General features: G+C 44.0%; 37 protein-coding genes across 37 annotated transcripts; 17 read left to right on the top strand and 20 right to left on the bottom strand.

Moving 5' to 3' along the window:
• Nucleotides 1-2,320: 2,320 nt before the first annotated feature.
• O0I10_009919 (uncharacterized protein) lies at nt 2,321-6,656 on the bottom strand (the record flags this gene model as incomplete). Its single annotated transcript, XM_058489905.1, has 3 exons — nt 2,321-3,358; nt 3,424-3,488; nt 3,554-6,656. 3 exons carry the CDS (start codon nt 6,654-6,656, stop codon nt 2,321-2,323), a joined length of 4,206 nt encoding a protein of 1,401 aa, XP_058339392.1.
• A 72-nt stretch (nt 6,657-6,728) lies between these two features.
• Nucleotides 6,729-7,527, bottom strand: O0I10_009918 (uncharacterized protein; the record flags this gene model as incomplete). The annotated part of the gene is made up of 2 exons (XM_058489904.1): nt 6,729-6,786; nt 6,854-7,527. 2 exons carry the CDS (start codon nt 7,525-7,527, stop codon nt 6,729-6,731), a joined length of 732 nt encoding a protein of 243 aa, XP_058339391.1.
• A 2,533-nt stretch (nt 7,528-10,060) lies between these two features.
• On the bottom strand, nt 10,061-10,828 carry O0I10_009917 (uncharacterized protein; the record flags this gene model as incomplete). Its single annotated transcript, XM_058489903.1, has 5 exons — nt 10,061-10,095; nt 10,162-10,325; nt 10,382-10,540; nt 10,644-10,702; nt 10,778-10,828. The coding sequence occupies 5 exons, from the start codon at nt 10,826-10,828 to the stop codon at nt 10,061-10,063; spliced, it is 468 nt and encodes a 155-aa protein (XP_058339390.1).
• A 724-nt stretch (nt 10,829-11,552) lies between these two features.
• Nucleotides 11,553-12,345, top strand: O0I10_009916 (uncharacterized protein; the record flags this gene model as incomplete). Its single annotated transcript, XM_058489902.1, has 4 exons — nt 11,553-11,630; nt 11,695-11,750; nt 11,807-11,912; nt 11,965-12,345. 4 exons carry the CDS (start codon nt 11,553-11,555, stop codon nt 12,343-12,345), a joined length of 621 nt encoding a protein of 206 aa, XP_058339389.1.
• A 521-nt stretch (nt 12,346-12,866) lies between these two features.
• O0I10_009915 (uncharacterized protein) lies at nt 12,867-13,136 on the bottom strand (the record flags this gene model as incomplete). The annotated part of the gene is made up of 2 exons (XM_058489901.1): nt 12,867-12,913; nt 12,974-13,136. 2 exons carry the CDS (start codon nt 13,134-13,136, stop codon nt 12,867-12,869), a joined length of 210 nt encoding a protein of 69 aa, XP_058339388.1.
• Nucleotides 13,137-14,400: 1,264 nt separating this feature from the next.
• Nucleotides 14,401-15,365, top strand: O0I10_009914 (uncharacterized protein; the record flags this gene model as incomplete). Its single annotated transcript, XM_058489900.1, has 2 exons — nt 14,401-14,604; nt 14,688-15,365. The coding sequence occupies 2 exons, from the start codon at nt 14,401-14,403 to the stop codon at nt 15,363-15,365; spliced, it is 882 nt and encodes a 293-aa protein (XP_058339387.1).
• A 318-nt stretch (nt 15,366-15,683) lies between these two features.
• O0I10_009913 (40S ribosomal protein S28) lies at nt 15,684-16,068 on the top strand (the record flags this gene model as incomplete). Its single annotated transcript, XM_058489899.1, has 2 exons — nt 15,684-15,686; nt 15,865-16,068. The coding sequence occupies 2 exons, from the start codon at nt 15,684-15,686 to the stop codon at nt 16,066-16,068; spliced, it is 207 nt and encodes a 68-aa protein (XP_058339386.1).
• A 70-nt stretch (nt 16,069-16,138) lies between these two features.
• On the bottom strand, nt 16,139-18,378 carry O0I10_009912 (uncharacterized protein; the record flags this gene model as incomplete). Its single annotated transcript, XM_058489898.1, has 13 exons — nt 16,139-16,277; nt 16,348-16,424; nt 16,473-16,605; nt 16,660-16,765; nt 16,828-17,047; nt 17,106-17,273; nt 17,337-17,495; nt 17,553-17,658; nt 17,727-17,791; nt 17,853-17,933; nt 17,992-18,148; nt 18,214-18,291; nt 18,344-18,378. 13 exons carry the CDS (start codon nt 18,376-18,378, stop codon nt 16,139-16,141), a joined length of 1,524 nt encoding a protein of 507 aa, XP_058339385.1.
• A 257-nt stretch (nt 18,379-18,635) lies between these two features.
• On the bottom strand, nt 18,636-19,651 carry O0I10_009911 (uncharacterized protein; the record flags this gene model as incomplete). Its single annotated transcript, XM_058489897.1, has 4 exons — nt 18,636-18,709; nt 18,785-19,387; nt 19,444-19,509; nt 19,582-19,651. 4 exons carry the CDS (start codon nt 19,649-19,651, stop codon nt 18,636-18,638), a joined length of 813 nt encoding a protein of 270 aa, XP_058339384.1.
• A 458-nt stretch (nt 19,652-20,109) lies between these two features.
• O0I10_009910 (uncharacterized protein) lies at nt 20,110-21,631 on the bottom strand (the record flags this gene model as incomplete). The annotated part of the gene is made up of 10 exons (XM_058489896.1): nt 20,110-20,256; nt 20,318-20,382; nt 20,443-20,509; nt 20,565-20,681; nt 20,747-20,845; nt 20,911-21,017; nt 21,087-21,171; nt 21,246-21,364; nt 21,424-21,469; nt 21,563-21,631. The coding sequence occupies 10 exons, from the start codon at nt 21,629-21,631 to the stop codon at nt 20,110-20,112; spliced, it is 921 nt and encodes a 306-aa protein (XP_058339383.1).
• Nucleotides 21,632-22,910: 1,279 nt separating this feature from the next.
• Nucleotides 22,911-23,857, top strand: O0I10_009909 (uncharacterized protein; the record flags this gene model as incomplete). The annotated part of the gene is made up of 2 exons (XM_058489895.1): nt 22,911-22,956; nt 23,019-23,857. The coding sequence occupies 2 exons, from the start codon at nt 22,911-22,913 to the stop codon at nt 23,855-23,857; spliced, it is 885 nt and encodes a 294-aa protein (XP_058339382.1).
• A 1,516-nt stretch (nt 23,858-25,373) lies between these two features.
• O0I10_009908 (40S ribosomal protein S5) lies at nt 25,374-26,122 on the top strand (the record flags this gene model as incomplete). Its single annotated transcript, XM_058489894.1, has 3 exons — nt 25,374-25,565; nt 25,637-25,912; nt 25,982-26,122. 3 exons carry the CDS (start codon nt 25,374-25,376, stop codon nt 26,120-26,122), a joined length of 609 nt encoding a protein of 202 aa, XP_058339381.1.
• Nucleotides 26,123-38,381: 12,259 nt separating this feature from the next.
• On the top strand, nt 38,382-41,422 carry O0I10_009907 (uncharacterized protein; the record flags this gene model as incomplete). The annotated part of the gene is made up of 3 exons (XM_058489893.1): nt 38,382-38,745; nt 38,807-40,198; nt 40,272-41,422. 3 exons carry the CDS (start codon nt 38,382-38,384, stop codon nt 41,420-41,422), a joined length of 2,907 nt encoding a protein of 968 aa, XP_058339380.1.
• A 167-nt stretch (nt 41,423-41,589) lies between these two features.
• On the top strand, nt 41,590-43,561 carry O0I10_009906 (uncharacterized protein; the record flags this gene model as incomplete). The annotated part of the gene is made up of 4 exons (XM_058489892.1): nt 41,590-42,165; nt 42,232-42,361; nt 42,423-42,834; nt 42,904-43,561. 4 exons carry the CDS (start codon nt 41,590-41,592, stop codon nt 43,559-43,561), a joined length of 1,776 nt encoding a protein of 591 aa, XP_058339379.1.
• Nucleotides 43,562-44,998: 1,437 nt separating this feature from the next.
• Nucleotides 44,999-46,062, bottom strand: O0I10_009905 (uncharacterized protein; the record flags this gene model as incomplete). The annotated part of the gene is made up of 7 exons (XM_058489891.1): nt 44,999-45,101; nt 45,159-45,242; nt 45,311-45,419; nt 45,479-45,534; nt 45,592-45,679; nt 45,735-45,924; nt 45,985-46,062. 7 exons carry the CDS (start codon nt 46,060-46,062, stop codon nt 44,999-45,001), a joined length of 708 nt encoding a protein of 235 aa, XP_058339378.1.
• Nucleotides 46,063-47,393: 1,331 nt separating this feature from the next.
• On the bottom strand, nt 47,394-48,623 carry O0I10_009904 (uncharacterized protein; the record flags this gene model as incomplete). The annotated part of the gene is made up of 7 exons (XM_058489890.1): nt 47,394-47,666; nt 47,727-47,860; nt 47,936-48,062; nt 48,132-48,227; nt 48,331-48,410; nt 48,466-48,505; nt 48,588-48,623. 7 exons carry the CDS (start codon nt 48,621-48,623, stop codon nt 47,394-47,396), a joined length of 786 nt encoding a protein of 261 aa, XP_058339377.1.
• Nucleotides 48,624-48,754: 131 nt separating this feature from the next.
• Nucleotides 48,755-49,887, top strand: O0I10_009903 (uncharacterized protein; the record flags this gene model as incomplete). The annotated part of the gene is made up of 4 exons (XM_058489889.1): nt 48,755-48,944; nt 49,012-49,143; nt 49,207-49,228; nt 49,299-49,887. The coding sequence occupies 4 exons, from the start codon at nt 48,755-48,757 to the stop codon at nt 49,885-49,887; spliced, it is 933 nt and encodes a 310-aa protein (XP_058339376.1).
• A 4,553-nt stretch (nt 49,888-54,440) lies between these two features.
• O0I10_009902 (uncharacterized protein) lies at nt 54,441-55,607 on the bottom strand (the record flags this gene model as incomplete). The annotated part of the gene is made up of 4 exons (XM_058489888.1): nt 54,441-54,540; nt 54,600-54,845; nt 54,908-55,332; nt 55,404-55,607. 4 exons carry the CDS (start codon nt 55,605-55,607, stop codon nt 54,441-54,443), a joined length of 975 nt encoding a protein of 324 aa, XP_058339375.1.
• A 798-nt stretch (nt 55,608-56,405) lies between these two features.
• On the top strand, nt 56,406-59,676 carry O0I10_009901 (oxoglutarate dehydrogenase (succinyl-transferring), E1 component; the record flags this gene model as incomplete). Its single annotated transcript, XM_058489887.1, has 4 exons — nt 56,406-57,072; nt 57,149-57,384; nt 57,446-58,331; nt 58,391-59,676. The coding sequence occupies 4 exons, from the start codon at nt 56,406-56,408 to the stop codon at nt 59,674-59,676; spliced, it is 3,075 nt and encodes a 1,024-aa protein (XP_058339374.1).
• Nucleotides 59,677-59,845: 169 nt separating this feature from the next.
• Nucleotides 59,846-62,417, bottom strand: O0I10_009900 (uncharacterized protein; the record flags this gene model as incomplete). Its single annotated transcript, XM_058489886.1, has 5 exons — nt 59,846-60,025; nt 60,084-60,362; nt 60,433-61,046; nt 61,113-62,270; nt 62,330-62,417. The coding sequence occupies 5 exons, from the start codon at nt 62,415-62,417 to the stop codon at nt 59,846-59,848; spliced, it is 2,319 nt and encodes a 772-aa protein (XP_058339373.1).
• A 390-nt stretch (nt 62,418-62,807) lies between these two features.
• On the bottom strand, nt 62,808-64,560 carry O0I10_009899 (uncharacterized protein; the record flags this gene model as incomplete). Its single annotated transcript, XM_058489885.1, has 2 exons — nt 62,808-63,931; nt 64,002-64,560. The coding sequence occupies 2 exons, from the start codon at nt 64,558-64,560 to the stop codon at nt 62,808-62,810; spliced, it is 1,683 nt and encodes a 560-aa protein (XP_058339372.1).
• Nucleotides 64,561-65,982: 1,422 nt separating this feature from the next.
• Nucleotides 65,983-67,609, bottom strand: O0I10_009898 (uncharacterized protein; the record flags this gene model as incomplete). Its single annotated transcript, XM_058489884.1, has 5 exons — nt 65,983-66,356; nt 66,416-66,953; nt 67,022-67,364; nt 67,425-67,490; nt 67,548-67,609. 5 exons carry the CDS (start codon nt 67,607-67,609, stop codon nt 65,983-65,985), a joined length of 1,383 nt encoding a protein of 460 aa, XP_058339371.1.
• Nucleotides 67,610-69,171: 1,562 nt separating this feature from the next.
• O0I10_009897 (uncharacterized protein) lies at nt 69,172-72,086 on the top strand (the record flags this gene model as incomplete). Its single annotated transcript, XM_058489883.1, has 3 exons — nt 69,172-70,786; nt 70,852-71,241; nt 71,302-72,086. 3 exons carry the CDS (start codon nt 69,172-69,174, stop codon nt 72,084-72,086), a joined length of 2,790 nt encoding a protein of 929 aa, XP_058339370.1.
• A 546-nt stretch (nt 72,087-72,632) lies between these two features.
• O0I10_009896 (uncharacterized protein) lies at nt 72,633-73,966 on the top strand (the record flags this gene model as incomplete). Its single annotated transcript, XM_058489882.1, has 4 exons — nt 72,633-72,796; nt 72,864-73,166; nt 73,270-73,475; nt 73,533-73,966. The coding sequence occupies 4 exons, from the start codon at nt 72,633-72,635 to the stop codon at nt 73,964-73,966; spliced, it is 1,107 nt and encodes a 368-aa protein (XP_058339369.1).
• Nucleotides 73,967-75,520: 1,554 nt separating this feature from the next.
• O0I10_009895 (uncharacterized protein) lies at nt 75,521-76,591 on the top strand (the record flags this gene model as incomplete). The annotated part of the gene is made up of 1 exon (XM_058489881.1): nt 75,521-76,591. One exon carries the CDS (start codon nt 75,521-75,523, stop codon nt 76,589-76,591), a length of 1,071 nt encoding a protein of 356 aa, XP_058339368.1.
• A 649-nt stretch (nt 76,592-77,240) lies between these two features.
• Nucleotides 77,241-78,968, bottom strand: O0I10_009894 (uncharacterized protein; the record flags this gene model as incomplete). The annotated part of the gene is made up of 3 exons (XM_058489880.1): nt 77,241-77,329; nt 77,393-77,485; nt 77,555-78,968. The coding sequence occupies 3 exons, from the start codon at nt 78,966-78,968 to the stop codon at nt 77,241-77,243; spliced, it is 1,596 nt and encodes a 531-aa protein (XP_058339367.1).
• An 8,795-nt stretch (nt 78,969-87,763) lies between these two features.
• On the top strand, nt 87,764-90,262 carry O0I10_009893 (uncharacterized protein; the record flags this gene model as incomplete). The annotated part of the gene is made up of 4 exons (XM_058489879.1): nt 87,764-88,856; nt 88,919-89,855; nt 89,925-90,171; nt 90,233-90,262. The coding sequence occupies 4 exons, from the start codon at nt 87,764-87,766 to the stop codon at nt 90,260-90,262; spliced, it is 2,307 nt and encodes a 768-aa protein (XP_058339366.1).
• Nucleotides 90,263-90,801: 539 nt separating this feature from the next.
• O0I10_009892 (uncharacterized protein) lies at nt 90,802-91,808 on the top strand (the record flags this gene model as incomplete). The annotated part of the gene is made up of 3 exons (XM_058489878.1): nt 90,802-90,849; nt 90,905-90,962; nt 91,018-91,808. The coding sequence occupies 3 exons, from the start codon at nt 90,802-90,804 to the stop codon at nt 91,806-91,808; spliced, it is 897 nt and encodes a 298-aa protein (XP_058339365.1).
• An 869-nt stretch (nt 91,809-92,677) lies between these two features.
• O0I10_009891 (uncharacterized protein) lies at nt 92,678-96,044 on the top strand (the record flags this gene model as incomplete). The annotated part of the gene is made up of 8 exons (XM_058489877.1): nt 92,678-92,777; nt 92,850-93,004; nt 93,071-93,103; nt 93,341-93,999; nt 94,069-94,289; nt 94,342-94,943; nt 95,006-95,824; nt 95,886-96,044. The coding sequence occupies 8 exons, from the start codon at nt 92,678-92,680 to the stop codon at nt 96,042-96,044; spliced, it is 2,748 nt and encodes a 915-aa protein (XP_058339364.1).
• A 100-nt stretch (nt 96,045-96,144) lies between these two features.
• Nucleotides 96,145-96,600, bottom strand: O0I10_009890 (uncharacterized protein; the record flags this gene model as incomplete). Its single annotated transcript, XM_058489876.1, has 1 exon — nt 96,145-96,600. The coding sequence occupies one exon, from the start codon at nt 96,598-96,600 to the stop codon at nt 96,145-96,147; it is 456 nt and encodes a 151-aa protein (XP_058339363.1).
• A 151-nt stretch (nt 96,601-96,751) lies between these two features.
• On the bottom strand, nt 96,752-97,321 carry O0I10_009889 (uncharacterized protein; the record flags this gene model as incomplete). The annotated part of the gene is made up of 2 exons (XM_058489875.1): nt 96,752-96,861; nt 96,934-97,321. 2 exons carry the CDS (start codon nt 97,319-97,321, stop codon nt 96,752-96,754), a joined length of 498 nt encoding a protein of 165 aa, XP_058339362.1.
• A 955-nt stretch (nt 97,322-98,276) lies between these two features.
• Nucleotides 98,277-99,461, top strand: O0I10_009888 (uncharacterized protein; the record flags this gene model as incomplete). Its single annotated transcript, XM_058489874.1, has 4 exons — nt 98,277-98,400; nt 98,509-99,119; nt 99,184-99,308; nt 99,386-99,461. The coding sequence occupies 4 exons, from the start codon at nt 98,277-98,279 to the stop codon at nt 99,459-99,461; spliced, it is 936 nt and encodes a 311-aa protein (XP_058339361.1).
• Nucleotides 99,462-99,598: 137 nt separating this feature from the next.
• Nucleotides 99,599-100,971, bottom strand: O0I10_009887 (uncharacterized protein; the record flags this gene model as incomplete). Its single annotated transcript, XM_058489873.1, has 3 exons — nt 99,599-99,631; nt 99,691-99,735; nt 99,799-100,971. 3 exons carry the CDS (start codon nt 100,969-100,971, stop codon nt 99,599-99,601), a joined length of 1,251 nt encoding a protein of 416 aa, XP_058339360.1.
• Nucleotides 100,972-101,421: 450 nt separating this feature from the next.
• Nucleotides 101,422-102,794, bottom strand: O0I10_009886 (uncharacterized protein; the record flags this gene model as incomplete). Its single annotated transcript, XM_058489872.1, has 3 exons — nt 101,422-102,095; nt 102,155-102,253; nt 102,320-102,794. 3 exons carry the CDS (start codon nt 102,792-102,794, stop codon nt 101,422-101,424), a joined length of 1,248 nt encoding a protein of 415 aa, XP_058339359.1.
• A 1,448-nt stretch (nt 102,795-104,242) lies between these two features.
• Nucleotides 104,243-107,997, top strand: O0I10_009885 (uncharacterized protein; the record flags this gene model as incomplete). Its single annotated transcript, XM_058489871.1, has 6 exons — nt 104,243-104,382; nt 104,452-104,753; nt 104,811-104,894; nt 104,964-105,079; nt 105,147-107,754; nt 107,804-107,997. 6 exons carry the CDS (start codon nt 104,243-104,245, stop codon nt 107,995-107,997), a joined length of 3,444 nt encoding a protein of 1,147 aa, XP_058339358.1.
• A 6,923-nt stretch (nt 107,998-114,920) lies between these two features.
• O0I10_009884 (uncharacterized protein) lies at nt 114,921-115,304 on the bottom strand (the record flags this gene model as incomplete). Its single annotated transcript, XM_058489870.1, has 1 exon — nt 114,921-115,304. One exon carries the CDS (start codon nt 115,302-115,304, stop codon nt 114,921-114,923), a length of 384 nt encoding a protein of 127 aa, XP_058339357.1.
• Nucleotides 115,305-115,771: 467 nt separating this feature from the next.
• O0I10_009883 (uncharacterized protein) lies at nt 115,772-116,150 on the bottom strand (the record flags this gene model as incomplete). The annotated part of the gene is made up of 2 exons (XM_058489869.1): nt 115,772-115,903; nt 116,016-116,150. The coding sequence occupies 2 exons, from the start codon at nt 116,148-116,150 to the stop codon at nt 115,772-115,774; spliced, it is 267 nt and encodes an 88-aa protein (XP_058339356.1).
• Between the last annotated feature and the right edge of the window lie 1,522 nt (nt 116,151-117,672).

Here is a 117,672-nt window from a genome sequence, read left to right as displayed (position 1 = left end):
TTTCTAGAACCGTAACCACTACCATGCTAATAGCTACATAATACAATAATGGATACCATCATCCTTTGACCAAGGTTCAATCATCCAATTCTTTACAGTGTTGCTTCCATGCTTGGAATCTCGCCTGAGCAAAGAATGACCATGATTGGATAAACAAGTTATTCGCCCGAAAGTGTTCTTGATCTTGTCACTGTGTCCTTGTTGCTATAGAAAGATAGATCCAGCCACGCTGTGCCTTGTAAAAATACTTACCACTTTCTTGTTGTTTGATACACCTCCTTATCCATCATTGCCCAGAATCCTTGGTGAATTGCGTTATGCCGTGCTCGATATTGCTTTTGCCGACTCATTAATACCAGTAGTAGCATCCATGTAAACGCACTTCTTGTGATCATTGCCATGGGATCATCCAATGTAATAAGTCGAAGTGTAAGATACGCCTTGTACCATCTCCTTTTGCCTTGTACCTTATGAACTAGAATGAACGATATCTTGTTATCATTATGGCCGTACGATAAAAGCAGGAAGAAGTGTTTGCACATACCGATAGTGTTGCTTCACTCATGGTTGGATCGCAATACTCTCTTGGTCAATGAGGAGCCAACATGGTCACTGATCCTTGTTTGACACGCTCCACGGTTGTTTCGTTTCACCGTTGACGTTGCTGTTGTTGCGATGGAAACGGCATCAGTGAGTGTATGGAGGAGTGGTTGTTGAGTTGGTGCTGTGTAAAAGAGGAAACGCCGCCATGGGTACCAACCTGCTATCTATTCATATACAGCAGCCATGGATACATAAAAGAGACCCAATTCATAAAATCTGTTACCTATATCGAAAAGGTGATACACATGAATGACTGCATACTTTTGCTGCAATGACACTATGCTTCAAGTTGTACCTTACACAAAGGGATCCATTGAGTGTCTCCGATTGATATCAGCTAAAACTCCACCACTGCTTGCTGTTGACGATCCGTGCACGCATTAGTACCTTCCCCATATAGCAATGTCCCAAGGTACAAGAAGTGTGTCTTTATGTATGTCTTTTATCGTGAACATGGTGTAAAGAAGGCAATGACTGCTGCAACCCATATATGGAATTTTGGTGTCACGCTCCTTCAGCCGCAGCAACCATCCGCAGCAACGGCTATAAAAGAACCGCCTTTTTCCTTTTCTTTTCTTTACCCTTCCTTTCCAATGAGGTTTTGGCGCGTCAAGGCCCGGCACCTGATTTGAGGGATAGTTGTAGGGGGCTCCAACTATTTCTCTCAGTCTTCAAAAAAGGTAAAAGCGGTGTCTCCGGCACTGCACCTTGTCGACCTGGAATTGGTGCCCACAGGTAGAGGTGGGGATGGTTGAGCAGCGACCTTCTCGTGGTCATCCCTGTAAGTACTTGGCCTTTTGGCTCAAGGAAACCAACAGCTGCTTCTTTATAGTATTAGTATTAGTATCATCATAAATAAACTTGTCTCTTTTAAATACACATACACACTCTTGTCTCTTCACATGTTCTAAAACGCGTTGCCAAAGTAACAGTTGACTGATCGTTGCTGTGATCTTGGTTCCAAAAGTGGCCCCTGACTGATCTCTGTGATCTAAGGAACAAGTAAGGCGAAGCTAACACCGATTAGAGTCATGAGCAAGTGGTGTTGTTGTAGTGTGCTGGTCTCGGTTGTTGCTTGTTTGCTTGTAATCCTCCCTTTCCATACATACAGCTGTATCTCCCCAAAGCCTACACTTTCAGCTTGATACTTCAACCATCATGTCCCTTTATTGTATTCATAAGCTCGACACAATAAAAGCAGCACACCTATATTACTACTACTAGCTTTAATCAAGGACGCGATGGGATCAGGAATAAGAGGTTGCTTGAATATGGTTTTTATATACGCTTTTGTGTGTGCTAGCTGTGTGATTGAAAAGACCTTTGGTCAGGCAATGTAATTTGGGTATCATTACCATATCTTTGGATTCGGTTCCCAGCCTGTATCTAATGCTCCTTGATACCAATGCACAAACAACACGCTCTTCACGTAATAAGGTAGTGCTTATGCATCTTTGCAGAGATCTTTCGTAAATGACTTGGGTTGTTGTTTCCAAAAAGTATCAATCACACAAAAGTATCCAGCACTCCATATGTAAGCTATTTCTTGTTTAATTTGATTTATCTATAGTGTGTATATGTATTTATTAAGATGCGGGTTTTTTAGGAAACAGGGGGGGGATTGTGGAATAGGGAAGAGTAAGAAACGAAAGGATAAATAGGAAGAGTACAAAGAAGATGTTCATAAATTTTCGGATGAGGGAATGCATGTAGTGGTCTAACTAGAAGCCGATTCGGAGGGGCTGCTTGACGAAGAGTCATCCTTGGAAGCGTCCTTTGAGGAATCATCATCCTTTGAAGCATCGCTCGAAGAGTCCTTTGAAGAACCATCATCCTTCTTGTCATCACCACCACCGGTCAAGGAATCAACTGTATCGGAAACGCCCGAAGCAACAGCACCACCGGCTGAAGTGGCAGCACTTGCAGCTGAGGACACGGCACTCTCAGTGGAGTTGTCATCCTTCTTCTTGCCATCCTCGTCAGTGGGCAAAGACATGCCAAGCAACTTGATATCAAGACCACAAGGAACGTCATTTTGGTAATAGTAAAAGTACGAAGGATAACCGCCATCGGTTTCACCCACTTGCACAGTGACGTTTTGAGTGATATCAATGGTGATTTCGCCATTACCCAAAAGACCAAGCAATTCAAGGGCATTAGCATCGATATCCACAGGCCATGAATCGGTCTTGACTTGACCACCAGCAGGCACAGTAACAGGATCGGGAAGCTCATAGTCAATAGTACCCATCTTGTATGGCTTGCCATCATTGGGGTTAACAATCTCAGCCTCAACCTTCTTGACGGTGTAGGGTGTACCAAGCGGGTTGTTCAAGGTAACAGTGGTCTCGGCCTTGTGGGTAAAGATAACGGCAACCTTGGCAGTGACATCGGTGCGCTCAACCAAATGGCTATCAATACCAGCCATGATCGTATCAAGGCGAACAGTCGAAAGAGCATCCTGAATCGATTTGATGGCAGTGGATTCGGGAGTACCAGAAATGGTCAAGGGTGCTTGAGCATTGGTCATGTAGATACTGACAATGTCATCAACATAGTCCTTGTGGTCCTTGTTCATCATGTGCATCATACAATCAAAGGTGTTGTTGCCAGGCTTGATCACGATATCCTTCATAAAGACTTGACCAATGCTAGCGTCCTTCTCCTTCCAGATGGAATCAAAGGTAAGGTCACCAATAGTAATAGTAATGTTGGAGGGGTTGTTGAATGCGACAGTCAATGTAACCTCGATCCACTATATAAAGCAATAGAATGAGTAAAGTGTGCATGAATAAAGTCACGTGTGCTCATTCAACTTACATCAGGAGTACCACCAGTGACAACTTGCTTCAAAATAGTAGTCTTGCCATCAAAGTTGTTGAAACCTAAAAGAGAAAAAGAAAGGAATGTGTGAGGAAAAAGAATACAAGCATAAAACAATCATACATACCAGCAATTGAGCTATCAATGTCGTAGCTAATGTTGCTCAACTTGAGAGATCCAACAGCGGTATCAGCAACAGAGTTGGCTGCGCCCTTCATGCCAAAGGTGACATTGCTGCTTTCAGTAAGAGCCTTGGTGAAGCTGTTGAAGGTGGTTTGGCCATCATCATAGACATCAAAAGGCACATCCTTGAAAGCGGTAGTGATAAGACCAGAGGCATCGGTGGTGGCGTCGACATCGGGAACAACCATGTGAGCAGCGGTCTTGTGTTGATAGGAGGCATCCAATTCCATGTTGAGAGACGAAACAGCAAGAGGGAAACCAAATGGATTCTTGAGTTGGGCATTGACCAAGTTGGAGCTCATAAGAGGAGCATAATCAGCAACAGTGAAGTCGAGTTCCATTTCATGCAAAGTGATGGAAGGAATGAGCTCAGGCACCTGATCAGGACCAGGAAGGATCACATTCTTGATATCAATGCTCTTGAAGCCTGTGGTAAGCCATCCAACTTGACCATTGGGTCCAGAACCAGAAACACCCTTGACTTCAAGCGTGGAGTTCTTGCCAGCCAAGTAATTGGAGAAGACCTCGGTGATAGCATCCAAACCTTCTTGGCTATCTTGCTTGATCAAGCGACCCTTCATTTGCATCTCACTTGTACCAAGAGGAGGGAACACAGCAGCGCCATTCGAGGCAAGTGGGCCAAGCAAAACATCGCCAAAGTACGATTCGAAACCAGCACCAGCAAGGTTGAAGCCAACTTGACTAGGGTTCTTGATAACCGTTTGAGTGATGAGTTGAATACCACCAGCAGGGTCGTTGGCAGGCAAATCAAACTTGGTGATAGAGACACAATCCTTGAAGGCCTTGGCACCACCGAGCAACACATTCTTGGTCATGTTGATGTTGGTGAAGTTGTATCCAATAGCATCGACAGCGACACCTTGGTTGCTAACAATGTTCCACTCAAAGTCGTCATTGTTGATCATGAAAGCAGCAAATTCGCCCATGTAGTTGCTGTCGGCAATAGAGAAATCACCACTGACATTGAATTCGGCACCCACGTTGGGTTGAGTGTTGATGGTTTCCATGGTAACCTTGCCAAGCTCCTTGCCCTTCCATGAAACAGTCAAAGGTTGAGGGAAGCTGATGCTTGCTGCCATGGGACCGGTGTTGGTGATGCTGCCAACCATTTGGACCTTGAAGCTGCTATCAGTGGGCTCCGAAAGAGTGATCGTCTTGAAGCCAAGCTTGGCACCATCCACAATTTGTTGCACAATAGGCTGACCAACAACAGGAATAAGACCCGTGACAGTTTCATCAGTGATGGTGGTGACATTGTTTTGTGCAAATTGCAAGGTGTTGACATACTCGCCAATGGTGAGACCGGACTCAAGTTGCAAATCAACAGCAAGCGCCTTCATAGCATCCATGACATACTTGGAGATGTTGAAGCCATCAAAGAGCTTAGGATCAGCGGAAATTTGTTCCTGGCCCTTGATATGGAAACCACCCATGGTCAACAAAGCATCCAAAGGACGAGTGTCAAGGTGCATCTTGGTAGCCAAATCACGCAACAACAATGCAACAGCAGAAGGCTCCAAATTCATGTTCATGTTGAGAGCTTGCGATTCAGCGGTAGCATGGCCAGGGACGTTGAAAGGCTGGTTGCTGATATCTTGGTTGATGTTGCCAACAGGCATACCCGAATAAGTGACAGCGGACTTGACAGAAGTGATGCTGAGATTGGCTGAGAAAGGATTGGCAATAGCAACTTGAACGTTCACAATGCCGGTCTTGAGAGTGTCATTCAACACCGTCAACTTGGAGCTTTGGATAAGAGGAGCCTTGAGACCAGGCAATGTGGAATCAATCGAGATAGCACCAAGAGCACCAGCAAGCGAAGCAATAGGAGTGGATTGATCATTGCCAGCGATATTGACACCATTGTCCTTGCCCATGACGAAGCTGCTCAACAAGTTTTGACCAACACTTGAGCTCTTGGGATCAAAAGCAGCGGTTGCAATGACTGTGTTATCACCACGATTGAGCTTGAGTTGGTTGAGATACACAGTGCCCAACTTGGTGTTGTCGGATTTCATATCAAAGCTGACATCGCCCGTGAAGATGCTGAAATCGGATGGGTTGCCCATAGTGACATTGATGGCAAGATTCATGTGATCCTTCTCACCACCCGTGACATCCAAGCTGTTGATAAGCGTGGGCGTGCTGTTGAGGAATTGCATACCATGCAACGTGGTCGATACATTGAGGTTGATGCCACCAAGAGTAATGTTGCCAATAGGAGTCTGCGTCTTTGTGGTAGCTTCACCAAGCACTTGGAAAGAGTAAGCTTCTTGGGCAGTCAATGCATAGGTGTAGCCATTAAAGTCATTCTCCTTGCCCTCGATAGCCACGATGGAATCGTTGTTCATGGGGAACTTGAGTTGACCGGTCTCTTGATTGCTGTCAGAAGGAACAAATGGAGCCGAAATGGTGGCGAAACTGCCGGTGTCATTGTTGGCCATTTGCAAGTCTTGCTTCACCTCGGTGATGTTGAGGGAGAAACCAAAAGGAATCTGGAAACCGGCGACGACATTGGGAGCTGTCAAAAGAGGCGAGTATGGTTTGTCCTTGTCAAAGACGAGATCCAAGTAGCCCAATTCGACGGACTTGATAATATCCAAAGGCTTGCCAGCACCAAGACCCACATTAAGACGCACCGATTGGAAACCTTCAGATAACCAGCCAATGGAATTGGTGCCATCAGGAGCGGCAGATACACCAGTTGCTTGGGTTTGCGACATTTTGCCTCCCACATAGTTGGAGAACAAAGTGCCCACCTTGGTAAGTGCGTTTTCATCGGTCTGGGGAACAAGAGTACCCTTGAGCTTGATCTCATTATCACCTTGAGACAAAGTGATATCATCGGCAGACACCAAACCAAGATTGACGCCATCGTATCCAATTTGCATTTGGATGGTACCAAGTTGCACACCAACAGGCGAAGGACTCACAAGCACAGTGCCAAGTTCGACCTTGATACCGCCATTGGGATCATCACCAGGCATTTCAAAAGACTTGATAGTAACATTGGGGAAACCACCCATACCTAATTAAAAGATACACATAGATGTTAGCATGGTATTCTTTGATATGGCACGTACGCTCATCACACGCGTTTAAAATAAAAACTTGCCAGGGATGGAGATCTCCTTATCCAAATCAACAGTAGCAGTTCTATAAAAGATGATAGGTTAGCATTTGGCAATAGCAATGAATAAAAAAGAGACATGATGCTGCTTACCTTGACAATGCAGTAATATCCAATTTGCCTTTGAGTCGCCATTTGAATTCATCGTTGGCCAACATTTCCTTGGAGAATGCAGCAAAGTAGGTGGTGTTTGTGATCATGAAAGGAGTGTCAGCATCAAGTTCACCCTTGCCACCGGAGATGCTTCCATCAGGCAAGGTGATAGTGCCAAGCAATGTATCATTGTACAAGACATCAATTGGGTTATGGAACTTGAGAGTAGCAGGGAAAGGACCCGTGTTGCTAAGCTGACTTTTCATGGACATGTAGAAGGATGTGTTCATGTTGAGTTGCTGTTGCTCGTCACGACGTTGCATGTTGCTGTCCGAGGGTGGATTAAACGTGATCTGAGCACCACCAACGTCGATACCGGATTGGTTCATGAGCGATTGTGCGATCATTGGGAAAAAGACAAAGACAATAAGCAAGACGACAACCACCACAATGATGGCCGTCAAGATCGAGCAAATGATCCAATACTTTTTCTTCTTGTAAAATCGTGCAGGTGGTGGTGGAGGTGGTTTTTCGGAATACTCCTCGAGCACGCTGCTCTGGATACCCGATTCATTGTTGATCGGCTCATCCGAATAAGCATGATGCTGCTGCTGCTGCTGTTGTGGAATATCGCCAGTTACAGCAAGCCCCCGCGTTGCTTCATGATCGGCCATGTTGTGCGGAAAGGAAGGAAAGGTGTGGCTCGATTGTAATATGAAAGAACGTAAAGATGCTTATACAACAAGCGAAAAAGCGGGAAAGGAACGTAACAAAGAGGGGAGAGAAAGGTGCCTTTAATTGAACGTGTGGGGAAAGCGGTTTTTGGATTTCTTGCTGAGAAGAGGGCGAAAATAGGCGTCCATCGCGAGGGACGTGGGGAGCTATTCTTTATATGTACTCTTTTCTTTTCCTTTTCTACGCAAGCGTAACCATCACCTTAGGATCGGGGAGCAATGTCTGAATAAGAAATCCAATTGCCCAAGCACGATGGTCTTGCCAATAATCGCTAGTCCTTGTCCCTCCATGTGAATTACCCACCGACTCTCTTCTTTTGAACCTTTTATTGATGATTGATGACAGCTTTTCCCATAACTATAAGGTTTTATCTGTCAACTTTGTTGCCAAATCCATCAGCGTGGAAACATGTGAAATTTGCTTGTCAAAATGTATACATCACAACTACTGCTTGGCTATATAGAAAAAAGCTGAATGCTAAAGTTTGATGCCATGTACATACATTCAATACCAGCATACCATTAAAGTTGACAACAAAACCGCGATTCTATTTTTTCTCCCTTTTGTTTGCTGATCAAAAGGCTTCCTTTGTCGAATTTGAGCCGTGTCACTTTAAATTGTTACACAATGACTTATGTATGAATTTCCGTGTCTGCGTATTCTGCGTTTATGGTTAGCCTTGATCATCCTCATAACGGTCCCTGATTCCTGTTTTTGTAAGAGTACGTGTCATCAAACTTGACAGGTTCTCACACATTGACATTTAAGCAATGAAAACTTTTCATGGAGAAGAAAAGTTCAATGGGTTTCGTGCCTTTATTAAATGCTTTCTGATGTAAAAGTGTGGCAAATAGACTTTTCATTTCATTAAACAGGGATCGCTGTTGTTCTACTCCGCCCGCCCAAAAACGGGGTGCAGCCCAAGGGGCACAAAGACGCGCGTCTGCTATGGTGAAACCGATTGCATTTTGCTTTACGCTCCGTCTCAATTGCGAACCACTCACTCGCTGTTGTAGGCATCTATAGCATGCATAGCCCCATTGTCACGGTATAAACATTATAGCATTTGAGAGATTGTTGTATATGTAAACATGGGTTTTATGATTGAATTAGGCGTATGGCATTGATAAGCTGTGTCATGTGAAATAATAATTCTAGCAGGTGCTACGTGTTGCCTTGGCTCACGAGAACACACATATTACGGTGCCACTGATGTTATTGATGATCTTGCTCAACACAGGCCACCCGGACCTCCCGAACCGGATGCCTTTCCCCTTTTCTCGCTCCCTCCTTTGTCTGACATTGGTACATAGATCCCGACATACAACATGCAGTTTGCATAACATACGCACGACATTAGTTGCATGCAGCACAATGGGGCCATCTCTATTTCATACACCACAAAAAGGACAACCATCAAGCTGTGAGCTATGATCGATATATTATGTGCTGCACGTGCTTGTACAGTGTAAACTTTACTCGTTATTAAATTCTGCTACGGAGCTGGTTTGTGCCACAGTATAGCACCAAGAGGAAAAAAAGATAGAGCATAGCGACAACGTTACGCTCCACAATCCATTTGTGCCTGTACTACTTTCATCTCAATTTCTCGATCCGCCCATCGATAGTTGGGGTTTTGCATATCATCTAGACCACCCTGATGAGGATACTTGGCATCCATTTACCGCATCAAATCGCGGATCTCATACGTTCGTCCGAGGATAAGATAATGCATTGATGAAATTGATTACATTAACAAATGGGCATGCTTTTATACACGATGAACCCATCATCCTGCTAACAAAGATGAGAGTGATGCGCAATCCATACTACTTTTTGGATTTCAGGAAGACGACAAGGGGATTGCATCGTAACGTTCATTGTTATTATTACGGGGCAGCATACGTATTCCACCATGACGGATCATTGACGGAGGATAGAAAAGGAAAAGGTGATGGTGCACTGGCTATCATTGATGAGATGATTGGTTCAATCGCAACATGCCTCTCTTTCGGAAGAAAGACCAATCGGCATCATTCATGCCTTCAAATAAAGATCAAACGCCCAAAGTGTAAATGACGCAGCACCATCATCGGATACAATGACCTTGATTTTTAGGACCCAGACGACACAACCATTGTTATTCTTCAAGATGCATATCTTGTCGTCATATCAAATACGATAGCCAAAAGCCCATAATGTTCATCATCCAATAGCCAACATGGTATCCTATCCAATCCTCTACTACAAACCCTTTATTGTGCTCATTACAAAGGAGACTTGCTATTCTCAGGCTATCATTTATGCTCTAGAGTGATATGCATATTCGAGTGTCGTAAGCAGCAATGACCCAAGCCTATTGATATCAGCAATCCAAAACAATGGCAACATTGTGCAGCAAGAGACAAGGTACAAATAGCAAAAAAGGCCGAAAAGATGAATTCCCTTTGTGTTTTTGTTTTATTTCAAGATCTAAACGGTGGTGTAGCAACGCATGGGGAAGTTGGCTATATTAAAATGACATGTACATATTAGTAAACCCATCCATGTATATCAAGCATTGCATTACTTACGATCGCCAGGATGGATAAAGTCTTCGGATTCCTTCCACACAACCTTACGGCCCCAGTTGGGAGTGGGAGCAAGACGTTGCTTGTTGTACAATTGGCGGTTGGCAAGGACTTCAGTGAGAGGCTTTGCTTCAACAGCTTGAATGGCTTGACCCTCGGCAGCATTGCTAAATAACAATGTTAGCCACCTTCCTTGGTTATGTTACACAAGTCAATGATTTACCTGGCCTTGGTGGAAGCACCTTCGAGCAAACCAGCAACCTTGTCCTGGGAGTAGACAGCAAGACGAGGATAGTTTCTGCGAACATCACGTTGGAAGTAGTAGTTGTTGCTCAAGTTGGATGCCTCAGACTTGGGATACACGTATTTCTCGGGACGCGATCTGATAGGATTGAAATGCACATAGAGATAAACACACGCACACGCACACACACAATAAGTACATCGATTCAGGGTCGTTCGTTCTTATTTCATTCGGCACTTACCCAACAGCAGGAGTACGGTACTTGCCAACAACGGGCATACCATCGGTCGAAAGAGGGTTCTACAATGGGGTTGGTCATTGACAAGAACGAAAAGGAGAGAAAAACAACGTCGCATGGCTCATGAGTCCACTTACAACAGAGAAGTACTTCTTCACCCACGCCCAGGTCTTGGAATTCCACGACATGATCTAGTGTATAGCGCTTCTGTAAGCAATGGCTTGTTGGAGATGTTCAGCTGTGCGTCATTTACCTTTTGTATAGGAAAGCTCTAGTTATTGTTAGACGTCACGAGAAACTTGGCCAGGCTACGCTTTCTGCCATTGAATACCACAGCCAATCAAAAGATGTCGTCTCCACGCTTGCTCACCACCATCCCGCTTGTACTGGATTGCAGGTTTGCTCTATGTAGTCAACTTCATCTCAATGGAAATACATTTATCATTTAAGCATCTCATTTCTTTCGTTGTGGACAATGTGCAAAGAAAAGGGGATCGTTTATATATAACATGAGGGTGTATTATGATGAAAGGTTCGATTGGAAGGCACGTTCAATTCATCAGCTAAGAGTTTGTTGCTATGTGCTATATCATATGGCTCATGGATTCGCACAATTCAAGCCGACCATGCCAATGCATATGTTCAACAAGGCTTTACGTGATGAGATTTGTGGTTGCACAGCAACGTTGCTATGGCAGTAATCACATGATTCATTACACTGTAAGCAGCAATTACATGATTCAAGCGACATGTTGCAAATAGCCATTTTTATTACCAAGCAGGTAAAAGTATTGATTGTGTTTTGGGGGATGTCATTGTGATGATATGATGGGGGCGTAAAAGGAGCATTGTCAGGCTCGGAGTAACCGCACTACACCTCTTCCCGATACATACGACACACATACAACAACTATGCGACTAGGACAACAGAAACAAGTACAGCGTCCTCTTCAGAATGAGCTCGTCACTCTACACAAGTCCCTCGGTGGTGTACGTAATGGCAATGTTGGCGTGTCTTGATCGGTCATTGTTGGCTCACACGATTTGCAAACAGGACGTTTTGGAACAAGCAGCACGTATCCTTGATCACTTTTCTGCCATGGAGAACAGGTGAGTCATGTACACATTCGTAGCTTGGCATTCAGTTTGAAGTAACTTGGGAACAGCAAACTTGAGAGGGGGTCTTTGAATATCCCTACGCACCTTAGTGACAAGCTTCAAGAGAAATGCGATCAGTTTGAGACCGTGTGTGACCAAATCTATTATATCCTGGTATGCTTGTTCTCTCTTTCTCCCGCCTCCAATTAACGTGATCTTCTACTAGGAACAATCCAAACGCGTATTACAGCTGGATTGGCAACAACAAAAATTGGCTGAACGACAAAAACCCGAGCAACAGGACCAAAATGCATCACAATCAGGAGCGAATCATGCCACCGTATCCACAGCACCCGATGAAGATATGGGCACTGATTTGACCCTTTCGAACGTGGATCTTACTGACAACGACGCGATGGAAGATATCCAGCGTGACAATGATCATCAAACAAACGACGTGGTGATGGAAGAAGAAGAGGATATGGAAGAAATGCTCCAGTTACAGCGAGAACGGTTGGATAGGTTACGCAATGTCATTGTACATGGTGTCGATGTAGAAACTATCAAAGCCAGTCAATCCCAAGGCAAAGACGACATCCTCTTTTAGACGAATAAAATCGCATACCCTTTTGAAGAAAGATGTCTCTTTTGCTTTTGTTCTCATTGCTTGTTGTGCTACTACTGCTGTTCTTCATCCATTTCTTGTCACTCGCATATGCCACACGACATCACACTCTTTGATTAACGGCTTAATAAATGATAGCAGTAATAGGATCCTGCTCGTTCACGCAATGTGCATACCATTCAAAGTATACCGTGCATCATCACAACATTTCAGTGCTTTGTTATCAATTAGTAACACACGTTGGTTGATTAAACGACACAAAGCGTTCTCGCCATTAAAGAACCACCGAGAGCGATTCCAATTTCATTCTACGTAGCAGCTCTAAGGGGGATTGGTCACACACCCTATTCCTTTCAATCCAATACTATGTCTTCACACGCCCACCTAGACCAATGGTTCGGTCATGTCCCTCCAATACAGGGATGGTGTTTATATAGGATGGGATGAAACACGTTATACGATTTATTTTACTATCATGATCCACCATAAAAGCCTCCGCTGCATTACCAATGATCGGATGCGCTTTGGATATACACACATGCTCCGTCACCTTCAAGATAGCAGGTGTTAAATGAAGATATCAACATGTATTCTTGTACAGCTTACTCACCATCGTCATAAAAGCATTCATCGTATGCGTCGCACTCATCCTGTTTGTTGTGGAAATCGCTACATTGCTGTCCTGGGGCAAGTGACTTTTCAGGAGGAGGAACACCATTGGCAGTGGCAAGGATAGCAGAAATGGCAAGCGCTAGCACAGCAGAGAACTTCATTGAAAGTATGATGAGGTGGGATTGTCGTGTAGGTAGGAATTACCAAGAAAATCCTGCTCCTCTATTTATATTTTCTGTTCTCCTATCTTTTACTTAGGGGGGGTTTATCTACATAATGATGCTAAACGCCGAGCATAAAGACCCATGATGGAATGCAGTACACATAAACGATATTGGTTAGCCAAGGAGTGGCGTAGACTTGCGACGCCAAATATGCAAGAACCCCTTCTTTGACCTTGGCGGACTATGTGTAGATACGGTCGCAGTTGTCATTTTCACTGTGGATCGACGCAGCGTGGTGGATACCGGCTCACTTCCAACAAAGTTGAATCAAATGTTTTAAATGAAAATGACAATACACCCATATTCATCACAAGCGCATCATGTATTATGTTTGTAGCGATGATGCCTTCCTTCTTAATTGGCGTAGTTAACGTTTGGATGCTTTCGGTGTATGGCTCTCATAATGTGCTTCTTTGATCGACCTCCTGCCGTTCCAAGCATGTCATGTGCTGCATTTGTGGCGAAAGATAACATGTTCATCTTTTCTGTTTCTACTTGCCGTCTGGTACCTGTATTCAATTTATAGCGATACATGTTGAATATGTGGTGTTTGCATATATACATATGAGGATCTTAGACCGACATCACTTCCTCGTTGATGGTGGGTGCTTTGGTTTTACAAAAGGTGAAGCCTAATGTGTATGATACTGGGTAATGGAGGGGTTATTATGGCAGGGATTCTTTTAAAAGCACGTAGTACATATATATAAAGAAGGGCTTTATCAATGTCCATTTCTAAGTACGGATTACTTACGGCAATCTTGGCAAATGTGGATCACCCTCCTTGTATGATGAAATATGAATAGCTGTGCAATAAAGCGGAATAAGGCTACTATTTGCTCTTTTCTTCCATTGTTGTGCATATAATGTCTGCTCTCCGAAACATATACGAGAAGCCGTGGCAACATCCTTTATGGTGACGCTATGGTACATGAAAATGGGCTTATCAACAAATGGAGTTGAGTACAATATTGTCTACCCTACGTATCTGGCCCAAAGGAATAATATGACGATGACTTTTATTGGTACGTAGTAGTAGTGGTACATTGCATGGTGTCACAAATGGGTCTCCGAACTTGTTACTGCTGTATGCGCCAATCCTGACATTGACCTGAGATCGTCGGCTTCTTCCGGACCCAAGATTCCCGCAGCAGCTGCTTGTGTCACTCATTGTTCTTTCATCTCTCTATCATTTTATCTTATGGACGATCTATTTGTACTTGATACCAACACCGGATATGAGAAACAACTGCATAGCATTGGAAGACGCATGCTCCTCGAGTACGATTTGGTCATTGGAGACAAGCATTACGACATGCTCGAAGTGGAAGCTTATTTGAATGCACCTGGCCATCCTGATCCCTTTGTCCATGCACACCCATTTCAAAAACGTAGCGGCTATTGGGTAAGCTGTACACATTGATATGCATCCTCCTGCTTGCTGGTAGGCTAATCGTGGGTCATGTGATCTCCTTGATGGGGTTATAGTTCTTTCATCGGGCGGGCATGTCAAGTACGCTTCGCAATGGATCAAGAAAAGGGGTTGATATCACCGTTGGAAAAGCAATCAACAATAGCACTGGTGGCCTGCTTATTCGTGCTGTGGAGGACAAGGAAACTGGACGAGTGATTGAAGGACCTAGTTTACTTGTGGATGAAATCCTCTTGGGCCTTGGTGGATTGAAGACAGCTGATTTGGCTGATGAGCATTGGGATTGTTGGACACAAGAGAATCGTTTATACCTCAAGAAAAAGGCGACTCCTTACAGCCAACCTGTACATCAATCATGCCGTGTTGGATTGCGTCTAAGTCATCACAATTTGACCACCCGGTTGCAATACGTCGGTCGTCCTTACCGTTACGTGATGAAGCCATGGCTTTTGAAAAAAGGCCGTGTATGGACCCTCTTTGGATTGATGGAAGAGAAGCTCACAATCGAGGAAATGGTGCGCTTGACGCTCATGAAGAAAACGTTGATGCCCAAATACAAGTCTGAATATGACATTGGTCAAAAGGATGCTATCAAGACTATCAAGCAATGTGTTTGGGGTGGAAAGGATATCGTTGCAGGAAATGCCTTATGGAAAACAAGAGTCATGAGTGCTGTACGATGGTGGGAACGGCAGGCTGAGATTGGCAACATTATCGAGATAGAAAAGAAATAGTAGATACATGTATTACTAGTAGTTGTGCTTTTACTCATGTATAATAGAAGATGCATATACCTTCAACTAGCAGGCCATTATAAATGTCGTCATTGCATATCATGTATGAATTTCTCCATTACAATCTTTATTCATGTCTTCTCATAGAGAGTGGGTGAATGAAATTTCTAATTGTAAGGGCAGCAGTGGCGGTTGTTGGACAAGTTGTCAGAAAGGCTGATCCAATCAATTCAGACTCAACTGGGAAGTGGGAGCATTGACCGTTGCTTCAAGCTCCCTAATCGAGGCTCCTTCTCTTATCTACGTGCTACAGTCATCATGGTACGTATACTTTTGTGGATGTAGCAAAGAGCTGCAATCATGCGAATGATGGATGATGGCGATGGATGGATAACAAAAATAAGGATGGATGAAACCGAAAACGGGATGGATGAATATCCAACATCATAGTACAGCAATCACTAACTCCATTGTGTCTCTCTTTTTTTGACATTGATAGGACGCTCAAAAGCAGCCTGTTAAGCTCGCCCGTGTTATCAAGGTTCTTGGCCGTACCGGCTCCCGTGGTGGTGTGACCCAGGTCCGCGTCGAATTCATGGACGACACCCACCGCAGCATCATTCGTAACGTCAAGGGTCCCGTTCGTGAGAATGACATTTTGTGCCTCTTGGAATCTGAACGTGAAGCCCGTCGTCTCCGTTAAGCCGAAAATAAAAACTCGAGCCAGCAGTTATAAACCAATCGACTTTTTTTATTACTATCCAAATGCAAGTTTATACTCGATATGATGATGGTGATGTTGTGGGGAGGTTTGGATGTAGTGGTGATAGTGGATCATTATTGGCTATTCGATGTCGTTTCCTTGGATTGTTGTTGTTATTTGAGATTTGACTATGTCGACGATTCCTTGGTCTAATAACATGATGGAGATGAATAGAATGTTCATGCACTTCCTCACGTGATCCTCTACCCTGATACTTACAAATCTTGGTCATCCCCTGATAATAAATCTTGCATAAGCGATGTGCGTTTCATCTCATCAAATGCCCAACGTTCCGCCTATCAGTAAATGAGTACCGTGTCTATGCATTACCATGATACACATACCTCTAGCTTTTTTCGGTCATCACCCAATTTGATGGCAGCTTCGGTTACTTTACGTTGTTCTGCTTTGGCTCTTGATAAGAGTTGGCGTAGCTTGTTTTCAGAAGTTGCATCCTCATACACAGAAGACTCTGAACTACATCATCATTGTGAGAAAAAAACTACCCGCAAAGTCAATAGCAAGACATACTCAGAAAGCTCGACATTGGCATTGGGAGGGGTGTTGTCAAAGAAGGCTCCGTCAGTAAATCGCATGTACATTTGCACTTTTCGATCGCATGCTTCCAGGCACGTTTCTATTGTGTGGATAACAATGAGTTACACGCTTATGACCCAAACATCCATGTATGATCCATACTTAACGTTTCCACCAGTTCATCATTGCTTTCTTCCAATCGTGATATCATTTCATCCTTCTCTGCCATATCTTCTTCGCTGTATACTTTGCGCATGTCAATTTGTCGATTCCATTCTTCCTTGAGTCTGGCCAGCAGATCATGGACACGATCAATAGCTGTGGATCCTGCAATCTCCAATGGCAACTGCAATAGTGGATAATCACGTTCCCCTTTGTCATTCTATATACACAACAATCAATATCCATTCATCCTTTGTCACTCACCCATCCTAATTTACCTTTGTGGAAGGAAATGTGTCATTGTAATTCCTTATTTGCCGAGAAAGCAGATCCGATACGGTGCTATAAAGGTCGACGACAATCTTCCTGAAGGTATCCGCTTCTCTCAATGCGCTCTTTTCACGATCACTGCTTTTCCTCAAGAGGTCTGTGTACATGGCCCGCTCCTATTTTACCCTCATCAGCCATTTACTCTTACCCTTAATCAACCATCGCCGATCTCCTCCTACCTCAGATACTTCTTCAGAGTCCTTGCTGTAGCTCGCACTTCCGGGAAAAGGATCATTGATCACCATGGAGGGCACATTTGCCTTTTGTTTTTCATCCATCAACTTGTATAATCGCTCTCGGGTCTTTGCTTGTTCTTGTTCATGTTTGCGGGTATCATGCTATGACATAAAGTCAATAGACCATACATCGAGCGTACTGCCTCTTCTTTTTCTTACCGCATACTGCGCCTTTATATATTGCATGTTGTGTTTGGCTTGTGTTAACTCTGTCGTGATGGCTCGCCGTTTATCAGCCTCTGCTTTGACCTTTTTGTTTGCCGAACTAATTGGTAACCAAGCAACAGTCAATGATTCCAAATGTCTACTTTGCCTAGTACCTCCACCACTTACTCGACTTTGGCCTTTAATTGTATACACTCTCGCCTGCTTTGATCCAAATCCTGCCGGCTTTTTTCCTAGATACAAGTCTTTTCAATATATCACGTTGCCTTCTTTTTTCCCCATCCATCCTCTTACCAACTTGGATTCCAGCTCTTGTTGACCTTGTTCAAGCTCTGATACTCGACGCTCCAACTCTGCACGATGATGATCATCTCTCTACGTAGATAGTATCTATGAGAAACCATCCCCCCTATTCCTCGTGGTAGTGTCGTACTTGTTTGTCCTTAAGGAGTGTATATAAACAGTTGACAATATTGCAGGTGTCTTGATCGTTGTTGCTGTCAAAGATCAGTGGAGCAGGATAGTTGTGTGCTGTTAAAAGAATGTTGACGTAGTTGGCAGTCGATGCGAGGTTGGATGGCGAGCATAGTCTATGTGAAATACAATGTGAGATTAGGAGAGGTTCTATTGGATCGATAACGCGACTTGATAGTACTCATTCTTGTTGGTGGTGGTAGTAGTCAAGCCAGTCGGTTCATTTTCAAGGGCTGGAGAAAGAGGCGGTTCCAAAGACCTGCATTGATACTGTTATTGTTGTTGTACATGCGAGATTGGAGTAGACTTGCCCCAAGGAGAACGAGTGGTCATCGATGATATCCATGGATATGCGAAAGGAAAGAATCCTCTTTTGGAATACAAATGGCGCGCTTTACATGATCCAGGTCACGGGTGTGGTATTAATAGTGCACCGCTTTATTTCCCCTCTCTTTGTTTGTAGTAAAATGGTTCATTATACAAGGTCATATCAATAAATGATGGCTTCCCAAGTGGGAGAGTGTCTACCCATGGTATTCATGCTCTCTCTTTGTATTCGATTGATTGGGTGGATAATGTTTATTATTGATGACACGTTTTTCTCTATTTCTTTTCATTGTCCTTGTCAGAACCTTCCTCGATCTTTTGGCTGGGTGGAGTATCATCACGACCAGGACCTATATAACAACAATGATGACAATGAATCTTCTCTCTCCTATCCTATTATCCCATACACACTTGCATACACTTACCGTTAGCTTCCCAAGGTGACAAAGCACCTTCAAAGTTTCTGAAGGCTTGAGCCAATTCGAGAGGTTCTTGTACAACACGCTTCTTTTCTTCATCGTAGCGTAACTCGACATAACCAGTGAGAGGGAAATCCTTACGCAATGGGTAGCCTTCGAAACCATAATCGGTCAAGATACGACGAAGATCGGGATGGCCAACGAAAAAGACGCCAAACATGTCATAGACTTCACGTTCTTGCCAGTTAGCGACGCTAAAGTGGGGGACCATGGAAGGAACAGGGGAGGTTTCGCTGGCATAAGTCTTGACACGGATACGAGCATTGTAGCGCATGCTGAGCATATTGTAGACGACTTCGAAACGATGCTCGCGCGAGGGATAGTCGACACCAGTGATATCCTGCACAGACTTGAACTGACAGTTGGTATGATCACGCAAAAAGATCATCACAGGCTCAAGAGCTGAAGGAGCAACATAGACGGTCAATTCATCCTTGTAGACACTGAATTGTTGGATATACTTGGGCATAGCCGAGATGAGATATTGGCCATACTCGTGAAGTGCATCGTTGCCGGATTTGTAGTTGGGATCAGCCTCCTTGATGTTGGCTACGTTGAATTCTTCTATCAGCATGCGTTGGGTCGTCGCTTTATTCTTTCTTTACCTTGCATGCGGGTGGTGGCACTCACGGTGAATGCACGTCGGCTGGTGGCGCGAAAAGCGGGTTTGGCTAATCGTATAGAATCAGTGGCCTAGTTCAAACGACAACCATGCGTTCACCCCCCCCAAAAAAAGAGCATACCTGCTGCCAAAAGGGATTGCCGATGAGTAACAGCACGGCGTAAAGTGGTGGGCAAGAGTCTGGTGGCCATTGCTGAACAAGTCAATATCTGCTCTGAAAAGACACTCTGGTACCGCAAATGATGCTTTGTTTTGGGCCGGCAGACGTCACAAGTCAACCTGCTGCCAGCCCAAATCTTTCCCTTTTGAGCACAACCTCGTCGCCTTGACAACATAGAGATAGCACCCCCATACACTCTTTAAATGCATATACAATAAATCTGCCAATAAACTTGTCTAGCCTACATTACGACTGGAATTATTGTTACAAACATCGACCATGGATCTTGAAGGCGTAAACAACAAAGGATAATTTTGTTTTGGTGTACATAGCTCATCTCCATCTTTTACGTAGGCTACGTAAATGTTTGCCTTATTCACTCCAACAAGAAACCCTTTTCTAACATCTGATGCACGTTATTCCCCAGGAATCACAATGCGGCAAATGGGTGATATGCAAATACACTTGAGTTTATTACTCACTCAGGGTCTAGAAGTTCTTCATTCTGTTGTTGTTATCATACATGCGATATGCTACAAAGAGGACTCCAACAAGAGCAGCTGCAGCGACCAACTTGAAGAGGAATGAGAAGAAACCACCACCAGAGCTTGACTTGCTCTTTTCATATTTAGGAGACTATATCAATAAAAGTTAATACTACTTGCCATGGATCGCTTTAGTAGAGTTGAATACATACTGCAGGTACTTCCTTGGCCTTGGGCACCAATGTCTTGGTGGTGATACCAATAATATCGTGATTATCTACTCGAATGTGTCAGGATATCCATCAAGGCAATACAACACACGCCCGCCCACAATTACCTGTCACTTCACCAGTATGTGCAGTAAATCCAAGGTAGATGTTATCAGGAAGAGTGATATCCGAAGTCTTTGAAAAAGTCACGTGAGACACACAATTACAGTCAATATCCTCAAACACAAACCTTGAAGCATTGATCCCACTCATCCTCATCACGCCACATGACGTCCAATTGAATGTAATTGTTCTTGTAGTATGTTAATTTGGCCTTGGTAGGGAAGCTCTTTGAACGGAAGTTGGCCTAGCAGCAATGTGATGCATGAACAAGACATGTTTATCGATTCCTTTGTTTCTTTTATAGCTTACCGCACATCCAGCAAATTCAGTTGTTCTACCATCCTTGTCATTGTCATATGACTTGAAACCATCACCCAACATGGCTGAGATATAAGGGAACGTGTGACGCTGAGATCAAGTTTGCAAATGTGAGGATCCTGTTGCGTTCGATTTCATACCAACATAGTACATACATGAGCACGTTCGTTGTCATAGGTATCAAAAAAGATACCAAGGCCGTTAAAGTTATCCTTCGAGCCAAAGACAGGTCCGGGGGATAAGCGATCCTTGGTAAGCCACACTAGCAGAATCGAGTAAGTAAACCTTGTACTAAACGCCATCCATGCATGTATGCATATGTGATCCTTACTCGCAAAGCCGTCGCCATACAAATGACCTGCTTGTCCTCCCACCTTGAACTCAAACTCAATTTCGAAATTGGATGCAGTCAATGGCTATAGGATATGATAGAGCTGATCAATCAATAACGCGTCTTGGTCAACCTCCTTTTGGACTATTATCACTTTACCAATCTGGACCATAAGTAACCTTGTTGCGATTGACGGTTGCTGGTCAATCGGATATGTCGATTGGTGTTAATGATGGCGTCGCCTGCAAAGTCAAACCAGCGATTTTGAAGTTCATCGTCTTTATGAACCGAGTTAGCTGAAACAGGAACGCGTAAAATGAGAACAAGTGTTCATTACCGATATAGGGCATCGAGATGGAATGGGTACGCAATGGAACACCACCCTGAGCACCCACAAGGGCGAGCAGCGACAAGGTCGCAAGAACCACACCAAGTATGGAGCGCATATTGGAGGAAGAAGTACAGTGGTATTATACGTCCCCGCCGCCAATGTGCTGGTGTCTTCTCGTCCAGCCAATGCATTCTACTTCAAGTTCCGAAGCCATGTGCCCGCGTGGTTACCATGGATACAACAACAACACCTTTTCTTTGTACTTCCACTGTTGTCTCAGGAACATAAACATCCAGCAATATGACATGACTTGATCTTGGGCGGTTCATGACCTGTTTCGCTTATAATCCCTTACACTTGCCCTGATTACATGATGCAGTAATAATAAATTGGTAGCTGTTGTTGGTGTAGTAAATGATCCAATAGACCTTTAATTCTTTTCACATTCATGCCTGCTGTTGTTACCACTGTTGTCATTCCTAGTGATCTTGTACTTGTCAGCTTTTTATGTTGGCAGAACACCCAATGACGAGACAAAACGCGTGAAAGGGCTTAATTTGACCTTGCTTGTTTTGATACTACCACCAATTGGCAGGTGCAGCTCTTGCAATAATTACTGTACATTCTTGGATGATTCTTTATTACATGTGGGTAGAGGGTATACGAGAAGTAGTGACGCATTGAGATGATCGATGGCATAGTAGGGGATACGTTACACGGGTTCGATCCAAGGATTTACTCGTACAGAATAGTTAACGTGTATGAGTCAATCCATATGTGACATAAAGCGTAGGGAAATGGTAATGAGGAGATGACGCGTGCTAAAAAAAGAAGTATGAGCAGGAAGTTTTAGCTCAAGGCCGACGACGATGACGACCCACTAATTAAATGTCCACCACGCATAGCAAGATAAGGATGTAGGATGCTCATTATTGGAGATGTGTCTATTGTTTAGCATGCGAGTTGTGTCACCAAATGGATCGTCAGAGAAGAAACATGGAAAGTTAATCAACAAGTCGAATGCTATACATGACCCTCATTTCAAAGCATTGATGGATTATTACCTTTGTAGTTCATCATTGTTGTTTCTAGCAAGATGATCACATTATGCATGCTTCAACCTTGCTTCAACGAATATGGAGGAAGCAACAATCAATAAAAGAGAACCGGAGTTGTACGCATTGATCTCGAGACGAATCAGATGGCAAGGACAAGAAAAAAGTGTGGAGAAGATCAAAGTCAGAAAGATTTCGTTTCACGAGGACGATGCCATTTTGGTAGCACATCCTTAGCAATTTGCTTTTCCCCTTAAAGGCAACTGATGTAATCGTGGGAGTCGATTGGCGTATCAGCAACAAAGAAGCAGGTCTATCAAGCAGTTTACATTTGCACGTGAAAACACTTAAAATGCGGAGACACAAACGCGATATTTCTCTGCAGGTCTTTCGCATACACGACACGATCATCATCACCATCATCACATCACTATCACCATGAATGACCATCAATGGATGCTTCAAGAGCCTGTTCCCTTTGAAGGTATTATCCTACGCATACATTCAACCTATACAATATGAAAAACTAACAAAGCAATCATACAGAGTTTGAGTTCAGCATGGGTGTACCCGATTTTTCTATCCCATTTCCTACATCAGATGAATTGTGGGCGTCTTCGACCAACACATCCACATCTTCAGCTTCATCGACATCGGTGCTCAATGAAACGGATCAACAAGAGTTCTCTCGATTCCTTGACTCTTTTTTTGTCGATGATGATGAAGAGGAACGTCGACGTGTATCCATTCTCCAGTCACTTGATGAACAAAAGCGTCGTTTTCAACCCTATCCAACAATCAACAAAAGCAACAAAAAGCCCCATTTGCCACCATCGCCTACTACAGCAGGCTACATGATGTCATCGTCGCCATCCCATACAAGTACATCCTCCTCTTCACCATCGCCTGACAGCCCCTCCTCTTCAGCACTCCATCATGGCATGTTATCTTCAAGCAGTAGTAGACGGCGCAAATCAGGCCGTGAGCTACTATCAGAAGAAGAAAAGCGGGCTAACCATATTGCGTCTGAGCAAAAACGACGCAGCACCATAAGAAATGGGTTCAAGGACCTTACGGACTTGGTGCCATCATTGAAGAACATGAACAACTCAAAGAGCAATGTGCTTTTCCAAGCTGTTGAATTTATCAAATACCTTGAACAGCGCAACCGAGGGCTTCAATCAAAAATCAAATCGCTTGAATATCGCATGGCATGCCGAATGCCCGATGATCAATCGAGGCGGCTATTAAAGCTTCAAGAACAACTCCAATTTCATCAACGTCTTTTATCACAACAGCAAGCTCTCAAGGAGCGCTCGGGCTTGGCCTACATTGCTCTAGACGGTGGCGATGATGAAAACATCCATCACACCATTTCCGCATAACAACGGCAGCATTTACGCACACATCATGTTTATACCATCTCTCTAACACCAACATTCCAGCAACAACAACAACAACCACCCATGTGAATAGCGTCAACAAGTACATACCACCACCATCACCACCAAACACCCTTTCAATTATGTTTATGTTTCTTTGTTCTACTATGTGTATTCTACGTTTCGTCAATATAAGCCCTGTGAACCTGTTTTCATGGTCATATGATGCAAATAAATACTGCAGGATCCAACCTGGGCCTTTCATACAACAAGCATAGAGGCAATAGACATCCGAAAATATGCTCATTATAGTAGGGAAACAGTATTCTTTGGCTATAAAGGGTATAGTAACAAGCTGGAATGTGGGGTTGGGGGAGATGCCATTTGATCGAAACGGGTTGTTATTGTTGGGCGTTTCAAACACGTGAAATTGATGTGGGGAGCCTTGGAGTAATACAAACTGCAACGCTTCGGGTGCCCGGAAAGGATTGACGCCGTGATGAGCGATAACGATGATGATCAGTCTTTGATAAAACATGTACGCTGCCCACCCATTGGCTTACTTGTCACCTTCATAATGGGATTCTCAAAGGATCATGTGGATTTAATCATTGTACACGTCCAAGGGACTTGGCTACGTATACTACATAACTTGCTCTTTTCCATTCGTTGATAAAGGACGCATAATAAAAAGCCACTATAGGTATGGTCATTGTAGTACTTCTTATTATCACATGTGGATCATGGATCACCCGTGCGCATGAATGGGCGGTACCTTCCAATCATGGTAACCAAGGACAACAGAAGAATGGGGTCATTAGCTTGTGCATCAGGAAAATTGATCTTACCGCCACCCAACATTACGGCTATCTCTGGTGAAAATGCGATCAAGGTACATCACACACCCCTGAAACAAGAATGACAAGAGCCAACCACGCATCTGGAATGGATGACTTTTAGGCGAGAATTGATAATTCCATCACCATCAACAAGCTCAGGCAAGTTGCAAAGTTGAATGGTATAAAGGAACATGCTCTTCATTGTTATAGAATGAGATGGACACCATCATCATTTATTATGTCGTCTCTTAAACATGATGAGGGGAATACTGTAAATAAGTCCTTGTACCCTTGTGTTCCTTTCAGTAGGTTTATTGATGCAAATGAATAAATCAAGCGATACCAAGGAAAGAGATTGCCAACATGTAAACGGTGGATTCAGGTAATGGGCAGCAGCTTGCAGCCTTTGATGGATTCAGGATGATGATGTAGTTGCCTAATAGAGAAATTCAGGTTCCGCTACAGCAGCCCATGAAGCTCGGCAGAGTGCATTGGATGAACGACCTCTTTCTAGACAGGTATGCATCCATCCTATAGCTCAAGGGATATCCATTCATCCAAGAGATATGCAATACTAACAACCATTCTCATTCTTTATTTCATCAACTTTATCAATTTGCCAATGGATGGATGGGTTTTCATTTTGGATTTGATTTCTATTATACGACATTCAGGCCAACATGGTTGCATTGAATCTTCCTGCTGACGTTTTGGCCAGCGCCGATGGCTCTCGCAAGCTCTTCAACAAGTGGTCGTACGAGGATGTTGAAGTGAAGGACATTTCGCTCCAAGACTACATTCAAGTTCGTCAACACGTGTATCTTCCCCACACTGCTGGTCGTTTTGCTGTCAAGCGTTTCCGCAAGGCTCAGGTATAGTAGTAGTAGTAGTAGGATATGAAGGGGGGGGAACAATAACAACTCACGTGGCATCATCCTCATAGTGCCCCATTGTCGAGCGTTTGACCAACTCGCTCATGATGCACGGTCGCAACAACGGCAAGAAGCTTATGGCTGCTCGTATCGTCCAACACGCTTTCGAGATCATCAACCTCTTGACCGACCAAAACCCCATCCAAGTTATGGTCGATGCTATCATCAACACTGGTCCTCGTGAAGACTCCACCCGTATCGGTTCCGCTGGTACCGTTCGTCGTCAAGCTGTTGATGTTTCGCCCATTCGTCGTGTCAACCAAGCTATTGCTCTCTTGACCACTGGTGTATGTATCATTCTCTCTCTCCATCTCTCTCTTAAACAACCACACATGCTAATAGCACTTTGATAATAGACTCGTGAAGCTGCTTTCCGCAACGTCAAGACCATCTCTGAATGTCTCGCTGATGAGTTGATCAACGCTGCCAAGGGCTCCTCCAACTCGTATGCCATCAAGAAGAAGGACGAATTGGAACGTGTTGCCAAGTGTAAGTGATGGATAATTGTATTGCTTATGGCATGTGTTTGCTAATGCTTTCTTTTTTACCTTTTAGCCAACCGTTAAAGTTATCGGTTTGCACATGTGGTGCAGGTTTGCTCTTTCCTGCTGCTTTGGTGTTATGGTTTATGAAATAAAGAGCTTTTGAACCTATTCATGATAATCGGCTGGTTTCACAGGATGTTGTCAATATGTTTTCTTTTGGGCGGATTTACGTGGATGGATTACAGCAGCAATAGCCGTAGCCGTTGATATGACATGATTTACGCACACGTATGTTTATAGCGTGGTATTATTTAGGATATGAAAGAAACGGATACTGTAGAATGTAAATGCAGCTAATGTAGCATCTCAAATGTGCAATGTTGATTAAATATGACTCGTATTGAAGAATAACAACAAGGATCACTTGTATAGTGCTTCACACCGGTTCCTGCAGGTGCCGCTAATAATGGATGGTATTCCGTGGATCAATGGAAGACGCCATTGAAGCTTGTGGTGATGATCGAGATGGTGGTGATAATACATAATGGCGCATGTCTCGCCTTGACGGTGACTTCACGACCTATGTAATTGGATCATCACCACTATTATGGGGGGATACATGGATCGCTCACAGAGAAGCCAATACATAATCCATCATGGCATTCACGTCAAGTTGAGCTCTGAAGGTGTCAGCAAGCAACGAGTGGCATGATAGAAGAGAGAGATGCATGGCAATACAACGACATCATGTTGTTAATCGAAATGCCTTAGACGTGATGATTGATCATGCATAAATCAACAGCTTATTTACCAAACTATGGTTATGGCAAGCATCTATCGTTTGCCTTGACCCACCCACCACTTTACCAGTAATCCTAAGGTGAATAAGACCATGGTCTTGGTCTTGTAAATATAACCTTGAATCGATATCGACAATGCGTCAGTGTGTGAGTGAGCATCACCAAGTTTTGAATATGAGTTGGGCAATCCCAGCTTTATCCATGCAATTGACGAGTTCATAAATCGCCCGGTAACAGCCATTTCCTCTCATTTGAAACTTTTATCAATTCCACTGCATATGAACGATTCTCCTTCTCCAGCCCAACATTTCCATCATTCAACTTTATTGATCGGATGGGATTTGACTGAGCTACGCCCAAACAAAGAATAGGTCAATTCTTGAAAGACAGACCCTGCGAATGTCTCCGTCTTTCAAACTTTTGGACGCTCCCATTCCAAATTTTCAATTGAAGCATGAGGTCTTTATTAGAAAAAATTGATCAGCATACTCGAGAGCACCTCCTGACCAATTTTCAACTTCGAGATGGGCAACTTCGGCGCGGTGGGCCGTCCGCTCTTATGTTCCCATCAATTCACCGTGTCTCCTATAGTTGGACCGCCCCGCGTTCAAACGTTTCATAGTGAAGTATGGGTCTTTTATTAGAACAACTTCATCGGCATGTTCAAGAGCATCTTGTGTGAAAGTTTGAGGTTCGAGAGGGGCAATCTCAATATCAAGTTTTGGATGTACAGTGTTCATGCATTTATATAAGAGGTGTGCTACCTCGTTAATTTCCACTTCTTCCATTCTCAGCTTCTTCCCTCTTGCTCCCATTCTCAACTGTTGCCCCATTCAAGTATACAACTACCACCTGTGAACGATTGTCCTCCTTCAACCCATCATGTCAACGTTACAATTGCCTTGATCCAATTTGTTTTGACTGAATGGCAAGTCCATGGGCGTGTGCACCCCACTACAACACACTTTCTCTTGTACAATCCTCTACCCCAACCAAACGTAACAGCATTCATTTCAGCAGCAGCTATTCGCTCCATTGTCTCAAACGGCATTCACATTCTTGTCACTCTACTACAACACACGCTCTTGCACACTCCTTTGCCACGACCAAACTTGACAGCAGTTACCATTAGGGAAGTCTTCACTCCTTTGTCTCATGTTACTTGCAGCAACCTGCCTTGTGGCCGTCATCACGTGAACAGCAGATAGCCATTGTATAAAAACAGCTTTATTTACGTGTAGCAACTTGCTTTGGCACATATGGATTCCAATGGATGATGCCATATCAGCTATCAAGTACGCAGCAATACAAGCTATCTTCACCTGGTTGAGCAGCAATGAAAAATGACCAAGAAAAAGATATATCAACTGCCGGATGGAAAAACAAACATACCAGCAGCGATCACATGGCTCTTTTCAACCAACTCATTGGATTTGATGGATGGATGCAATCAAGTGCAGTGATGGGATATCCTGGAATGTTGCGTTGGTTATTTTTCGCGTCGTCAGCAGGAACCATGGATCATGGCATGTGGATACAGCTGAGGATGATGATGGATTGGATGGTATTGGCGAATGGACTTATATCGTTGACGAAGGAAGGTGTTTTACAGCGATGGATGACATTGGAATACTCAAGGCAAGTCATGCAGCAACTATTCTCCAGCAACCAAGAATACAATGACAGTGATTCATCCGTATATTATCAATTTGCAATGCATCATAGTATTAGTTTATAGACATCCACAATACCATATACTATTCTTCTACTTTTTCATCGAATGAAGATTGGATTCAACGTAATACTTGGGATACTGTATCATCTTAGCTCATATCGGCAAGATGTGGATCACTTGGTTGGTTTCTGGTTTGAGGGGAAGGACGAATGTGAAGGTCCGAAAGCGAGATTCGATCATTTACGTTATCGTATCAAGACGTTTTTGCTCCTTTGTCGTCGAAACTTCCTAGCTCGCATGCTGGTATATGATAGGCAGAGGCAATTCTCAAACGCTTGATTTACAAGGATAATTAATTCAGTGTGATGATGATGATGCCCAAGATAGTGCTTGTTACGTATGCTTGGTTCATTGTAAGCTTAATTCATTATGTTCGAGGAGTGAGCTGCTGTGATACAATGCGACACAAGAAAATACCATGTTTACCTATAACGATCTTCATGTAACGTTATCCTATGCAACCTTATATAAGAACAAACCATGTCCGTACGGCGGACCTTGCTAAAGGCATACAGGAGGAAGGGTAATCATGCACTTTCCACCAATAGAATTTACCCAGAAGTGTTGACTTTGGATCAGTTACACAAAGACGTCTCTTGCACCTCTGACTCTCGCATGAGTGAGGTCATGACAATGAACAAAGACCTCTTTTCATATAGCATCACGCTTACAGCATATGTAAAACATAAACATGCCTGTATCTCTAAACTTTACAAACAAGCGTGGGGTTTTTAATAGAGCCGTGTGCTCGGCGGGGTCAAAGGAATCATGTGTACAAGTTTCACGATCAAGCTTGCCAATCCCAGATTTCGCAAAGTCGCTACCAGCCAAACTGGATCCAGGGGTCGACCTCTTCGACGACGACGACCAAAAAATATTTTTTTGGGCTGTTTGCGACATTGAACATGAAACTTCCACACAAGGTGCAGTTGGCCAAGCCGAGCACATTGCTCTAATAAAGACCCCATGTTTCATTGTAAAGTTTCGAGATACAGGCACCTTTACGTTTGTAAGCGTGATGCTATATGAGAAGCGGTCTTTGTTCATTGCCAAGTAGCTAGACCCTGGAGAGCCAAAGATGCAGAGGGTCGTGTTGTGTAACACAGCTACGTTTGCATGAATGAAAGGGTCAATGTATAATTACTTTACGGATCATCTAGGAACAGGCATGTATTGCTAGCTAACGGCCACTTTTATCCAATCATTATTGTTGCGAGATCCACTGCATGGGAACGATGCCCCTGCTCCAGACATTCATTTCCATGATTAAAGTAGGTTGATCCGAGCTGATTTGGCTGAGCTACGGTCAAAGGGGGATTACATCAATCCATACATCAGCATACGTGCGGATGTCTCAGCTGGTTAATCCTTGTTCGACCGTAACTCAACCAAATTAGCTCGGATCAAGCTACTTGAGTCATGGAAATGAATGTCTGGAGCAGGAGAATCGTCCACCTACAATAGAATGCACAAAAGTTGGGAATGCACAAAAGTGGCTATTAGCTGCCAATGTATGACATAAAAGTGAGGGTTGCGTACCTTTCATGCATTGTCCCTGAAGTCCTGACTTTAGCTGAGTTACCCAAAGAGGTCCTTCTGCATCTTTGGCCTCTCCAGGGTCTAGCTACTTGGCAATGAACAGAACCACTTCTCATATAGCATCACGCTTACAAACGTAAAGGTGCCTGTATCTCGAAACTTTACAATGAAACATGGGGTTTTTTTATTAGAGCAATGTGCTCAGCTTGGCTTAACAGCACCTTGGGTGCAGTTTCACGATCAAGCTTGCCAATCCCAGATTTCGTATTGTCGCCACCAGCCAAACTGATTCTGGCAGTCGACCTCTTCGACGACGACGACCAAAAAATATTTTTGGGCTAATTGCGACATTGAACTTGAAACTTTCACACAAGGTGCTGTTGGCCAAGCCGAGCCCATTGTCTAATAAAAACCACGTTTCATTGTGAAGTTTGGAGATACAGGCGCCTTTATGTTTGTAAGCATGATGCTATATGAAGAGTGGTCTTTGTTCATTGTCAAGTGGGTGGACCCTGGCAGAGCAAAAGATGCAGAGGGTTTTCGTGTTCGTGTAACACGGCTACTTTTGCATGATTGGAAGAATTGATGGATTATACTTTATGGCTATCCACAATAGACCATATATATGGAAATAATAGCCCATTCCTCCCATTCACCATTGTTGTCCAAACCAATGCATGTGAACGATTCTCCTGCTCCAGCCGAGCATTTCCATCATTCAAGTTTCTTGATCCGAGCTGATTTGACTGAGCTACGCTGGAACGGCAAACGTGAAAACATAAGAAAATGAATCGCAGACCCTGCAGGGAATGTCTCCGTCTTTCAAACTTTTGGACGCTCCCAGCGTTCCAAATTTTCAAATGAGGCGTGAGGTTTTTATTAGAAAAAGTTGATCAACATGCCGGAGCACCCTTCTGACCAATTTTCAAGTTGGAAGCATGCAACTTCGGGGCGGTGGGCCGTCCGCTCTTACGCTCCCACCAGTTCATCGCCTCTCCTACATTTTGGGCCGCCCCGCATTTTAAATCTTCACAATGAAGCCTGTGGTTTTTAAATGAATAGCGTTGATCAGCATGTCCAAGAGCACCTTGTGTAGAAAACTTCAGGTTCGAGAGGAGGAATCTCTGTGTATCAGGTTCGTTGTACAGTGTTCATGCATTCATACAAGAGGTGTCCCGCCTATTTGTTCCACCTCTTCCTCCTCCACTATCTTGCTCTTCCTCCCCATTCTCAACTGTTGCCCAAATCATTATGCAACTCACCACCCGCGAACGATTGTCGGCTTCTTCAGCCCTCCGCACGTCAATCCTACGGTGTCTTGATCCGATTGTCTTTGACTGAATGGCAAGTCCATGGCGTGTGCTCTTCTACAACACACGAGTCTCTTGACACCTTTAGAATCTCTTGACACAACACACGCTCTTGCACACTCGTCGACCACAATCAAACGTAACAGCTTATTCATTCAGCAGTTGCTTGGTAACAAGGTCTTCATGTGTCTTAAACGGTCTTCTTTGCCCGGCAACTTGCCTTACAGTCTTCCATTACGTGGACAGCAGATATGCATTGTATGGAAGCAGCTTTATTTACGTGTAGCAACCTGTTTCAATACATACGATTTGCCTATGGATTATCCCATATCAGCTATCAAGTACACCGCAATACAAGCAACCTTCGCCTGTTGAGCTGCGATGAAAATGGCTATGAGAGAGATGGATCAACAACAGGATGGGAAAGGTTGCATATCATCAGTGGCCACAGAGGCTCTTTATTATTGACCTGCAATGTTTATGATGGAAGGATGCATCAACTGCAGTTGCAGGAAGTCTTGGAATATTGCTTTGGTTATTTGATGCGTCACCAGCAGGAAGGATGGATCGCAATCACAAGGATACGGCTGAGGATGAGGATGATGATGGATTGGAATGGCCATTGTCGAAGGTGTTTTACTGCCATGGACTATTTGGAATGCTCGACTCAATGCGTGCAGCAGCTATTTTGGCAGTAGTGGATGAGGGATGTTTATGACCGCAGCAACCAAGAACAGCATGACACAAGTACCCCTGTTGACTCTATGTGATTCACCTGTACCTTATTCATATTTACTTTATAAACATCCACGCTTCCATTCGCTATTCTTCGACTTTTTCATTGAATGAAAATTGGATTCAAGATAATGCTTAGAAGGGTATCATGCTATTGGCTCACATGTGTAAGATGTGGATCACTTGGTTGGCTTCTGGATTGAAAGGAGGTTGGATCATTTATCTCATGGTATCGAGATGCTTTTGCCTTAATCAACTACGTTCAAGAAAGAGTGAGCGGGTGTGATACGATGTGACATGAGTGCATGAACATACCACGCTTACCTTTAACAGCTTTCAGCTAACGCTACATGTCATGCGGCCTTGTATAAGAATCGGCCATGCTCCATGCAGGCTATCATAGGCGGACCTCGCTATAGACATGCAGGGGAAGGATCCATTATGCATGCCCGTATGGAATCTCTTTCGTGTTAAACATGATATGCTCAATAAATCAAAGATGATCAAAGGATCTGAAAGTACCTTGTGTGTGAAAAATGTGTGAAGCTTAAAATGTAAATTCCTTTTACTTGTCATCATCCATCCTACACACAGTATCATGATGGTGGTAATAATGATCTATTTGGGGTCCGACCTCTTCTTCGACGACGACGACCAAAAAGTATTTTGGGCTGTTTGCGACCTTGAACGTGAAACCTTCACACAAGGTGCTGTTGACCAAGCCGAGCCAACAATAAGAAACCCACGTTTCATTGTAAAGTTTGGATATACAGGCACCTTTTGTGTTTGTAAGTGTGATGCTATAAGAAGAGTGGTCTTTTTGTTCATTGTCAAGTAGGTGGACCCTGGCAGAGCAAAAGATGCAGAGGGTCGTATTTAGTGTAACACAGCTACGTTTGCATGAATGGAAGGACCAGTGGATTATACTTTATGGCTATCCACACAATAGACCATATATAGCGAGCTAATAGCCCATTCTCCCATTCCACCATTGTTGTCCAAACCAATGCATGTGAACGATTCTCCTGCTCCAGCCGAGCATTTTCATCATTCAAGTTTCTTGATCCGAGTAATTTGACTGAGCTACGCTGGAGCAGCAAACGTGAAAATAAATGAATCGCAGACCCTGCGAATGTCCGTCTTTCAAACTTTTTGGACGCTCCCATTCCAAATTTTCAAATAGAGCGTGAGTTTTTTATTAGAAAAAAGTTTTCAACATGCTCGGAGCACCCTTCTGACCAATTTTTCAAGTTAAAGGCAGGCACTTCGGGGCGTTGGGCCGTCCACTCTTACGCTCCGCAGTTCATCGCCTCTCCTACATTTGGGCCGCCCCGCATTTTAAATCTTCACAATGAAGCCTGTGGTTTTTAAATGAATAACGTTGATCAGCATGTCCGAGCACCTTGTGAAAACTTCAGGTTCGAGGAGAATCTCAATATCAAGGTTTGATGTACAGTGTTCATGCATTCATACAGAGGTGTCCCGCCTGTTGTTCCACCTCTTCCTCCTCCCGCATCGCGCTCTTTACTCCCATTCTCAACTGTTGCCCCAATCAAGTATGCAACTTCACCACCCGCGAACGATGCCGGCTTCTTCAGCATATCGATCCTGCACTTGTCTTGATCAGGATGTCTTTGACTGAATATGAAGTCCATAAGCGTGTGCGCTCTTCTACAACACACGAGTCTCCAGCACAACACACGAGTCTCTTGACACAACACGCTCTTGCACACTCGTCGACCACAATCAAACGTAACAGCATTAAATTCCAGCAGTTGCCATTAACAAGGTCTTCATTATGCTCAAACGGTCTTCTTTACTGGCGGCTTGCCTTGCAGCCTTGTTCACGTGAACAGCAGATAGCCATTGTATGGAACCAGCTTTATTTACGTGTAGCACCTTGCTTTGATACATACGCATTCCAATGGATTATCCCATATCAGCTATCAAGTACACCCGCAATACAAGCAACCTTCGCCTGTTGAGCTGCGATGAAAATGGGTATGAGAGATGGATCAAAAGCAGGATGGGAAAGGATGCATAATATCAGTGGTCTATAGAGGCTCTTTATTATTGATCTTGCAATGTTTATGATGGATGGATGCATCAACTCCAGTTGCGGGAATTCTTGGAATACTGCTTTGGTTATTTGATGCGTCATCAGCAGGAGGGATGGATCGCAATCACAAGGATGCAGCTGAGGATGATGATGGATTGGTGGAATGGCCATTGTCGAATGTGTTTTACTGCCATGGATATTTGGAATACTCGACTCAATGCGTGCAGCAGCTATTTTTGGCAATCGTGGATGAGGGATGTCTATGACCGCAGCAACCAAGAATAGCATGAGCACCATTACCCCTGTTGACTCTATGTGATTCACCTGTACCTTATTCGGAGTTGAAAATGCTGTGCCTTTATAACATTTATTTGATAAACGCCACGCTACATTCGCTATTCTTCAACTTTTTCATTGAATGAAAATTAGCGGATTCAAGATAATGCTTAGAAGGGTATCATGCTATTGGCTCACATGTGTAAGATGTGGATCACTTGGATTTGGCTTCTGGATTGAAGGGAGGTTGGATGTTATCTCATGGTCTCGAGATGCTTTTGCCTTAATCAACTACGTTCAAGAAAGAGTGAGCGGGTGTGATACGATATGACATGAGTGCATGAACATACCACGGCACCTTTAACAACTTTCAGCTAACGCTACATGTCATGCGGCCTTGCGCCGAAATGCGCCATGCTCCATGCAGTCTATCATAGGCGGACCTCGCTATATATAGACATGCGGGGAAGGATCCATCATGCCTGCCCGTATGGAATCTCTTTCGTGTTAAGCATGATATGCTCATCGTCAAAGATGATCAAAGGATCTGAAAGTACCTTGTGTGTGAAAAATGTGTGAAGCTTAAAATGTAAATTCCTTTTACTTGTCATCATCCATCCTACACACAGTATCATGATGGTGGTAATAATGATCTATTCGCACCAGTCAATTGCAGCAGCGTGCTGATCTCATTTTATTGACTCTCTTTAAGACTCTGGAATGTTTCAAACCGTAACCACTACCATGCTAATAGCTACATAATACAATAATGGATACCATCATCCTTTGACCAAGGTTCAATCATCCAATTCTTTACAGTGTTGCTTCCATGCTTGGAATCTCGCTGAAACAAAGAATGACCATGATTGGATAACAAGTTATTCGCCCGAAAGTGTTCTTGATCTTGTCACTGTGTCCTTGTTGCTATAGAAAGATAGATCCAGCCACGCTGTGCCTTGTAAAAATACTTACCACTTTCTTGTTGTTTGATACACCTCCATCATCCATCATTGCCCAGAATTCCTTGGTGAATTGCGTTATGCCGTGCTCGATATTGCTTTTGCCGACCCATTACTACCAGTAGTAGCATCCATGTAAACGCACTTCTTGTGATCGTTGCCATGGGATCATCCAATGTAATAAGTCGAAGTATAAGATACGCCTTGTACCATTTCCTTTTGCCTTGTATCTTATGAACTAGAATGAACGGTATCTTGTTATCATTATGGCCGTACGATAAAAGCAGGAAGAAGTGTTTGCACATACCTATAGTGTTGCTTCACTCATGGTTGGATCGCAATACTCTCTTGGTCAATGAGGAGCCAACATGGTCACTGATCCTTGTTTGACACGCTCCACGGTTGTTTCGTTTCACCGTTGACGTTGCTGTTGTTGCGATGGAAACGGCATCAGTGAGTGTATGGAGGAGTGGTCGTTGAGTTGGTGCTGTGTAAAAGAGGAAACGCCGCCATGGATACCAACCTGCTATCTATTCAAATACAGCAGCCATGGATACATAAAAGAGACCCAATTCATAAAATCTTTTACCTATATCGAAAAGGTGATACACATGAATGACTGCATACTTTTGCTGCAATGATGCTATGCTTCAAGTTGTACCTTACACAAAGGGATCCATTGAGTGTCTCCGATTGATATCAGCTAAAACTCCACCACTGCTTGCTGTTGACGATCCGTGCACGCATTAGTACCTTCCCCATATAGCAATGTCGCAAGGTACAAGAAGTGTGTCTTTATGTATGTCTTTTATCGTGAACATGGTGTAAAGAAGGCAATGACTGCTGCAACCCATATATGGAATTTTGGTGTCACGCTCCTTCAGCCGCAGCAACCATCCGCAGCAACGGCTATAAAAGAACCGCCTTTTTCCTTTTCTTTTCTTTACCCTTCCTTTCCAACGAGGTTTTGGCGCGTCAAGGCCCGGCACCTGATTTGAGGGATAGTTGTAGGGGGCTCCAACTATTTCTCTCAGTCTTCAAAAAAGGTAAAAGCGGTGTCTCCGGCACTGCACCTTGTCGACCTGGAATTGGTGCCCACAGGTAGAGGTGGGGATGGTTGAGCAGCGACCTTCTCGTGGTCATCCCTGTGAGTACTTGGTCTTTTGACTCGAGGAAACCAACAGCTGCTTCTTTATAGTATTAGTATTAGTATCATCATAAATAAACTTGTCGCTTTTAAATACACATACTCTTGTCTTCACACATGTTCTAAAACGCGTTGCCAAAGCAACAGTTGACTGATGGTTGCTGTGACCTTGGTTGCCAAAGTAGCCCTTGACGAATCTCTGTGATCTAAAGATCAAGTAAGGCGAAGCTCACGCCGATTAGATTCATGGGCATTGGTGTTCTAGTGTGTTGGTGTCGGCTGTTGCTGTGCGTTGTGCTTGTTTGCTTGTGATTCTCCCTTTCCAAAGCCTGTATACTTTTAGCTACATAGATAAGCTCGACACAATAAAAGCATGCCACCTATGTTACTACTACTAGCTTTAATCAAGGACGCGATGGGATCAGGAATAAGAGGTTGCTTGAATATGGTTTTTATATACGCTTTTGGGTACGCTTTCTTGTGTGCTAGCTGTATGATCGAAAAGACCTTTGGTCAGGCAACGTAACTTTTGGGTACATAAACGCTTTCGTGTACGCTGACTGTTGTTGGAATAGTACTAACCCTTATGCAATCTTGAGAAAGTACAAGTGAGTTCCTTATGATGGGAAGGTGATTGGTATGCGTATGCAAAGTAGGACCTCGGTATTCGTTAATAGGAGCATCGAGCATACTAGAAAAAGGATGCATGGGACCTGGTAGTAAGGTAATGGTTGTTGTTGTTGGGCCATGTCATGTATAAATGGAGGACATCTTTTGCAATACAGTACGTGATGGATGCTAATGTGTTAGGGAAAATGGCTTTTGGATTGTGTATTTGGGTGCATGTTCGTGCGTAGAGGGAATGGATTGATGAAGGATGTGGGGTGACTGAATCAGCTCGGTCTAAAAAGGAGCTCTTCGCATTAAGGAATTTCTAACATGATGACAAGCAGCTCCACGACTTGACAACCAACGCTTCTCTTTTCACACTCTCTTTTTAACGCTTTCTCGGTGTCCCATCAAGGTAATGTATAAGAAAAGATGTTCTTGTTTTGAATATCCATATGTAGGCAACAAGGAGTGCAGTGGGAGGTTGTAGCATTGATTGATGTCGCCGTCGCTCTTCGTTTCATTGTTAGGCCCCTCTACACTCGGCGTAACGGGTACATCCAAAGCCCCAAATCGTAGCAGAACTTTTTTTATTGATTTCTGCCTCCTTGTATAGACGACAAGATCGATTTCAAGACGTTGGTTGCTTATATAAGTTTTGACACGATAATGACTACTACACCATGGCTTCGCTTTCCCGTAACCTACAATAAAGGTCTTTATGTATATGAAAAAGGCAGGTGCAATGAAACAAAGGAAATGCGGTTTATTGTTTGTCCGTGCTAGTAATGAATAATGCTATGATATTGAATTAAGTTCGGGTCACGTCGTGCAACGTATGGGCATTTGCAGCTTTGATATCAGTGATAGGCTGGTTGATGAAAGAGATTTTAGGAAACGGGGGATCAACCTGTCAAATGAGTGATGTAGTGTCAAGTATAGCTTGTCATATTATTAGCAGTAGACTAGAGAATGAAACTAGCAGCAATTAGGGTGCTATTTCTGCTGTTGTAAAGCTCAGCCCAATGCAGGTGAAGCCTTACCTTGTATTCTTTTTTTCTACTCCGTTAACAACAGTCTGCCAATTCCTTTGTTCCCATCAATGCATCGAGAGCTGGGAGGAGGCGATGAGGAAACGACTTTTCGGCGTCAGAGTATAACCAATAACAACAACAGCAACAGCGGCTTTGCATCACCATCGCGTCCCTTTGTTTCAACGCATAATCGCTTCTCTACAACCATGCCGCATCGGATAAAGCGCTTCATCAGTCAGCGACCTACGGCAATATGGTGGACCGTGGTTGCCATGCTATTACTGTTTCTTGTCATGCGTATGCCTTCATCGTTACCACGGCCACAGAAGCCCCGTAAGGAGGTGCTATTTACCCACGACCTAGTTGAATATCAAGACACCAGTGAAATCACGGATTATGTACTGCTGGACAGGCTGCTAAAAGGGGATCAAGGTAAATAAAGGATACGGCTTTGCTTGAAGGTTGCTTTTCTTTGACAAAAATGCACTATTAGACCATCCGATTCAGTTCAACCGACAAGAGCGAACGCCACATTGGGTTAGCAATACTGGGAAGGCATCATTTGCAAAGCAATTGCAGCAGCAACATCGACGTGGACATCGAGTGGATGAATTGGAGAAACTTACGCGGGACGTCAAGTTGCCGTATGTGGATGAACAAACGAGCACAGTGTCAGTGACAGCGATTGTGTATTATGGCAGCAGTGGACAAGCATTGGATGCCCAATTACAAGCCGTGTTTTCTCAAAGTGTGGTGCCTCAAGATGTATGGATTGTATGCACACCAGCAACACGATCCGAGGTGAAGAGCAAAGCTGTTGCCTATGAGAACAACAAGCGACTTCATATCATGGCATGGGATCCTGTTGAATGGCTACAGATTGCTGCACGTGCACCTGGCGAGTTCATTTGGATCATTGACCCCCATATTGCACCTGGAAAGCGATACCTCGAGCATGTTTTACGATTAGCGCACACCGATGCTTATCGAAGCGCGTTGCTCGGCACACATGCAATGACGTTTCATCAACAACCCGATACCACCCATTTGGAATGTGCAGCAGACGTTGTTGATAATGGCGTACGACCCACTACGACACATGCTGTGGATATGATTAGCGACCTTTGGTTAATACGACGAGCTTGGTTGGCACATGTCAAGACACCCTTTGCTTTGCATTATGATCCCGATTTATTCGGTTATGCACTTTGCAGGAGTCTACATACACATGCTGGTATCCCATCAATCATGATCCCATCCAATTCACATGATGACTCTTTGCGTGTACAACGACTTGCTGGGGGTGATATGCATGCTACAAGAACCCGTTTATGCCAACAAGTACAACAACATGTAAGACAAGCACAAAAGGAAGGAACGGCTTGGCAAGAAGATATGGTCGCTCCAACTGAGAATGATGCATCAATTGTCTTTGTGGTGGATGGCGTACAACAACTTCGGCAAATCCAATCGCTATTATGTCGCTTCGTACACAACAACCAAAGAACCTTTGATATCCATATGGCAACAACGGATAGTTATCAAGGTTTATCAGCCACTCACCTCCACGACAAATTGCATGAATATGATCCTGAATGTGCAGCAAGCATCATGGTGCATGATCTCAATATGGGTTACGCGCGTCATCTTGGTCTAGTGGCAGGAAAGGATACCACCACTTTTATGAATCAGACTCCATACGAGGTAGCACGACTTGTATCAGTTTTACAACCACGCCTTGTAATCCATTTGACTGGCAAGGGTCCTATGGCACGAGCTGTGGAGCTTGCACGTGATCTCAGCAAGACGACAACTATCAGCTTACCAGCACGTGATGTCCAACATGTATTATGGGCTGCTGATTTGCCATTGCAGGCATTGGAACGTAAGCATTGATTAATAGGAGGGTGATGTGATTGTTGATAGGTTTCCTAATGGAAGATTTGTTAATTGTGTAGAATGGAACAGCTTTTCAGTGAAGCTTGTGATTGTGACGGATCGACGACCGCATACTCTAGCACGCTTATTACGTTCAGCTGCCCGTGCACACTACTTTGGTGATACTGTGGACGTATCGGTGGTCATGGAGCAAACAAGTGATCGTGTGACACAAACATTCGTGAGTAGTGTACCATGGCCACATGGGACAAAGGACGTGCGTCACCGGATTACACGTGTGAACGAGATGCCTGTGCACGTTGAAGCTTGGTATCCAGCAGGGGATCATGAGTATGGCATATTGTTGGATGACACTGTGGAGCTTTCACCACTATTTTATGCATGGGCGAAGTATGCTATTCTACGCTATCGTTATGCCTCCGACAATCCCAAGGATGCTGGTCAATTATTGGGCGTCAGCTTATATGCTCCAAGATTAGCTGAAAATGATGCAACACAAGGACGGCAGCTTTTTGATCCATCTCAAGTATTGATGCATGCAGGATTAGATCCAAAGTCAGCATATACAATGCAAGCGGTACCACCAGGACATTCAGGCACCCTCTATTTCCCTGAACATTGGCGAGAGTTCCATGATTACATCAGTGCTCGTGTTGCTGATATGAAACGCAAGAAGCTGCAAAATATTCAAGTACCCAATGCGCGTTCAAGTCAATGGGAGAACTCATGGCGGCGTTATATGGATGAGCTTTTATATATGCGTGGCTATGTTATTCTTTATCCCAATATTCCCAATGGTGCAAGTTTATCCACTTTACATCTCGACCTTGGTTCAAGTCCACTAGCAAGCTATGCTCATGCTGCTTCTCTTTTCCGAGTGCCTCTCTTGGGTGATTCTGATGATGAAGCAGTATTCGAATTACCACGTTGGCATCAGCTCCCAGTGCTGGACATGTGGGGTCAAGTAAGATCATTAGATTCATTAGTGGATGTGGGTACACAGCTGCAGCGGCAGGTGTCAGCTTGTACGCCACTCGCGCTTAATCAGCATATGCACGATCCATCCGACATGCTGTGTCCACCCGCTCGGCTTGTTGAAATACCTGTTCCTGTCGAACAACAATTACAAAACCCTCAACCTCCTCCGGATTATCCTACTCGCACTGTCATTGTTCCGGCTGATAGTGGTTCGGAGCCAACATCTGTTTAGATTACCCATATCAATCATCATCACACACAACACACAATAACAACAACACTTAATAAACGCCAAACATCTCATGATTCTTTTTCTTTCTCTCTCTTTTCCTTTTCCCTTTTCTCTTTCTTTGTCCTGGAGACTATTATCATCACTTTCACTACTTTTATGCTGTTACCATGGACGAGTTCCATCACCATCCTCTCCTTGACGACGACGAAGATGATGAACAGCCTTCTTCTTCATATCCACAACAACAATCAGACAATGAACAGCAAGATACCACCACAATAAAACAATCTCCTTCTTCTTCTTCGCCACAACAACAGCAACAACAACAACAACAACAACTATCCACGTCTCAAAAACGACAACCCCTAATCAACAAGTTCCCTGCATTGCACAATGAAAAGTATCCTTCTCAATTGAGTCGCGATCTACTATCGACCAACAACTTTGATCGCAATCTCACTGTGGAGAAAGCGCGCTTTGAACCACCACAACTTATCTCTCCCACAACAAGTGGTACTTCACCCACGACGATCCCTTCACCTTCACCTCTTCCACCACCTCTTGGATCCGAGGACCCTTTTTCGATACAATCACCTTTAAATCATGGAGTTCCGGATGAATCGATATTATCATCATCAGCTGAGGGCCGGTATCCAGCTACATTTTCATCCGCATCTACCACGGGAGGTGGTGGTGGTGGTGGTGGTGGATACTATCCCAGTATGACTGATATGGGTAGTGAGGTAGGTTCAGCATATACTTTTGAGAGCGTGAATGTAAAAAGTGCCACTGACATGCATCTATATTAGAGTGACCGTAACAAAAGTCGAAGATTGAGTAACACCAAGAAACGGCGACGTCCTCCGCCCATGCATGGTAGTGCTAGTCCTTCTGAAGTGTTTCATCGTAACCTGATTGATGCCGTTTATAATGTGGAAGGTAACGTTTATGAAGGAGAGATACATGAAGGAGTTCATTCTTTAACAAAGAGAGGGAATAGATTCGGATGAAAATGAACGCTATGTTTATCCATACGACAATGCCACACGATCAACAAGTGGGGTACCTGAACGCCCGTTCCTGTACCGTATTCATACGATGCCAACTCAACATAACAAGAACCCTTGGCTCAACAATAATTGGCTTCCACCCGAGCATCGTCCCAAATTAAGAAACCATGTGATTGACCATCCATATCATCATCACCATCATCGCTCTTCAAAGCATCATCATGATCATCCTACCGCTTACCTTTCGAGACATCACCATCATCATCATCATTCACCTCGGCGTAATCGTATCAATATATACAACAATCGTGATGGAGGATACACCAGTGATGATGATGAAGCTTTACCTTTGTTACGTGTGGGTCGACAATCACGATCATCTTCCAAACGTCAATCATGGTGGTATGTAAACAAGTTGGGGAGGGGTGTTCAACAAGAAGAGATGGATAATAACAATGATCATTTTTATAGTAGGAGATGGTGTATCAATCTATCACTTGGGTTCCTGGTCGCTATTCTATTTTTCTTTTTGGTAACGGTGTATCGTGCCACACCCCTGACTGACATGTCTGTGGAACTGGGCCGGGTGCTTGCTTCCGATAAAGAGCTTATCTTTGATTTGCAAGTACATGCCAACAACTGGAATTGGTGGACCGTACGCATCGCTCAATCGGATATTGCTGTATTCGCCTTTAGCTCGCTTGTTCCCCTTGACAACGCCATCAACAGCAGCAGCAGCAGCAACAATAACAACAACACCCTCACCATCACAGCTGATCCTGCAGAATACCTTGGAAGCTTTTATCATTTTGATGAACCTCTTTCCTTTCCACCCACGTTTATGACAGGCAACCCATCCACAGCCATCTCACAAATTCGCATCAAATCACCCGGTGCTGATAAGAGTGGTGCTGAACGGTGGTCACGTCTCATACGTTATCCTTATGGCCTCGTCACTCGTGGCATCCTCAAATATACCTCGATACCCTATGTTGCCTTATACCCACAATCCACTGCCATTTGTAATGTCGCTCACGTTGATCCTACTACTGGCACCGTTTCTGATAAGAAACCCGATGAAGCTTATTGTCCTAGAGATCCTGACCCATCATCATCATCACTTGCATAGATTGATATCTTTCCTCCTCCACCCATTGCATATAAAATAAACCTCATTGAATCTATCATTGGCGACTTGGATAGTATTTCGTGGAACGAGTACACCATCAAGTGACTTTCGATAGTGTTGTTTGATTATCTCAGGTCCTGATTTATGCATGAAGAATCAACCACATCAAGGCTCTTTAGTGGAAGTGGCCACAGCAATCTATCACCTCTTCGCCATTCCCAACAAGCTTTGTTTATACGAGCACAGAAATACTCACGCCCACCATGTGCATGTATAAGAATGTTGTCGCGCATCATTTTACTCCCACACATCTCTTTCTTCCATCATGTCGCTTTTTGATTGCTGACACCTTCAAAGCCCAAGTTGACGTGAGTATCGTGCTGGATGATCACAGTTTGCAAGTGATCCATGTACTAATCTTTGGAATGAACTTTAGTGTTCCTCCATCATTGTTGTGGTGTTCATCTATTCGACTCTTTTATGGAGGTAAGACCTAATAATCTTCTTGCTTGATGAATCACGTACTCACATTCCTTTTGATGTAGCTGCCTTCCAAGATGCATATGCAAAGTTGGATTAGGTTGCAGGTTTTGCTGCAGCCCGCATCAATCTGATAGGGCGGCTTCCCTTTTCTTATATTGTGACCCACCCATTATTGTCGATGCAACAAGTCTCGGGCGGGGACTTCATGACAAGGAATCATCCCATTGCATCAACACTTGTAAGGGACACAAAAACATACCGATCGTTGTCATATTCTGTTGTCAAAAGGACTTTTCGCGATCTCTGCTCGACAGAGTCAGCAATCATTAAAAAAGTAAGCTATGGCTTGTATACCTTCTCCCCCCCAGCAACCACTTTGCCTATAGTATCATCCTTTTGACAGCTACTAGTATCCATTCCTTTAGTTGCTACCGCAAACTGCTTTGGTTGTTGAGGGCGCTTGGTGTTGGTAGTTGAATCAATTCTCAAAGGCAAAGTTGGCGACATCAACGTACACTCCAAAGAACGAGCACTCGAATTCAAGCCCTCAGTGTTGCGTGTGGGTCGATGGAGAACCAATTCGGCAAATGTATCAGATTCAGTGGGACTCCAATAGAACTCGTGGTGGAGAGAGTTATGCAGCTGGTGGCCATCTCTACAGTACGTATGATGAGAATATCCTACGGAAGTACGATTATATGCTGCATCAAGATCAAGGCGACCGGGAAGTAACACCATCACTGCAAAAAACCAAGAGCTAACTTCTTTCTTAATAGGGTAACACCCATGGACGAACCAATTGACATCCAATTAGAAGAAGTCGAATCGGGATTATCAAAGCATAAAAGCGACCACGACGGATCTTTGGGGTCTCTCGTTTGTGGAAAATTACAAAAAGAATCATCACTTCCATAGATTGATCTCCTTCATCCATTGCATACAAAATAAACTTTTTTACTGGAATTCCTTAAAAGTAGTTTCTCCTGCCTTGGTCTTGATCTCAACTAAACTACCGTTGGTCACTTGGATGTCACCCGTAGTATACGCATGCAATTGCCTATGGAATATGGGTTGAGTCTTCGATTTTGAAAAATGAATCATTGCATTGACTTACTTGGCTATTGTCTCAAGAGGTGTCCATGAAGAGAAATCGGCACTGGGCATACCTTGTCTATTGCCAGGCGTATCCAAGGTGACGCTACAAGGCAACGCCTCATGAATAAGCATCCATCATACCTGATCCACCCTCATATCAATTGAACTTACGGGCAAAGACCAATCACTTTGGATGCATCAGGAAGACCACCTCCTTTAGCAGCAAGATCCTTGACAAGATGATGAACGGCAGCCTTGGCGATACCATAACCAATCATACCTGATATTACATCCACCATTGAGTAATCTCTTGCTTGTTTTATCCCACACAATACTAACCAGGAGTAGCGCCTTCTGCTGCTGGAAGAGCACCTGTAAGAACCAAAAGACCATTGCTAAATATATAAACTATGAGTATTCCTTTTGTGCATCGTCCCTGTGTTGTTCCTTACCTATCCAAATGACGCGAAGCAAGTTGGGCAGAGACTAAGGATGACTGCACCGATTGTTTCCACATGAGATCAGCGCTGTTGATAAAGTCTATAGTACATTAGACACAATACAAGGCTTTGTCATATATGCTTTGCACGCGTACCTGGGCTTGCTGCGTTTCCACCAGCCCATCCACCAGCAACACAAAACAGAGCTTTGAGCTTTTGACCTTGAAGCACATTGGTGATAGACGATTCAATTTGGGATGCTTGTTCTGGCAATGGCGCCTTGGCATTGACGAGCATATTGTGTTGTGCTGCTGCATTTTCTACCAGGTCAATGTTGGTGACAGACTATGTTGGCATGAGCACACAAGAACGTTGTACGTGGGACGCAATGTGTTGTATGCTTACAAAGCCGCGTTCTTTAAAGTAAGTAACAAGTGCACGACCCAAAGCACCTGCACCTCCGTAAACTGCGAGATGGCTCATAGTGTGTGTATGTTGTGTGGAGAAGAGAATGAAAAAAAGTGAAAGCGCGCGACGCCCATTTTCTTTATGCAACAGCGCGTGAGAAAAAACAAATCAGTGACACGACTCCGAACAACCAATTATGCATTTGGACTTTATTTGATACAATAAACATCGTCAATGAATATCCAAAGCATTACCTTGGATGATTATCCTTCGTTGCTTTTTATTCTCACCGGCATGGAAAAGGTGTCAGGGCTTAGATTACATACGATCAAGGGTGGATTGTTGATAGCTCTCGGGTACTACACCCTGCTTGTCGCTCACATAGAGATGATACTACTTTGAGTTGATAGTGCTTGAAGGTGAAAAGAAGGTTGAGTGTGTCTTCAATTGTATCAAGCGAATGCGGTAACATGGAATCCGGCTATACCAACCCCATGCCGGCTCTGATAAAGTATGCCACCTAATCCAGCTTTTGCATATGTATCTCGGGAGGCAGCTACACCAAAAGGAATGTGAGTATATGCTTCATCAAGCAAGATGATTCAGTTTTACCTTTATAAAAGAGCCGAACATACCACAATAAACACCACGACAATGAAGGAGGAAAACAATGAAACGCCAAACATTGTAGTATATGGATCTCTCCTCATAAAGCAAGACCATCTACCATGGTCCTTGCTAGCGGCTTTGAAGGTGTCACCTATCAAAGAGCGGTATGATAGAAACGTGAGATGAGTGGGGCGACAAGTTCATGGTGGGTGTGGGTATTTCTATGATCATAAATGTTTGTTGGGTATGATGCATGAGCCCGGTGAAATGGTGTCATAACATGATAAAACCGGTAGATTGGCGCATTCATCAATAAAACTTTGAAGACCTAAACTATGATGATTATCCTTACATAAATCGGCAATCATCACCATACATCATCAAGGAATGATATCAGCAACTCTGTGATCACGGCATCTTTAGCATTGTTGGCAACAAAAGCACCATCTGGGTTTGAATAAACATGATGCATTCATGCAAAGTGTTCCCACCACCACCACAGGGTGCCATAGCTGCTTCTGATATCGATATCGATTTGTGGGGTGCTAATGACAACAAAGTAAATCGATGTAGCATCCTGAAGAATTGGAGTTGGTCTTTAAAAGAGTGACTATATATTCACAGTGGTTGGTAGAGAACGATTTAGATAATAAACAGACATTGTGTTGGGGATGGATTCTATACAAAATGATTACAGTGGGATGTGAAAAATATATTTGGTGGGAGGAGGGTGGGGAGAGGAACTTGGCATCTATCTAAATGGAGGTATCAATTTACGCTTGGTAGTGTGAAAACGATCACTCAAATCTCCTTGGACTTCTTGATGATGGACTTTGGTGACCACTCGTATTGCCGCCACTGTTGCTGCTTCCAGGTACAGGTCGAGCCATACCCTCACCACCACCAAAGTGAGTTGCACCACCTCCACCTCGTTGATGACTTGGACCGATGGTGGGTGATACAGATGCGTTTGCTGTTTCAGTCTCTGTGCCTGTTGTCGCAGGAGCATCTGTCACCAATAATCGTCTTATCATTGCACCCCAGGATTCGGATTGAGTAAGTATAGCTATCTGTATATATAAAAGCAATCAGCATCATCATTATATGTATTCACGCATCCCATTACTTACGTGATATGGGAAGGGATTGCCTTCTATGGTCTTGATCGATGGGATATGCTCCTTATGATCGTTGGCACAGCGCAGTATATCCAATAGGCATTGTGATAATTGATGTTCCACAGACCGCAGCGATCGTTGCCGTTCTACATGCAAGCAAGCAAACAATGGTTCATCCCAATTGACCTTTTCCTTCCCAATGGGTAACAATAATAACATACCTAAATCCGATTGCGGCTGCGCCAAATTGATAGTGATAGCCCATCGTTCCCAACACACAAGCTCCTTGGCCTTGGAGAATGGATACCAAATCTTCTTATCTCGTTGTTCATAGAATAATACGGCTATCTAGTATAACAGGATTTCAATCATTGGTGGCCACCCTTTTCTCTCTCTCTCTCTCTCTCTTGTATTTACCTTGCCCTGCCTTGCATTGTTCGAGGAAATGGTTTGGAAAAACTCCGTAGCTCGTTGTTCGATAAGATGATCCACTTCTCGATTATCAGTCGTTGCCTAAATTCTCGATCCCAGCATGTGAGCCCAAGGTTGCATGTGAGGGTGCTTGAAAAGGGGAGTATTCAAAAGAAGAGAGAGTGAGTGAGTGATAAATACGAACCACTGTTGTATCCAGAAAACGCAGTTCTCGGGGAGCAACGTTTACAAGTAGCCGATGGAAGAAGATTGAATGTAAGAGCGCTAGAGGACCATCGATTACTATTGTTGAATGAATGCGAATGTAGGTAGATGATACCTCGAAGGACGTCCTTGACGTGTTCTTTTGGGACAGAGGTCTGCGTGTGAGATACAAGGTGTATGTGTGTGTGTGTTGTTAGTTGGAGGTGAAAGAAGAGGTTGACTAAAGTATTGGAGTACCATTTCAATGTTGAATTCCTGAGCATTGGTTGTCATATTCTAAGAGAGTGAAAAGAGTGAAGGAAAAGGAAAAAGGTGGTCAAGTTTGCTTTGGGAAGGGGAGAGGACTCCAGAGCGATCATCATGCGGAAAACTTGGCGGTGTCTGTGTCACTTGGTCTTTCTCCAATGCTTTCCACTTTACGAGCAGTAGCACGCTGCCGCTATTCTCATTCCCTTGCATTTGTACATTCAACTCGCACCATGAGCCATGCTACCCATAACACAATCACGCCAACTCCTGTTACAGCCGCTTGTTGTATCATTGGCGACGAGATCCTCAATGGCAAGACCAAAGACTCCAACTCGCATTTCCTTGGTATGGCACGCGCGAAAAACCCATATATCCATCATTCCTATTCACACCCTTTATCACTCGAACATAGCAAAGTATTTATTCGATTGTGGGATTGACCTAAAGCGTATCGAGGTGGTGGGCGATGATTATGGTGCTATTGCTGAAACTGTCACTCGTCTCTCCAGTCAGCATGATTTGGTATTTACCAGTGGTGGGATTGGTTAGTTCAGTCACCCGACCCTTGCAACCACATGTACACTATATATTAAACGGTAACAAATAGGACCAACACATGATGATATCAGGCAAGTGATGGAGGAGTTTATCCATCAAGGAAATGAGACAATGCATTAATATGAATTATCCATGATGTAGTTATGAAGCGATCGCCCGTGCCTATTCATTGGACCTTAAACTCGACAATGATACCTGCGTTGCTATGGAGAAAGTGATGCGACCCAAGATAGTCCATTGGGAATTGACCGAAGCAAGGAAACGAATGGCTATCTTCCCTTATCCAGCAGAGATTATACGCACCAATCCTGAAGAGCTTTGGGTACCCGTCGTGGTAGTGAACAGCAACATCCATATCCTCCCAGGCATACCACGTTTGTTTGAACGTCTCATTACTCTTTTGCGACCTCGATTTGATCGATTGGTGGATGAAAAAGGTGGCATGGGAAGATATTATCGAGTACAAGTGGCTACCAAACTTCCAGAAGGCGAAATTGCTCCTTGTCTCTCAGAACTCCAGAAGCAAGTCGACAAGAAAAACCTAAAGATTGGCAGCTATCCAAAGTGGGGAGTAACAGAAGATGGTACAAGGGTCGTAGTCAGCGTTGTGGGACGTGATCAGGCTGACGTCAAGCATATCGGCGATCAACTTGTGGACCAAATCGAAGGCAGGATCCTCAACCCTTTGGAAGCAATAGAGCATGGCGAGGCACAAAGAGAATTACCATAATCATTATTACTCGATGGAATAAAAGTATCTATGCCACTCGCATTATGGATGGATCGTTTGCAGCAGTGGAATGATCGGGTGGTGATATTATACAAGTAGCCCTTACGTAGTCTTCTTCATCCTTCATACGAATGTTATCGTCCCTTGAAAATAAAATGACACCCAATGGTAGAATACAGATACCTCAACCACTTTGCGCCAAGTAAGGACATCCATGGGCTTAATTTGTACTTGGTTGCTATGCAACAGCCGTTGTCTCTTTCATTCAAGCAACACCCTCATCTTTCTTGTTGTAGTTACACCGTCTCAGCGACTTTTACACGATAATAGAAATCTACCGTGTTACCTTCTTGTTCAAAAGCACCATACTATTAACATGTTTCTCGATAATAAAAAGCTATAGTTGATTCAACACCATGGCAGCTTGCGATTGTTCAATAAGCCATATGCTTTAATGCACAAGGGCCAGGGATGCAGCAGATTTTGGCATGACATAGGCATCCTCTACGTAGCTATGATACTGCCATTGCGTCGTAACCAATAATAGCACTCTCCAAGAAGAGGAGTACGTACAACGTGTATCATCATTAGTATTGTAAAATTAACCAGGCATTCGGGTGCCATCATTAAGTCGCTCAAACATTGGATACTGTGATACGTGCGCCACGTCTCCTTGCCATACGTTGATTACATTTTTTGACGAGATGAGACAAGCCCAAGGTCAGCTGTATAAACTCTATTGATTATTATTGGTACAGCCGCATCCACCTCGGTCGTTTACTTCAACAGGCTCTTTTGGTGGTTACAAAAAGGTGTTTGGTTGTTGGACAAGATGATGATGGTTGCCTTGGACACCGTGCATTCGGTGACCTGTGCGGTATATGACGACAAGCCCAGATTACAAAGCTTCCAGAAAATACTAAAGCGTATGGGTCACTCAAGGTGTCATTGTATACCATTGGCCTTTTTGACAATGATGTATGCTGCTTGGTAGCCATTGTTTCTTGTATCATGGATCATGGCATTTAATTTGAAGTATGACTTATGAATCTGTTACATCATACTACAAGGTACATCCAACAAGGAGCGAAAACAATGAGTACATGGACGCATGTTATTTGAGTTTGTCAGGCGCAAGATCGTGGCTTTAAACGAACATGATATGCTTGCATTCATTTCCCAAGTGTATCTATACATAGAACACAGTACAATCAAATACAAGGGATACAAGTAAGACGAGTGGATGAGAGTGAATCCCCGCTGAAGGAATGGCCATTTTATGTTGTACAAAGAAGGTACAAGTTGGGCGCCACAGATAAATTTAGCAGCCTCCCCGCGCCCTGGGTTTCACGCGAAGACCAGCATGATGCCATACGCGACACAAAAGCTAAAACATGATTACCTGAGCCCCCTAATCCGATCACCAAGGAACATCTTCGTACCATGTTTCTCAGACACTCACGCTTCTTAGGCTCAAGTGGCGCTCTCTCTCTCACACACACACACACAAGCCGTCACGCATATCCACACACACACACACACATACCAGCCATTGGCAGGTTATCTCCCACACCGTTGCATATGCAGCCACTATTTCAATCAGCCAACGAGTCAGCCATGGTACCCGAGAAAAAAAAAACTCAAGCCATGCTTCTCTGGGTTAATTATAACTCGCTCTCAATACCATCATCATCGGCGCGTTATTATAAAAGAACCAAACATCCATTCCATGTCTTGATCTTTGTGTCTTGTTAGACTCATAACATCATCACAATTCTTCTTTCTATTTCATCCACCACCCCATCTCAAAACCAGTACAGCAAAACCATGGCTGCCATCGAATGGGTTTACAATGCCGGATCAGCATGGGCACCTCTTGATCGCTACACACAACAAACCATTGAAGCTCTCTGGTCGCAAAATGGAGCAAGTTGGATTCAAAGCAGCCCTTCCTTTGGTGGTCACTCTATCTTCATTGACACTTCCCAACTTATCCTCATGTGCAGTGGATACTCTTATACGATCGCACGAAGATATCGTTGATGTGGCGATATCATGAAGAATCATTCCAATCATTTGTTTTCTTGTTGTCATTACCTCTCCCCCATCGACCATTGCTTTATCCCTCAAATCTATCATACGCCCCAATTTTCAAATAGCTAGCATCTTTTATCTTTTCAAGCTTCACACGCACACACGCACACACACCAGCATCATCTAACAATGGCATCATCATGCATTCTATCTCTACCACCACCACTACCAGCCATCCCCTTCCCGCTGCCTACTTTGCCATTTTACTCATATACCTATATACCACAACATCAATTGCATTTCTCTTTTACGCTCATCTTATGTTCTTTCTGGATTGCTTTCTTACTATGATTCGTATGTTTGTGTTAACAAATAAAAACATTTGGTCTCATGTTGAACTTTAAGTTTATCCATTGGGATGGGTAGCACAGCATAGATTACCACGGTGACACAAGCTTAAAAATGGGGTTTAAGTTTGGCAAGCGGAAGAAGAGGAGGGAGCCATTTCGTTTATTGGATAATAATAGTAAGACCACAAATTGTCCATGTACGGCATACGCCTCCTCACATTTCCATCAGGGGCGAATTCAAGTTTTCCCAAGATGCAATTGCTTTATGGCGTGAGGCAAATGACCATTGTTGTAATGGCCATTGGCTTTTATATATAGGTGTTGTTGTCAGCAAGGGGTTGGTTGATACGCCTAAGGACATTCTTCGTTGCTATGCAACAAGAAATGCCTAGCAACGACGTCAAGTTGGCTATGTAGATATAACGAAATTAGGCCACCGATTCCGCAAGCGGCCTTTATCACAACCAAGGCCATGGAGAATGGGTACACCTGCATATATTGGATCACGCAAATACATACACCTCCTGTCACACATACATTTACGTATGGTTGTCAGCGTAAAAAAGACATCATGATTGGCATTTACATTAGACCATCGGATGATCCATAACACGCCATAGTCAACGTTGAAAGGGAGGCCGGCTTTTTTTGTCGTTCATTCGACTGCTAGAAGACCATCTTTTTAAAAGTAGCTTTCACATCCTAAACATTTGACGTTATGTTGTTCCAATTTCACAACACATATTGGACAACCCAAATGAACATCTTTGTTTGTGCACCGATTTGGTGGTGTTTGGTTACAACATTCATGGGACTGCATTTAGAGCGCGTCCTTGGGTAATGTCTACTATCGCAGTGACATACCCAGATATCAATTTTGCTCAAGAACACCCGAGAGCCGGGCTATCGAGCAAGATTACCAAGGAGCAGGAAATTCAAAAGGCGTTGACAATATGGGCACCCTGACAACTCAGTCAAGTTTTATGACCATACACCTCTTCCAAAAATAGTTTTATATTGCATACGGCCATTTAAGCATATGCTCTGTTCAAGGAGCATAGTGTTGGGGTCCTGAGTGCACGAAAACTCACGAGAGTAAAGTACAGTATTCCAATGATGATCCGCGCTTGGCTTTTCCACAATGCGTCTTGTCCCCAACATCCAAATGATATGACCCATTATAATACAAAGAGCGTAACATTGTATACAACAAGGAGCTACACCAATCAGTGATACGATATCTTTGTTTTTTATACCAACATGCAACCATACACAAAGGTGATCGAATGCTTGTTGAGCTTATTAAACGTTCATCTGCATCATGGTGGTCACATAAAGCGGGCCAAGAGTCCAAGGCTAAGTGTTCTATTGTAATCAAAGAGGTACGCGATGGATTGTTTAGCATAATCATTCGTTGTTATGGAAAGTCATGGGGTAGATAAGGGTGCTTTGTCATGGATCTCAATCACTAACCATATTTGACTTCATTGTGTACGACAATAATGGGCGATGACGGGATATACAACCATGGATGAAACAGGGTGGTCTTATTCCAACAATGAGCCTCTTGCTTTGTCTCATCGTTTATTGCGCCAACAATGACATGAGATGTATCAAGAAGAAGTGGTGGCTTTCATTGGCTGGTCGTCTCCGCATTCAAACCCACTACGTATACAACAATGACAAAACCAGTTGGCTTATCAACAACATGGACATGGTCGACTCCTAATCATGCTATAGCTATTGATGAGGATGCTACAAGTTATCAAAGAATGATTAGGAATACGGAAGGCGATAAGGATAATGCACTACACCAGCCATAGCGACCAAAAAAATAAAAAGATTTGCCACCAAAAACGCGTTCAGGTTATGATGCATGATGCTATAGCCCCATGCAGAAACTAAATAGAAACGTTGATATTACGTTGGCAAGATACAAGGAGTGATAAATGATGGCAATCAAGGCACGTTCTTTGTCACATGTTTGAGGATGAAAATAGGATTCCCGTATAGCTCACTCATTCCGACTTGCACTACAATACCTCCCACCCTATAATATACCCATATCTCTTTGAACAATGACAATTTTTGTTCTTCCAACAAACACGCTCTATTAGATTTTTATGCTTTTGGCGTAGTCTACTTGTATGCAAGGGTTGATTAATCGATTTACTTGGCAATTTCAACACCGTTGGTGGCACCAAGAGCACGCTTGATATCACCGTAGATAGCGAATTGACCAGCAGTGAGGGTGGCAACCATGACAATTCTAAAAGGATGACATCGATTAGAAGGTGGATTACTTTTAGGATTGAAAATAAAGCATACCTTGCGCCGAGACCAAGGAAGAGACCCTTGGCACCGAGTTGGCCGGCCATTTGGACAAGACGGGAGGTAACGGATTGACCTTCACCACCGGGAGCCTTGTTGATCTTGGAGAGCAAGGTATCAGCGGGCTGAGAAATGATAGCAGCAGCAGTACCGGCAATGATACCAGCACCAAGGTTGACACAGGTGACAGTGGAAGGAGCAAGTTGATCCTTGGGGGTGGAGATGCTGTCATAGATAGCCTCACTAAAATCATCACAATGAGTACTTGTATATCATCACACACACATCCTACTACTACTACTTACGCAGCACGTTCGTAAACGACGAACTTGGCCATGGTGTAAGGAACTTGCTTGAAGAGGATAGGACCGAAACCACTGTAGAAGCCCTTGATGGCACCCTCTTCCTTCAAGATCTTAGCGAAACCAGACAACAAGCCAGAGGCGAAGGTAGGTTGAGAGACAAGACGAATACGAGTAGCTTCCAATGGGCAAAGAGCGACATCAGCAAAGAACTCGGCAATAGCAGAAGAACCGAGGTAGATGGCAGTGCGGTTCTCACGAGCCTTGTCAAGACCAACGATATCAATGAAGGTCTTCTTCCAGAATTCGTAACCACCAAACTTGAAGGCACCTTGCAAAAAGTAACCAGCAGCAGTAGGACCGAAACCGGTCAAAAGAGCACCAGCACCTTCGGCTTGGACAACTTGCTTGAAGCTGCCAATCATACCCTTTGATTATGCCATGTTGGTTTTAGTACCATCATCATCATGTGATTGAATGTATGTAGCTATCTTTTTACCTTGTTGTAAACTTCGGGAGAAAGCTGCATACGGGTCTTGACGACATCAACGGGAGTCATGGCACCGTGAGTGATGGCACAGCAGACAGCACCAGCAAAGGCGAAACGAGCATAGAGGTTAGCGCCAGAGGGAGCAGGTGCAGCATCAGCAGCAGGCGAAGGGATGAAAAAGTTCTTCTTCAAGGTGGATTGAGAGGGGAACATGTTTGTTGTGAAGAGCGGAGAAGGGAGTAAAAAGGGAGGTTCTATGTTTTTTCTCGCTTTTGAAAATTTATCGGAGAGGTCAGGAAAAAGAGTTTTCGCTCAGGGGAATCTTGAGCCAATCGATAGGCCCTTTCGCATGTCGACGCAACACTTGAAGCCGGAGTTATACTATACAAGCACGACCCTGGTTCTAGGCGGGTAAACAATGCCCGTTAGACTAAAGCTTCGATTTTCATTCCATCATGTAGTAGTAGTGTCGACCACCCCCTTACCCTCATTGGCAATGTCGATCCATTTGTGTTTATATATATGCAACATGGTGGTCCTGTGACATAAGGGGTCCTGTCATTTTTGTTTGTTCATTTTTTGGTGCCATGTCGCAAATGGCAATTGATGAATGGGCCATACATAGAGCATGATTATACAGGTTTTTAGAGATGCGTGGATCGGACCGAGACAAACTGACATCATTGGCAAATCCCATTTGAAAACACACGTGAGTGGTTGGTTGAATAAAGAGGTGGCCTTTCTTTACAATGGGGGATGTAGCAAAAGGAAATCGTATTCATCTCAGTTACACATTAAGGTTTGATCCTTTTACTGCCACACCTCTTAAAAGGTTTTTCCGATGTGAAATGATCATGACAGAAAGTTGAAAGCGTGTTGTGTAAGAGTGGGTTAGCAAACGAGTTGTTGTCGGGAAAGTGGAATGTGAAAACAACAACAGACCCGTTTTCAGCCTTTCAATTCCCCCTTTTCCCTTTTTCTTTATTTTCACCCTTTTCCTCCTCCACTATCATGTATAGACTGTCGGCACTCTCTCGTGGTGTCGTCGCCACTCCTTTCAGCAATTCGATTGCTCAACGGATTCCCATGGCTGCTGTCAAGCGTGTGCCTGCCATGGCCAGCAGCTCATTCCACACCAATCAGGCCAAGTGGGCTAAAACAACACCCGATACGGGCGATGCGTTTGTGCATGGCGGTGCCGCCAACTACATTGAAGAAATGTATGAAGCCTGGTTGAAGGATCCTTCGTCTGTTCACTTGTCATGGCAAGTTTACTTCAAGAATATGGCCAACGGCGTTGCACCTGGCAAGGCCTATACACCTCCTCCCACGCTGGTACCTTCTGGTAGTGCGCGTCTTCCAAGTCTACCCGACGCTGTAATTCCCAACGCCGCCAGTGTACCATCCACTGAGATTATCGATCACATGAAGATTCAATTGTTGGTGCGTGCTTATCAAGTGCGTGGTCATCATCTTGCAAGCCTCGATCCCCTTGGTTTCCAACATGCTGATATTCAAAACGCCAACCCTCGCGAATTGTCTCACACCTATTATGGCTTCACTGAACGCGACCTTGATCGTACCTTCTCGCTCGGCCCTGGTATCTTGCCTGCTTTCATGGATAAGGGCAAGTCGCTTACGCTTCGTGAAATCATCGACACCTTGCAAAAGACTTACTGTAAGTGTTACATCATTATGGATATGGATGGTGAAGGATTCCACACCCCCCCCACTCATTTGGTTTATTTAAAAAGGTGGTTCCATTGGTATCGAATACATTCACATTCCCGATCGTGCCCAATGTGATTGGATTCGTGAGCGTATTGAAAACCCACAACCTTACAAGTACTCTGTTGAGGAGAAGCGTGCCATCTTTGATCGCTTGACATGGTCCGACAGCTTTGAGCGCTTCGTTGCATCCAAGTATCCTTCTGAAAAGCGTTTCGGTCTTGAAGGTGGTGAATCCCTTATCCCTGGTATGAAGGCATTGGTAAGTGTGAAGCATCATGGGATCACATGGGGCTGTATATTTATGGTGCTCTATTTTATAGATTGATCGTTCCGTGGATCTTGGTGTTGAATCCATTGTTATTGGTATGCCTCATCGTGGCCGTCTCAATGTGCTCAGCAACGTGGTCCGTAAGCCCAATGAATCCATCTTTTGCGAATTCAGTGGTTCTGTTGAACCTTCCGAAGAAGGCTCTGGTGATGTGAAGTACCATCTTGGTATGAACTATGTTCGTCCTACTCCTTCTGGCAAACGTGTGCATTTGTCTTTGGTCGCCAACCCCTCCCATTTGGAAGCTGTCAACCCTGTTGTGCTTGGCAAGACCCGTGCATTGCAATTCTACAGCAAGGATCATCAACGTAAGCACTCTATGGCCATTATCATGCATGGTGATGCTGCCTTTGCTGGTCAAGGTATCGTTTACGAGACCATGGGCTTCCATGACTTGCCTGCCTACTCCACCGGTGGTTCCATTCACATTGTTGTCAACAACCAAATTGGTTTCACCACCGATCCTCGCTTTGGTCGTTCCACTCCTTACTGTACCGATATTGCCAAGGCTATCAATGCACCTGTTTTCCATGTGAACGGTGATGATGTTGAAGCTGTTACCTATGTCATGCAACTTGCTGCCGATTGGCGTCAAACTTTCCACCGTGATGTGGTCATTGATTTGGTGTGCTACCGTAAACACGGCCACAACGAGACCGATCAACCCATGTTCACTCAACCCAAGATGTATGAAGCTATTGCCAAGCAAGCCCCTGTTGCCAAAAAGTATGCCGACCAACTTGTCAAGGAAGGTAGCTTCACCAATGAAGAAGTTGATTCCATCAAGAAGCGTGTGTGGGGTATTCTTGAGGAGAGCTATGCCAAGAGCAAGGATTACAAGCCTACTTCCCGTGAATGGTTGACCAGCTCATGGCCAGGTAAGATGCATGCATTTATTATTAAAATGACATGTTTATGCTGAATGCTATTATGATAGGTTTCAAGTCTCCCAAGGAATGCGCCGAGGAAATCATCCCACACAACCCCACCGGTGTTCCCATGGAAACGCTCAAGCAAATCGGTGCTTCATTGACTGAACTTCCCCACAACTTCAACATTCATCGCAACTTGAACCGTATCATCCAAAACCGTGGCAAGGCCTTGGCTGCTGGAAAGGATATTGATTGGTCTACTGCTGAAGCTCTTGCATGGGGATCTTTGTTGTTGGAAGGCAAGCATGTGCGTTGCTCTGGTCAAGATGTTGAGCGTGGTACTTTCTCTCAACGCCACGCTGTGTTGCACGATCAAAAGACCGATCAATTGTACACTTCTTTGAACCACATCTCTCCTGAGCAAGGCAAGTTGACCATTAGCAACTCTTCCCTTTCGGAATATGGTGTCCTTGGTTTTGAACTTGGTTACTCGCTTGTGGATCCTAATGCTCTTGTCATGTGGGAAGCTCAATTTGGTGACTTTGCCAATGGTGCTCAAACAGTGATTGATCAATTCCTTGCTGCTGGTGAACAAAAATGGTTGCAACGTTCTGGTCTTGTCATGTCGTTGCCTCATGGTTATGATGGTCAAGGCCCTGAGCATTCTTCAGCACGTATTGAACGTTACTTGCAATTGTGTGATGACAACCCCTACGTGTTCCCATCTCCCGAAAAGTTGGATCGTTTGCATCAAGATTGTAACATGCAGGTGGTTTATGCATCCACCCCCGCTCAATTGTTCCACGTGTTGCGTCGTCAAATCAACCGTGAATTCCGCAAGCCTTTGATTTTGCCCTTCTCCAAGTCCTTGTTGCGTCATCCTCTTGCTCGTTCGTCTCTTGAAGAAATGACTGGCAACACCAGCTTCCAATTGTACTTGCCTGAACCTCACCCTGAGCACCTTGAAGCACCTGAAAAGATCACCAAGCACGTCATGTGCACTGGCCAAGTGTACTACAACTTGCTCAAGGCACGTGAAGCCAACCAATTGACCAATGTCGCCATTTCTCGTGTCGAACAACTTAACCCCTTCCCTTACCAACAAGTCAAGGAACATGCTGACAAGTATCCTAACGCCGAGATCATCTGGTGCCAGGAAGAACCTATGAACATGGGTCCTTGGGCTCACGTCAATCAACGCATCGCCACCGCTCTTTCTGAAACTGTTCACCATGCTGGCAAGCATCCCAAGTACACTGGTCGTGAACCTTCCGCCTCTGTCGCTACCGGCAACAAGAAAAAGCACGTCCAAGAAGAGCAGGAACTCATTGCCGCTGCCTTGTTGCACTAAGTCCCTTCCACTTTTTTTTCCTGTGTATAATATGTGTAGAATAAAAAAAGAATCAAGCCATTTTTTTAAAGAAAAGAAAGAGTGGGGTATAAGGGTGAACTATGTATGTATGTACGTTCTTGCTATGTAAAATGCAAAAGGATGAAAAGAGAGAAAGAGAGAGAATTATCTACACGGATGTTTCATTAAGCTTACGCTGCAATTCATCCACACGTCGATGCATGGCATCATTTTCTTGCTCCATAAGTTTCATCTTGTCTCGCAAAGCAGCCATTTCACGATCCTTGTTATGCATGGCGGCTGATTGCGCTTCAAGCTGTGCCTGCAGCTGAGAATACATGTCTTGTTCCTATGTACAATAATGATTTGTCAGCCATCATCATCTCGATATGTATCCAAATTCTTACAGGAGATGAAAAGAGTTCAAATTCAAGTAGCTGAACAGCAGAGGGTCGATGGGCTGGATTATCATCCATCATCCACAAGATAAGTGCTGATTCTTTTGGATACTTTTCTACAAAGCCATCGGGGAAGACGCCCTTGCGTAATTGTTGGATAGCACATGCACGTTCCATGCCTGTTGAAAAAGACTGATACAATTCAAAAAGGATGATCCCAAGTGAATAAATATCCACCTTATCATCGTACATGTAAGATGGATGTGCAAGCTGTTCTGGTGCAGCGTACTACATGAATCCCACATCGTGTTGGTTATTTGAAAGAAGAGAAGATAATACCTAGATGCATTTTACTTACCGTACGTGTACCAACGCCAAAAGACCGTTTATGACCACCACCACCGGCTGCTGCTGCACTATACTCGCTGTCACTGCCATTGCTGCTGCTGCTGCTGCTGCTATCATCATCATTGTTGCTGTTACGTTGACAATAAGAGGATGAAATGGACAAAAAGCTGTTGTGTGATCCAATCATGACATCGGGGCTACCATTTGAATCAGGCGAGAAAGGGTGTTGATGATGCATCAATGGTTTCTTGGATTGTTGATGTTGTTGTTGCATGACAGCTGCTGCAAGGCCGAAATCACCAATTTTGGGAACCCATTTTTCATCCCACATACAATCACGTAGTTTGCCTTCCTTGGTACGCACCGAATCGAATGAAAACCCATGGTAATGATCGTCACTGCTGCTACTGCTCGATGATGATCTCCAATGATGGCGTTGTCGATGACATGTAAATTCAGGCATCCCCAAAAAGATATTGCTTGGCTTGAGATCACGATGAACCAACCCTTGTTCATGGATATACGCTGCACCTTCCAATAAACCCTTAAAGATCTCGATATTTCGTGCACTGTCAATGGGCTGCTTTTTACGATTGCGATACTTGATATAATCATGCAGAGTAGCTATGCCAACATGATGATTGGTATATGACCGTAAGTAATGAACAAAAAAGTAAAATGAATACGTACCTGGACACAAGTACATTTGAATATAAAGCATCCATCCTGATGTAGAGGAGGAGGATCTACGTCGTCTTCGTCGTTGTCGTTGCCGTTGATGTCGATTACTGCTACCGTTGGACTTAGTGCTGGAGCGTCGAGACATACGTCGTTTGGCTTTTGTGTGAGGAATGCAAAGCGCTTGTTGGTGATAATGAATGGTGCTTTCATCCTCGTCGTCGTCGTCGTCATCTTCGTTGCCAAAATGGATATGTGACATATCTTGTGGGGTGTTGTCATCATCTTTCATATCATCCGCGTCATCTTCAAAAGTGGGATCACAACCATTAAAAATGCTGTCTTCGTCATCATCCGATACATGGTGGTGAGGTGATGATGATGTTTCAAAAGATGCGTCCTCATTGTATTCGAGCCAAGACCCATAATAGCGTACCACATTATGATGCTCGAGTCGTGCGAGATGTTTGATTTCACGAAAGATCTTATCATAAGGCATTCCATAACCATCATCCACCAAATCATCGCCTAATCGAATCCGTTTGATGGCATAATCGATTCCATCCAGCTTGTTACGTGCTCTCCAAACACTTGCAAATCCACCTCGACCCAGCAACGCCACCTGAACAAAATCATTTCGATAACGAGAATTCTGTACATTCATCAAACTGAATCCAGTATTCGTTGTTGTTGTTGTAGAAGAGGAGCTTTCAGCAATCGAGTGGGTGGTCTGGTAACCAAAGGCATCTTCTTCTTCATGATAATAATCAATCATGCGTGGTGTGGAACTGCCTGTGCGCATCATTGTGGAACCATCTTCAAGAGAGCGAAATGCTTGTGTACGCACTGTTTGGACCGCCGTATAAAACAACTTTTGAAAGGCACCTTGAAAAGTGGATCGTACACTGGCCATTTCATCCACAAATTCTGCATCAATAAAGCCCAAAGAGCTGAGTGTCTGGCAAATCAGAAAAAAGACGCGTCGATTGGCTTCGGGTGAGTCGCCATGGATACGGCAAAATGACTCGATCAGCGACACAAGTAGCATTTTTGTTTGACGTCGTTTCGAGATATTGCCCCTACTACTACTATGGCCGCTGCCAGCACCGCTGCCGCTGCTCGTTTCACCACTCGTCGTCGTCGTCGTACGATTGACTAGCTTTTCCATATCTACATTTGCCCCCATGGTTTCAGCAACCTTTCTTCAATAAAAGAGAGAGAAATATAACCTTCGGAAGATTCATCGTTGGCATCGGGTCGCGTCCAGAACTTGTTTGAGCAGTCTGATGAATCGGATTCGACATCATGTACTGCCATGAAGAAAAGGAGGGGGGGAAGAGTAAAGAGAAAAAGGAACAAGAAAAAAGGGAAAGGTGTGGAAGGAAGAAAAAAAAAGTAAAAGGGTCCAGAATATATAAAGTAGTTGCCTAGTAAGGTGGGGTTGGGTTGAATGGTGTGCTGCTGTCTCTTGTCTGTATTAGATAGCGTCTGTGTGTGTGTGCGTGTGTGAGTCGGCTTGACAGTAGTGAGATGGTCCACCAATCATTGAGGAGCTTGAGAAAGTTCCAGCATTAACGAGATCATGCTTTCTTTTGAACACAGCAAAGAGACACGCTGCCAATCAAATGCAGATGCGCATGAAACATGCTACTTTTTTTATTAAGATGGGGGGAATTTGATGGATGCTTGGGGAGTATACAAAAAGGACTAATGTGGTAAAATAGTGTGGTGCATTTCGTAAGCTTCACCTGTTGTTGTTGTAGTAGATGAAGGTGGTGGTGGTAATGGATGGACTTGGGAATTGGCGTCCAGCGCATAGCGACTCGTAGTAGCTGTAGTAGTAGGAGTGGATGATGATGAGGAGGAAGATGTCACGGGTGGTGCTGAAAGTAATGGAGGTGATAGAGGTCGATGAATACTTGATACACGACGCGTTGGCATTGTGTCATGATGATGCACTTGTACAGGTGGCATAGGACGTGGTTGTCGACTAATCCTTTTGAGAGAGCCAATACTAATCGATCGTCGCACGTTGTCACGGAATTCTTGCATACGTGCTGCCAATGCTGAATTCGATATGGATGTATTACAGCTGCTCAGGGGAGATGGTATTGCACTATTGTTGCCATTGGGTGATAGCATACTTGCTCGTTCTGGATCTTGATGTTCTTCTTCCTCTTCTTCTTCAATAAGCGTCTTTTCATTATGCACATGGTTACTTGATGATGATGATGATGATGATGATGATGGCAGCAATAGTTGTTCCAGCAACTCTTCTCGGGCTTGTACAACGCATACAAGTGGAAACACACCAGGTGTTGATGAAGCCAAGTTTAAACCATAACCCCATCCATCATCCAATTGAAAGATAAGGTAGACAACATCACCCTCTCGTAATTCCATCTCGTCTTCCATTTGTGGTTGATATCCATGGGCGACTTCACAAAATACTTCTGCCATTTCCACCGACATGGTCGAAGGGAGTTGTGTCTTTTCTTCAGTGGGTGTCATGGGTGCTTCACCACCAACCAAGTTCATTCGAGCCTCATCCTCATAGCGTTGCATCGAAATCGGTACAAACCCGCCATTGTTGCCGACGCCACCACTGCCGCCATGGATACTGTCTCTTGGATGTTGTTGTCGTTGTCGTTGTCGTCGCCAACAATAAAAGATACCCGCAATCATCATAGCTGCAGCAGCCACGCATCCAATGACGATCCCTGCAATGGCCCCTGCGGATAATGCAGCACCACATGATACTGAGCTGCAGCATGAATCGGTGCTATTGTTCTGGCAGTAATCACATGCAGCTTGATTGTTGTCTTGGAATCCTATTCACAATAAAATCAATCCCTATTCATCATCCATATCACTCACTCACTCACTCACATTGCTACGTACCACAATTATCAGGTTCATTGTCTGATCCCAATATACAATTTCCATCTGTGCCACTAAATGCAGGCCATCCATCGCATTGCTCTTGAAAGGAATCGGCTGAACATTGAGAGCCATCCTTTTGGAGGAGCGTACTGATGCTATCGACCCATTCGTCACAGCTTGATTGGCACATGGGTTGGGGTGATACACCACGATTATAGTTGCAAGTCAAGGACTGGGTGTTGTGGATCAAGAGGGCACATGTCTGTGTCAGTGAATAACGTGCATATTGGGTATTGTTGGCACATCCAATCTCTTGCATAGGCGACGTGGTTGCGAGGTGGTCCTGTAGACTGGTGTCAAATGAGGCAACGCTGTCAACATTGGCGAGAAAAGAATAGGACGATGCGAGTGCTGAAATGGCGACATAGTATGGGTCGAATGCGCGACATGCTTTGGATGACTCCAACTTTAGACACCCATCGGATTCAAGCTGAGCGTCGACGCGAGATAAGAAAAGACATGAGGAGAAGAAGTAGAAGAAGAATATAAGGACTGTAGCACGGGAACGCCAAGCCATTTCCTATGTGTGGTCAAACATCCAGTAACAAGGAACGGGAAAGAAGTAAGCACAAAGGGGAAAAGGAAAAAAAAAAACTTGTTTACCGCATTCGCTCGCACACACACCCGCACACACACACACACACACTCCCATACGCGTATCATGTTGTCTTTTTGACGGGGAGCCAAAATAGAGAAATGCCTACCTTTAATGGGATAATAGCCTTGGTTGAAAGGAAAAGCCCTATGTGTCTATATATAGGTCCCCTCTTCTTGTGGTAATCAAGCGTGAGTTTACAACTGAGGGTAAAGTTCAAATGTCAATGCGAGCGGTGATGATAATGATGGTGATGGTGGATATGAGCATGTCCCCGCTTGCAGGAATGCAAGTAAAAAGATGAGTGGGGGAAAAAGGAAAAGAAAGAAAGGAGGTAAAGATCAACCATTGAATGTCGGCCTAAAATACTCTTTTCTCGAGAATGCAATGTGTCCTCGGATGGCGGGGATTGACGAGAGAGAGAGAGAGAGAGACCATGCGCCGCACAACGAACAACGATTACGAGCCACAATCGCCACTTTAATGCTGTTTTTAGCATCCTCTGCTTGCCTGCATGTATACCCAGCACATATATTGTGCACCACACACATTGCTTTCTTCATTCTGTACACCCATCAATGCTTTTTGACTTGTCAGCTACAAAGAGACTCGGTACCTGGTTATCATTGCTGCCTATTTGTATAACACACGTACTCTTGATACAACCTCGTATTGTTACTTGCATTCTCTTAGATTCTCTTTCTGCTCCTTTTTACACCTTAGGTCTCGGCTATCACGGTTCATCATTCCGTACAAGTTGAACGGAGGGTAAAAATTGGATGATCCTGTACAACTTGACTATAATTAGATTCCATTTATCACATTCACCCTTCCCGCTTGCCCAGCATGGATGATGTGCCACACACACACATAAATGGCCTCATTGGTTCTCTTGCGCACACATTATTATTTTCCTCAATAATAAATTAGCCACCAACATGTCTTTTGACGTCAATAGTATATGAGAAAAAAGCCCTTTTCATAGAATCAACGCGCATATGGGATGGATAATAATACACAATTTCGTTGCACAAGCATCATGCTTGCCTTCCCAACTCTATGTGATTACCGCATTTTTACGAGAAAGCCAACACGACTTGATTGTCTGGAACATCGCTTGTGACAATGCACAAAATCATGCTAAAAGTTACATAGATTCAAGCCATAGACTTAAAGATGGTGCCCTTCTGCCACACGCAAATAGCCTCAATGATTCTTCATCGATTGCAAGTCAATAGTATATACAACAAAGCACACAATTTGGATAATGGAGATATACACGTTGCTTTATATGATTGATGATGATGATGATGAGGGGTATATACAACAACAGAAGGATGGACATCATTTGCATAGGTGAAGACCAGATTCTGTCAAAGCTGCAAGAATGAGTTCATTGCCAACACGATCGGCTTTTACGTCAAGCACGGGCTTGTCACTCTCCAAACTTTGCCGCTTCTTGAGATTATCGTGGATGATAGCATTATTGGAAGTACCAAAGCTGGCTACTAAGTCGCCACCCCACTCAAAGTGGCAAGTTCTTGCCATAAGCGGTTGTGTTTGCTCATCGTTGATGTTCCACAGCCTGTCGACAGAAATCGTGTCGTCGTCATTGTTCAATTTGCAGAGCGAATGCTTTGTTCCAAATGTGCCTCGTCGGGATGAGATTAGGAGCGTTTGGCTTTCATGCCGATAATCCAATGAATAAGGCTTATATCCTATATCCCTAAAGCTATCAGTAAAGAGCACGGCAAGGTCCTTCCAGCATTATACATACCATCAGGATCATCTTGTATCTTGTGCAATGTAGCATCTTCCCTTGTTGGCGACTCCCAAATGTAGCTCTCCACAGTGTTGGAACACAATAGCAACCTCTTTTCTCCCATAGCAACCGATGTCATCGAATGTATTCCATAATTCTGAGCCGAAGCTTGCATATCCTTAATGCTGGATTTGGTGTTGCGGATATCAAATATCGATACCACGTTGCTGGCGAGCCCACAATAAATCAGATTTGGATCGTTATTATCGAAGGAGCAAGACCAAGCTGGTTTTGGCAGTGTGTATCGTTGCATGGTATGTTTGTTGTGCACACATGATAATGCTAATGAGCGATCATGACCCGTGGAGAGAACAATTGAGCGTTGGTAAGGGGAGATTTTGACGTCGCGGATCTGCTTCTCATGATTGATAAAATGGTCCATGGCTGCCAAATCGCGCATGCTGACACGCTGTAATCCATATCCACATCCATGCCCTGCTGACACCACCGCCATTTCCTCAGCACCACTCAAAGCGACAACGCGACCTGTCATCTAAACGTACATCAAGATATGAATGATCATGGGGGTAGATGCATGCCTTACTATGTTTCAAGATTTACCTCGCATGGCAGTAATGCATAATGAAATTTCTCAAACGCCGATGTAGATGCTGCGTGGGATGATGATGATGATGATGATCCACATAGCACACCAAGTGATTGCAATTGTGCCCTTAATTCGTCATTCTCAGCCTTCAGCTCTTCATTCCTTCGATTCAGGTCTGCCATATGCCGTCGGTACAGAGTGGTTGACATGTTGAGTTTGGTCATCTCCTTTACGGCTTCGTTGGCCTTTTTCCTCTCTTCATCGACTTGTTTGCGCAATCTTTGCAACTCGGTGGTATCATAAACAGCAATATTGGGAGTACAAATGCGTCGCATGTCTTGTTTCCTGTATACAGTCCTATAGATGTATCTGTGTCAGAAGACTGTATCCATGCAAGGAGGATACTCAATAACATACTTGCACTGGGGACAGTGTGCCTTGTCCTTGGCTTTCATTTGCCGTACGAACCAATCAACCAAGCACCTAGCGTTCCCAAGAATAAGCTATATGAGCAATAAAGGGCATACCCTATTTCCTTACTGATGGCAAAACAAGTGCCCACATTTGAGAGAGGTGATGGCATGTTCTCCACTATTGTGCATTGGCTCCATGCATACCGGGCACGTCAATGCATTCTGGTCATCGGCTTGATCCTCGGGAGTTGCAGAACTGGTTCTTCTCCTTTTGTTGGGAGGAGGTGATGCCTGTGTAGGCTGGAAATCGTCGTCGTTGTCGTCTAGTTGAATAATTGTGTATGGCGAAAGAAGAAGGGAATCAGGGCAACACGTCGCGATGCAAATTGAATCGGGAAAAATCACGAGCACAAAAACACGCGCAGCCGCGACTGAAATGCATGATCCATGTGACCAACCTTGTATGTTAACATGCTGCCTATACTGTCAAAAGCCTATGCTAATGTGAGTTCCATGCTCGTGAACCTTCGTATGTTCATTCGTGGCGTTTTATTCTCATTGTTGTGGTCTTCATTGTGATGCTAGACTCCTCAATATCTGAATCAGAGAGCAAATCATGCAACATCATCGTTTCCCTTACTGTACAATACCCTATCAATGATAGTAATGACACAACGTTGAATATAGTAGCTACATGTGAAGCGCCTTAATGACTTGTTGCTGCATTAGCTTCATGAAAAAGGAATTTGAACCGGCAGCGAGTGTATACTTGTCATGGACAAAGAGCATCCTAAAACGCAAATTGAAGCAAACAATCCTCCTGCCTCTATATACGATCAAGTGTATTTGATGGGGATTACTATTAGGTGCGTGACATGCCGCCTATCAACTTTGTATATGAAGAACCAATACGATCATACATCCCTTTTAATCAAGCACTGAGTATCAAGAAATACACCCATCATCTTATAGATAATAGCTCTTTCTGATAGACTCAATATATAAAGCCCACAATTAACATTCAGCGATATGGGGTTACTGCTACTAATCCATGCAGGCAGTTGGAGTATAGTGTTATGACAACAAGGACGCATGAGATGAATGAGTGCTGTTATAAGTGATAGATGGGAGGAAAAGAATGAGGTAACGCTGCGAATGTCTTATTTCACCTTCCCACAGTAGTTTTGGCCACCTCTACAGAATGCTGTGTAATAGGGTCACGTGCACATGTTGCACCATGCGATAGTTGAACCCTATTGGGGATAAGAAAAGACCCATGAGTCGATGGAATGAAATGGGGGATATGACGATTGCTTTATTTATAAGGTTAAATGAGCCATCCCTTGCCCTTGTCAATGAGGATTATCCAACAAGTCTGCGCAAAGGATAGATTACATGTATAAATATAGTGTGGGTGTGGGTGAGTCTCTCTCTATCATCACTCTTTGCTCTCGCTCTCCTGGATGGCTGGGAAACACACTCCATCCCAACCCATTTTGGATTTCATTGGCTATGTCTAACTACGATTCGTCAGTATCACCCGAGCGGTTCAACAACCGCCTACAAACCGCTTGTGTATTTTTCCTTCTTTTTCTTGCTGAGGTGTATCGTCAAGCTGCAGTCCATTCGTCCCAAAGAGTAATTCTATTCGCTCTCTCTCTTATGGTCTAAGCGCTCTTTTATTATACGGTAATGCAGACACTTTTATAAGCTTTGTTTGGAAAGAGACACTAATTTTCCGGTTGCAGATCATGTCAAAGTCGAATGCCGTTCATTCTGCGCCAGCCTCTTCGTACACCAGCACCGAGGATGAGCTTGATATCGACGACGAACCAGTGGACACAGGCTTGATTCGTTGCATTTGCAATTCTTCAGAGGATGACGGTTTTACTATCCAATGCGAGCGTTGTTTGGTATGGCAGCATGCCTTTTGTGTCAACATAAGCCAACACAACATTCCAGAACATTATCTTTGCGAGCGATGTGATAAGCGGTTTCGATATGTGATTGCCAATGATATGGATCTTGTGGAGAATGAGGAGCGTCCTACGTTGAGGTTACGGACACGACCTGATGCATCGACAAGGAGGCGAGGAGGTGGTGTGGGTGCAGCAACAACAACAACAACAACGACCACAGCGACAGCAGCAGCAGTAGACAAGATAGGCGATAAGCACCATTTCCGTGATATTCATAATCGAATGCAAAGTCCCACCCATGATGATGATGAATACAAGCCTGGTTCAGCAAAACGGCCTTCTTCCCATCAACGTAGTAAAAGCAATGCGGGTCGTCCACCATCCAAAAAGCCAAAGTTGTCAAAGAGGATACCTGTATCAAAAAAGTCATGGAGAGAGATGGAAGAGGATCCAGCAAGACAACCTTCTTCGTCTTCAAGGCGTAAAACGGTCACCGGAGCAACCCCTCGTTTTCAGCTTATCAACGCCAACACCATTCGTAGCGTACACGTTGAACAAACCTTCAAGGAAGCAAATGAACGGTGGAAGAGAATGGAACAACAACAACGGGTACCGATTCATTTTGTTGTCATGAAAGAGACCGATCTTCATATTTCGATCCCGAAAGCGACTGTGCGACCATTGTCAAAGTCATTTTACGCATTGAACGACACTTCTGAGCCTCTCACAGGCATGTTTGCCGATGTTCATATTCCTGCCAATCGACTTGTTGCTGAGATCAATGGTGACATCCTTCTCAAGTCTGAATACAAGTTCAACCATGAAAACGATTTTACGATCCTTGGAACTCCATGTGTCCACGTATTTTTTTATCCTACGATTGATCTTTGTATCGATGCTCGTCACCGTGGCAACCAATCTCGGAGTATTCGTCGATCATGTCATCCCAACGCCGAATTACGCAGTATCATTACAACCAATGAGGATGATATCCAGGTGCGATTGGGTATCTTTTCACGAGCGGATATTGACAAGGGAGAAGAGATCACGATTGGCTGGAATTGGCAACGAGGACACATTAGTTGGAAAAAGAACGTCGAGTGGCACAGCATGATGAGTACGGGTGGTGTTGCAAACCAAGTGATGGATGAACAAGAAGAACGCAGTAATCGTATGGCCGTAGCAAGGATGTTGGCTCTCTTTGATACCGAATTTGTGGATTGTGCATGCCGTGATCGAGAAATTTGCTTCATTGAACATCTCCGGAGAAATAGCAATATGCTTGACAAAGATTGGCGGCCAAAGACACGTCCATCGGTTCGTTCGCCTTTATCAAATGGTGTGGATACCAGTTCTACAGTGACGACCCATACCAACACTTCCCCACAACGGCAACCTGGCAAGCGATCTCATGCCCAATTGAACTTGGAGGATCGTGATGTAGATGGTAAGTCATAAAAGTATGCTTCTCGTTGATGAATGGGGTGAAACTAAATATGCTTTTTTTTCTAGCTGGTCAGAAACTACCTTCACGTCAAAGTGTTGTCTCCAATGCCAACGCCAAATTAGACTCCAACGACAAGTCATTCTCAGATGCTGGAGACGACTCTGTGATTGACATCCTTTCCACATCACCAACAGCTGGTAGTCCTGTTATCATGCCGACAACTACCACATCACGCGTAGTGACGGATACGGAAGAAGAATTGGATGTGGATGGGGACATCGATGTTGGTGATGAAGAATACGCACAAAATGCTGCTTCAAGTCCTTCCAATGCACCTACATCCAACAGTCAGCCAAAAGCCAAGTTGCCTTGCAAAAAGAAATGGATGCGTAGCTTTATTCGACAAACCAACAACAATAGCAATGATAATAATAACGACAGCAATCAAATCAAAGGTAAGGGATGGCTATATAAGGGTTACTTTACTCTATATGCTAAATGTCCGTTTCATTTAGAAGCACCTGAAAAGGATATGGATGTAGAGAACAAGGACGTGGTGGTGGAAGATTCTACAAAGGATGATGTGATGAAAACAAAGGTGGAAGAATCCAACTCTACTCAGCTGACTACAATCCCAAGCAAGGAAGAGTCAGCTGAGGAACCACAGCAACCTATGGACGATGATTTGGATGATGGAGAATTGAGTGACGCTAGCACCGCATCCACTATACCCTTGGAAGAAGATCATGATTATCGTACGAACATGGAGGTAGACGACGACGACGACGAAGACCATCAAGCTACAACAACATCCTCCATTGCCAACAATGCATCAGCGTCAGCAGCAACAGCTATTGCAGTGACTTCAAAAAGTAAAGAGGAGGATACGGAGATGACAACAACCATGACCAACAAGGTTGAAGAGGAGGAGCAACAAGAACAAACCACTGAATCCAATGACAAGCAGCCAGCTGAAGCGGAGGAGAATGAGAAGGATGAGGAGGAGGAGGAACCAGAGATACAAAAGCCATCATCAGAAGCGGGCGACAGCCAAAATTCAGATGACAAAAGCAAGCCAACCAAGATCAAATTATCCCTTCAAGAGTATCTATCAAGGCGTGCAGCTAATCAAGATGGACCCTCCAATGAATCGCATACTTCCAATTCTGATATGAGTAAGGAGGAGGTCAAGCTATGCAATTCTACGGCCACTACTACTACTACAGCTATCACCTCCACCTCCACCGATATATCGAACATGGAAAAGGAGCAACCAGAAGCCATTGTTAATCAGCATTGAATACCCCACACACACACGCACACAACAACAAAACGCATTTATATTCGTGATCCAAAGGATTTTTTTTTCTTTTTCGAATAGCTCAAGCACTTAATTAGTTATTCATTCACATCCTACTCCCCCCCCCCCTTCTTCCCCTTCACTCACACACACAACACAGCACACACACTCACACTCACCCCGTTATTGCAGAGAATGTTCTGCTCCTTGTACAGATAACTTGCATACAAATGTATATAACATGCTGCTTTTTCATTGATGCAAAAGATGTAAGAATATCGGGGGTTGGAATACTATTTGACAGCTATGTACTCTATGTATGTATGGATGTATGTATGTATGTATGTATGTATGTATGTATGTGTGCATTGACATCCTTTACGTAGTGTATGTTGGATCGGGATAACTGAGATAGAATATGTTCAAAAAGAGAGAGTAGTGCAGCTGCCGTTGACAAGAGAGAGAGAGAGAGACACACACACACAAAGAAGGAAGACCCAATCCAATTTGCTCGCTTTGTTTCTTGTTCTCTTCTTTCCTTATATCATGTCCACCACTGATTCCCTTCCACCACCTCTTGGGTCAACAAGTCCAGAACCAGTAACGCCGTCTGTAAAGTCGCATTCGATGCCGAGTACTACTACAGCGACAACAACCCCAACCAGCAATTTCCGCATCACACCAAAGACTTCCATCACCCATCCGATCAAGTAAGACGATGCTCTCTTTTATTGCTCATGTTGCGCATGGGTATTGACATTGTATCTCTCTCTACAGCATTAGCTGGATAGTCCCTGACGAGTATTTACCGTTTCTTTCACTATGCGAGCTGCCAGATGACATTGATCTATACGATTTGACGGATCCTTGCTTGGAGCAGCAACTGACGCCTCAATTGGCACGAGCACAGCACGCGACGGATCAAGTATCCCGACCTGTTATTGGCAACTTGGCTCTTAGTTCATGTCCGGGGAAAAAAGTTCGACTTACAGGACCTACTCGTGGAAGGGCAGCTATCAATCGAGATCTTGACTTGGATTTCAGTCGAATGAAGTCGTTTGGTATTACGACACTTGTATGGTAATACAATCATCATCATTCCCATGATGAGGACGAGGAAGGGGGGGCTTTCTTTCTCTCTCTCTCTTTTATATACATGTATCAACCTCCATCATCTCTATAGCTGCCTGGATGACATGGAACTCGATTACCTCGGTGCTCCATGGCCAAGATACTTGGAGGCAGCGACACAAAATGGAATGAGAGTGATACGATTACCCATGATTGAAGGAAGTTGTCCAGAAACCATTCAAGAAATGGATGCCGTGATTCATATGGTCAATGAGACGATCCACAAGGGCGAAAATGTACTCACTCATTGTCGAGGCGGTAAGTTGTTACACAATGCATCACACATGATCCTAATGCAAATTCTATCATACATAGGAGTGGGTCGTGCTGGTGTATTCGCTTGCTGTTGGCTACTAAGCAACCTCTACTGCCTCTCCGCTGAACGTGCTATTCGCTATGTCCGGATACGAAGAAGCCCCAAAGCGATCGAGACCATGCGACAAGCCGAGTTTATCATCCATTATTCACAATACGTTGTTGACGCCATGGAACGGAAACAAACCCATCGTCACTATTATCAATCAAAGATGTTGCATCCTTCGGCTCCCGTATCACCAACACATGTCGATATACAATCCCTCTCATTAGAACAGCCACAACCCCTCCGAATGTCTCATACGGATTATACTTTAACGGTGCCATCCCTTTCTGATATATCCAATCTCGAACGCTCGATGCGTATCGGTGATCAAGATGAGTTGATTGATGATGTCATTAGACCACTATCTACACCACCACAACACCAATAACAACAATACATTTACTTTGTACATCATCTTATTCGCAGTAATACCTTTTGCACGTGTATCATGTTCCTCTTTGCAATCATTGTCTCTCACTTGCATCCGAATAAAAAGACATGTTGTTTGTTTAGAGATCGTTGGTTGTAATGCGCATCTCCTCTGCAGGGTCTTCTTTTGTTGGATAACACACACACAGCGGGTATCGGAGGACACAATATGGATACAGCACATGCACACACACACAAAAGAGTCATTTTAGATTTCCCCCTTGACAAACACAAAATGACGATGGATTACACGTCAACATTCTCGAGATTGTATACCTTGCGTAAAGGTGCATGTCAGTGGTGGGAGGGGTCTCCGATTCAGACTTGTGCTACACTGTGCTCTTGTACCACCAGTGCAACTCATGCAGTTGCATTGTTCTCCGCAAGTGCATCATCATCGTAGATAGCAGAATATGAATTTGTCTTGATACAAAAGTGCCACATCATGGATCCTTTTTCCGTTTCCATGGAAACCTTCTTAATCCAGTATTGCTTTTATGATTTACATCTTCTCAGAATAACAATGGCAACGAGCGTTAGTAGTACTATGTGGAGGCGTAGGGTGATGCACCAAATAACATACAATGCACATCAATATCAACATTTCCTATAGTCAGCTGGATGCTCTATGGGGGCAATATAACGCGTGTCAGACTAAAAGGCACCTAGACGTGCATATCCATATATCCAATTTTCCCACTTACCACACAACCACAACCACACCCCCCCTTGCCCTGCATTGTCTCCTACCTTAGCTCCTTGGGCTACCACCACCTCCCCACCGTATTATTCTGGTTATGAAAAAAAAAGTTGCAACGTATCTCCTTTATAACCTTTTTTCGAGTTGTTTACTTGCTCGCTTCCTTCGTTTCTCTTCTCTTCTACTCCCTCTTTATCCACCTAGGAGTCTCCAGCTATTCGAGAAGGAGAGGCAAAGAAAGAGCGCCAAAGATAAAGCCACATCCTTGACATAGACACCACGCCCTTTATACCCATTCATCATCCATGTCGTACACAGCCGTTGTAGCAAAACCCATACAGTTGACAACAACAATGGATGATCACCAGGTACATAAAGCGATTATCTATTCCCAAAATAGCCCTATTGTCTTGCTAATAGCCTGTTGCTATGACACGTTTATAGATATTTAAAGGACCACGGTACTTGCAAGGCAAGCAACAACAACAACAACGACGAATGAATAACGAACGACCACCACCACCACCCATTCAAGGACCGAAAAAGGTCCACACTCAAAACAATGAGTCTAATGCAGCAGACAATACCATCCAATGTAGACCATCATCATCATTTTATCATTGTAATGGTGGTTCGAGCGATCTACGTATAAGACCTAGCAGCATGCAACATCGTCGCCACACTTACCAATTATGCTGCAGCACCAGTAGTCGAGATCTTGCAAACAGGACTACTTTACAACAACACCATCGAACCAACAGCATGAGAACGTTGTTGCCACAGCAATCGTATTCTTCTTCTTCTTCCACCAACATGCGTCATCATCATCATCATCACCCACACACACTTAATACCTATACCCCTCAGCTTGATACCGAAAAGATTCACGCATCAAATCCCTTTGTGGCTATGGATCATGAGCAAGAGAGTGGTGGTCCCTCTCCCTGTTTGCTGCATTGTCAGCCGTCAAAAGTCGCCACCAGTGGTTCTAATCTATGTTCTCCTTGTTCCTCTTCTCCTTATCAAAGTGCATCCACCACATGTAGTACTACAAGTAGCCACCATTGTTGTCCTTCGGATGATTTTTCATGCGATGGATCCACCCTTGCTGCATCAGAAGAAACTTTGGGCAGTAGTAGTAATAGTAGTAGTCCTACTATGGTGATGCCACCACCATCCCCTCGACCTACTCGATCCTCCTCATCACGTATCAAATCAGCGTTTTCCAAAATCATGGTTACCCAGCAACAACAACAACAACAACCATCATCATCATCCTCCTCCATGACAAAAAGGCAACAGCAGCAGCAGCAGCAACTACCTATACCAGCACCTACCAAGAGTGCCTCCTTGGTCGAACGCATTCGTCTCAAATTTCAGAAAAACCAGCAACAACAACAACCTGTTGTGGTTGTTGCTGCTGCTGGTATGCATAAATCACCTTCCATGACCCGATCATCGTCCTTGTCATCCATCACATGGGCACGTTTACGAAGCAAAAAGCAAGTAACACCTTCGTTTCATGAGGATGAACAACCTGCTGCTTCAACCGCCATGGTGGTGGAAGAAGAAGATCATCGGCCTCTTGATCAAGTCCAACAACGTCAAAGACGTCGTCCACAAGCTCCCAAAAAACACGCTTCAGCATGTTCAACCCCACCTCGGCCTTCACGTACAACACGTGTACGATTTGCTCAAGTGGTTTCGGTGCATGAGACGTTTTCTCAAAAGGAGTATGATCGTGGATCAGGACCTGAGGATGTGGTGTGTACGCAATTGACGCCTTCGATGGCCCACTATATCAAGGAAGAGCTCAACCAATTCAAGTTGTATGAAATGAAAGTCCATCATTCAAGTCGTTCCCATACCCACTTTTTCATGTAGTCGTTTGTTGTTGTAGTAATGGAGATTTTATTTTTGATTCATTGAACTATCCGTTTCATATATATACTACTAGGTTTTTCATTTTGGAAAGATATCTACAGTTCCGAGATCCAAGCTAAAGCATACAAAATATAGTAGATCGCAAATGGGCGAAAGAATAAAGAAATGCTGAGGGAGGTTAGGTTCCTCAGAGTATAAAAATCTACAGACCATCATCATAAGTTAAGAAAAGGTGGATGGGCGGGATAGAAGAGAGATAGAGGTGATGTGATGTGAAGGAGGTGGGTGGGTGGGTTGATTGTGTCATAAAAGAATCACACACAAAAGCAGCGAAGAAAACAATATATAAAGGTGGTGGTGTGAGTTTGGGGTAAGACGAAAAAAAAGACAACAGAGCAAATGGGGATAAATAGAAGAATAATAGACAAAGCGTGTTCGCATAAAGGTTGGTTTGGTTCTTGGAAAAGACCAAAAGAGTCGTACAATGGAGAAATAATAGACACGTTCGAAAACGTCGCACCATAAAACTTGATGTCGAAAGAGCGGGATGAGAGCACACGTTTTGAGATAGCAAACAGGAAAGTGTGGGGGTGTTTTTCTAAAAACACGTAAACATAAAATGTTCGATGGATAAAGGCTTTCCTTTCTCTTAGAGAACAGCCATCATGGGCAGTCCTCCGTGTACGTCCATTGCCGTCGTAGTGGTCCTGTTGGCAGAATGACGACATGTTCGCATCACTAAAAGTTATAATCCATGTAAGCAAAACATACGTACAAAGAGAGCAACCAAAAGAAACTTACAGTCATGATGATATTTCGGATCCAACCTTTGATTGAAACACGCAATGGCAACTTGCAAATACAAGGTTGCAGCCGGTAGAAGCCACGTCGGATCTAAAGTAAGCAACATGTAAGATAACGTTTTTGATGGTGATCCCCCAACCCAGCCCAAGTAGCACATACCATGATCAAAAGACGCGTGGATTCCTGGTGGTAGTGGTGATGATGATTGGACTGTTGTTGGTATTGTTTCCATTACCATCATCCTTGGCAGTGGATCATGTCCCATATGACTTGTAGTAGTATCACCGGTACATGATGATCGTGGTTGCCATGGTGATGAACTTGTAGATGCTGCCGCTGGTGGTGATGGTGGTGATGATTCATCTTGAGCGATGCCTGATGCTTGATGATCTTCCTTGATAGAATCCAAACAAGGCTTCTTGATCGAATTGGTCTCAGGCAAAGTGGTCGTTGCCATGACATCCAAACATGGTGATGGTGACGATGGCTTGATCATCGTAAAAGAAGCTGCATCAGGCTTGGCAACAGGTGTTGTTGGAGATTGAGTAGGTGTGGGTTTCTCCTTCTCCTTGGGTTGAACGATAACAGGTGTTGCTGCTGATTTCTGCTTGAGAGGATCGGCAGGCTTGTTGTCATTGGCAGCCGATTTTTTGATGCGTGCAACAACACCCGTTGATGGCTTGATGGCTGTACTCGACACCACACGACGTTGTTGTTGTTGTTGCTGCGTAGACATGACATTGCTGTTTGTCTTTGTTGTTGTTGTTGCCCACACAGGTCGACGAGTAACAGGTGATGTTGGCGATGGTGGAGCACTCTTGATTTGACGAGATGTTGTTGTTGTTGTTGCATTAGAGCGCTTGATACCATCTTTCAATGTTGGCAATGATGCTCGACGTTGAAGTGTTGTTGTTGTTGTTGTAGGCTGCGTAATGGTGGTAGCCTTGAGTGATTGACGTCGTGCTGGTGGTGGTGAAGTGGTTGACTTGAGCTCAAGTGAAGCCAAGCAACCTGGATGCTTGCAACAATCGGCAGGCTTGAGTTGACGAGCATTCACCGTATCAGGGCTAACACCAATGTCCAATAGCATACGCACCAATCGTGGCATTCCATAAAAGCAAGCGAGATGCAATGATGTGTTACGCTCACCCCAAACATGATTGAGGAAAGAGTGCAACTCACTGGGCTCGGCATGTTGGCGCAAAAAGGCAACAATGCTACAGGCCATAGCCTCGTTGCGATGAAAAAGTGCCACTTGAAGGGCATTGAGATCCGTCACAGCTTTGCCAAAATGGCGAATGGCCTCAGTTCGAAGCTGCTTGTCAAATTGCAACACCTTGTGCTTGTGTGAAGCAGGATACATGCCGGCATCATTGTGAGCCCGTGAAGATAAGAGCGCATGCTTGACATGTGCAATGCGGTCGGGATCCTGTGAGAGTTGTTTCCAGGCTTGTTTATCGCCCGTAGCGACGATGTTTTGAATTGCTTTCCAGATCTTGTGAATCGAACAGCATGAAGCTGACGTGCATTTTTTGCTTTCGTGTTGATGACCGATGGCACTGTTGATGACCATATTGATGGCGCAAAACGAAATAGCTTATGTTGAGGAAGATGAAATGACTGATAAATACAAATTGGCTATCAACGGTGATGAAAAAGAGAGAGAGAGAAAAATGTACAACACAAAGGGATTAAAAGCACAAGTAGATGATGAGAAAATGGATGAAAGGATTAAAGATACAAGGGCTGGAAAGCGAGGTTCGACCAAACGGTGACAAGGAAAAAAAGAAATCTGTATCAAGTGCAGGATATTTATAAACCTTCCCAAACCCACTATCAAGACAATCATGTCATTTTAGTGTGATGTGCCGGTATGATATTAGTGATGGCAGCAGTAGTGAGTGCAGGTGTCACAATCCTTGCCACTTCCGGAATTCCGCTGCAAGCTATCATGTTATCCTCAGTATGTATACAAACAATACAACGGCTACAACCATGTAAAGGGTCGAGATCTCTCTTTCTCCTGTCGGGGCTTAAGCTCTTCACATTACATGTCGTGTGTGTGTGTGTGGGTATTATAGAGGGGAGCCATCTCTATCGTGTAAATAACAACATCCATGGTTTTGGAAAAAGACCGCCAGATCTCAAAGGTCATCGGGTCAATCATCATTCCAACGCGCGAAAAAGAAAGAGGATGTCATGGGGTGGTATGTATCAGGGTACAAGCTGCTCTACCCAGATCTGAAAAGCAAATTGCTGCTGCTGCAGCTAAGCTGGAAATTATACGTTGCAGCATGTTGTTGCATAGCACAAAGCTCATTTCTCATTCATGTTTGCAAATCCAATTTTTGGAACGCCCTTCACGATGATGGCCCGTACGTGTTGTTTCCAATACACAGCCCAAAGAAAAATCGTGAAACTGTGAAAAAACAAACACCTAATAGTATGCCCAATAAGATAAAGTGACAAGGTTACCGCCGGAGTGTTTGTCCGTGTACATTCAATAGCCCAGGAACAACAAGCCATCAGATTTTATGCAGCACATGGTAGCCAGGGGGAGAGGAAAGTGGGAGTTCCTTTTTTTTTGCTCCGGTGATCAAACAAGGACGCTGCAAAGCGGACCTTTGAAAAGAGAGAGAGAGTAGAAATGCATTTGTTTATGGTAACGCCATCATGGGCCCCGTCTCAGCATGCACATGTTATAAACAACACACACACACGCTTTCTTTCTCTTCAATTGATCTCCACCTTAAAATACCCCTCAAAGGAAAACAAGCCATGTGGTAAGGCGTGTGGATTGGCCACTTTTGCTCATTGCCCTGAAAGTATATCTCGGCGTTTTTCGTGTGTCAATGAAGATCAACATGGCCCTTACGCCAACACCTTGGAAATTAAGGAGGTTCCATTTCATGTAAAGTCGATCTCAAGGGGACTTTTCGTTTATAGGTAACGACTCCATTTCTTTATCTTCTCTCTTCTCTTGCTTTGGTGCTAATACTAAACTAATGATAATTGATGCAAGCAGAGATTTTACATGTACATAATGATGCATGGCCCCCCTCTCTCTCTTCTCTTTTTGTATACTAGATCCGCATTAAAGCATAACCATCCCAGCAGCAAACATTCAATATATATCTCAGTTGACCAATTGTGGAAACCTGCTTGACAGACACATGCATGGTATTATGTATGCACATGGTAAACAACATCAAATGCTTCGCATTCTCAGCACTTGCATTAATCTTTCCTCCTTTAACACCAGAGGAGAGGGGGTGAGACCCATATACGCACGACGGCGATGCATGCTATCAGGCCCATATCGTCCACTATGCCTTGTGATGGCCAAGGTATACAAGAATCCATCGTATCCGCAATATCTTGGATGATGTTAAAACGACTTTGAAAGAGGAGGAGTGGCATAAATTTTTGGGATCAACGTAGACTATGATGCGTGTAAGGCAACTTTGGGTTTTGCTATACCATTTCCAACAACATGCATGGGGTGTGATTTGGTTAAAGACTGACAGATATAAAACATTTTGGTTGCTCTTTTCCACCCCCTCTGGTGCAACATGACAACCATTTCAGGGACTTGAAACGTCCGGTGATCGTCAACTCTATGTACTCATTTCCCTATCCCAGCCTCACGTGATAACTCATCATTATTGTATTGCTGTGCCCAATTCCAAAAGTCAGTAGACCACATGAGCATCAACAGCTCGAATTAGCCCATAATCATTGTGGAATCCTTAATCGGTTTAGTTCTCCCGGTGATAAAGAAGGAGGATGACGCGTTCAATGGTTTTGAAACAGGTGCATATACATTTTTTATTACTATTCATCTATATGACGTAGGATCAACTAATCATCATTATTGCCATACCTTCGTATCGCATTATTAAATGGGTGTTTTATGTTTGCCATAGCAACTCCCTCACTTTGGTAAGGTTACCTTGCCATGGTTACTGTTGCAGTCAGCATGCACAGCGTCTACAATCATGCTCCACATTTCGCACTCAGAATTGGAAAGGGGCTCCTCCGCACCGCAAGTTGGCTTTTCTTTGTACACCTTGACACATGCAACACCGATGACGGGAACAGCGCTCACGAACCTTCGTATTGAATGAGACAACGGCATTGTGGTGCAAAAGTTGTTTGGACTTCATTGTGGACTTGAAGAGCCATCACCTACGCAAGATCTGCTTTGACATTAGTTTTGCCACTGATGGCTGTCGACAAGGCCAAACCATTGGACACATGAACCAAGTTACCAGCAACCGAAAACGCTGACGAGGTACTATGGATTTGATGGTTATCATCGCGTTGTTTAATCAGCATCCTTTACTATGATACCGTTTGCTCGCCTTTCATTGCGTTTGACATACGTGAAAACTATTGAAACGTCGACATGATGGAACCGATTGGAGGACACGTGCTCGTACTGCTGGAGACGCTGTGTACGGAATCAAAGGAAGTAGGTCTATTATCGTATGTAGGTAGATTGGGTATTATTGACGAAATAAAACGAAGATTGGGAGGCACGATACTTGCTTGTTGGATTCGGATCAACCATGCTGCTGGTGATCAGGGATGTGTGCTCTATTTATGATACGGCTTTGTTTCATGAGAGGATGTTGTACCTGCTACCTTTGTCAATTGAGGATTTACGCAATGGATATCATCACTCTCCCCGCGTCTTTTGTGATCAGAGAAATCCACCAACGCCCACCAGCATGCCAGGTACAAGAATGATGCCGTCGCTCACACCTCTCTTTTTCCACCATATCGCTCTTTGATTGCTGACATCTTCAAGGCCCAAGTTGACGTATCATCTTGGATTATTGCCCTGTGAATTAGAGCTGGTATTTATCTTTATTATTAAAATAATTGAATGTTGATAAGATGAAGTAATCCATAAAAGGAATAAGAGATAACCAAAAAGCAAATGAAGGCCAAAGAGATTTAAGAGAATGTTGTTAGTATCAACAACGAAAAACCACGATACCCAAATACCATCACTTACCCGTACTTGAAAAGCAAGCTCAACAAGCAAGGAACGCAGGGGTAAACCCCGCACCCGTCAGCTTCTCCGTGGTTAGGGGAGGGCCTCGGTAATGATGGCTGTGCCGTTGTTCTATCCTTGCTATTGAAAGATGTCAACATAAATCATACATCAGACATCAACTTGAAGACTTACCTTGCTGTGGATGATGGGGGAAGGGGAAAGTGCGGAGGCGAGTGACAAAGCTAGTGGCATAGGACTTGGTAGCAACAGGTGGCAGCAAGACGTTTGGGAGGGTGGCCGGGCTATAATGACATGGTTGCAATGAGTACATGGAAGAGGCATAACTTGAATGAGCCAGCAATACGAACCCCCGAAGATGATGTGTGTGTGTGCGTGTGTGTGGCCAGAGAGATGAAAGATAAAGGAGCGTGAGATAGAGAGCGTGTTCAATATTATATATCGTTTCTCAATGAGCACGGTCCCGCGGAAGGCGCCAGAAAAAAAAGTATCCCGTCATTCATGCGTCAATCCACACAGCATCCGAGAGTGTAGAAAAATAAAACAATGAGTCATCTTTATCGCACCTATCGGGTCCCCTCGCAGAAGCACACGATAAGGGTAAAAATGACATTTGTTGGGGATCAATGCATGAATTCAGGAGCATCACGAGTGACAAGCGGGAGAAAACATGAGTCCAAAAGTATGCCTCGACCTACATGGTCGCGTACAAACAAAAAGAAAGTGTCATTGTTGACCTTCATTGGTGCTGGGGGGGGTCTCCAATGACCGCATGTTGAGGAAGAAAAAATGTCCACCATTACTTTGTGAGAAGAAGACAAGCGAGTATGCGTCATTGTTGATCCATTGACGGTTGGCATCAAGGCGTTACAGGAATGTGGAAAGGTCGCTACATGAATCAAAGGATGCCAAGAAAAAAGTACATTGTGTCAAAATCTAGGGATCAATCTCCCCCTCCCCACAAACACAGAATCCCAACAAGAAACACTAATGTTGATGCATGAATCCATTGGTTCACGGAGCTACGAGATAAGGGTGGCGTGTCATTGTTGATGCATGAATCCATAGCTCAATGAGTATGGGACAATGGAATGTGACGGGGTCATTGGTTGTAGTAAAAGTACATCGAGTAGAGGAAAAGGTTGTATGCGTCATTGTCTGATTCTCGGCCCACATAGCCAAATGTAAGGAAAAAACTATACCTGATGCATGAATGTATTGGCTCATGGAGTAGGAGACAAGGGTGGCGTGTCATTATTAAGTCATGGACTCCAGGCTCATGCATGAGAAAGGGAGTATGTGAGGGGAGATCAACACAAACAAAAAATTACTGTATCTCGAGTAGCAAAAGGAAATGTCTAAATCTACATCTAGACTCACACGGCCCCACATAGAAAAAGAAGCTATTGTTTGTACCTGGAGTATGTATGAGATAAGGGCGCACCATTTTTGATGCATGAATCCGTAGCTCATTGAGTAAGGTAAATGGAATGTGAGTATCCAACAACAACAAGAATAAAGACACTATTTCTCATTAGTCTGATTCTCAGCCTGCACAGCATGCTGTAGAGAAAAAAAACTATGGTTGATGCATGAATGCATTGGTCCAAGGACCATGGGATAAGGGCGGCGTGTCATTGTTGAATCATAGATTCCAGGCTCACGCATGAGAAAAAGGAGCGTGTGTGTGGGGGGGGGGATCAACACGTAAACCAAACCTATCACGAGTAGCGAGGGAAAACTATAGAAAATGCCTAGACATCTAGGCCCGTATGGCCCTGCAGCAATAAAAGCTATTGTTTATGCATGAGTACACCAACACATGTTATGAGATAAGGTGGCGTGTCATTGTCCATGCATGGATCCCAGGCTCATGCAGCACGAGAAAAAAGAGACTGTGGGGACAGCACAAGAGTAACGTGGCGGGATAAGAGAAATAACAAACGCGCCCACATAGCCCTTTGTATGTAGCAAAAAAAACTTGCATCACAATGATGCATCAAATTACGTTTGTTAGCTTCCCTCCTTCCCCTATCGATTAGAAATCGCTCTCAATTGAAGAGGATAGCAGCAACAAGCGATGATGGTTGACTCTCAATGATATTTCAGTAACCGCATTACATGGATCAATGTGTACTGGAACTGTATGAGCGTGTCAAAAAAAAAGGGATCCCGGAAAAGCAGCAGCATCAACATCAGCAGGTGGAAGTCTCAAATGCGGGCGTCTACTTTTTCATGCTCTCAAAGAAAGGACTCTTTTTTATCCCATCACAATGACGCATCAGATTTACAATCATTGATCACTTCCCCTTTCCCTATCGATAATAAATCGCTCTCATTTGAAGAACATAGCAGTAATCAATAGCGATGGATGATTGTGAATGACATTTCGGTGATCCCATTTTACATGATTCAGTGTGTTGGAAGTCCAAGGGTGCGTCAAAGGGAGGCCATGTAGCAAGCAAATGAAATGTTACATTGCATGCATGTTCGCGCATAAAGAATCTCTCCTCTCAACCGCATTCTTACAAGTATACAAGTCTATATTATCAAAATGATTGTGCTCTGTAATGACGTTACTCTTTCAAGTATACAAAAAAAAGAAACCCAGATAAGAAATCGCCATCGCAACAGACATCGTCCAGAATACTTCCAAGCGAATCCTTGCTAGCGAATAAAAGCAACAAATAAGTCACTATGTAAAAGTAAAGTAAATCTCATTCGGGGATGGGTGGATGGGTGGTGGGATGAGCGGGTCATTTGCAGCACACATAGTGGTAAGCCGTTCCACACAAAATCGATGTTTGCGAGCGAAGCGAGCCAGTTGGCGGCCTATATACTCATTAAATAATAAACGTTGCAGTAAAACGGGCATCCCATGCCGACAAAGAGAAAAAGAGAGATAAGAGAATGCTAATCCCACGTGGCATTGGCAGTTAAGACGCAACAATGCATTTACCAACCAATGGGTGAATAGCATCAATACACATAAAGTCTAAAGATAAATTTGGTGTTGTGCATCCATTTTTAAACGTAACTTCAAAGATGACCTTACATTCCTTTCGACGCATTGACCCATCCCGAACCCCCCGTTTAGAATAGCAAGCTAGCCACGGCAAGCGATGGTCCGATTTTTTAGTCACACCTCCGGATGCACTATCCATGAGAGGCTAGTCGCGATAAAATGATCGGTGGTAGTGTGGTGGTACAAGTATAACAAAAATTGAGAGAAAGAGAGAGAAAGTGTGTGTGTGTGTGTGGCTAGAAAGCTTGTACCTGCAAATCCTGGTATACTTACTCACGTGAGAGAATCTTATGTATTGCAAGGAAGAACGGCAAGCAGTGTAAACGGAATCAGCCGTGGATGACGTAGATGGGTGATGATGTGATACATGCTTAGTACGTGGGCGCTGTTGTCAGCCACATTGATCAAGCTGATATGCATTCATGTACATGTTATTGAGAGAGCCACCAGCATAGTATGGTTGTGGTTGTGGTTGAGGTGGAAAAAGTGTGTGTGCCTTATCATGGTTGGCCAACCCCTTTTTGAACAACGACTCAGCTTAGTGCAATTACATTCCGTCATTTGTTATTGTCATTGACTATCTGGTGGTATATCTTTCATTTTAGACCACCCATCAAGCTATACCAAATAGGGTGATCTGACGATATTTATTGCTTACCTTTCTTGCCCTGCTAATAAAAGTGAATGGCTTCCCAAACTTCAAGAGCGTAAAACGACCTTCTTCGGAAACAATCGGTACCTTTTATGAGATATCTGTGTAAGAGAAAGATCATAGCGCTGGTATGACAAAGAAAAAAGTGCCTGGTTCTAAACTATATTGTGCGACATGAGGTTCATTTGCATGTTTTATATTATGGACCTCGTCTTTTTGCCAAGTCAAGCATCCAGGGTCTACAAGTAATTGAAATATGGAAATGGGCTAGTGGCTCGGCACATGCTGTCATATGCAAGTTGCTTTTGTTGGCTTGCAGCAGCAGCAGCAGTTATGAGCCTTACCAATGCATGCATGGAGCTTGTTTTGGAAAGGCTCCTTTTTGGTTGCCACAACATTACAATCAGCCCTGGGATTAAGATTTTTCTGCGAGCCCAGCCCCTTGCATTGTTGTTGTAGATCCCTCTTCGCTGCATCGTGTCATTTTATCATTATCATCATCTCCCCGCCACGAGTAGTGGATGATCCATTACGGCATGATGCGATCGATCTTGATAAGAGTGACATGGTTCTACTACCATTTATTGGTTGTGGAGTACTTTTATGTACAAAAGAGCAGGACGACGCTTTTGTTTTCTGTGTGAAAGATAAATGTGGGAAGGTCCTCCAAAGATGAGTTACTGTGCAAGAAATCCTTCTATGTCATAAATGGGAACCATGGCTTCGAATGATGATGATGATGGTGGCATAATAGTAGTAGTAGCCAAGAAGGCACAGAAATAATAACCGCTTTATCTTGGCACAGCCAACAAGGTCACATGGCTGGCTGCATACATAGACTTTTGAGTAATAATAGATTGCTCCCCCATTTGTGTGGTGCATAAGTATCCTTGGCAATAGAAAAGTAAGACGTGATTCCCATTGTATGGAACAACAACAAGCTTGCAAAATCATTTGAGACGGAGCGGCTGGGGATGGATGTGGATGGATGGTGGTCGATCACTTTCCAGACCTGATTTACTCAGGGAATCCCGGATAGGATTTAGAGCACGACGAAGATCCTCCAAAAAAAGATAGTGCTCGTGGTATGTGTTCAAATGATGAGTGACAACTGCATTTGGGGAAGGGGGTGGAAAACAAAGAAACAATGGTAGTGGTTGCTGAGAGCCAAACTTTATGGGATTGTCGGCCTCCATTTGATCCAAGAGGTTTCAAAACATTTTTGTATAGAGAAAAAGAAAGCTTGGCAAGTCGAAAAAGCAAGGTTGTTTTGGTAAATGACATCTTTTACAGAGACGGCTTAGGTTTGGATCGTCGAAATGATCTAAACAGACGTGTGTGATACAAACATATACTTTTTTTTTGGTTGTCGGTTGCACGTTTCTAATTTTGCTTCAGCGATGTCCAACGACATGCTTGTATTCCCTTCACGTTGTGGATCCCGCTTCTTGTCTCTCTTTTCTCGGTGTCGCTCACTCGTTTCTTTTTCTTTCTCGCTTCTCTTTCCATTGCCTTGTGAGCAAAAATCGTTATCAGTTGCTTGCAGGAACAAAATAGCCTATTCACCACGACGACCCCCCTTTGTCTCCTACTCTCTCGTTCACCGCCCTGCTCCTTTCTTTCCTCAACAACTCCTCCCCCGCATTGCCAACTTGATTGTAGGGAGCCATGCGTGATTCGTTTTTCAAAATGTTTGGCTCTGTCAAGCTTGTACAAGAAGTGTCGCGATCGTCGCCTTCATCACAGCCTCAATCGTCGACTCATCTGACAAACCAGTCATCAACAGCAGCAGCAGCAGCACCGCCAGCACCACCACCACCGCCACAAGTATCGCATCATCATCATCAACACCCTCTTAGTATTGACACCAACGTGCATCCTACTACTACTACAACAACAACTACAACAGTGGAACGGAATAGTGAACCGCCTATTACACAATCACCGACGACACCATCATCCTCGCACAGCTCGTATTGGCCACCGCATTCTGTGCAGCCAATACCGCTTACTTTTAACAGTTACACACCCGCGACTCCGAGTTTGCCTATGTGGATATCGTCATACAGCTCAAAACAACCAGCTGCTCGGGGCATTAGAGAACTTTTATTCGGCTCATCCGCTACTACAACTACTACTACTATTACACAGCCTTCTTGTGCATCAGCCCCAATGACATCAACAACAACATCCTCTATGACAGCTCCTCGGCATACACATACTCGTCGTGGATCAAGAAGTATTCGACGCTCAAGACAATTATCCATCAAAGGGCATGGTCGACGTCCAAGTAGAACATGGTCATCATCCGCTGTCATGCGTCCACTTGATAGTAAGGATAAATCCAAATCCCAAAAACTTTTGTGTCTATGGCCGCTTCCCGTCATCACACGCTACACAATCGCTTTATCATTGCTTGTCTCCGCTTTTCGGTTTGCAAACATACTCAGCGCCACTTGCTCAGCACCCTCTTTTGTGATCTATCGTCATGAATGGCTGAATCTTGCTCTATCGCCCTTTCTATTCGATTGGTCTCTCCATGGTTTGCTTGTCTTTGGTTGGAATGTGCTGATCCTGGGATTATTCGAGGAATCATTGACACACATGTTGGGCGGTACACGCCGTTTTGTACGCGTCCTCGTTTCCATCGTGATCAGCGTGTGTCTTTTACGCCAGGCTCTTGGTTATCTTTTTTCTAAATCCACTGGTTGGGCGGTCCCATTACTCTTTTTCAGTGACTCGGTGCATGAGTGTAACCAAGGTAAGGTATACAATGGGATAATAGGAGTATATGTATATATCTGATCCGGTTACACCTATTAGGCATTGCACCCTTTTTATTTGCATTGTTGATGGTACAATCACTCAGCATCGATGACAAGTATATTGTGCTTTACGGAGATGCCGATCCGAATCACAAATTGACCGTGCGTAAGGTCACGTTACAATTGCTCATGTGCCTTGTCAATTATTTGGTCAAGAACATTCTGTGGTGGTCATTGACAGGTCTTTTGACTGGCTACGTGGCAGCTATCATCATCCAAGCAACCATCCTTCGAGAAAAACGTGGCATCGCTACTACAACAACGGCACCCACAACACCCACCCATACGACTTGGGATGATAAGGATGTTCCACCTGCATTTGAGGAATTCCCAAGGGCTACACCTTTGTGGCGCTTACTCTTGTCAGCTTTCAGAAAAGCCTTCACCGTGATTGCCGTGACATTGCCCTTGTTGTTATTGTTCAATGCCTATTACTACAGCCAAGAGGGTCTCGTGGATTCCACTATGCTGAATCAACTTTCGCATGATCGCTACATGTTCACCTTTGTTGTCATGACGGCTCCTCGACGTGGTGAACCACCCTTGCTTTCTCGTACAATTGAGTCTTATCTCGCCAATTGGCCTGTGGATCCTGCACCTGGTTCTCTTCATAGTCGTCTTCAGCTGATGGTCTATACCCACTTTAGCAACCATTCGCAATTTGATGCCGCTAGGGAACGTTTCTCGAATGATCTCAAAGGCCAACGCTATATCAAGTGGGTACGTGAGGAAGGCAACGAGATGAATCAACGTCTACACGTCTCCAAGGCTTTGCAATTGGCAACCGAGAGCTTCCAGAGTACCTATGTCGCTTTGGTTGAAGATGATTTCCCCATTTGTGGATCGGATGCTTGGCACCAGCTGGAACATGTTGTATATCAAGCCAATAAGCATACAGCTAATCACTGTGGTGTCTTTGTTGGTACAGGTGGAAGGTAATTATTTCATGAGAGGGAAAAGAGGATGAAACATGCATCTCACCTAGTTATATATATATACAATAGTGGCCTATTCCTTAAGCCTGAAACTGCTCAGTTGGTGTCTCGACTTTTGCTTCAATATGGTGATACACCTCCCGATATTGTGATCCAAAAATGTCTTCGAGGCGAGTTGGCCGAATGTAGCCATTGCCAAGATTCACTTGTTACTAGCAAGACACTTCTTATGTACCATATTGGTTTCAACACATCTACCAGCACGGATCGTGTGTATAAGAAGGATGAATTCCAGTGTGGTTGGCGCCATCCCTTTGTAAGTAAAACGCGTTGGTTGGTTTCAAATTGGGAATAGGAAAGCTCATTGTTTCTATTAGAATGGTGACCCAAGTGTTATCACGCTGTAAACCATTTTACTGTATGCAAGCTATAGACGCACGGCAATTTACTCTTTGCCCTTCAAGCACGATACCATTATCTATTTTTCTTTTTCATGTTTCTTTCTTGTCCTTTTGCATGTACCACAAACCCTCTCTTACACTCATCCCTATCGCTTAATGGTTACTTAGTTATCTTTAATGCCCTTACACATCCATCTATATATACATACACGCACCCACCCATAGCTTGTATAATAGTCAAGGCTTTCTCTGACATGCCTATTACAACAAAAAAGAGACGATCGAAAAACTTAAAAGCATTAAAAACGATCTAAAGAGATGCACCTAGATGGGATGAAACTGCAGATGTGGATAAAAAGGCAATGACAGGTTCCAAATCAAGCACAGCACAACGTGAAGCACACAAAAAGTGGCTAGCAATCAAGGAGAAGGTGTGTGTTGGATAAATCCCCATCATCCTTCTTTTATTCTTTGGCTGATCCCTTCTCTTTCTCTCTCCTTCTCTCTCTCTCTTTTTTCTTTCGTTTACCCGTTCGTTAGCTCTTATGGCTCCACAGGGTCCAGCTTACGAGATTCGTTTCTGCAAAGACAATGTACGTTTGACATTGAGGCACAGCATGGCATGAGCTCACTACGTAGGCATTGTAGGTCGTCCAAGTATTTGACCTGAGCACAAGACATGACCATGAAAAAGGACTTCCTTTTGGTATGTATGAAATGCATATAAGACATGAGGAACCTTTTTTAATTTTCTTTCTCAGAATACGATGAAGATGATGTCTTACATGGAAGGCTACGTTATTCCAAGCTTGCTGGCAACCGACCTCTTTCTTCAGCAACATTCGATGATAATCCCCACCAAGTCATTTCAACAAGACGTGTACGAGTACCACAGGATATCCTATTACAAATGGATGGCAACCGAAGATCCTTGATAACGAAGAATGGACAAACGTGTATCACAGATTGTGCAACCACGAGGTCTGTTTCAATCATTAGCAGCAGCATTGTTGATGATGATGTTGATGATCAAGGCCGCCCGCTATCCTTAACGGCAAGTACGATTTGCAGTACAAAAGAGTGGGATGATCGCATTGGCCCTTCTCATCTTCCAGTATCCTCAACAACACCCGCCATGTCAACCAACAGCAGCAGCAGCAGCAGCAGTAATGATACTAGTAGTAGTATGATCAAGCCATCATCTTTGCATGAAAATCATAGTCCGAACAAAGACGGCGAGGCACCACGACCATTACCCCCTGTGTCGCCTCATCCGCAACAGCACCAGCACCAATCACTTGTCGAGCAAGCTCGTGCACCTTCAAACAATGAACATGCACACGTGTCTCCATTACCCGCTGTTCATAGCAGCAACAACATGCAAGCCAATAACATGTTCGCATCAACACCATCCTCCACCACCATCCAAATGGATCAACACCATCCTCCCGCCATTTCCACCTCAAAACAACAACAACAACAACATCCCATGCCTTTGGATATGGATGAAGAGCGTCCTGCTGGTTCAGCCTGCTGTTGTATCATTTGTTGAGTCAACTTTTTTGCATTCTTTCACTCGCTTAGTATCCTCGTTTATACCATTTTCATTTGTATAATATTATTCATTAGAAATACTCTTTTTCATCCTGTCACTTGTAAATTTATCATTCTATATTTGCACACAATGATGTTGCTTGTTGGTTGAGAAGTAGAGTGTGGCTTTTTCGGTACGATAGCTTAATACATTGAGCACAAAAGGAGTAATAGCACTAATGCAGGGCATCTCAGAGTCCCCATCTGTGAATCACGGATGAATGCACACACGTGTACATAGTACCTCGAAATGATGCTTATTTTTTTCAAGTCTTGGCTATGACCATGCGGCTGAATACATGGATCAATAATGCATGAATATAGATAGAATGAGATGATCGACATTCATTCTTCTCGTGCGTGCGGCGGTGTATGTAATTTATCATTGTAAGCTTTAACTTGCATGATCCACTACATACAAACACGCTTTAATTTCGGCATCCCCCCCTCCTCCCCCATCATTGGGGTGGTTAATTATTAAGGCACTATCGTATCATTCAATCTGAAACAATCACGTACATACATACATACATACACCACTCCATGTAACAAAAATAGCGGTGGATGGTCAACAAATCGATCTTTTGCGCGATGATGATAAGGAGAACAATGGGAGTTTTCTTTGCAATGCAACCATATGGTTGAACCCTGCACCAAGGATAAAGAAGAGCTGGTTCATTTGCGCACAGGTGCACGTACATCCTCTCCTCCCGGATCTCCATTTTATTTCTTCTTCCATCTACTACCACTACTACTACACTTTTTGCCTTTCTTCCTTTTTCCAATTTTGTTGTGTGTACAAGTATACCATAATTACTACTCGTTGCCATGATACCCAATTCACGCCAACTATTGACCGATACCCGACCGGTACCTAATACCCATCGGTTCTCGTTTTCACATCAAAGCGATTATCAACGCATCGATGGTACAGTAATTTGTGGGGTGGGAGCTATACATAAGCACTCATCTCATTGATGCTATGTATACATTTCATCAGATGAAGCAGCTGCCATGGCACAGCAACAACAACAACAACGAAAATTTAGCAGCCGTTTTCTGCCAGATGCTAAACGCAAGTCGCGTCCAAAATCATTACCAGTTGCAAACAATCCCACACCACTACCACGCTCAAATACAAATCCATTGACAAGGGTAAAGTGCCTTGATGATGGTGGTGTAACATACAATGGTGATGAATCTCATCTTTGTTTATTTTAGTCGTTGAACGCATTGATCCAAAGATTTCGCAGGGTATGGAAGAAAAGACAAAAAAGGGAGAGGGGTGGGGTGGGATGGGGAGGAAGGGTGCTGCTGCTGCTGCTGCTGCGGGAGGGGTATACAATGGGGTTGGATGCACGAGATGAAAGGGATGGAGGGGATGATAGTATTATTACTGCAGCAGCAAAATGTGTGTTGATACAGACCACCACCATCATCACCTCCTCGTTGTTCATTGTATGTACTGATAATTTGTGCGTGTTTGTGTAGAAACCATCAACAAGCAAAAAATCAACCGCCATTCCACTCCCTAATCCTGCGTTGCGTGGTGCTTGTAATACCGCTTTGTATTGCCATCATCATAATGGTTCTAGCAGTAGTATTAGTAGTAGTACAAGTGGCAGCATCTCACCTTCACCATCAATATTCAATGGCAATAACAACAACGACGAGATACCAACAACAGCTGCGAAACGAAACAGCATGATGAGTCGCTGCAGCAACGTTACTACGACCGGTCATTCCATTTACAGCACCTTCCCTTGTAACGATATTGAGGAGGAGGAACATGATGATGATGATGATGATACCAGTGAACAATGGTCACCACGGACATCTCTCATCAGCAGCAGCACAGCACAAATGCAGCAGCAGCAACAGCAGCATCCATCAGCAGATGACTTGCATATGCAGCCTGAATGCACATCACAGCAACAGCATGAGATGAGTGTTACAACATCAAACCAAGACCATCCAAGGATGACAGAAGATTGCAAAAGTCTTCATAATGACCAGCAGCACAACAACAATGAAGAAACGGACTCGGCTATCGATATTGACTCGATACGTGAAGTAGCAGAACGGTTATGGGATGATGATGATACATCCATATGCAGCTTGGAAGAAAGAGCTGAATGGTTAGGCACAAGGTGAGAAGAAAAAATGGCATGTGGTAGCTCATCATCCTACATGTACTCATCAAATGAATGCATCAGCAGTGATAGGTTCAGGGCACAAGTACTCAAGCATTACATGTCTCGCTTTGATTTCACATGTCAACGATTGGATGCAGCGTTTCGTACATTGTGTGGCAAGTTGTACTTCAAGGCAGAAGCACAACAAATGGATCGCATCTTGGGCGCTTTTGCCTACCGGTATTGGGAGTGCCATACCAACATGGTGCACGATGTAGGTCCACAAAAGACATTTGGTAGTCCAGGTATGTATCATTTAATTGCAACATGGATGGCAACGCACTCACTCTTTTACAGATGGTGTTTATGCAGTTGCCTACGCTATTTTGTTACTCAATACGGATTTACATGTTGCTCATCAAGGCAAAGGGGGTAGACATAAAATGTCTCAGTCCAAATTTGTACGCAATACCATGGCAACGCTACGCGGCCTTGGATTTCCATCACCACCACCACAACCACCAGCAACAACAACCACCACATCGATATCCTGCTTCTCACTCCCCGTGCATTTTGTATCACCCTCGTCTTCAATACAAGAGACACCACTAAGAGCAAGCGAAAGCACTGTATCCACCTTGACCTCTTCCAACATTAGCTGCAGCACATCAAGCCATATCTCACTCTGGCCACTTGAACGAAGTCATAGTTTAACGGGCAGTAGTAATAGTGGTGTGCACCACCACCACTACCCACAAGAATCATCATCATCATCACCACGTCGTCGACGTTGGACATACACTTTGGATCCACGTAGTGGTGGTGGTGGTGGTGGAGGTACAAGCTCATCCAACAGAAAACAAAAGCATGGCAACAACAACAGCAACAGACGACGACGCAAGATTAGCGTAACACCTACTCAAAAAGCATGGATGACTGAGATGGAGGCATTACTCAAGGTATGTATGGGAGCAGCAGGGAGGTGTGTATAGTGATTAACTTGCGAATCTACATACATCAGGATATCTACATCTCTATCAAGACACATCCAATTGCACAAATGTCTCCAACAGCAGCAGTGAATTCTACTACTACTACTACGTCTCATCTTTCATCAAGCCATGAAACCAACATCAACCCACCCGGTGGTGTGAAAAATTCAAGTGTTCGTAAAGAAGGGCTTTTAACGCGTAAGCATGTGATGGAATCAAGAGATAAAAAAGCACGACAACGTGGATGGCAATTATGCCGTGTCGTAGTACAAGAAGGGAGCATGTACTTGTATTCAGCCTCCCCATCCTCTTTATCATGTTCCCCCTCCTCCTTCACTTTGGATGACAATGGAAAACGACGACAACGACAACGACCTAGAACACTCAGCACCATCACCCACACCTACTACTATCGTTCTTTTCGGTCCAATAGCACGCAAATCAACCTCAGGCATTCATTGACAACAGCCATGCCTTATGCTTCAGGATGTGGTCAACAACGTCCTTTTGTGTTTTGTGTTAAAACAGCCGATGGTGCCGTATGGTTATTTGAAACATTGACATCCGAGGCGGCACATGAATGGACCCAATTATGCAATTATTGGGCAGCTCGATTAAGCAAGGAACCTTTGGATGGGGCTATTTGTAACCTCGATTATGGATGGGCTGACATGACAACAACAACATCTGCCACCATGATCCATGATTGGACCCCACCGGCTCCACCATCCACGCTATCCAGTCGTTTATCCCCATCGGATCAATTGGTCATGCTTCAACGACGTATTACTCTTCTCGAGCAAGAGCTGGATCAACATCGTACGTTTAAGGACCGCATTTATCAAAGAGTAAGTAATAAGGGGACGATAGTGTAACATGTTCATATAGACTCAAAATGGTCTGTTAAAGTTTGCAGGATCGTATTACAATGCCAGTCAACGGAAAAAGGCGCTTGATAATTGGGAATGCAAGGCACAATATCTCATTCAAGAAGTGATCAAGATGCATACTTACCATGATACGCTCCTCCATCATTATCCAACAACATCCTCATCATCCACCACTTGATCATCATCATCTTCATGTGTATGTACGAATAAAAAAGAAAAAGCATTGAGAGATTATACAAGTTTTATACTTTTTGAAAGGGGTGTTGTAATTGAAAAGCTTATATGGATGATGATGATGATAGCAATAACAAGACAACGGTGCTGATGGTAATAGAAATGACAAACATCCATGGGGTTGTGGCAGCCGTGGATACATGGAGTGGACCATATTTGCCGACTGTGTCATCGGGATAAGGTGCAGATTGCGTTGGATGGAAACTTGAAAGAGAAGAGCTGCTTGGTCGATGCGCTGGTGCAGAGAAATGGGTCAAAAAAGACATGGTTGTAGTTGATGTAGTAGCTGAATCATTCGAGGATGAGCTTGTACTGCTGCTGCTGCTGTTATCATCAGAGGTAGGAGTGATGGTACTATTGGCGGATGAGCTGGTGATGGTGCTTGTCATAGAAGGAGAAGAAGAAACTTGAGTCGATGGTGTTGGTGTGCTTTGTTGTTCTTGAGCTGTCACCACCATCACCATCACAATGAGAGAAGAGAAGGGCGTAAACCAGTGCATAAGAGAAGCGAAAGAGAGAGAGAGAGAGAAAGAGGAAAAGAAAGAAAAGAAAGAGGGAACGAGAAAAAGAGATACAACGTGAAAAAAAGGAGCAAAGGTAAAAGAGATAAGGGATGATGAAATGACAAGGAGAACAACAACCTCCTCCCCTTCATGGATAATCTCGTCTGTTCTGAAAGGCGGCCTTTTCTTTCAAAAGAAGATCCTTCTCACGTGCAAACATGGCTTCTCGTTGTCGCAGATCACCAATGTAATCCACCGCTACCATATACATGAATGCATTATTATCCAATCCTCCTCTTGTTCACTCTCCATATCCATTGAATACATTACCTTTGCTAAGGATTTCCCATTTGGATGTTTTGGCACCCTTGTCGATTGGAAGCACATTGAGTAAATCATCAAAGAGTTCTTTCATTTCCTTGCGACGTCGTCGTTCAGCAAGCTTATGGCTGGCTCGTAATTCAGGTGTACGTGAATAAGGTGTCATTGAACTACGGCGTTGATTGATATCATCATTGGCCAATGTTATCTTTGTTGTATGAATCGAATGCCGTCGTGTGCTTGGGTCATGGACGACTTGCTGCTGTTGTGGTGGTTGTGGTTGTAGTGATGGTTCAGCAGCCGTAAGGTGCTGTATGGACGGTAATGATTCACGTCGTTCACGGTCTGCTGTTGGGCTCATCAAGCCAGGCGAATGATGCAATGGAGAGGGATGCATGGGAAGAGTGGATCGAGTGTGAGTGACATGACTAAACGCGTGAATGGAGGGAAGCGAGGTGGTTGTGGGAGACGAGGAGGAGGAGGAGGAGGCGGAGTGTCCAACATTATGCAGGGACAAGCGTCGTTGCTCACTATGGCTGTTGTTCAAACTATAGTCGCTCGTTGTGCTTACAGAAGAGCTGCTCATTATGTATGTGTGTGAAAGAAAAAGAAAAAGAAAAAGAAAAAAGAAGAAGAAGGAGGAAGAGGATATGTTGTCTGTAAAACCGGTCTGGTCTCTTGAAAGGAAAGGACAACTCTGTTGAAAACCACGTTCTTTTCCTATCGATATCAACCAACCAATCATTGCATTTCCCAAGTCTGTCACTCTTTTCAATCGCATGGTTGAACATCTTTAATCATATGCTCATTGACGTCAATCATGATGCAATCTCTCTCTTCTCTTTCTGTCTCCTTGGATACTTAATGGCATTTGTTAACTTTTGGCTGACATAAGCCGAATAAACATTTATTCAACGAACGTCGTATATCAAAAGCATATCAGAGCGATCAGCGTGCGAAAAAAAAAGTCAAAAAGAAAAATACAGCCAGCAGTGGGTCATTGTTGGACATGGCCTATCATGACGACCATGTGCAAACCCAAGTCGCGTAGCCTACTTGTAGCGATCCATGTGATACAGAGCCATATAGCAACAACAACAACAATCCATCATTCATCTTCACGACTTTTTGTTTTATTGAGGCGGCGTTTCATATTTGTCCACACAAAAAAGACGTGGCTGGGGTTTGGGTGTGAATGAGTGAGAGAGAGAGAGAGAAAGGGGGGTCACAGAAGATGTATGCGTGGGGGCTGGGCGGGTGGTAGAATTTATTAAACCTCTTGACGTTGGAAGAAGACCACCAACAATTCACCATTCAGCACAATGGACTCCATCAGCAACGACCTTAGTCGAATGAAGCTCACACCTTCCTTAAAGGACGCAACACTCAAAGATTTGAATGCAGTGCAGAAGCCAACCTACGACAAGGATGCATTGAAAGAACGATACAAGATCTTGGGTCGTGATCCAGAACAAGGTAATGTATGCGAAAGAAAGAGAGTGGCGTTCAAGGGACATTTGTGTCTTTTAGCGCTGTTTTTACAGCGATAAAGTTCATGTTGCTCACATTAAAGTTACTATTCAGCTATACTAAACAGTATAAGGAAGGCATGTTATGCGACCCTGATCACTGACCATTTCGGCAAAACCCTTCAAACGATCAAAGCCAACTTCGTACAACGTGATTACGAAGGCATCTTCACCGCGGATGCTGAGCAGTTGCAAGTGTACAGTGCTGCCTATGTTCCTGGAAGAGCCCTATGCTACTTTGACATTTTCACCCATCATCAACCTTTGCTCAAGCTGCTGGCACGCCCTTCCTGCATTTACGCCGTTGGCTCAGGCAGTGGTTCTGAATTGGTTGCCTTGGCAGCGGCCATGACACGGGTGCCAGCTGAACGACAAAAAGTGCGTCTTGTCATGCAAGATTTGGGTGATTGGGGAGGTGTATTGAATCGATTCGAATCCACCACCGTCAGGGAACATATGAAAATTACACCCGAACAACTCGATTGCACTTACATTCACAATGATATCCTCGACCCCACAACGCACGAACAACGCGCTCAACGTATAGCCAACGCCGATTTGATCACTTTTATGTTTGTCATGAATGAACTCTTTGTTAAAAAAGCGGCTGCCATGGAACTTGTTCAATCACTGGTACAAAATATGAAAAAGGGTGCCTACTTGTTGGTAAGTTATCCATGGAAATGATATGGTTTGTTTATTTATTCATCTCTCGCTCTACGTATCACAGGTGGTTGAATCGGCTGGATCCTTTTCACATCTCAAGGTTGGTAACAAGACATACATGGTACACATGTTATTGGATGCTATCAAGGATTTGAAACCCGTCATTGCGGAGGATTCTCGGTGGTATAGGTAAGCATGAAAAAAGGTGACCACCACCACCCGCATTGTACTCACTCACTCACTCACTCACCCTATGGTTAATTTAGACATCCTGATCATTTACGATACCCGATCGATGTACAAAACATGCGTTACTTTATTCGTCTTTACAAAAAGCTGTAAATAGTTTCATTGGCATTTCATCATCATCATTATACACAATACAACCTATCATTGGCATGCAATACCACTCACGTTTATTAGAAAGGGATAATACAAAGGATGAGGATGAGGATGAGGATGATGATGGGGTGATGTGGTTAATCGCGTGTTTTTCCATGAGCATGATGGTACTAAGAAACAAAGAGTGAGCATCAAAGTAAAGGATTAGCCCTTCTCAATGACAACTTACTGGCAGCGTTGATTTGTAGTCTCCGGAACGAGGAGTAAGGTATCGCTATGAAATTACACTTGTGAGCAATAGGGATCGATCCTACAACAAGATACACACATTGCTTACCTTGATCTTGGGTGCCTTCATAAGAAGGAACAATGAAAGGGCAATGAAGAACAGCATGGATACTGAGAAGCCTTCTTGTTCAGGTTTTGTGGGTTGGATGGGAGGTGGGATCGTTGATGGGTAACGTTGAGGATTTTCATCTGGGAAAAAGTTGTTTGCATTGGCAAATTCCACTCTCTCATTTTGATCGGCTATTGATCCTGGCTGTTGTAGACTATCCAGAGCCTTCTCAAGCGATTGGTTGATCTCCTCGACGGTATTATCCACTTGATAATCATCCAATTTGATCATGCTGTCATCCTCCACGGTGGGTGGTAGTGCTGTGGATGGATCTTCAACGTCACTTGTTTCTTGCTGTGTCTGATAGGGTGGTAGTTGTTCCGTTAGGTTGCCATCATCTATTTCCATGGTAACAGTTTGTTCTTCTTCCACCTCATCGACAGCTTGGTCGTCGTTATCATCAAACGCTGATTTCTCATCATCACCAGTAGTAGTATCATGAGCTTCTTCCTCTTCCTCTTCTTCGGATGTTGAGTCGTCCCAAGGCTTTTCAACAGTCAATTCGCTATCTTCAGGTGTCTCATTCTCGGCTGCCTTGGTGCCATCATCATCACCGTCATCTTCAAGGTTGGCTGGCGTATCATCTTCAGCATCATCCGTATCCTCTTGTTCGGCCAAATCCAATGTTCCAGCATCATCAAAACCAGTATCTTCGCCCTCTTCGTTTACAGATCCTGCTGCTGGCTGCTGTTGCTTGTCATTATCCTCATCGATCCATGGTGTTTTATCATCGGGTGGATCAAGAATGCTTTGTTGTGTATCCTGTTCATCGACTTTGACGCGAATGATATTACTGTTACTATCTTGCTCTTCAAGGGGTAACTGTTCAGTGTCAAGATGCTCCTGCTCCTGCTGCTGCTGCTGGTCATCGTCGTTTGCAATGTCATCTCCAGTCCACTCATCGGCAAGCTCATCCACAACGTCTCGTTCACCTTCATTCAAAGTGTCATTGTCATCGTCTTCTTCTTCTTCCTCTTCAAAATCGTCGTTTGTGTAAGCTGGAGGAGGAGGAGCGGCAAATACGCCCGACATTAAAAGAACACTGCTGAATACAGCACCCGTTGCAAGTCGTTTTTGTTTGTTGTTGTTGTTGTTGTTGTTGCTAAGAAACATGATTCGAAAAAGGAGTGCCCGAAATAGAGAAAAGAACAAGCGAATGTGTATAGAAAGGAAAGGGAAGGGTGCACGTTGATATAAAAAAAGGGATAAAAAAAGAGAGAGAGAGAGAAAAAGAGCCAAGAGTTTAAGATGCAAGCTTGGTTTGTGATACTTTAGCGTTGCTGGGATATCTGTGTTACAATTGGCACATGCCATCGCATGTACAAATTGGCAAGAGACATCCTGCTAGTAGGTGGTGGTCACAAATTCATCATGTTGATAGTAGCAAGTAATAAATAGACAAAGTTTGGATATATAAACTCATTAGATGCTTAGATCGACATTTTCCTTATGTCTTTGTGTGTGATAAAGAGAGAGAGAGAGAGAGAGAGAGAGAGAGAGGAAATGGTGGAGGAGAAAATGAAAAAGAGAGGGCGAAAGGAAGGGGGAAGAGAGAGAAAAGCACTAAAAGTAGCCTGCTCTTTCCGAATATCTACTAGTTGGAGGGCTTCGCATACTATGTCCTTTGGGTGATACTGCATAACGATTACTAGCACCATAGGCATCAAGCGTGTCATCGCCATAGTAACGAGCGGGTGATCGTGAGCGCATGGAGGGGGGTGTAGGGCGTTCACTTCTATAGTACGATGATGATGATGGTGCATCTGTATCAGCATCGTAACCAGAATATCGACTACCACCACGGCCTGATGAAGAAGGTGAAGGATAATCATCATAGCGTGAACGGGTGCTGTATCGAGAGGATGATGATTCATCTGAATATTGTCGTCTAAATCTCCCCCGTTCCTCATCCATGGATGATGGTGGTGGTGGTTCATTGTTGTGTACAGGTCGTTGTTTACGAAGTTCTTCACGTTCACGTTCTCGTTGTGTCATTTGTGGCTCGTCATTGACTTCCCATAGTCGCTGCTTTCTTCCTGTTGTAGGTCGACGTGTTGCAGGAGGATGATTTCCAATTTCTTCAGGGCGCATGGGCTCATGGCTTTTGCGAGATGATACGGGCCGAGGATTACGTTCGTCAAATAGCCAATGGGGTAGTGGTTCATGCTTTTTCTCATAGTATTCTCGGAGTATACGTGAGACATGAGATTCACCCTCCCAGTCAGATTCATCTGATTCTGTAAGAAACAAATTATCAATGGATACGTCCTTCTCCTCATTCATTCTTATGTCTTACCAGGTCCACGATCATCCCTTGCGGGCATTTTATCGGCCACTGTCTGTGTTGCTTGAACAAGCTTGCCCCATAATTTGGCACTTTGCTTTGGTTTATCATCTAAAAGAAAAAGAAAATCAATCATCTCCATTCTCCTCATCCTCATCCAAGATAAAAGAAACTTACACTTTTCGCTTAATTGCTTCCATTTTTCATTTTGACGTACTTTGCCCCATAATTTCTTTCCAGATTGCCCTGATCCAGGTGAGTCTCCCCCCTCGGGAAGATGTGCAGCGAAATTGTTGAAATATACAGACTCTTCTTCATTATCAGGATCATTGGTATTGTTCTTTGTGGAGGGTGAACGTCCAAAGCGTGCTGTCCACTTGCTACCGGTCGTTGTGGTGGAGCTGGTGTCGGATGGGGTATTCAAGGTACTCGAGGATGATGAGGTTGATCGAGAACGGGAGACATTGTCATTGGTACGTGTAGGCACTCGCAGGCCATGGTGGTCATCAAGATTCGCTGGGAGTGGTGGTAATGGGGGTCGAATGACTTCCTGACACTTGTGTCGTGCGGGGTAGAGCCCTACGTCTTGACCACAGTCTTTGCAACAAACAACCACTCTGGATATTCGATAGTCTACAGCTTGTGCTCCCATGACAACGCGCTTATAAAAGATGCAGTGTATATGTTGATGATGTGCCTGACGAAAAGGAAGGGGAGTGTGTACAAGTGCGGATGTAAAGGTGAACAGTGAAAGAGGAAAAGTGAGAGAGAGAGAGAGAGAAAGAGAGAGGAGTAACGATATTAGTGAGCGGATGTCTGGAGGTTGAAAAGGAAAGCAGCTGCAAGGAGGTGGTAAAAAATATAAAGTGAATTGCTGTTGTTGAACAGTAATATCATCATCGTCCATAATTCATTTTCTCGGCTATTCTATCCTATTGCATACACACATGTACATGTACCTAGATTTGCCTCTTTTTGTATCATTCACCGTGCCTGCCATCATCACCCATGTTCCAGGCTCAATCCATCACCATAGCTTTTTTGTCTCTCGCTTTGATTGTCATGTTACACAACCTCCCTTCCTCGTGCCCGACATTTTGCGGTACGCCACCTGCCTTGCTTATCTCATCCAATAAAGAACGTTCAGCAAATAGGGTCGAATATTGTACGCCATAAAGGGTGCTTTTTGCATTGCTTGCTGTCTCATCTTGATGCCATCACTTTTCTTCTTCAACATGACAAAGGTCACAAGAGTCTACTCATTTCTTTGTAAATGAATACAAAATTATTAACCAATTCCAATTCTCTTGTTAATTGCTTCGTGCATAAGGCAAATCTCGTGCAACTACATGTATAGCATGACAATGACAACAAATGACCTATTCACAAACAAGGCATAAACCTGTTCCACCCTGACTATTTCTGTGTTAGCTGTTGCATGTTCCCCAAAACCATGTCCATTCGGATGATAAATGTTAATCTCCATATGTCACCTTCCCTGTCTTCAAATACCAGACTTGGAAATTTATCCTCCTACTCTCTTTTAGTGCGTAGTTTACCCAGCATCCAAAAGCAGATGATTTAGCTGATAGACTATTGTTGACATTCAATGACCCTATTGAAGCCGTACAGCTCATCCACATGCACCTATTTAAATGCATGATGCAATGCTCAGGAAAGCTGCTCATTAAGCAAACATACCGATCCATCGATAACCATGTGAGGGGAAATCACAAGAGCAACAACACGTATATAATCCTTTCAATGATCCATAATGCGAACCTTTGTTAATTTTACCTGTGATGGTCAATAATGCTCACACGTTTTCTTTCAGCAAGGGGAGGTGATCATCAACTTGGCCTCAATACTCAATTACAGGAGGACAAAGAGCAATAAGATGGCTCATTGTTATGAACAATGAAACCCAATCATGCAAAGTAGATAAAGAAGAATGGTGATGTCGCGTGATGGTTTCATTCAAGCCCTGATTCCATTGGCTCCGTGGTGGTTTTATTTCATTCAACCAAGTATACAGGCTTCATTCAATCTCAGTACTTCTTGTCTCTTTCATTTTTCTTTCTTCCCTGTCAACGCGACACGATGGACACCACCTCAGACTTGTTGAAAGTGTGCAATGAAACCAGAGAAATCGTTGCCAATATCCTTAAAGGAAAACGACCATTGAAGAGAACCATCGAGGAGACAGCGGACTCGTCATTGCCCAACGATGCTCAGTTACCGTAAGCACTTTTTAAGTCTTTATTGGATCTTCCTTACTCACTACTACTATTGCTTCTTCATTCATGCAGAGACAAACGATCTAGAAACGACTACGATATTCACCCATCAGAAAACGGCAATGACGACACCCAAGTGCGTTTGACACAGGCGTATGATCGAGCCAAGTTTTATGAACGGCTGGAGACTTTCGCAGACGCCTATATTGAAAACAAACGCCCTCTCACTGCCATTCAATGTGCCATGCATGGATTTGCTGATACACATCAACTGGAAGGGCCCAATCATGATATTGCCAAGCTCGAGTGCGTGGATTGCAAAGGCACCAATTACGTGATCGATATCTCCAATACGGATGAGCAATCGGTGCGATGTACGTGTTCTTTGTATGTGAATGAGTGAGGATGATATTGATTGAGCATCTTTATAGTGAACCAAGTGGTTGAAAAGTATACCTCTGGACTATATACCTTTCATCGTGATGGATGTTTTTGGAGAGACAATGCATGTCCAGGTAAAGAACAAGTTGGGGGTGGGAAGGCATGTTGGCAAGCCAAAGCACTGACGCACGATGTTTCCATAGCAACCATTTATTCATTTCCCAAACTATCTACTGTGGAAGCACTTGACATGATGCGCAAAAGTGGTCGTGAATGGCTACAATCGGGTGTGCGATTACCCAAGATTATTCATCCTTTGGTGAGTTGATCAACTTGTAGTAGTGTCATCGTCATCATCAGTTGCTGACCATCATCCAATGTTCTAGAATTCACGACAATCGACACAGCTTGATTTCCTCATTCGAGACTTTCAGAATCCTGGGGACCGTTACAAGTTTACGATTTCGCTGCCAAGTGACTTGTGCGATGCCGTGGGGACATCCTATCTTTTGCCCGTGTTTGGTTGGCATTATGCAGAGCCGAATATCATAAAGTGCAAGGATTGTTTCCGGAAAAAGAACTTGCATGAATTGGCTGCCCTTGAGAGTTCTTTCAATGTGGTCAAGGAACATCGTGACTATTGCCCATGGGTCAATTGCAACAATGCTCATGTTGAGCCACCCCAGCCTACCCCCTTTATGCGACAATTATGTGGATACGAATGGATGTTGGCGGCTGTGGACCTTGAATATGCACTGCTATTGAGAATGCAAGAGGAATCTCCTGTATACCAAGCTTCCCGAGAACAGTGGTTCATTGATGAGCAAAAACGGATGGAAAAGTTGCGTGAAACATTGGATCGTGAGTTTACAGTATTTTCACAGCAACCAGAATCACCACCAGCACAACCTTCAGAGGAACATGCACTGCCAACGATTGCCGTCACCGATGAACAGCCACATATTGAGAAGCCATCAGAAGAGGAGGCTACAACGACATCACCTGCTGCACAACCACAACCACAACCCTCTCCTTCGCCTGAGAAACAAGATGAGGATGATCTTGGTGAATACCTTGAATCAGAAAACGAGGCTGAGGAGGAAGATGTGAAAGAGCCAGCAGCTGCAACAACGACAACGACAACAACTGTACCTGAGAATAAGGAGGAAGAGGAGGTTACCAAGCAACCAGAGTTTGAGGATGAGGAAGAGTTGGATGAATCGTTGCTTGAGGAAGTTGGTGATGTCACTGAACCAGAGCAGACTGAGGAGGATTACAAGTTGATGGAAACGACTGCTGTGAATGAAGAACAAGGCGAAAAGATGGATGTGGATGAGCAAGAATCGACTGCTGGTGCTGGTGCTGGTGATACACCACTTCATTTGGATACATTGGAAGATCATGATATGGAAGAGGTGACGCCGGCAGCGACTGAGACTGAGCCAGCTGAATTGGGCCAAGCGATTGAGACTACCACCATTACCCCACCCTCCATTGCGGAAAAGGAAGATGGCGAAGTTACATCGGTCACTGAAGAGCCAATAAATCAGGAGGAGAATGCGTCTACCGCTGCTACTATTGATATGGCAGCTGAAGAATCAAGCGAGGCACCATTGGATGTTGCAACAGAGGCAATTGATAAAAGTGAACAGCCAACTACATCTACAACGGATGCTCCTACTACAACAACAACAACAAATGAGGATGAAAAGTCAACTCAAGTTACCGAAGCTGCTAGTACGGATGAAATTACTGCCATGGAAGAAGAGGCAGCAGCGGCTGATGAGGAAGAGGCAGGATTGATTGAGACACCAAAGGATGTTTTGCAGGGTGAACCAGATTCGGATGTACAAACACCTCAACATGATCAAACGCTATCAGCTGAAGACGAGTTGAAGGAATTCGCCGAATCTCCATTGCCTACAACCGCTGAGGAAAAGCAAGACGTAGGCGATACAACCACTCACGCTGATATCAACACTCCATCACAAGGCGAGGAACCTGAAACTCAAGTGCCAATGCCTGATGATGCTCAAGCCGAAGAAAAGGAGCATGAGGATGTTACCCTTGATACAGCAACACCACAAAACGAGGAGGAAACAATAGCCGAGACAAAAGAGTCAGCTGAATCGACAACCGAAGCAGCACAGCCCAATCAAGATGATTTGCTTTTGGAGGAGGATGATCAAGAGCTGGTACAAAAATCAGAAGCAAAAGAGGCATTGGATGTTGAACCTGCCGTGCAAGATGATGGTGTCAGTACCCCCATGGATCTCTATATTGAAGAAGAAGGATCAGGGAACGTTACAGAATCTACTGCTCCAGAGACATCTAAAAATGTTGAAGCTGATGCTCAAAAGGTTGTTGACAAGGGCGAGCAGCTTTTGGAAAAAGAAGAGGAGGAGCCGCTTGTCAACAAAGAGAATGAATCGATCGTGGATGAAAAGAAAGAGGAATCACTTGAGAATAAGGAGGATGGATCGATTGAGGGCCACAAAGAGGAATCACCTGCGAACAAGGAAGATGCATTGGTTGAAGAAAAACAAGATGAAGGTCTTGTGGATGAAAAGAAAAGCGAGTTGAACATTGAAAACGAGCCTACTACCATCACCACAGCAAAGGGTGAACAAGTCGTGGAGCAGCAACCGATTGTGGAAGAGCCAAGCGCTAAGGAGGAGACACCAGCCAATGTGCCTGAGACGACGGCTGATAACAGCAACAACGATGCACAGCCCACAGTTCCTACCGTGACAGTCGTTGAGGAGCAAGAGGATGATGGTGATCATAGCGTAGTGCCTGTTGCCAATGCTGGAGCCATGGATGAATTGCATGCGAGTCAACCACAGGCTGAGCAAGATATCGACACGCCCACTCATGTTGAGGAGGACGACACTGCTATCGTGCATGATGATCAGCAAAAGAAAAAAGAGCAGCCGCAACAAGAAGATGCCGAGATGCAAATTGGTGACGCTGGTCAAGCGCAGGATAATAATGGTAAGTGTAGCATCACTTTTTATTCTACTTGACTCACAAAGTATTATAGTAGATGACGGTGAAAAGGGTGATGCGATGGATGAGGTGGAGGTGGAAGTGCATGAAGTACCAGATAGCGTAGGAGAGAAGAAGGAGTTGGAGGAAGAAGGTATGGTCAACAAGGAAGGTACAAGTAATGTAGAAAGGGAAGAGACTAGTGTGGAGAATCGAGAGGAGAACCAACAAGATCAAATGGAGATGTGAAACGACCGGTGAATGGTAAGTGTGCTTTGATCAAACAGGCCAAATCCTTTATTCTTACGCAAATGTTTATAGTGCATGTATACCATAATACCATTTTTTCCCCATCCAAAAATTTGTAAATACTCTTTCAGCTGCTTGTAATAATACATGGTTACATCCCCCAAATCATACATACAAAGGATTCCTGATGTTTATTGTTTTGATCGCAAGACATATGATTGAGATGATGTGGTGTTCGTTGCCTTGGAGAGTACTAGCAGCCCATCTTCAGTGATTCTTCTATGTAGGATCTAAACGCAAAGACTATGTAAGTGTTCGTTTAAAAAGGAGGAGTTGTTGGCATCTTCATAATCGATAACCAATAGTACACAGTATACTCATTTATGCAGGAACCTGTCGATGTGTGTAACCATCACGTGTATTTCACGCCGAGGGCAGTTTGCCTATCAATCCGCAGGAACAGAACCATCACGCTACTTATGTACATGTCAACCCCACTTTACACCCTCCCATTCAAGATTTTATAATGAAGTATAGCATGTCCAAGAGCACATTGTGTGGAAGTTTCAGGTTCGAGAGGGGCAACCTCAATACCAAGGTTCGATGTATAGCGTTCATGCATTGATACAAGAGGTGCCCGGCAGCTCAACCTACTTAAATTTCCACTCCCTCCACTCCCACAACTTCTTGTCTCCTCCTCCCATGTTGGCCCACTCAAGTACAATTACCAGCTACAAACGATTGTCCTGCTTCAACCCATCATGTCAATCCTACCATTGTCTTGATCCGATTGTCTTTGACTGAATGGCAAGTCCATGGCGTGTGCACCCCCACTACAACAACACTCGCGTTTCTTCATGACACTACACCTTCTCTTGTACAATCCTTGAACAACACCAAGCGTAACAGCGTTCATTCGAGTGGTTGCAATTAGCAAGTCTTTTCTCTCGTATGGTGTTCACAACCTTGTCGCTCTACTACAATACACGCTCTTGCACACCCTTCTGCCACAGCCAAAGATAACAACATTCATCCAGCAGTTGTTATTAGCAATGCCTTTGCTCTGTTGTCTCAAACAGCGTTCTTTACTTGAAGCAACTTGTCTTCCATCCCATTTTACGTGGACAGCAGATGGCCATTGTGTAGAAGCAGCTTTATTTACGTGCAGCAACTTGCTTTGATGGATATGAACTCCTATGGATGATGCCATATCACCTATCAGATGCAGCGAAATAGAAGCAAATCTTCACCTGGTTGAGCAGCGATCACAGAGGCTCTTTCTTATTGGACTTGAAATGGTTATGGATGGATGGATGGATGGAATCAAATGCAGTGATCTGGAATGGTGCTTTGATTACTCGGCACGTCGCCAGCAGGAAGGAAGGATCATATCACGTGGATACGGCTAGGGATGGTGACGGCATGGATGGCGTGGATGAGAGGAATTGTATCTTTGACGAAAGGCGGTTTGGCCCCATCGATGACATTGGATATTGGAGTCAAGGCACGCGTAGCAACTAGTTTGCAATCATGGATGATGTTGTTTATGACGGCAGCAATCAAGGATACAATGACACAATGACACAATGGTTTCTAGAATGGAAGGGAGGATCGAAATTCGAAGGTTGGAAAGGGAGATTGGGATCATTACATCATTGTATCGAGACCTTTTCGTTGCTTTTATCACATTACATTCGTTAAAGAAGCTTCCTTGTTCATATGCTGATAGACGATGGGCAGGATTGTACACATGTTTAATTAGACGCTTGTATTTCAACGATAATAATAAACCCATAGTAATGGCACCCAACAATAATGCCTCTTTCAAATGCTTGATCCATTGAAAGCCTAAATCATAACGCTTTAAAAGAGTGAGCTCTGATACAATAATGTGGGACGAGTGCGTACACATGCCTACCTACGACAATCTTGAGGAATGCCATCGCGTTGTTGAGCTGAATGCGTGATTACCGTTGTTGCTAAGATGGTGTAGCTGTGAAATTGGATATGGATTGCTTGGCGACAAGGCCTGGATCTTTGGGAAGGGGGAGGTTTCACAGGCAGCAGGACAAAATGGTCGGTCGCACAAATCACTTCACAACTCACATCGTCGTCACATGTCAAATCGGTGCTGTTGACGCGTTTGACAGGTTGACTGCAGCAACTTCGCCTATGTGCTTCTGTCAATATTATCACTTTATCTCGTCAAGAGTCATTCACTTTCACAACACGATCATTTATCGTTCTTGTCACAATTTGCTTTAATGCGCAGCACATCCAGAGATGCATGTAGTCATGCCCACGCATTTGAAGAGGAGTGGATAAAGTAGATTAGAAAAGGGTGGGAATATTTCTTATCATGAAAGTGTAAACAAAGGCTTCTTTGTTATCGACTTTTACGTATCCCCTTCAATCAGTGCCCATTTTTCTTCGAGTGCCACTACTCAGATAACAAAAAACAAGAATACAAAGAACCAGCACTTTTCGTTTCAATCCTTGGATATCTCAATAACAATTCATGGTTGTCGTTAGAGTTGTTCCATTTTTTAATAACATGCACCACATCTTTTACCAATTGACCGGATTTCATGTACTGCGCGTTGTGTAACGAGTGGGCGTGATCATATGTGGTGTAACAAGTGGACGTGATCATTTTGATTCTGGACGCATACTGTAAAGCGCATGTATTGCTCCAACCAATATTGAAATCTCGGTACAAGCTGCTCATGAAGAACGCGCACCTAACTAAAATTGGGTTGTGCCAATAGCTGCATCAAGTTCCTGCGATACCCAACTATCGGGAAGTTTCGTTTATTTCTACTTTCGCTTACACGCACTTTTTCCTTTACTTTAACAACCACCATTATCACTATACAAGATCAACATGTTATAACTTTAGAAAGGAAACGCGTACATACGGGCACCTGTATGTGTGTGGTGTGTGTGTGTGTGTCAATGGGACGATGGGACAAAGACGAGAAAGATCATGGATAAAGAAGTTCGCTGGTTACACAGACCCATGACCATTGTTCTGAGAGCCGCCACTTCTCATTTATAAAAACGCCCTTTTTCCGCAGCATTTGATTGCCCCAACTCTTTCGTCCTTTTCACACTTTTACGATGCTTTGGCCCAAGTAAGTTGCTTTTTACATTTCTTGTCACTTGTTTTGCTCACATTGTCATGTTGTTTATAGGGACAAGGGATGGACCATTATTGCCGCCCCTCACCAGCCCGGTTTCCACACAAGGCTTCCATGAATCCCAGCAGATCTTGATACGGAGGTAGCAAGGATGTTGGCCATTCCTCGTAAACTGGCTGCCCACTACGTGTCGGCGTGTTGTATGGGCGTTTGGCCGAGGACGAAATGCAGACCGGTAGCAGTGTCCAGGGTGCACTAATAAAAGACCGCTATCCAAAGATACCAACAAGTGGCTCTTGTTTGGGTAATGCTAAAGGATTCATTGGAAGGAAACTAGGAGGGAAGATAAGTATTCTTACACCTATTTCCTCTCGCTGACAAGAAACATGCTACACTTTCTATCTCAAAGACACAAGCATGGTTTCTTCCAAACGAGGTTTTGGCGCGTCAAGTCCCGGCACCTTAAAGTGGTTACAAGCGCCTCGTCGACCTGGAATTGGTGCCTACAGGTAGAGGTTGGGGATGGTTGAGTAGCGACCTTCACGTTGGTCATCCCTGTGAGTACTTTAGCCTTGGCTTTAGGAAACCAACAGCTACTTGTTTATTCTAGTATTGTAATCAATAAACCATGTTCTTTGATTAAACATCTATTCCTGTCTTTGCATGTTTGATAACGCACTATCAAGTAGCATTTGATTGATCTTGTATGTAATTGAAAATGATAATCCATGATCCTAGTGATGCTGTTATGGTGTGCTCATCTTATCTATCCACGTTGTCGTGGTATCGATGCCATCATTACCAAGTTTCATTCCATGCATTGTTTTATATGTAACCAAGTCTCTAATTTTTATCCCGCAACTAAGACACAATGCTGTTGAAATCATCCAAGTGGAACAGCTGCCCACATCAATCATTAAGTTACTGTAGTAGTAGCCTTTGCGAGATGCATCATCATTACGCTTGATCCACATGAAAAATAGAGTGCTTGTCCTTATTACAAGACCGATCACAGAGCCACTTTTATTATCCCATCATCTAAGCTATAATCCACAAGCAACAATAAGGGAATAAGCTACATAGATGATTGTGTGTACATGTTGATGGGGGTCACTCATCCTGAAACTCAATGGAGGGATCACTTCACTTTATCTCTTCTCAAGGTCATCCCACTTCCCACCCCTCTTATTGTATCACAAAAGTCATATACTTCTTGCATGACCGATAACCGGAACCACCTTTTTTATTCCATCTTCGAAGCAATAGTATGTAATCCACAAGCTAGCAAAGTCCAAGCGTATAATATATAAACAATGCTTTATTGCATCTAGCTACATTGCCACGATCCTCGTCTTCGTCCTCCTTCATCATTCGTACTCGTACTCGTCACCAGTCGTCATCTCATCGTCACCCAATATCAAGAAACACACAAGTTGAAGAGAATGGGATCTTGCAGGCTTCCTTTTGGATCTCGTTGTCGTTATCATTTTCATTGTTGTGGATGAGGTGATAATCGTAATCGTCATTGTTGTGAATGTCGTTAACATCGTAACCGTCGTCTCTATAAATAAGAAAGCAGGCAAATTAGACCATCTGGTACCAGGATGATGACTAGGCGACAGCAATACATGATCCCATATCTACCACAAGGCCAGGGAGTAACAGTCTGACTTCCAACGGTTAAGGCAGTACTCATTAATACAATTGATACGGCCAAGATAGGGCTGACCACGCTGACGCATGTAAATCATAGCTGCCAACGATGCTTTACACAAATGAGCAAGGCACCATCCCGTTCTACCCATAGCAAATAAACATCCGCCATATCAGTAGTAGCTGCCATCAAGCGACCTTCGTGGTAGGCGTCATCAGAGAGACACATCATGCACTGCAACAAATAAATCCGGTCTTGATGAAATAGCATACGCGAGGATATTGACTTGCCAAGAGAACGTCCAAGGTATCCATACAAGTACTCGAGGAATGAGACCCGCCATGGCACCGATAAAAACATTGCTCTGAAGATCCACCGATAAAGAGACGACTTGCAGGTAGCTGATTTCCAAAACCATGGAAACGGTATCCTTGACAACCATAATTATAAGATAGAGATCGCTTGCCTGCTTCTGAGACACCCACCCAAATTCAAATGTTGATCTTCGTCTTCCAATTCAATAGGATTCGCCACTGACAACAGTAAGGAGAGACTTTGATGGCACCAAAGAGCATGCGAAATTAGAGCTTGATGGAATGATGGGCCTATAAAAATGCATACAGTATCATTAATCTATCTTTGAGGTAATGGTAACAATACTTAGCCAGTGTAATTTGAGAATCCACGATGTTTGATGCCACCCAGTAACCAGAACACATTTCCTTGTTGTAGAGATGTCGACGCAGTGACCAGTTTTGATAGCCGTTTCTCCCACCGATACTTGATGATGAATGCCATGAGAGATGGATACACCTTGACAGCACCAAAAGGTCACGTAACATTGTTGTTTGTTGCTGATGTGATACATCCATAAGATACGTGCGGTGAAGAGGGCTCTTGAAATCAATTAGCCAATAGCGAGAACCATCGAACAATGTAATAAGGCAAGCTGACACTGAAGGATGCTGTAGACGTTGCTCCTTAACCTTGGCATGATTCACCTATAAAAGATGCACGGTAAACAGTTTCCCGAACCGATAGAACGATACTTAGCAATGATAGCTGCATCCATGAAAATCCCAAAGGACCAAGAGACAAGTAACTCGCTGAATAGCCCACATGCTAAGATAAAAGAGGAGGTTGGCAGGCGTTGTAAAAACGAATGGATCAACAATTACCAATGGTAGTCATATGAATGAAACCCTGTCGACATCCAATGACAGCAGCATCCATAAAGAATCCAAAGGGAACAAGACAAATAGCTCGCTGAATAACACACATGAAAGAGGGTGTTAGTAGGCATTGAAAGAAAGAATGGACCATTATTTACCAATGACAGCCTCATCCATGATGATTCCAAAGGACCAGAAGACAGGTAGCTTCCTGGTTATCCAACGTACTATAATAAAAGAGGAGGTTGGCAGGCGTTGAAGAAATGAACGGATCACCATTTACCAATGATATCCATATGCACGAAAACATGTCGACATCCAATGACAGCTGCATCCCTAGTAATCCCAACGCACCAGAAGACATGCAGCTTGCTGAATAGTCCACATACCATAATAAAAGAGGAGGTTGGCAGGTGTTGAAGAAATGAACGGATCATCACTTACCAATGATAGCCATATGCACGAAAAGATGTTGAATCCAATGACAGCTGCATCCATGAAAATTCCAAAGAACCAGAAGACAAGTAGCTTGTTGAATAGCCCGCATACTATAATAAAAAAGGATGTTGGTTGGGATTGGAGCCAAAAAACGGATCATCCTCTATTTACCAATGATAGCCATATGCGCGAAACCTGCTGATATCCAAATCAAGCCGATTCTTTGCAATCGTCCGCTTGTTGGTAAGACCCGCTACGTTGGCACTCGGATTGTAAGCGATGGAACGATACTTGATAGGAATATACAGTGAGACGGTTGAGTAATACTTGTACCACCAAAGATAGAACACTTACATGATGCCGAAGAGCCCTTACAAGGAGCGAGAACGAACCAATGTGCCGCCCAAGACCACATGCAAATCGAAAAATCATCAATCGAAAAGCCCAAACCAGCAACCTAGCTGCGGAAGGGAGTACACTCAGTGATATAGCCGATATGAATGAGATACCAATCCTTTTTCATTGGGTATGGAATGCAGCTTGACGATGGAGTCCTTGACGAGATGCATGAATGACCTTGGTAACACAAAAGATTTGATTGCGGGCTTTCATTGCTTGTTGATGACATGATCCATCCATACGACACGTATAGTCGTAGAGATCCATCAAAGGAATCGCCAATAACCAGAAGCACCAAGAGATAGAAAGGTTGCAGATATCAAAGATATACAAGTTGTTCCTTGCTGCTGATGTGATCAATCGATAAGAGACCTTCATTTCAGGATGCCCACCGAATTGCCGATAACGAGAAGAACCAGATGATGGGATAAAGCTTGATATGACACCAACGATATGGATGCTGCTACTTGTTGCTGATAGAATCCACTCACAAGAGGCTTGCATTGGCGGACACTCTCCTGGAGAAATCGCCCGTTGACTGGTAACCAACCACCAGAGACGCAATAAAGCTTGACGCCACCAAAAGACATAAACACTTCCCCATGGCTGACATGATTCACCTATAAAAGATGCACCATAAACAATTGTCCAAACTCATCCAACAATACTTAGCAATCATAGCTGTGATCTTGTAAACTCCAAAACACCAAAAGACAAGTAGCTCTCTGCAATGGTCCCTCTAAATAATAATGGTACGCGTTTCAGCAAAGGTCTCCAAAAAGCATGAGAGTCATACGTACCTGAATCACGCAATCATTACCCGCATACTTGGAACCAAATAGGCCATCAGGATGTAAAGTAATAATAAAAGCGCACAGCCAAAGAAACGTCATAGTACCGGTACTCTCCTGTGGATCGACGCGATGAAGTGCATCAATAGAGATACCATCTTCTCTCTAAAGGCAAGGAGATCAATAGCCGTAAAACGATGGAGCAGTGCGAACAGAGGATGCATTTTTAAATCCATGAGGCCGCAACATGAGTTGCACTGTCTCCGGGCACAACATGTAGAGCTCCACAGGAAAGTACAGTACAATGACGTCCTTGACGTGCAGCCGTGATAATAATAGCATCGCCGAAAGAGGATCTGCCACTGTATGGCGTTTGGTAAGTCCACTTGAATCCAACCAACCCCATCATAATGAACACTCTTACCTTGTGGTATTTCTCAATAGCATCTTTGCCTCCAATGAAAACCGTATATCCATGCCATCCAGTAGGTGCCGCTGCTGTTTCATTGCAAGGCTCGTTAATTAGCATGTTTTGCTTTGTAGATCCGATACCACGCATATCATTGAGCCAACCATACCGTATTCTTGCTTTGAGATCCGTATCCTGTTGCTGCCAGAGGTACCATCATCCAACATGTTCAACCTACCATAAACGCAACGTGAGATAACAAGTAAAACCAATCCACACGCTTTGTTGTCACCATACCCAAAAGAAGCAATGTAAAGACGTCTTGAGAACTCTCATTGTGGACAACTCGGTAAGGAAGGCACACGACGCCGTGAACCATGGTGATCACAAGGAATTGCAACCAAATACACCATCCGAAGGCAATTCAATAATCAACCTGCAGCGCCAAGGTATGCCATCATATGTACTATACTCTCATTGGATCCTGAAATTGGCATCATAAGAGATATCCACCTTCTCTCTGTAGGCAAGGAAATCAATAGCCGTACTTGGATGGAGGCCGTGTGCACAGCGGATGCCTTTTCAAATTGGCCTTGCCATCGCATCTTGAGTCACACTGTTTCCGGGCCAAAATTCCCCAGGAGAGCACAGTACTATACAATGACATCCTTGACGTGCTGATTGATCAAAATAGTATCGCCGAAAGAGGCTCTGCCACTGTATGGCGTTTGGTAAGTCCACTTGAATCCAACCAATCCCACAATGAATCTCTTACCTTGTGGTATTTCTCAATAGCGTCTTTGCCTCAAATAAAACCGTATATCCATGCCATCCAGTAGATGCTGCTGCTGTTTCATTGTAAGGCTCGTTAATTAGCAGGTTTTGCTTTGTACATACAATGCCATCCATGCATACCATTGAGCCAACGTACAGCGTTCTTCCTTTGATATCAATGTCTTGTTGCGGCCACAGGTACCATCATCCAACGTATTCAAGCTGCAGTAAATGCAATGTAAGGTAACAAGGATAGCATTTGCTTTTCATGTCGACATACCCAAAGTAACAATGTCTCCTTGATGACAACCATGAAAAGAACACACACGACACACGACGTCCCCTTTGGAACTTGTATAACGAGAGAACAGCAAACTACACGTGAACTTTAGAACCACAATGTCCAACTTGAATGCAGCGATTGAACGTACATGTTGTATTGCAATGGAAGCTTGAGTCATGGGCAGATCGCGCGCGTACTTGCTGTTGAATGTCTGCAGCTGGAAAGTGTCGCCATTGACCACATGTTCACCCCAATGAACGCTGTACATTGGAAGGAATGCCAGCAATTAACGTGTTGTAGTTTGTAAATGGAGACAAGCTTACCTTTTTTTGTGAAGTAGAAGTGAAGAAGAGTGGTCTCTTTGTTCCTCCTGTTCTCTCCAATTCGTGCACCCCATGGCACCCCGCTTGCTACAGCTATTACTGTTTATACGTACCCTCCACAATATCCTATGCTTTTAGCTCCATAAGAATGATCACTGCTCAAGGCTTCAATTGAGAACAGCCCTCGTAATTAAGCTATTTGGTCTGTGCGCATCACATAGATCGATTAGTTATGCAGCTCCACTCTGAACCAACTTGTGTAACCTACTGTGTAACCCCTACCAAATACATG

Source organism: Lichtheimia ornata (genome assembly GCF_029851405.1).
Source record: "Lichtheimia ornata isolate CBS 291.66 chromosome Unknown scaffold00061, whole genome shotgun sequence".
Classification (NCBI taxonomy): Eukaryota; Fungi; Mucoromycota; class Mucoromycetes; order Mucorales; family Lichtheimiaceae; genus Lichtheimia; species Lichtheimia ornata.
Note: the sequence above shows the minus strand (reverse complement) of the source record. Positions and strands in the feature narration are given on the sequence as shown.